Genomic DNA, 121,510 nt, shown 5'->3' with positions numbered 1-121,510 from the left:
CTTTGGGCAAACCAGCCAGGAGAAGCTGGCAAGAAAGAAGGCAGGCTCTCCAAGAGGTTTCCCCAAGTGTTCCAAGCAGGAATGTACAGCCTGCTGTGCTCCCTACTTTGCCTGTCCACCTTATTGCATGGCATTGAGAGGGCTCATTACAGCCTGCGGGACATGGAGGAGGCTGGTTACAAATCCCACCATGGCATGCAGGAGAAGAGAGGACAAACTGGGAAGAGGCTTTAAATTCACAGAGAGAGGTGGTGGGACTGCTAGAGAATGGGCTGAATGAGTGAGTAGTGCTGGGGAAAGAGATCTCTGAGTTGTCAGTACAGAAATGGTCGCTGAAGCATGTGGCAAGATGGAAGCCCTTACTTAGGGACAAAGTGAGACCTGGGGAGAGGGGCTGAGGCAATGAAGGCTTACAGAGGGGAGGAGAAAAGCCATCAAAGGGAACAGTGCAGGGGCACCTTGAGAGGTACGATGAAAACCAAGAGTGTGAAAGGCTTTGGAGCACCTTAGGAAGAAAGCTGTTAGATAAAGGAGGAATGATCCACATCAAAGGCAGGCAACTGGCTGGGATGGAGGCTTCAGCATGGCAGGAATAACAACTGCACCTCAGTGCATGGTGTGTTCTTTCTCCCCCGCAGCACCATCCTCTTTCTTTACACTTCATCTTTGGGGCAGGGAACCTGCCCTCCTCCCTGTTGAGAAGCTCAAGTCATCGTCTGTCATTTGTACCAAGAATATTGGATGAGTGTGCACGTGTGCTTTTAAGTATAGAGGGTATATTACCCTGAAACATCACTGCAAATTATACACCATGATAGAAAAAAATAAACCATCCTGATTCTATGAATTATTTTGGCTTTTGTTTTTCCCCTTTCCCAACAGAGATGCAACAGTCTCAGCGTGAAAATTCAACCTTAAATATCTACTCTGTAATTCTGCAGACCTTGGCTGCCCTCTTTTCATTCATTTCTGCTCTCCTGCTGCCACAGAAAGCCCTTTTTCCATGCTGGCTATCTGCCTCCAGCACCCTCCCTACATCCCAACTTGCAACAGCAGCTTGCAAGATCCCAGTTCTTCCAGCCCTTGCCTGTGCAGTCAGAGCCGTCTTCAGCCCAGAGAGCCTTTAAATATATTCCTAAATATTTATACTGTAGTTAGCACTGATCCTGGAAGGAATGTAAGTGTTTCTTTGTGTGTCTCTAGCTCCAGTGGCACTTTAGGCATGTACATAAGGGCTTTGCTGAATGGGAGTGGGCCTTAATGCACACTTAATTACTTTGCAGTCTGGGCCCAAATGTTTGCCTATATTGCAACGATCAAGCTCTCTCTCTTGATTTCCTGTCTGTGGTACAGGGATAAAGAGAGCAGATGATGATGTGAGATGGAGACTCCATTGGCCTGACCTTGGGATTGCCGAATAGCTCTTGACTGGCAAAGTCCTGAATTAATTTCAGTTGGATTTTATAAGATGTGAAACTGGAAAGACTGTCTTTTTCCCTCCTTGTTATATGGCAGTGACTACCCTTGACATGGCTCCTCATTCTGCATTTGATATTTCTCATGTCTGAGGGGATGCCAAACGCTTTCTTCCTGCCATTCACAGTGCCCTGGTTTTCAACCTTTTTTAATGTGGAGACCCAGCATACTTTCCAAGGCAGATGTGGCCCCTTTAGAAAGCCAGTAGTCATGGGGCAGAATTTGTGATAACACTGAAACTAGTTCTTCTCGCTGCTTTCCATGGACTCTTACGGGCAATCTGCAGAGCGCTGACCGCCCATGCCACAAAGTCTTTCTTCTCAGCAATGATCACCAGTATGTGAAAAGCACTGTTTGGATTTAGACTGGGACAAAGTCCCTGTAAACTAAAACTTGTAATCATTTTGCTTTTCCCATTCAAGTTAATCTACTCTCTGCTCTCAGTAAATCCAAATTTTAATGCTACAGATTTTCTGCAACAGAACACTGCCTTAATAATCATTTAGTATGCAGAATTGGAAGCCATTAATAGTAAGCAACAAAGAGGAAGGAAGATTACTGCTTTTTAATCTTCCATTTAATTACTTAGACATTATGGCCAGTTACCATCACTTGTTAAGTTTCACAGAGCCTTATTTCTAAAGTCTTACTGGAAAACGGTGTGGGAAACCACCTATCTAATATGAATAAACCATCTCTGGATGTGTATGGTCACAGAAAACCCAGCCCAGAGGTGAAGATTTTGACGTACCTGCCATTCACTAAACCCAAAGAAATCAGGCTTTGCTAATGCCCCTACAAATCTGGATCCTGATGACTGCAGCACTTGCTGTCAAGTGTTACGATAGCAGAAATTTGAGATGAAATTATAGTCCTCTCACACAAGGGACACAAGCTGCTTCTCTGAAGCTGTTTTTATTTTCAAACCAGAACTGCAGGACAAGCCCTTCTTTTCCATCACTGTACTGTTAATAGAAACCTTATTTTCAGCTTCGATAACAGCAACAGCAACAACAACAAAAAGGATGGCAAACCAGTCGCGACTTCTTTGCTTAGTATCAAAAGCCATGACATGAAAGATGTAACATCTGTGTGCTCAGCTGCCATTTCAGGGAGCAGAGCTCTTCTTCTGCCAGCAAGAAGCCCACTACCAGGCCAGTGTGAGCTGCCAGAGCTGGAGTGCAGCCACGGCCTGGCTATGGGGCCCCAGCAGCCCAGCTATTTCTGGCATTGCAACCGGTTGGGTGAGCATGAGTGGGTCCTTCACAGCAGCTGGGGGGCTGAAAGCCTTTGCCAGCACAAATCACCCACCATACGTCCTGCCTTCACATGGGATTTGCACAATGGGTGGCTTTACCCATGCCTGATCTTCCTCCAGGCTCTGAGGGCTTTGCTGGAGCAGCCTGTCCAGAAGAGCTCGGGCCTGCTAGTCCTCCAGGTATACCTCACATCTGAGGTTTATTGTATCGAGGGATAATTGGGTATCCATTTTTCTGAGAGTGTCCATTCATATTAACTCTTGCTCAGCCTTCATCACCAAGGTCTCCCATGCCTCATGATCTAGGGATGGGATTCAGGAAGGATAACTACAGGCAAGTGTATAGTCATTGAGTCAAGCATGGCCTGAGACGTGACAGTTGCATCCAAAAGTGCCTAGAGAACTAGCCCATGTCCTTGCAAGGCTTCTCTAGCATCTCTGAAAGTCTGCAGAGGTCTGAGGATTTCCCTGATAGAGAAGAGCAAATGTGAGTTCTGCCAGCACCTGCAGGAAGGCCATCAAGGAGAGCGTGCATGGCAGGAGGATGAGAGCCAAGGGGCACACACTGAAACAAGGCTCATTCAGACTAGATCCAAGGGGAAGAAATTCCCTCTGAGGACAGTCCAGCAGCACAGCAGTCTGCCCAGAGAGGCTGTGTAAGCTCTGCCTGGGGAGCTCAGAGTCCCAGCCAGACACAGCCCTGAGCAGCCCGGTCTGGCCTGCAGCTGACCCTATTCTGAGCCTCCCAAGTCCCATCCAACTAGAGTTATTCTGTATATCCCATGCTGAGTTGAATTGGACAACAGCAGTAGGAAATTAAAAATACAGAAATATAATCCTGCTGTTGACACAAATATCCCCAATTCTCCAGACTGCTTTAGTTCTCAGTCTGCTGTGACTTATGCAAGGAGCCAGATTAGCTCTCGGCCAGGGCAGCAATACAGATGTGTCCTCGCTGCTCCTTTGCCTCTGCCAGCCTGAAGGCTGGAGGCTGCTGTTGCAGTCAGGACTCAGATGCACACAAAGCAACTGCAGAGGATGGCTGTTTCTGTAAGGAGCCAGTCGCCATCACCTCCACTCCTTTTCCCACCTCCTTTTTCCTCCTTTCCCTCTTCCATTGCTTCTTCAATAAAAGCAGGAACCAGAAACCAAGTCTCCAGGACTAATCTTACAGGTTCTGTGCCCACCTCTCCCTGTCCCCCTCCACTCCCTAATCCCAGAGAGACTTCTGCCAGGTCACAGCTCATCTCCTGGGGGTAACAGCCATGCCCTTCAGCAGCCACAAGCTGAGCAGCTTGATGATATTAAAGCTCCCTTCACCCTCCTCCCCAGCCACAGCTGAGTCTAAGCACAGCTCTGTGAGCTGTAAGGAACAGGAACCTCATCACGACCAGGCCTGGCCAGGGAGAAAATTCAGAGGGATGGCTACAGCAACCTCATGCTTAGAAAAGATGCTTGAACTCCCCTCCTAGCTGGTCGTGGAAGCTATTTTCATCTTCAGCCACTGCAGATTTGTTCCTGGGATGGTGGCTGCGCTGAGTGGCTGACACAGACCTGGGAATCAATCAAAAGTAATTGAAACAGAAGAGGCTCAGCAATCAACCTATTAGGTTGCTGGAGCCAGAAAAATGCCGCTATGAGGAGCCAGAGAAAGGGGAACTGACTTTCCTTCTGAAAACTTAATGTGAGGAAGAAGCTATGGCTGCATTGCCTTTTCTTATGAGAAGAATGGAAATCTGTGGAATTCTCTTTCTGTGTATTTTTGTCCCCTTTAATGGGAAGGGGAGAAAGGAAAGAAACCATTAAACCGTTAGCTGTAAAAAATACCATCTCATTCCCTTTTCTTTCCCTCATTCCCCCCTCCACATGCAATAAAATGATTCTTTGCTCTCAATTGTTGTCTGCTGTGGCAGCGGTTGGAATGGGCTTTGTTTTTCTTCACTTCGCTGCTCCTCACCGGAGGACTTCGCTGGCTGCAGCAACCTATTAAGCTGGCTGCTGGCTCTTCTCTGTCAGAACGAGAGTTGCTGGCAGAGTCCAGTTACTTGCAGATGCCTGCAGGAATCGGTTCCCACAAAGTCAAGCTGAGGGGTCGTCACCAAAATCACAAGGCAAAATGTTAGGGGGCTGCCATCCCCCGCTAATTTCAGTACCTCCCAGTAGGTGCCCCAAGAGGAGCTGCAGAGGTGAGCTTCAATATTTCATCTAAATCATTAGAGTGAAAAAGAAATCTTTATTTTATTTTTAAAAGAAAGGAAGACAAAAACAGAACTGCCTGCACTTACAATAAAAGAGATGCAAAGAGAAAATGTAGCATCAGGAATCTGGATTTGGAGAGAACTGTCGTGTATGCCACTAAGCAACATCTTATCAGCCTTCTCAGATTACTGGGGTCTGGTGGCCGTAGAGCCTTCTCCCCTACACAGGTAGCATGCTGAGCCTAATTATTTTGGTTTCAGAGGATGGACTGGCTTGACCCTGATACCAGAGATTCCAGTTGGCTCTGAATTCTGCACAACACATCCCTGGTGGGATGTGGTTATGAAGCATAATGACCCCTCTTTCTGTCTGGATGTCTTGCCCCCAACTCAATTTCTAATTAATTCAAAGGGAATTAAAACAAAATTTCCCCTTTCCTCCTCAGCCAGGAAACACAGCATGGCAGGAAGGGGCTGAGATTTTATATCAGTCAAAATGTGTATTTTGATCTTTGTGGCAGCAGCAAACCAGCTGACCAAGAGGATTTGTCATCAGTTCTGGGGTGACTGATTAGAGCTGTTCTGCCTTGTTGGCACTATGGAGAATGGCACTTCTGAACACCCAGTTTTGCAAGTGTTCTTGGAAGTTCCCTGCACCAGGGGCTTTTCCATGGGCTGGGCAGGTTTAGAGAGAGCACTTGCGTTAGTGAGGTTTATTCAGGGGGATTCCACATGCCAGAGGTCTTGTAGGGTCAAAGGGAAATACTTCCTGGGCTCTGTCGAGCATTGCTCCAATTTTTATCAGTACTTAAGTTTTCTTATGCTATCTCTGAAAATAAGTTCAAGTAAACTGCATATCTGGGATGTTAGCAACTCAAGCCAGCATCCAGCCTGTGTCTGTACAATGGTACAAGCACTGTCCAGACTACCAACAACCACAGTGTATGTGAGAGATGTGATCTCCCTGTGGGTTTAAGCAATATCACTCCAAACACACCTCCAGAAAGCATATTGCTTTCATGAGTTCACATGAAATAGGGGAGGGGAAGGAGAATGAGGAATTGGAGGCAACATTTCTCTTTGCTGAAATTATGTCCTAATACTGCTAAGAGAAGAAAAATCAATTTTTCCCACTAACCCCCTGTAGTAGTGCTAGATTCAGTATTACCCTCCTCCTAGGGAGCAAAGCTGACGGTGCCATGCACTGCTCAGGGGCAATGCTGGAGTAATACAGGAGCTCATAATTACAGGACAGCTGTGTGCTAACATGAACCTCCACAGCAAATGCTGAGTCATCAGAAATGCAGCACCCTTCTCCCGTCATCTGCAAACAGCATCTGAAGGAGATGGGATTAGATCACAAAGTCTGGAGCTGGGACCATCCAGATTCTGATGCTGGTTCTGATATGTCCCTCACATGCACCCAGGGAGTGCTTAATAGGGCTCAGATGTTCAGACATTTTTAACGTCTGTCACTCAAAGACCTTCAAATGCTCCACGGGTACTTAAATACGCCAAATAAGAGTTAACATCTGAAAATAGCAGAACAGGAAATCAGGTTAGCATGTGTAGTGTGCTTTTAAGAAGAAAAGGGACTGAGGGTTACTTTCAGTTTTTCATTATTTTCTGCGGTAGATATAAAAACATACAGGGATGAAAATGGGGATAGGACTGATGGTAGGACTGGGAGTGCTGTTGGGTCACTGTTGTTTTATACAGGTACATTTATAAACGCCTGGATTATATGCGCTGTGAAGGAATCACTCCGGACAGGTGATGTTTATTCCATCAAAGGGACACTCTTAAAGGACACGCAAAGTCCCCTAAACTTGCCGGGATTAGCAGTGAGTGACCCAATATCTCCTCCCACTGCTGGTGCCTAACACTTTGCAGAAATTTATGCACAGAATGTGACAACTTGTCATGAAATGCTCAACTCCATGTATCCCATTTTCCTGTAGAGTTCTCTGCATAATATATAAACAGAAGGAGGGTGGGGAAAATCTCCCTGAAAGCTCCTGCCAACTCACATCTATTTCATTCTTTTTCTTTTGAAAAGAAACCTATTCCAGATGGTTTGTCATTAGAACTTCTAAAATCTCTGACGCTATGAAAAACTAAGGAAAAAATACATAAGATCAGGTCTAGCACGGCCTGAACACACTCCAGAGTGCTTTCTGTACTGGATCTGTGCCTATAGATACATCTGCACCACAGGAATCAATGGACTGCCCAATGCAGCCAGCCATTGGGTACCGCTGCAGGGCAGCGTTTGGGCCAGCCTGCCAGCAGACAATCTATTCTCCTCTCCTTGGAGACCTTCCTCTTCATAGGGCTCGGGCACCCACAGTACTGCATTAGAAATCACACCCAGACCCATGCCAGCAAAGCTGTCCTAGCTGTGCCCCAGGCAGGCTGTACACGTGGCTCCCACAGCAGCAAACAGGAGCTGTGAGATCTCCCTGGAATCGTGTGACCTCTGGGGTGTCAGGACTGCAGCCGGGCTGACAGCCAGCGTGATGACGGATGGTTTAAGCCAGGCCTCAGAGACAAACCCATGCTTTCAATGAAGTGCCACAGGATCTTTAATGCCCATGCAGAGCAGGCAGCTGTTACCCAGAGGACATTCTCCACCCTGAAATTACATGGAAATTATTTGCCTCTGAAGCTATGTTTAGCCTACAGAGATTCAAACATATAATTCTATGATATCTAGTTATTTGATTAAAATGCTAATATAGCCACCTAACTGCTAATGCTGCCAACCAACCACACTCCCTAGGGCAGCGCTGGATATTGGGTTTTTGCATCTCGCTCTAAGCCAGGCTCTCACCCTAAACCAGGGGATTGTGAGCACATCCTTAAGCCCAGGGCTCACCCTCCCCAGCAGCGACTCAGCAGGGCAGCCAGCTGCTGGCAGGCGAGGATGCACTGAGATTTGCCTGCTGCTTCCTTCCAGGCTCTTTCCCTCTCCTGCTATGAGCTCCCGAGCAGCAGCGGCTGTGGTACAACACTGGGTGAATTTATGACAAATAGATCAGAGCTCTTCTTCTAACAGTCCCAGTGGTTTGTCACAGCCGCTATTCATTTTTTATCAGACCTTTATGCTGCAGGGGCATGGACACAGCAGCCATCCCAACAGTGCTCATCCTTGTGCCCCATGCTGGTAGCAGGGACAGTGTGAGGCTGACAGTGGCTGTGCATTGTGTTGTCCCCACCTGCTTGAGCTGCTCACTGCCACCCCGCAAGAATCAGGAGCAGAGAGGGTGCTTTCTTCAGAGGAGTGAGTAGGGAAGGATGAGTGTACATGCCTGATTAGTTACAGGCAATTAAACACGTCTAGCTTCCCCTTGCCTCTCATCCCTAACCTCCAGCCAGTGAAACAGCTCTGCTAGCAGAAATTGAGTTCAGCCATCTCCCCATATAGGAGCCCTACATGCCCTCAACTTCATAGCACAGGGTTGGACTCCTGCAGCCCCCAGGCATGAAGCCATGTACACAGCTGAGCACAGGGCTGTAAGGAAGGAACTACCCTTTTTTTGCCCACCAGTCCTTTTTCCCAACTACAGGTTGAACCCCTCTACTGTGCTCCCTGATGTTGTTCATCTCAAACTAGAGCTTTTGGAGACATAAGATTGCAATAAGATCCTGCAGTCTTTTGGTATGCAAGCCCTGGGGCTTCCCTGTCTGAACACTGATCTGACTGAGGGCCTTTCCTTACTGGCACATTCAGTCCCAATCTAGCACCAACAGATCTGCAGAAGAGTGTCACAGATCAGTCTCTCCCAATCCCTGGGCCATGTAACTAGCAATAAGACTAGAGAGAATGGCTTCAAGTTGTGACAGGGGAGGTTCAGGTTGGATGTTAGGAAGTACTTCTCTAAGAGATCAGTAAGACAATGGAATGGGCTGCCCAGGGAGATGGTGCAGTCACTGTCTCTGGAGGTGTTCAGCAGACATTTAGAGGTTGTACTGAGGGATGTGGGTTAGTGGGAAATACTGGTGATAGGTGGATGGTTGGACTGGATGATCTTAGATGTCTTTCCCAACCATGGTGATCCTATGATCCTATGATAGTTGGCATCAAGAGCCCTTCCTATCCTGGCAGAAAATGCCAGCAGAAAACCCCACATAGTGCTGAGGATCTTTGTCTCCTTCCAGCCAACCCTGTTGCCACTACTGCTGAAGCCACAGTGAGAGCCTAGGAGACCAGCCTGCCTGCTTATTGTAGGCTGGGCTTCTTCTGAACATGCTTGGATGCTTGGAAGGGAAATGCCCAGGAAAAACCCATAGGATTAGTCTTATTAAAACATGCAACTGTTATTGAACATGGTCATCACCAACAGTTCACTTTAGCTTTAAGTGCAGGCAGGAACCAATTGGGATCAATTTTAATCCCCATGTTGTCAAGTTCCATCCTTTTACCAAACCTGCCTGGCGCTTAATATTTTTCCTTAAAGCCTGTGTTCCAGATTCAGGTCTTTTTTCTGCATGTATTTCTTCACATCTGCTTTTTGTGTCCCTCGTGTCGCTTCCTGACTTTGCAGACCCTCAAGTTTCAAAAATCTTCTCATAAAGAGGAGCAAAGGGAGCAGCCGGATTCTGATTTTACACTAACTGGGCTCAGCCATGCTGCATGAACAGCCCCTCAAACACTTACAACAGGTACACTTCCAAACTGCCTTTTCCTCATTGACACTTAGCCAAAAGTCGTAACTAATGTCTCCGGTAACACAGCGAAAGGCAGTTGTGTTCAGATGTGAGAAAATACTGAGTTGAAGGAACATCTTAGCACACAGAAGAGGGCTAAAAAGAAAAGGATAAGAAGCTGAAAGCATCCTTATCCTTTTCTAGTGACTTTCTCTATGCCCAGCATGCCTGTCACGGTCTAGATCTACCTCATGCAGTCCAGACTTACTGTCCTGCTTTCTCTACATGTATTCATAGCCATCTGCTGTGAGTTACTTCTACTCTGAATAAAAATTAGTTTTACTCCAAGTTACTTGATGTCAATCCAAAGCGTCCGCTCGCTCTGTTTAACTGTGGGCGTGGGGAACATTAGAAACTATTTCCCTAAAAGGGTACTGGGGTGTTACTTGATACAGGGGTCAGAGTAGAGGACGTGGTCTAGATTTGACCAAGATGGAGTTTGAAAGTGGCCTGTATAAATGGGGCTTCTCTGTGGAGTAGGCAGGGTTAGAGGTCAGCTTTTGCAGAGGAAGGAGAAGAAAAGAGTACTGATCCAAGTGGGTAATTTCTGCAAAAAGCAGACTTATTTATCAAAAGCTGAATTGATCTAGCTTGCACAACATTAAAGCCAAAGAATAAATAATAAACAGCACCTCCATTTGTCACATGGTAAAAAGAACAAAAGTGCACAACTGGGAAAATGTAATTTGGAGGAAAAGTCCAATATGGAAAAAAAATAAGGCCAAGTTGCACTAGCAAAATAAAACCAACTTGTGATTTATTAGCAACTATTGTGTGTTCTGCGCTCTATTTCTTTATTCAAATAAAGCCCTGTTCAAATTCCTCTGAGATGACTTCTCAGCAGCATTTAAGCACGTTGCAGGGCAGGGCTCAAGGGTCACGAGTTGAAGAAAGGACTGGTGTTCCTCTGTCCTCCAGCCCCAGCTGGAGCTGCAGGCACAACACTCAGCTGTGGCAGCTCTGCTGGAGGGAGGGAGCAGTCTGCCCTGTGCATTAGCATCTCCTGTAAATTATCTCAGGATCAAGGCTGGTATAGCTGCAGACCGAAGCTGCATTTCGGTTGTCCTAGCCTGCAGGAAAACTACGGCCAATGGCGAGAAAGAGAAAATAAAAAAAAATTTAAAAAAAAAAAAGCAAGGAAGAGAGAAAAATGTAATTTTGGAGGGCGCTGTATGAAAATTTGTAACTGCATTATTTGCACAGGCCAAACAGCAATAAAACACAAATGTGCTGGAGTAGCTTATTCTCCTCTGGCTTCGAGCAATGCAGGAAGATCTGCCATTAGGTCTCCTGATGCTGCTTTTTCTTCTTCTTTTTTTCCCCCTTTTTATTATTAGCCTCCTACATTCCCTCTGCCTTTAACAGTAAATTGCTTTCCAATCAGCAGTCTGTGACAGGGCTAACCAGAGGCAGCAGAGCCCGCGCTGTGCAGGGCCCTGGTGGAAGGCGACAGCTCATATTCATGGCAGGGACACCTCCATGCTATTTTTCTTACCTCCCCCGACCCTTTGAGATCAGGGGGCCCTGACCATGATGCTTAGGCGGTGAAAAAAAACACAAATCCTGCTGGACTTGCAGCTGGGGGAGAAACAACCTCAGGAGCTGGGAAAGGAGCTGTCAGCCTTCATTATTAATATCCAGCTGTTAATATTTAATGTCATAAAACCGCGGCTCCCTCCGCAGCCTAGTCATCAGACATGCAGGGGTCACACCAGCTAGAATCCTTTAGACAGATGATTCAACGTCCCTGCGCTTTAGCTTCATGCCAGGACTGCTAAAGGTGTTCCGGATGTATTTGAGATGAAATGATAGAAGCTTTAATAAAGCCTGAAATTATAAAAATTAAAATAATAATAAAAATGTTAAAAAAGGAAAAGAAATGAAAGTCCTTCCTTCCTCCCCCACCAGCTCTGCCTTCCAGCGCTGACCCCTTCTGCAGAGCCGAAGGGCAATGCAGCCAGCAGAGAGCAAACAGTGATGGCCAAAGCACGAGCGAGCACCAACCCAGCCCGGGCATCAGCAGGGCCAAAGCAGTGCCCTGGGTTCAGGCACAGAGGAAAGCTCTGGAGAGCCAACACTTCAATCCTTGAGACTGCAAAGGCCAGCAGATGCTATGGTAGGGCGTCCCCCCGCCGATCGTGGGCTCTCCCCGCAGCGACTCCACCTGCTCTGCCAGCGCTGCCACTAAAGCTGCCTCGCAGTATTAATTTTTAAAGACTCCTTCCTCCTCCCGGGTATAGATTCAGAGGCAGCTCCAGCAGCCCGCACAGGCATGCATACCAGTGCCGTGCAGCAGCCAAACACGTCAAACGAGATTTTAAGGGAGAACGGGGGAATGAAAAGTGCAGCCAGAGCGCCTTGGCACGCAGCGCGGAGATAAGTGCAGCGCCTCGTGCTACAGCTGCTGCTTCTTGGCCTGCCTTGCTCTCCTGCTTCCACCTGTATGCTCAGCATTGATTTCTTCCTTTCTTTCACATGCCGCTGTAGTCAGAGGGGCTGGAGCACCCCAGGCGATGAAGAAACATAAGTAATGAGGAACCTCAGCGTGCGTTAGTCAGCGTGACATGAAGACAGCTGAGAGGGCCCACAAAGCACCGGTCAGATCCAGCAGAGCTCATTAGCTCTGGCTTGGGGCTACTGCTGCCAGACCTGGGGCTGTGCGAGGTCCCAGGTGCCTCTGAACTGCACACTGGGCTCCGGGCTGCCGCACTGCTTCAGTGCAGCCTTTCAGCCAGGAGAAGCACTGCAGAAAGCGGTGCAGGGATGGTTCTGCAGGGAGAAAAAACAGCATGCAGCAGTGCCTGTAGCGAGGTGTGAGCCAGCTTTATGCAGCACCCGCAGGTGCCTCAGTCCTCCAGCCCCAGAGCCTGGGCTTTGGAGCGGTAACCCAATTAAGCTGCCTCTGGATGGCGAGGAGCCGACTGCAGGCTGATGCTGGAGCAGAGTGGGCATGGCTGCAGTGGTGACGTGCAACGAGCAGCACTAAGCAATCCTCCTCTTCCTCAGCACTGGGTCATGGCCAGAGTGACCACGTACAGATAGCGTCTGGCTCTCTGTGCGTAACAGCGACTTCGGACAACTCCCACAAACTAGGACAACAAGCGAACTCCAGCAGTTAATTATAGTAAATATTTACATAACAGCCGGGCCCTTCAAATTTAGAAAGAATAGTTAATGCAAGGACATGCCCTTTAACCATCCCATTTTATTACACAAACCACCAGGGAGCCCAGCACACTAAGATTTGCAAATGAAGTGTTTGATATTGGCTGAGACATTAAACTACTTACCTAGTGCTATAAAATGCATAGGTACAGTACATCATTCTTTTTTGCAGAAATTTCAACTCCATTTGCTTTTCTTAACTCTTCCTATGCACTCAGTGTTCTGTATGCTGCAGAGAAACACGGTGCAGAACCCTAAATAGGCCTGGTGCCGCAGATCGGCAGAGTCTGACTTAAAATAAAACTGTTTTCCTCATTGCTGTTACTAAATTTGGCATCACTTATGTAGATTCTATTGATGTGTCTAATCTACTTAACATCCACGATGTTCCCCTATTAACTGGTTGCTTTGGAATTTGCTTTACATGAAATATTCCACTTCGGTTGTCCCATCCGCTGCTTATTCCACACTCACACTGCGTAATTATTCCAGGTTCTGTAAGTGGGGTGATATTTCATCATCCAAAGCAGTTTGGTTCTGGTGAGCACTGCAGTGAGTCCTGTAACAGCAAACACTGCAGGTGCTGGGACTGAAGGAGAGGCATAGTTTCCAGCCAGGATGTTGTTTCAGAAGGATCATGGCCAGTGTTTGGGAATCCAAGTCAGTGGCAAGCACCCTTGGCTGTCAGGGTGCAGAGGCACCTTTGGGTGCAAGACGTGACATTGGTGACACTCTGAAGCCACCAACTGCAGCCAGTGGCTGGTGGGCTCAGGAAATATCTAAGGACAGAACACAGTGAGCTGGTCCTCTTCAGAGCTCAGCATGGAGGGAAGAGGGAAGTAACGAAGCACAGAAATCCCAGAAGACATTTTCCATTCCCCCAAAACATTGCATTCCCAGCTACACAAATGAAATACGGGAAGGGGTTGCCCACAGTTACATTAGACATAGTTTTTAGGTGGTCCATAAAAGAGCTCTTCTTACTGAAATGTTATCCCAGGTAGTATTTACTGCTCCATGACTTCCTTTCTAGAGGATTTTTGTGTTACCTTGGGGAGGGAAATGCTGAAAGGTATCATAAGTCAAGGTGCCAAAGTGCACGGTGTAAAATTAGCGGAGAAGAGAGGATGAAGTGGCCCAAGAAACGGTCAAGTTTAGCCAAGGGACAACTGCTGCACAATCGGGAGTCTAAAGCAGTTAATGAATGCTTTGCATATGTCAGAAAGCTTCAGCCAGGCAGGCTGATTTATGTGACTGAGGATGAACCCTCCCTCCTGAGCTGGCTCATAACATTATGGGTTAGGCTAAGAGGGTTACTCAACATTATTACTGCTGTTGCTGTTGCTTATTTATTAATGCATCCATATCAGAGCCCATGGCTGATCCTGGGAGTCTCACTGTGCTACGTGTATGGGATGCAGAGCAAGGGGAGTAACCCCTACCAAGGAGCACTCCACGTGCTCTCTTTCCCCAGAGCTCAGGGGGCACTGATCCCCCTTTTGCATTGCCATGTTAGCCACTTATTATTTCCCAGTATAAATGTGTTTTATAGAGAAATAAAGTCTGCAATTCTGAAAAGGGAGTGCTTTCACATACCCGCTTCTCATCTATAAAGGGCCATGATTTGGCATCTCAGGTTAGAGTATGAAATTATGATACCAGAATTGACTTTAGGAGTTTCTGATGCTTCCTTGGATGATTGCTTCTATAACTTATAGAGACAGGGGAGCGTTTGTATTCTAGTGAACACATAAATTAATATCCATGCATGAAAATGATGCAGAGAGAGCGGGACTGGGGCAGGGCTGAGTTTCCTGTAGTGTGTTACAGCAACAGAGGACTCCTCAGCCACGGTTTCTGTTGTGTTTGGAGTGTTGTGGGGAGAGTCTGCAAGTGTAACAAAATAAAATAAAAACATTTTATACTTGACTTTCTAAAGCAGCTGAGAAATTTACGGTCTTTTCCATCTTCATGCCATTTTGTGGGGGAAAGAAAGTACTACTAAAAATAAATATACAATTTGATTCTTGTCAGTAGATACAAACCAGATTTTCATATTTTCACATGTGCTCTGTATACTTTACATCACAAACAGGGCAGATTATTTTTGGGGGGAAAAGGAACAGATGTAAAAGTATCCGAGTCTGGCCTGATCACACAAAAAAAGACAGGATTCTAGAGTATGAGCTCACTAAAATCTTTAATTTAGTCTGTCATGGCAGAGATAAAACTATTTGGTTTTGTTCCTTCCCTACATTTCTAACAGTGGCAATATTATATCAGTTGAAAAGAAATTACAGAATACACAACAGAATGCCCCATCCCCTGCACACCCCGTAGACCTCAAGACTTATTATAAGCATGTCAGCAAGACTTTTAAAGTAGAGGGGCTGAAAACCCAAGCCCTGCTGAAGTCAATAGGAAGCTCTCAGTGAGGGACAGGAAACAGGGGGGCTAGATTTCACCACGTCCCCGACACCATCTCACATTAGAAACAGCAACCAGGATGTTTCTGTTTCTCTCACCCTGACCCAAATCTTTTTAAAATTTAACATAAAACGTTATAGATGTAACATCAAAGAGCTCACAGCACAAGGGAAGGCTCAGCCTGCTCCCAGCCTCATGCACAGGCAGCGGGTAGGATGGAGCAGGAGCGCAGCTGCGTGACCTGCACCAGTGGCTGCTCCAGATGGAGACTTTGGAATCCGCGGCAACATTTGAGCTCCCCCCAGATCCAATGGCAAAATCTCATGCCAGTTTGCTAGACTGCAGAGCTCAAAAAGATCCTGAGAGAAGCCCGTATTCCACATAAATTGTCTGGAGCTGATGGATGGCAGAAGCCTCAACTATAAAAATCTCATCCAGAAACATGATAAATAGTTGCATCCTGTTAAAAATAGGCAGCAGAGCAGCAGTCACACACATTGGCTGAGCAGGAATGCCAGTCAGTGACTGAACTGCCAAGGCATTTTGGCGTTCAGCTTCGGAGGAGGATTTCAGGCTATTCTTGTAAGTGAACAACCTCTGTAGTACCCTGGTTTTCAGTCCACTTTGAATTTCCTCTGGATGCCTTAGGAGTTGGCAGAAGCAAGCCCAGAGGAATGTTTTGGTTGACTCTGGTTTTTATATATAGCAGGTAGAGAAGCCAGCTTCTCCTGGCCAAAACCAAGATTTTCCCTGTGGGTATCATTTAGATTTGTTTGCCTTACCACCAAATCCTTATTTTGTATAAAGTACTCAAGAAAAAAAGCTACCTCCCTGCCTCCTCCACAGTGTTTCTGCCTTTACTGTACCATTTGCATGGTGCCTGCTGCATTGGAGATTCAGACTCTCATAGTGTAAGTAATAAGTAAACACTATTCTGAACTACCTGGAGCAATTCTCTCTATAAAACAAGTCCCTATGTCACAAAGAAAACAGCAAGCCTTTTGAAAGATTCTCTCAACACTTCAAACTAAGTACATCACTCACATATTAATTGTTCCATATGCAGAAGAACTAACTAAGCCTTGAAAGTTTGGAACTTGCACACCAGAACTTCATCAGCTATACTTCATCTCTTTATGATACTTTCACTGCAGCACCCCAAATCCTTCTCAAGATTACGGTCTCCAGCCTCTTATACAGTCTAGTCTCTCCCATGTTCCTTAAATACTCAAACTGGGTCATCTTTCTATTTTCACAGTGCCCTCCTCCTGTCCTGTGTGATTCCTGTTGAGCCCACATAAGACCTTACACCACTTCTGTAGCCTCTTGTTTTGGCAAGAGACAGCACAGGTGATGACTCAACTAGTATTACATAGATTTTGTTGGGGGGAGATGTCAGCTGCCAAACAGCATAGGTAATGTCTTCTCCCCAGCTTGTCTTTGATAGGACTAGGAGCTGGGCTCTTTCTCTTCTAAGTACAGCCATCACCACTGCCATCTGCCAAATCCAATTCCGTGCTGACCAGTGAAGCTCAAAAGCTCATCGTTGAGGACTAACAGATAAACAGTGTGTTTGTGTAACTTTTGTGTTGTTAGGAAACAAGTCTGAAAACAGCAATAAGAGCTGTGTCCTGTTAGCATGTTTACAGATATTTTTCTTGCTAATATTTCAGTTGAACTTGCACTGAGAGTTAGAGTAACTGTGCTAAGCACCATGTAAACATATAGTAAGGAATGGCCTCTACTCTGATTAAAGAAGACAATTAAAATATGAAAAGCTATACCAGTCAGCTATTAAAAATAATGGTTCTTGTAAATATGCAGTGAAGAATAAATTCCACACGTGTGGGTTAGACACACAGTGACAGCTTCAGGCTGGAGCAGTCCATATCTGATCAACTGCAAACACAAATAGATCCAAATTTGTCTTATCTGAACCCAACTTTGAAAACATATATGGCTTGCCCAAAGGAGCCCAATGCTAAATAAAAATGCTAAAAAAGGAGCCCAAATGCTAAATATGCAGCCCATTCCACTAGTCAGGAGAAAATGCTAATGAAAGCGTTAATACCCAGACCAAATCCATCTCATGGAGTCAGCATCCCAAGTTTAGACTAGCAACAGAAGCTTACTCTCTTTGGAGACTCACTGCTCTACTCTACCACTTCATCACTAAAGTTTCCACCATATCCTCCTCAACAGCCACGAGTTCAGATTGCTTGTTGGCAGGGAGGATGCTTGTCTCAGATCTCTACTTGACCCAGACGTGATCCTCTGTGGGTGCAGTTTCTCCTCACGCTGATGTTTTACATAACATTTCCATTGAGCAGAAACTGGCTTTGATACTACTACAGTTCAGAGAGATGCTCAAGCCATAAGATCACAGAGGTAGCAGCCATGTTAGCTCTAGCATCACATCAGCCTGGACAGTCATGATGGCATCTGATCAGAAAAGTCAATTGCTTGATGGTCAGGCTGCTTCCCTAGGAGAAGCACTTAAATCTGCCCAAATTAGGCAGGGTGGGGCACTGAAAACCGGTTTTCCACCTATTAAGAAGTTGCTCTACCCAATGGATGGTGGGTGGAACTTGCCCACAAGCTTCGGAAGTAGCTAAATGAGGAACATGAGCCTCTCAGCACACCTAACTAGATGTTTTAGCTGATTTGTACTTCGGGCCTTACTTTAAAACTTTGCTCCCTAAGTGAATCAAATCAGAGTGAAGTGGTGTTCCATTAAGTCTCTGAAGATAAGAGGACGCTCAACCATCAACCTTGTTTTCCTCTTCTGCATCAAGGAGTTACACAACTTTAAACTCTGCTCATCAGGGAACACAAAAGACTGAGCCTTTCCCAGAGTGTCCCTTGGCCATCTCAGGAAGTTCTAGCATGTGTGCTTGGCTCAGTGTCAAGCCTCTAAAAGAGCTTGTGTTGGTTACCGACGTCAGCAGACCATGACCTGAGAACTGGGATTCCTGGTTTGCAAAATGCTACCATGACACATCCTGCAATGCAAATGGATGTGTGAAGGTCCCCTTCACTGGTAAAATTAGGGTTTGGGGGTTTTTTTTGTGTGTTGGTTTGGTTTGGGTTTTTCTTATTTTTTTATGGGTTTTGTTGGTTGTTTTTTTTTTTTTCTGTGAAAGGGAAGAGATTGGGGATCAGTGCAGAAGACTTATCAGTCAAGTGCAACAAAAGCAACTCAAACACAGAAGCAGGAAGGACTTCAGTTTTTATATTTCTTGTCTTGAATCCCAACTTTCCTGCAACTAAATTTATGGAGAGGGATGTGGGGAGGGAAATCCACGCTCATTTATTTATGGAAGTTAAGACGAAGTCATTATGGCTTGCACAGTATGTTTGCTATTATAAAGCTGTGAACAGAGCTACTGAAAGAGCATTTAGTGGGAAATATTGTCAGCTGGCAGTCTCGGGCACTTGAGTACCCTCCATAACACGCATAACGGAATCAATTTAAACCTAGTAAAAGGGACATTGTCTGATAAAGTAATTCCTCTTTGAACACAAGATGGCAGCCTTAAATAAATGCAACCCCACACAGCTTTTAATCTTACACATCATTAAATTCCTAATTTACACATTATGTTTTCATGGGCCAACCCATAACTCATTAGTGTTGAACTCATGAGTTGTAAAGACCAACACACTAGACAAATGCTGGTCTCTTTATCCGCTCTTCTTTGGGTGGCAATTCTCTTTCAGTTTACCAAACTTCAAACTCAACATTAAGAAAGCTTTCTGATCATGGATGTTTTCTTCATCCTTCACTCTAAAGAAAAATCTCTCTGATTACTGCTCTGCACCCACAGATTTTACTGACTGAGGGCGGAGCTGGGGAAGGGGAATATCCGATTTTTTTTCTCCTTATTCAAGATATTGGAGTTCCTTGGAAGACATTATTTTCTGTGGGAGGATTTCAAAAGTGCCTTGAAATCAAAAGGAAAAAAAAAAAGGACTACAAAAAAGGTAGGTTCTGGAGCTGATCTTGTTACTTTTCTACAACATGTAATGTACCAAAAAATGTTTTTATCTTTTGTCTTTCCATACTTTTGACCAGGTGTTGCCTGGAAGATGACCAGGCACAAATGCCATCTGAAGAGGAGGAGCTCCATAATGCTTGGGTATCATGACACCGGAAATAACTACAACAGAATGGGTAGCAATGGTCAGAAAAAGGCTGCAATTGCTTTCATTGTCTGGAAAGCTACAGGTCCAAAATTGTCAAGCACTGATGTCTTTACAAGAGACCTAATTTTTTTAATTTTAATATCACATAACATAAATGGCTATTGGAGTAGACCAGGACAAGGGCCCCTTCAAGCTTGCTCTCTGTTTCTCTATCCAGGCAGTAGCAGTGGGGAAGTATGAGTTAGGATGCAGAACCTTAGGAAGCAGGGCTGCGAGGCAATACTGGGGGCTGTTTTATTCTTCATGTGCTGGGCTGCAGTTCAGCATGTCCCCAAGATCACCACGCTGCAAGAACAAGTTCTTTGAGCAAGTCAGGGTTCTGTGTGTCCTGCTGGAACTGGGCTGAGGTTCTCCAGATGGCTGAGAATGCCTCTCAAAACAAGAAGTTCAGCCCCATCCCTTTCAACCACAATTGAGCAAGCTGTTGGCAAAATTCAGCTCTCTTCAGTGGAATGTTCTGCTATGCTACTGCCAAAGAAAAGCAAAAGCCACAAACCTAAAAGCAAATAACATCATTGAAGATAGGGGAAGAATACTCCCACATCGAGTGTGAACAGTAGCAGGATCTCCTCCTCATCTTCAACAACACCCTGCTTAAGATGGTCATCCACAACATCAGTGGAAGAAATGTTGAATAAAGGTCCCATCTATTCTCATACAGCTCACAGTGCCTGCATCAATGGGCACCCTACAGGCTCCTCCAGGGAATGACAGTGCTGACACAGGTCACCTGCCCAGCACACCCATCTAGCCGGCTTATAACTCTTAAAGCATGGATGTTCTCACCCTCATCCATGTCTCTCCTACTATTTGTTTTATACCACAGTTACTCATCTTTTCTGTTTCTTTATCTCCTCTTTCTCTTAAAATCACACTCTACACCTTGCTTTACTTCCTGGGAGAAAAGGTCTAGAATCTGGGGCATTTAAATGATGATTCCAGTTCACAATCCTGCAAACACGTTGAGATTTGGAGACCCAAGCTACATTCTGTTCTTCCTTCACATCTTCATCTAGAAGTCTAATGCAACCTCTAGCAACATCTGTGCCACCTTGTAGGAGCACAATTTAAAAACAATGGGATGGCACAAGTGTATCAGGAAGGGATGGATTATTTTCAGGGTTAAAGCACAACAGGAGGCCTTCAAAGATTTAGGCCCCACTCCTAGCTCTGCCCAATAGTTTGAACAAATCACTTAATCTTTCCAGGCTTTCAATTCCCCTTTATAAAAAGAGAACTGCACTTAGTGGGGATGTCTATGAGGATTAATGCACATAGATTAAAGGACAGGAAGGTCGCATTCCTGGATGCATAACAGGGAGTACTCTCTCCAGCTTACCAGCTCTTCTTTATTCCTGCCAGAGATGGGACACAGCCGCCACTGGAGGTGGCAATTACAGCACCACAAAGCATTGCAGCAACGTATGGCACAGTGCGTGGCCACCCCTCCTTGGCAGGATGCCTTTCCAAACAGGGCTGAGCCACACCACCGCTCCAGGTGGGGCAGTGCCCCTGCAGGCAGCCCAGCCCTGCTCATGACTCTCTGGATAGACGGCAGAGCTTCAGCAGGCTGCAGACCCGGACAAACCACAGAGCCCAGGCAGGCAGGCCACAGAGCCAGGCAGGCTGCTGTCTTGCTGTCTGCAGCCTCTGGGCTAGCACTCTGCCTCTGCTGCTTGCACACTGCCTTGTCCATGTCCCCCTGCTTCCCCTCTGCCCTGCTGCTTTCTGTTAACCTCTGCCCCCTCGCATGCAGCTCAGGCAGACCTCTACTCAAGGCCAGCCTCTGCGAGTCTCACAGAACATAAACAAGATTTACCCTTCAGCTACATGCTGCCAAAGACAACACCTTGCACTGTATGCAGCCTTGCTCTCTTTTGGCCTCCTTTACGTACCACCAGTACATCCAACATATCGCATATAGATTTTCACACTATCCAAGTCAATAGTGCTCTGCTTGCTGGGCAAGTTGCATTGTGGTTGCCAAATCAAGAAACAGATCACTTAGATCTTTTCTAGAGGTAGATGCATTCTGCTCAGAATAAAGAATGAAGACTACTTAGGGCTTTACTCAGCCCACTGTCCACTAATATTTAATGAATAGCAAAAAGCCATTTATAATATTTATTTCCATTTTTGCAGCAAAACATACATCAGGATCTCTTTGTGTCTGATGCTGTATGAGAACAGATTAAGAGCTGAACCCCACACCAGAGAGAATACATTCTAGTAAGAGAGAAGGCTTACTTCCAGCAAGTGCTGGAGATGATGACATTACGCACAGCTGTTCTCTCCCCCCACCCCCAACCCTAAATCATGAATTTACTTTCAAAATCTTGTATTACTCCTAACATTACAGTCGACTGCTTTATGCCTTCCTGCACTTTCAGCGTACACACACACACAAAAAAGAAAACCCAAAAGAAACAAACAAAAATAAAACCCAGTTCTTTTTCTCTTCCAAATTGGTAGAATAATCAGCTCTGCCTTGATTTTCCCTGGCTCCTATCTCCATCTGAGGCCATGGGTATTCCTCTGGTAAGGTTTTGCCCATGTCATGTCACTAGGCCAGGTCATTCCTTTGCAAGAGACACTTTGTGGTCAAGGTTGTTTTCCTTGACCTGGTTTACTGCCGTTTAGACGTTCTGGTGTTTTGACTGTTTCTCAGGTTGAGCACAGGATGTTTGCTGGGCTGCTAAGAGGATAGTACTGTGAAGCCTAGGGAGTGATATATGGATGGTTCATGCTTTCTTTTGGATTTAATTTTTCATCCTCTGGTGCTCTGTAGTGAAAGGAGTGTTTGCTGCTTGCCTAGGGAGACACCTGACATTTAGGCTTTATCTTCTGTAAAAGCTTGGGCCAAATTCTCTCCTCTGACTTTGGGAGTGGCAGGAAAGGACACCCAGCTGAAGTGAAGGAAGGGACGAAGATGGACTTGTGCCCTTCTGATCCCAGGCTGCAGCAGGGAACTGAACAGCCCTCTAACAAAAATCAGTCACTCCAAAATAAAGGGGGCTTACATTGCCCAGGCACCTTGCAGCCTGCACTGCAGAAATAAATCAGCCCCATAGTACTCCTGTGCCTTATAGGGGAGGAGGAGAACAGAAGAGAAACTTGGGCTATTGTGTCCTGTTATAATGTCCTAATCGGGAGAGTCCCCAGCATGTGTTTTCACAGCTTTCACAGCCCCTGTGCACCAAAGTATAATACAAAAACCAAGGAAAAGAAAAAGAACCCTTCCTTTGAAAAATTTGTGCTCAATGCACAACATGCAAGTATCTTCTTTTCCTCTCCTCTCCTTTCTCTCATTTCTTTTTTGACTGAGACCTGATTTTGCATTGTCCTAACTCAATTTGGCTGCCCCTGCCTCCGGCTGTAGCTCATATCCTGAGTCCTTAATGTTGATTTAACAGAGACGTATCTGACAGAAGTAGAAAGAACAGGGAAAGGAGGCCTTTTTGGAGACAACCTTCCAGTGTAAAATAGATAGGTATGTCAACCCTCATGTCTCCAGCACTGGGAAACACCTGCATCCAAGAGCGCTAACCTGCCAAGAACAGAGCACAGTGGCTTTCAGTGACTCTCTCCTCAACTGCAAAATAGGTGCTTTATCAAATCAGGCTACCACCAAGAGATGCTGTGGGTGCAGTTGGTCTTCTCATAGTCTTTCTGCTCCTGACTTTTCCTACCCTAACCAGCTGCAACAGCACGGGACAGTTCTGAAGTGAGGGCAGCTCTGTGGGGCATGTGAATGGTTGATGATGGGTTGAAGATGTCAGGAAAGCCTCCTTCTGTGAATGAAAGTTTGCATTCCCCACCCCCAAGATACAATCATCACGTGAGAGTAGTTTCTGCTGTTTTTGCCCACACCTGTGCCTTCCCAATCATTCAGACATCTGGGCTGCAATGACTGATGGTCCATTAATAGCTAAAAAGCCCCCTTGGCGGCAGGTGCTAAAAGAGGTATGAACTTTCTGCAAATGGCACTGCTTTATAGGAATAAATGCTACTTAGCTGGTTTCCTGAGTTTAGATAAGAACTTTGTGCCTTCTGTGATGTGCTGCTCAGTGTGAAAAGAAAGAACCACTCCGCTTGCATTTTGTGGTTGTCACTGCTGGCCTCCTGCTCAGTGGATAAGCAGTAACTTTGCGCAACCATTGATGATCTTCTGCAGATGTGTTTTAGTTTCATCAAGTATGATAGGCTGTAAAAGTGAGAGCTGCAGTTTTTACTTCTATACAAGAAGAAGGACTGAGTTATTCCGTCCAGATCTTTTTTTACCTTTTCACTCGCGTTTGTCAGGTGGGCTCTTCAGAGTTCAGAAGCACTGGCAAGCTTTCCTTGTAATGCTTTGGAAGGAGGCTTGAATGTCCTTAGTCGGATAGAATTTAGAATGTGTTTAATTTTCATGTCACTGAAATAAAATAGTATTTGTTTTAGAGATTTTGCGAAATACTGTTGTTGTTTTCTGGACTGACCTTTAGAGGCTCTGTATTGTCATGGCAGGATGTTGCTATGGGGATCACCTCACATGGGTGAGAGCACTAACCAGTACATGAAGATATACTGGGTGCTTTATGCTGAGCCTATGCAATGGTGCTTTAGAATCAGAAATGACTATCAGCAATCTGGTGGGCTGGCTCAAAAACACATAGGGAGAGCTTGCTTCAATTTACATCCCCTTTTACTATATTTCCCCCTGTTGTTTGCTGAGGATAACTTTTTCATAAGTTGGCTTACATATTTTGTTTTCTTCTAGCAAATATGACTTGGAGCAAAGTGAAGATTAGTTCTGGAAGAGTCAGGTGAAGTTACAGAAGTCAAAGCTTTAAGCTCTACATACCTGTGATGTAACCAAGTACTTTCTTTTTTTTTTTTTCTTTTTTTTTTCCCTTTTAATTTTTACATCACCTATAAGGTAAAAGTATCAGCATTTAACTTCTCCTAGATAAATCTAACACACAAATTCAGAAATACTTTGTGGTTGGACAGATGGCTGTAAAGAAATGATTAATCTACTAACCTTGGATTTAGGAGATACAGATTCAAGTCCCTGCTTGCTGCAGATTTTCCATGTGACACTGATGCATAAATATCCTAGAATATGGTGACTAGCCTCTGTGCTTGAGTTCATCAGCCTGTAAAATAGTATCGCCTTGTCTTTCAGGGCTAGGTGAGAAGAACTGAGGCATGTGGCATCAGTTGGGTAATCCTAGCTTCTATACAAGCAGGGAGATTACCAGCCCACAGCTGCAAGGTGAACAGAAGATGACCAAGATAGTACTTGGAATGTGTGGGGGGAGAAAAGGGGATGACAGAATGTTTTGTTACAGTTCTGAAGTGGTATACACATATATTGCGAATTGAGGCTACTGCGTGCTATGGGGATGGGTACCATAAAAAAGCCTGGCAAAAGCAAAGCTATTTTTGGGAAGCTCAAACATAATTTGCAGCTGCTCATGCTGACACAGATTTTTCTATAGTTTCATGTCTTAAGGACACTTGTGTTCTGTATGGGCATAATTAGTGCCAGTGACCGTCTCCCAAGGGAGTGTCTGAACTGGATCTCCGCCATCCTGAAGACACAGTATTGTGAGAAGGTTATCTAAGGAAAACAGGCAGATCCTCCTCATACTCCAGCCTGTTCTCTTTCTCCATCCCCATATCCCCTATGTACACTTTTTTGTACAGACCCAAATATTCATCAGTTCCTCCTTAACTATTCTGAAGGACAGATGCAATACTAGCCAAAAATCTCTCTCCCTCTTTGGCAACATGAGATACATCATAGTCTGGCTACAGGCACCACATCCACTTCTCCAGTACCTCTGTATAAATCAAATGCACAGGTCCCACAAAGGACTATACGCTTGGAGTACCCTTGTCAGACACATGTGATGACACCTCTAGTGGCTGTCTTCAAGTGAGAGTAGTTCATGTCCATTGCTACACATGCTAGCTTCAGACCATCCTAAAAAGCAGAGGTGATGGGACACAAACCCTTTATTCCACGCAGTCTCTTGTACATCTGTGAAGTCACCCTGCTCCACATTTCTCTCCACATTTCTGATGCAAAATCTGTCACCAAAAGTACTTATTTGGTTTAAGTAGATCCAGAAACCAAGTCCTGGAGATGCTGTCTTTTGCAATTTCCTGAGCCAACCCCACTTCTCTACACAGTTCATCACTTCTTTCTTTGTGCTTTGCCTTCTCTACCCCCACGAAATGTTTGAAGACATTGTGTACAGGCCTGAAAAGTACACATGCCTGCACACGGCTGTCTCTTCACATCCTGAGGCTGTTCAAGCTGAGTTCTCTAGGATTTGGAGCTAGGGGGAGGAATGCGTCGAGCAGACATGTCGCAGGCAGGGAATGGGAGAGGTAGCACTACGGTTGAGAGTAAAGGTCGATGTGTTGGAAAGAAAAATCACAAACATTCCACAGCAACTGGAATCGTGGTCCATCTCCAACAAGGGCTTCACATCCAGGAAGAAACTGCCTGCGGGTAATTGCGTTGCTAGAGTTGCCTCTCTAATTAATTAGTGATTTGACTTGGAGATTGGAAATAATAGTTGAAATGATGGCATAAGCACAGGGGCATTGGGGCTGCTGCTCCTGTACTATTAAGAAAGGACCTTCCTGCACAGTCTAATGACACTATATGGCAGTTTGAGGAATGTGAAGTTGTTTGCCCAGGAGACCAACAATGTGATAATATTGGCATATAACCTTCTAGTATTTGAGTAATTAGTTGCTTAGCTACTTTGGATAGGTCATTATTTTGCAAACTGGAAACATTTGCAAGTGGTGATATTTTCCTCGGTATGGTGAAAGAGCTAAACCTATTCTGGCAGTGTTCAACTCCTAGAAATATATATGCATAAATTGTTTCTAATGAGACCATCTGCCTTTTATAGCCCCTTTGGAACTAAATAGTACCCAAAGACCACTCTGTCTTTTAGATATCTGTGGTCAGAAAGGCTGCTCCTGGCAATAAAAGTGTATGTGTTGTGTGTGGCTTTTTTTTTACAGATAGAACAGTTTTTTGATTCCTACATTTCAAGAAGCGTGTTTGTGTGTGCACGCATGCATGATACCGCTTTTATTTGTTAAAATTATTAGAAATCGTTGGCCCAAATCTCTTAGAGATAGCATCTGGTTACTCATCTGCTAAATTTGTATTTCCAGAGATAACAGAAATACTGATCTTACAGGGCTTGAGGGGAGTTCTGTAAATCTTCTTCACCACATCCATATCGACAGGCGATAGAGCTGTTTTAAAGGACTGCTCTCTATTTAGTGTTGCAACTCAGTCACCCAGACTCAGCACACCATGCTGAAGCGCTTGAATTTTGCCTCTGGAGGAAAAGCCGCCTGATGTGGGTGCTGTACAGGCATGACTTCCATGGGCCTGGCCCGCAGCCACGCAGGCTGGGACACACAAGGGTTCTCCTGGCTTCTGTCATCCTGGAGCCTGGGGAACAAGTTCCTACTTTTACTGCTGTTTATAACCAGACACCAATTACTACAAAAATAATACGGTACCCTGTAATTCAGTCCCTGCCTCCTCCCGCGCTTCTCTCGGCTGGAGCTGGCCAAGCGAGAGCAGAGGAGTCAGGTGTTTTTCCCCACAGCTAACCCTCAGCCCGTCCCCTTTTAAGATCAGCTGCGGTAACACAGCCCTTTAAAAAGCCTCCACCACATGTTTGTTTGTTTATTTGTTGTACAGCTCCGCAACCACGTGGATGTGTCAGCATTCTGAGGCTGCATCAAGCTGCGCTCCATGTGGTTTCTTTCTGAACACTCGCTGCGGTTCCTGATGGAGCAGACCTCCCCTGTGCCAGCTCTGCCTAAGAGCAGGAGGTCCTGCGAGGAGACAGCAGCCACGTATGGCCTGGGTGGGCTGCAGGTAGGCTGGCCTGGCAGGAAGGGCCTGAACTGAAGGGACATGGGCAGGAGCTTGGCTTGGAGGGTCCTGGTGGGCAGGGGCCTGGCTTGGAGTGACCTGGCCTGGAGGATGCAAGCAGTCCTGGCACACCTCCGCGAGAGCTTTGGCAAGTACAGGAAGAAATGCAAAACCTCATGTAGGTACTGGCATGGGTCTGAAAGCAAGCTGGAGGGTTTCTTCAGGGCACACCTGGTAGGTGACCTGCCCCGAGGCGGTTGGATGTTTCCGTGGTGCACTGTCTTGGATTAAATATTATCTGCCAGGTCATGTTAATTAACGTTCCAGCTGTCATAACACAGCAGGATAGAGAGCTGGAGGGGGGGGAGGATAAACACTTCTCTATTCACTACCTGCTGTTAATTAGCGGAGGAATTAAATAAAAAAGAAGACAGAAAAAAAAATGCTGCACTCATTTTAAGCGATGGAGAATCAGTGCTCTGTGGTAACAGAGCTGCTCTGTGCACATCTGGGATCTCAGCTATATCCACGATTAATCCAGAAATGGAGCCGGTGAGCAGCACCTGGCAGTACAGTGCTCGGCCTGGCTTAATTGCCAAGCTGCACACAGCCTGGGATGGACACACAGGAGGGCTGTGTGTCTGCAGCCATCAGCCCTGTACCCCAGGAAAAAAAGCCCTCTCTTTGAAATCTCACTTGTCCTATTTCCTTGCGGAGCAAACTTTTTGTTTTATTTTATTTTGGGGGGGGGAAGTTTGATAGAACTCCTCTGGTGTTTTTGAGAGCCGTGGTGCTTTGAAACGTATCTGAACTTCTTTTCCTTTTTTTTTTTTTTCCTTTCTCAGCTCAAACACCCTCTGCAATTGCTGGGTTGTGTTGTCTGCCTGTCTAAGGGAAGCATAATAAGAACACTGACAAGTTAGTATTTTATCCTATTCTTTTTAAATGCAATGAAATCCCATTTTCTGTTCTCAAGCCATGTCCAGTCATCACCACACAGCTTGTCTTTTTACCTGTTTTACATCTAAGTCTTTGTATGAACTACCACAGGGTACAGCACATGGCAGTCCTTACAAGGTACCAGGCTTTACACTAAGCTTTTCAGCAGCACAGCTGTGCCGGTTGTGAGATCCTGGTGTGAGCCTGCCTGATGCATAACTGTCCACGCTGCCCCTGGGGCAGCCATAGTTATCTTCATGGTTGCCTAAGCTGTTTGTTTCTTAATTTGATGGGGTTGTTTTTATAGTTTTATCCAGCCAGGTTTACTGCTACATCTGCATTCATAGTGGGAGCACTTTGCCAGTGCAGAGCAGCAGCGCTCCTCCACCCACAGAGCACCTGATGTAGATACCTTGTGGCTTAGTGCTCACAGGACACCCTTGACAAAGAGCTTAGTTACTGTTCATCTTTGCTTCAGAGATAATGGGATTTTAAAGATAGGTGGGGTAGGGCGAGAGTTTACTTGGCTTTTAAATAGAATGGCTGGAGTTGGTTGCGATACGGTTCCCAGTGAAATGCACTTTTAAATTGCACCTTTTTTTTCTCGACAAGCTTGTTTGTTTGCAAACACGGAGTCTTTATCAGCTGGCCAGGTCTACTGCAAATATGTGCCTTAGTGTGGCTAAAGGCCATCCATACACAGAAGTTACCATCTGGTTTGTAAACCACAGCCATGGGGTCAGAGTGGGGCTTCCCTTGCAGCTTTTGTTAGAGCTCCGAGATGCCTTCCTCTGGACTCAGTCACAGCTCTGAGCAGAAGAAACATCTTTATGCATCTGCGTGTGTTTCAGTAGAAACAAGCAAAAAATTCACATCTTGGACAAGAAAAGACACTAGCTATTATAGTAAATCAACATGAGCAAATTGCTTCTGTTGCACTGAGAGCAGTGTGGCCAGCGTCACCGTTACGCACACGAATGAAATGCTGTGTGCTTGAAAAGGAGGTTCAACCACAGGCAGGAAAAATAAAAGTTCAAAAGAAAATGTCAGGTGTAGTCAGAACAGGGTCCTCTCTACCTTCCTATACAGAAGTGGACAATCAGAGGTCAATAGCACACGAGGAGTGAGGATGTATCCATGGGAAATCTAGCAATGTGCTGGTTTTAGTCCCTTTCATTCTAATTGTAATTTGCTTGAGTGATAGAGCCCCTGGAGAAGGAGGGAGAAGGAATAAGACAAATGGCTACATCCATTTTCATAGGCTTGGGCACTGAAGGGCGGAATAAAAATTTGTGAAGTAATTGCTGTCTTGCAGTATTCCACAGGGTAGGGGCACAAGCAGGAATTTTTACTCCTTACTATCTGCAATAAGAGGTGGACACACCAGGAAGAACCTCCTGGAGTGTGATTAAAGCAGAGGTGAACAAAATTACATTTTAGAGAATATTTTGTCTTTGGGTTGCCACGTACCTCATCAGCAATCAGTCTGAGAGTCTGATGTGGAGAGTTGTACACAGATGCTCTTGACTAGTGGGCCAGTTCTGGCCATGCTTTTCAGACCGTGACATGGGTTCACCTTCCCACCTGCAAACCAGCACTGCACCGCCTGTTCAGTGTCACACCTGATAGCTGAATGCTGACAGATGAATTCTAGTCACTGGAAAAGCAAGATCCAATGTGTCCAAGCTGTCTTCACCACCTCTCTTACCACAACCCACATTTCAGGCAGCAAACAAAGCACAGTGTTTTTATACAGAATGCAGTTCAGCTTTGCTAGTTGGCCAATTGTGGTTACCTTAAACGATGCAATCACAATCCCACTAGCAGCATTAATGGGACAATGTTCTTGCAGTCAGCTTTCTGAAGGTTACACTGGTAATTTTCTGTCTTCTTTCCAGATGCAGGTAAACTGCAGGAGGATGTGCTTGTGCACATTTACACCTTGGAACCTGGCTTTCTTTAGCATTTCTGCCTCAAGCATCCCCACTCTGACATGAAGAACATAACTGGGAGCTTTTCCAAAGAAAAATTGTATTTATTTCAGGCATCATAATACAGTCAGGAGGGAAAGCATGTTCATCCCCACCTGCCACTGCAGACAGCACTTACAGATTACTAGAAATAGTAATCCCTCCAATAAGCCTTGGTGGTAAAACGTTACCTACAGCACAATGATTGGTGGGATCCTCTCTTTGTATTCCCTTCTACCTTTGCTTCCCTGTCTTCAGTTTTAGCTCTATCTCGCTACTGCTGCCCCAGCTTTTACTGATTTTATTTTATCCTCTTTTCACAGAGTGTTTTCTTTTAGAATGTTGTCCCTATTCCCCAAACTATTTTTAACAGTTCCCCTTCTGACTCACTGCTGGGAATCCTCCCTTGGATCCATGCTCCTTTCCTCATCCCCTCAGCATCATCACTCCTTCTCTGCCAGAGGTCAGAGCATGCTTCTTCATTCCTGCCTTTCAAAAAAGGGATGTCTTAGAAATCCAATGCCTAGGGCAGATCCAAGGTCGTTCCTTCCGAAAGCAAGGCAAAAGCTTTCCTTTGGCTTTCAAAGGTCTAAGCCAAAGTTCTCCTAACTTGTGACTGCCAAATGGCTTCTGTGCTGACACAGTTAGTATCCTGAGCATTTCAGCTCAGGGTCTGTCCCCCGTTGTCCTTCAGATGCTGAAAAGGACGGGGCACAGAGTGGGAGCTGGCACGCTCTTACTGTGTAGTAGTTGGAGGCAATCTACCTCCTGAGAGTAGACCTCCTTCAGTGGCAAAACCTTGCCCCTGCCACCCGACATTATGCATGCAGAAAGTTGTTCTCCTAGCCCTGTTAATAAATTTTTTAGGAGACAATAAATCTCCACTTCGTTTAATAATTCATTTTCATCTGACCAGAGTCCAGGTGGGTATTTAGGCTCTCGCTTTCTCCTGGGACTCAGTGGATGGCGAAGAGTCTGTAAACCGCACCATTTAAAAATACCCATGCGCACACACCTGCTCTCAGCCTCCGCATCTGCCCGGTAATTGCTAGCTTGGCTGCCTGGCTGGGCTGCCTGTCAGCAGCAACGCTGGGCAAACCTCTGCATCTGTGAGAGCTGCAGCCTTCCTGGTGCCAAGCCTTTGGGGCTGTGCCGCCCTCCCCCGGGCCTCAGAGCCTCTCTCTGCAGGATGTCAGCTGTCCTCCTCGTCTCCTCCCTTCAGTGGGATGGCTTCCTCTGCTCTGACTGTGATAAGAGTTTGTTTTCTTCTCCAACATACCCTGGGTTACTGCCGCTCTCTGCATTTTTCTGCTTTGATACCTGCATTTATGTTCTGATTTCTGTCTCTCTCCTGGGGCCGTACTGCTTTTCTTTTCTCACCCAAAGCAGCTCTGCCGCAAAGACAGATAAAACTGATAGCGCTGGGCTCCGCCAATGAAGCGGAGTTCAATTTACCTTTTGCAGAGATCGCGGGGAATCGGGCACAGGCAACAACGTCAGGCTAAGATTGATGTGGGGCCGTTTGCCTAAACGGGTTCCCTACTTCCTTATTCCCGTGAAGCAAGGAAGCTGCCGACATCTGTTCTGTGCCTGATATTGCCTTCAGTTTCACCCGTGGCAGCTTTCCCCATGAGGCAGTAGCAGGTACATTCCCAGCTTGAGGTCAGACCTCCCGCAGTGGGCACGAGTGCAAAGGGGCTCCTGCTTTGCTCAGGCACCGAGCGTTTTGGCACTGCCGTCCTCCGCAGAGAGAAACCTCACTGTGTGTTTTTTTTCACTGCTGCTGTTGTGTGGGATTCGAGATCTGCCAGGGAAAAACGGCGCTGCTCTCGCTTGCGCTGCAGCAGCCCTTTCTCCTCCAAGACAGCATGCAGCTACTGGCAAGCAGGCTCAGGGCAGGCTCCTTGCCACAGCATGCCTCGTGGCTTTGTGGCTGAAGCCAGACTCCAGCGAGCCACAGACCCACGGAGATTCCTCTACACCCAAGTTCCAATTAGCAAGAAATCCCGTTTTATGCCTGAAAGTGATATATTTTATGGTTGTTCAAATGTGTGCAAAAGCTCCTGTGTGTCACACGTGGCCTCTTGCACAGCTGAGCAATAGATGTGGGATTTCGCCACACGGATACTTGTGCCTTCAGACAGAAGGGGACACTGGCAACAGTGAAAAATGGGCTGACTTTGCGCTCGCCCCGTAACAAAATAAATCGAAGGGAATGCGTTAGCATTTGTTTTATTTAACATTGCCAACTTTCAAGTCAGCTCTCAAGCACCCAGAAGGTTTTAGAAAATGTTTAATCTAGCTCAGACAATTTCCTGAGCTCCCTAACTGGACCACCCCGTTTTCTGAAATGCTGCCAAAAAGCCGTAGCCGCTCGCCGGCTCTGCCGCGCTGCTCTTTCACAACTCTTTGCTGTCCTCTAACCCCCACCCTCAAGCCGTTGCACGCGCCTTAATATAGTCCAGAAAGAGGAACCTCCTCGACCTCGCTGTAAATGCCTGATTAAGCAAGCCTCTCTGGCAGCCGGCAGTGTGCCTGTCAGGCGATGCCCTGCCGTGCTGCTCCAGCTGTGCTGTGCCCAGAGGTGGCAGCGAGCATCACCCCTCTCCTCCCACCAGTGCCAGACAGGGAGCAAGGAGGGTCACATGCTGCACACGAGGATGCTCTGCTGATTCCAGAGCCCTCCAAGATGCAGCTTTCAAACCTCAACTCTATTCTTTTTTTGTTTTATTTTTTCCTCCAGAGCATAGCATGCAGCTTGCTGGGTTGGTTGTGGGGTGGTTTTTTTTTCACTTTCCCACTAAGCGTTGTGTGCTGTTTGGGGGCTTGCTCTTGTGTCTGGTTATCATGTGATAAAAGTTTCCTCCCCAGTTTCCTGCTCTTCTCCCGTGTTTCCCTCTGCTGTCCACCCACGCAGCTGGCTCCAAATAAGGGCAGCAATCTCCCCAGAGCTCCCCACCACCTACTCATTACCCGCTGCCCTTCCTTCCCTGCCCCCTGGCCTGTCCCTTCCTCATCACAGAGGAGGTGGGAGGATGAGAAGAATTGGCTGGGCTTTTCCAGGGACTTCTGGAGGGATTCACTCTTTCTCTCCCTGCACATGACTAGCCCACCTTTAGGCTTTTTACTGGGGAGATGTCATTCAGAGGAGGTGGACCAACTTTTTACATGGACTAATAGTGATAGGATAAGGGGGAATGGCTTTAAACTAAAAGAGAGGAGATTTAGGTTAGATGTTAGGCAAAAATCCTTTACCCAGAGGGTGGTGAGGTGCTGGCCCAGCCGCCCAGAGAAGCTGTGGTGCCCAATCCCTGGAGGCGCTCAAGGCCAGGTTGGATGGGGCCCTGGGCAGCCTGAGCTGGTGGGGGGCAGCCCTGCCCACAGCTGGGTAGGCTTTAAAGTACCTTCTAACCTAAGCTATTCTGTGATTCTGTGATTCAAAATGAAATAAAAACAAATGGGGGAAGAACATAAAGACAACAGTAGCTACTGAGAACTGAACTGCTAGGTTCACGTGTTTTTCTGCAGTTTCTTGCTGGCTAAGAGGCAGAGCGTTATCAGGAGATCCTCGAATCCTGTAGGTCAGAGTTGGCCCCATGTTACATTTCTGCTACAGGGTGCTTGGTCTCAGTGTGTGGAGGAAGGGGATGGCATTCCGGGCTGTCCCAGAAGTGCTGCAAGGAGAACTGAAACCCTCCAGGGTTCAGGCTTGCCTTCCCTCTCTCACAGGAAGCAGCTTTGCTGCGGGGGAAATGCTGCCAGTAGGGAACTGCAGCATCAGCAGCTTTCTAGAGGCAAATCTCTGCCAGGGGCAAGGGGGCTTTGGGTACAGCACTGTTGGGGCTGGCAGGGCTCTGTTTCCCAGACTCAATACAGGCTTTCCTCAGTGCCCTGATGTGGGAGGTCAGGTCTCCTGCTTCCACTTGCTTGAGGTCTCTGCTCCAAGCATGCAAGGTCTTCCGCAGCTTTCGAATCAAAGAATTATTGCTCAGAAATAATTTCCCTATCTGTCACAGAATTATTGCGGGAGGGAAAGGATTAACAGGTATGCAAATCACAGCAAGTTGGGGAGGGAGCAGGAATGGTGCTAAAAAATTAATAAATGCCCTGGTGGTATTGCTGCTCAAGCTCTTGGGTGCCGTTTTATAAAAATGAATGTGTTTGCAGGCTGGCTGCAGGCCTGACAGGAGCTGGCTCCAGGCATAGAATCTCCTGCACAGCTGAGGATGGGTAGCCAGCTCCTTGAATACCCACTCATATGCACACATTGTGCAGAGCTGCAGCATCTCCTTTTCATTTGCTGGGGCCTGAGGAAGAGCTGTGGCACAGCTGCAGGAGGCTGTGTGAGGGCAGCCAGGCCTGATGGCAAGCTAGAGTGATTCGAATGAGCCCCTCAGTGCCCGATCTCAATTGCTAAATAAATCTGCTTCAAATTACATTGATTTATGATTCACGTGTTTTTATTTGATCAGTCCACGGTGCTGCAAAACCTTCAGTGTATCTCCTCTCCCCGTGGTTTTGGATGGAGGCACCCCTTGCAGAAGCCATGCTTTTAACCCCTGTTTCCACCAGCTGCTCATCCAGCCTGCCAGCACCCACTCCAAAAACAGGTGGCAGCCAAGTCCTAACAGCAGGCTGTGTATTGCCCTGCTAGTTGGGCATCTCCCTTCCCAGCTCTTGCATGCCGTGGTGCTGCAGTGAAGTTACTATGCGACTTCCCCAGCAGCTCTGGGGTTCCCAGCTTCCGTGCCGAGTCCCTGGGATTCTTCAGTCAACTTGGAGTGAGGATATTTTGGCCATCATCTCTGGGAATCTGTGTTTTAATGTTTGTACCAAGAAATCAGTTCTCCTGGTGTCACGGGGTTAGACAAATACCTGATAAAGAAATAAGCGTGTCAAATAAATTTACTTTGCAAAAAGACTGAGCCCTGCAGAAGTCTCTGCTGTGTACTTAAAAAAATACCTTACGCCTTCACAAACATACAGCCCGGGATGCTGCATTCCTGTGTGCTCCCAAGCCAGTAGCAGCAGTGGCAGCAGCAGAACGGTGTGCATGAAGCTGCTGTGTCACGGTGTAGCCCTGCAGCTGAGCCCCTCTCCCTCCTCCTCCAGCCAGCAGCTGAGTGAGTGACAGCTCTCACACGGTGCTTTGCCCGACAGTTAGCACAGGTGAGGCTAAGGCAGACACTGGGTTGGAAAGACATTGTCAGAAGCTCAAACACTGGCTGAGCACAGGGATGTATTTCTGAGCTGATGTCTAGCTGTGGAAATAGCCTGGAAGGGGCTTTCTGGAAGCGTTCAGCCTGCTCTGCCCCTGGCACGGCCCCTGCTGTGCTCACAAAATAGCCCAAAGAGCATCATTGCACCAGGGCTGCTGCAGGGGTGAATGGTTTCCTTCTGCCGGCAGTTGTTGCCTGCCACTACCCAGGGCATTGCCTTGAAAACTAACAATGCACCTTTTTGATGCAGCGTTATTTGCATCTCTTTGTTGACTTTGCTAATCAAGCTCACTTCTAAGCCTTTGAAAACAGGGCTAATCAAAGACACAGGGCTCCCTGGACACGGCAACCACTTCAGGCGAGGTAACCCCTTGGGGACCAGGCACTTTTGGTCTCTGGGCTGTTAAGGGCTCCATCAGGAGCTGGCGGCTGTGCTGAGCAAGGTTAAGGAGGCAGGTGATGCTACTCCACAACAGCCACAAATAGGGCAAGGCTTTGCTGTCTGGCCCTTTCCCCTATTGCCGTGTACCCATGACTGGGCACCTGGCTCTACTAGGTCTGTGTCAGAGATCACAACCCTCAGCAGCGAGAGGGCTACTGCAGCCATCACTACATTGCCTTGCTGGGCCGGCCCTCCAAATTCTCCATGCTAGTGTAAAGCCATCCCTTGACTCAGAGCTGAATCCAAGGCTGAGTTGTCACTCTGCACAGTTCCCCACTCCATGCTTTGCTCTGCATTTCCCACGAAGGAGCATGATTTTTCTGCCATCAGGCTGTGCATATCTAGTCCATGTGCATATCTAAACACTCTTCAGCTCCATGCTACAGTCATAGTTTTCACTCCTTTTCAGCTCTTTCAACAATCTGTAGGGTAGAGCTAAGCTAAACCCAGTTCAGAAAGGGGATTTATTTATTTTATTTTATATTATATATTTTTACTGTTTTTTTTCTGTAGACTGATTCCTCACAAAGACACCTAAAATCAATATTTCCCCTAAGTTGCCATAGTAAGGTATCCCATTTCCAACTGCTGGATTTATACCAATGGTGCCCTGGTTGCCCAGCACAGTGGCATCCCCTCTCTGTCATTCATGGCGGTACCTTGAGAGCAGCCAGGCCAGGCTGTCCATGCAGAGCCCCTCCAGCACGTGCTCTCAATTTGCATACTGTATTTGCCAAGAGTTATTAGTGTTGATCAGTGGTTAAATAATCTGCCCTTTCCATTTCAGGAGGCCTGTCAGGACTCACCTTTGCATAGGCTTTACTTAAATGGGAGCTTTGTGACACACTGGGAGAGGATTTTCATTAGGGAGCCTTTTCCTCGATATTGCAGCAGCTACAAATACAAAGCACTGTCTCTGACATCACAAGTGTCTGCCATGCATGTTGACGTGTCTACATCCTCAGCACACTGAAATGGCTGCAGCCACAGAGCAGCAGAGATCAGGCTGCAGCCCTGAGAGGACCTGATACAGGACATGGTACTAAGGACAGATCCCACATCCTGTACAGGGAGTGATGGAATCACCTTTCCTTGAGATGCTGAAGGACTGGGTGGATGTGGCACTGACGGACGTGGTATGTGGGCATGGTGGAGATGGGTTGGTGGTTGATGATCTTAGTGTTTTTTTTCCAACCTTAATGATTCTATGCAAATAAAGTTATCTCCTGATAGAGAAGGGGTCATCCTTGCAGGAGGGACAGCTGTGACTCACACGGAAACAGCAGGAACAGCAGGAAGGGGTCAGAACCACATTTGGTCTCATGGTTAGGCAACACCTCTGGAAAGTGGAGCCAGGAAAAAATAACTTGAGGGCTGAGAGGAGCATTGCAGTGACCAGCTGCTTCCTGCACAAGCAATTATGCCCAGTGCCTTGAACATTGCTAAAAGAGCCAGAAAGGAATGAAAAGTACAGATGCAGCAGGGAGCTGAAGAAGGGCTTGATATGCAAGCCGGCTAGTCTTGAACAGCCCAATGGAGAAAGAATCATGCTGCTTCGTGGGAAATGGCTTTCACTGTTAGAAGTAAGGGAGCCAAGGTGCACTCTGGAGGGACACCCTGCATCCCCTCTTCCTCCTGCCTATGGGTTTTGAGTAGTTGCTGAACTATGAGGGCTTCTCCCTCACCTTCTTGAGCATGGGATGAAGCATGCTGTTAGCACTGTCCCCAGAATCCCCACAGATTCAGGAAGTTAGAATGGATTAATTGATTTGTGCAATAGGTTTTCCTGCTCAGTTATTGGCAGGTTGGTTAATGGATTGCTATTTAAACGATTCTGATATTTTAAATTACATCTTATTTCATAGATGCACATTTATTTTTAAAAAAGAGCACCCTTTGCATCTATTAACATATTAAGGAGAAAATAAAACATCCAGGTTGATATAATGTACAGTGTGGCATTACTCTGGGTGCTTCCTAAGCTAGGGAAATCTTATTTGTTTAATAATAAGTTAGTCATGAATATGCAAATCTGCTTCAGTGCAGTACCTCACTGCTGTCACTATTAATGAGCTGCAAATTAATGTGACAACAAAAGGAAAATCTATTTAGTGGCAGAATTGTACTTCATACCTGGCTCAAGAGAGCAACCAGCCACCGGCACTTCGGTCTGCTGGAGCAAAATGTGCACGCGGTGTGGATGGTTGCTTCTGGGCTGGCAAACCAGAAATAACCATACACTGCCTTCACCCCAGCCCTAAGGCAGAAGGCAGCATTGCTGGCAGTGCTTCAGCACACACCTAGCCTGCAGGAGGGTGCAATCTGTAAGCAAGGTGAAGCCATACAAAACACGCTAAGAGGTGAAATGCCTAATTAGCAAGACCTGGGTGGGACACTTAGGTTGCTTGAAAGAGCCTCATCTTCACATATGTTTGGGGATTTTCTCATCTAGGAGCTCACAAAGTTAGATTTGTTGGATTCCAGTCACTTTCTTCTCCTGAACCTTCTCCTAGCAGAAATGCAGTGGTGACTGAGAAAGGAACTAATACACCTCTTCATGACCGTGGAATTCAGCTCACGTCTTGTGTAGTAGTGCCAAGCCTGCTCCTACCAACACAAGACCCACAAAGAACTGCAAATACTATGCACTGCAAGCAATGCTAAAAGGACGTGCTATTTTTCAGTTAGTTTGCATCTGTACAAGTTTAAAGCAGCAATGTGGGCTTTTTTCCCTGCATGAACAAAGTAACAAAGCTGAATGTTTAACAGCAGTCCTGCGCCCAGAGCCTGGGAATGGCAGCTGCCTGTATTCGCTACTCCCTGACACCTTGTTCCCATTAATGGGTCCTATCTATAGGGTCAGGATTTAGCACAGAAATGAAGGGAGAAGCCAGCTTCAAGCTGCTTCTGGGGGTGTCTGGCTGCTGGCAGCAGATCTGATACTATTTCCATTCTGCTCCCGTGATCCTGAAAACCAAAAGCCACACTGAGCTTCCAGTGGGTTCCTGGGCTCAGCCTTTGGGGGACTGCTCCACAGAGAGAATAATGCAGGTTATTTAGCCCAAAGGAGATGCTTCCCAGCAGAGCCCAGCCCTCTGGGTGAGGTAAGGAGGAGGAGTTCACACCCTGAGGCCCGTGTACCCCGTGAAGCCTCCCTGCAATGCCCGCAGGCCTGACCTAGTCTCCTCTGCTCTCCCAAGCACGCCACCATTACAAAAAAGCACACCCCGAGGATAAAATGGTCACGTTACATCAAGGGACCGCACCGCGGTCAGGTGTCCCTGCCACCACCCTATTTTTAGCGTGCAGGCGTGCCTGCATGACAGCAGCGTGCGGCTGTTACTGTATTTGAGCACGGGGCCGAGTGCCAGCATGGAGGAGGCCCAACTGTACTGGGCATGGGGAGCACACAGGGCTGACTGAGGGGAGATGCTTGGGAGCACATCTCAGGATCCCTAGGAGGCAGCCAAAAGACTCAACATTCCCGTATCCTGCTAGCCTGCAGGGCAGGGAGGAAGAGAGGTGCCTACTGTGCCCACCCGAAGCACTGCAAGGCCTGTCTGAGCCCTGCAAGCCCAGCTTCTTCATTGCCAATTCCTGAGCTATATGACGGCGAGCTTCTGTTCCCTGAAAAATTCTCCCTTTGGTTACCCCAAAGTGTGCTCACAGCCTTAATGCTTTGTATTAAAACTAAATGATTTACCCTTGTACTATTTTCCTCCCCTCTGCAGACACCACTGAAAAGAAAATTCAGTCAATTCAACTTAAAAAGATGACAAAGAAGGAAAAATAATTGAACCTATTCACAATTCTTTAACTAAAAGGCAATGCAGAAAGTATTGTGAACACTGCTTTTAAGCCTCTGTCCCATAAAGGGCTCCCAATGTTTTCTCGTAACCTTGAATTTAGAAAGTCAATGTAGATTCTACCTCAGATTTCACGAACCGCTCTCGAGCACCTGTGCCAGCTCAGCTCTGCTCTGCAGGAAATGCACGCAGAGCCTCCTTTCATAAACATTAGTAAGTCAGAGCTCGTTTCACAATCACGCACAGAATTAATGGGGAGTCGCTTTAGCATCTTCATTTCTCAACAGTTTTATTGCCTTTAAGAAAATTTTTGTAAAATATAAATACAAAGGCAGGAGATTTACTTACAAAGTTAAAACACAGATCTCAAACATAAACACACAATTCAGAAAATTTAGTTTATGTACAGTTTCAAGCAACTTCAACATATGTTAGTTTTTCAATATTTTACAAGGTACAGAAAAAATAGTTCAAAGTCTTCTTTAAATAAAGAGCATAAAATGTTTAAACATATAAACAATCCGGTTTGATGTGTGAAAACTAAATTTCACAGCTTTTAAATTAGGATATAAAAGTTCTTACAATTAGTTGATGCGTATGGATATGGTTTAATTTATATTACAAACTATTGAATTATATTCAATAGTGCTTACCTGGCCAAAGCAGGTAATTCTGTAAACAAAAAAAAAAACAAAACAAAACAAAACAAAATCAATATCACCAAGTGCCTTACCGAATCCTATCTCCCAAACAAGCCACACGACTTTGATCACATCACCTATAAAAAGTATGTTCTGTGTAATCAGTGCTTCGTATGAAACAAAGTCAATGTGTGGGTGTGTTCTCTAAAAAAAGAAAACCAATAAACCAAAAAATGTTCCAAGTAATAACAAACTTATCCCAAAGCCTGTGTGCATTTAAAGAAACATTATATAACAATTCTGTAAAAACTGACTGAAGTTAAAAAAAAATTCTTCCAAAATCCATCCAACTGGAATTCAGATCTCTTATATAAAGGAAAGATATTTTCATATTTAATAGTGTCCTTTCTTTACAGAAACAATTGCATTTGAACACATATACATAAAGAAGTAACTGTATATAGCACTGTACATTAAACGGCCTGTTGGTTCACCAAAGGATGTCGAAGGGAGGGTCCTCGTGTGGATGCAACCAATGAAGCGAGGAGCCCAGCAAAGTCTTGAGTTCGCTTGTAAACTCTACCAAGTCCAACAGCTCTTTGCTTTCTGGGTTAAACGCTTCAAGGTCCGTAGCACAAGCGAACAACTGGCTGAGAGAAGTCTGTTTGTAAAACTCTGCCTCTGTGATGGTGACGACTTCCAGATTGGGGAAGTTGCAGCGGAAAATGCGAGATGACATTTTTAGCCTCTTTACCACGTCCGAGAGCAAGAGCCAGTTTCGTGGCCTGTGGAGGCAAAGGAGAAAAAGGTTCAAACAACTGACGTGAAGCTACTCAACCCTCCACCGCCCCACTGCTGTGTGATGGAGCCCTGCCCTCCCCACACAAACAAACCAACCCCTCCAAGCCAAGAGCTTTGCCCTGGGGCTCACACACCGTGGATGCAGGTGCCGGAGCCTGCAAACCCAAGGCTTGCATGCACGTGCACCGGCAGTCATACCAACGTCTCAAACTTTCACCAGCCTGATCCTGGCAGCAGGGATGGCCAACAGTTAGAACATAAGTTTCAGCATCTCTGACTTCCAGAGATGTTGATACCGAATACAAGCCATTGGAGGGTTATTTTTCAGATTAACAAGACAATTCTTTCATTTAGTCTTCCTACTTTTCTGCTCAGAAAACTTGAGTTACATAAATCACCCAAGTAATGAGAACATGCTAAAACCTGCCCTCCTGCATGATTAGTATTTAGAACTACTTTTCCCACAGCTGTCATCAAAATGGTGCAAATGACAAATGGTAGCTGTTTACTAAGCTCATTTATATCTTGAATATAAGAGAAAATAAAAATTTCCAGGTCTTTGCTTCTTATTATTATCACAGTATCTTCTGTAAGGTGTTTGTCTGACCTCATTCAGAGTTTAAACAAGTTCTGCTGCAGCACCTGAAACAGCAGTAAACGCTGTCATGTTGACAATCCCAAAAGCATGTCTGCTCAGCAAAGCAGGAAAGCCCACTAAATAAGAACTCTTTACAGACATCAACGCCAATTTAAAGCACTAGGTGCTTCCATTTGGAGATATTATACCAAGGTGTCTAGATGAAACAAGGGGGGGGACTTTTGTGTTCAAATGTCATTCATTCTGCTATGCAGCAGAGATGAGCTGCCACCATCCCAAGCCCAAAACTTGCATGTGTTCTTACCCCTGTGAGAGACACACTTGTATGTTGTAACACGGCAAGGGAGGCTCATCTGAAAATTCAAACTCAAACACATCGCTAAAGCCATCTTCATCTTCCTCGCCTGGGCCAGGAGGGTTTGCCAAGACATCAAATCCAGATTCGTCTTTTGGATCTAAATAAAATTGAATAAAGAGACCAAGTTAACACTTAAGAAACCACTTTGGGTCTTGCTTCCAATCCAAGAATGTGATCTGTGAAAAAAATTGGTTTGCTTCCTTCCTAACTTCCTCTGCCACAAAACAAGCCAGCCTCCACCCCCACCTGCTGCATGCTTTGGAAGTCTCCACATATAAAGAGATAAAGGGTAACATTTGCTTACCACACACAGAGCTTCCATAGAAATCCCAGTACAAACCAGGGTCGTCAACACTTCGACCTTGCAGGTCAGTTAAATACTCTGGAGAGGAAAAAACAACAACAAAAACATACTGATGAGAACAAAAAGCTGGCAAGTTCAGCAGACTGCGTGTCATACGGCGTCCCACCATGCATACTTCAAGCCTTCCACCAGAACAAACACAACGTATTCATGATGCACACACTATGGAAGACATCATGCATATGCCATCCTCAAAATATGCCTGGAATTCACTTCTCCCTGCACCCTTTCTCCCATCACATAAAACTATTGCCACATATTAACACATGACAACATATAACCACCCTGGGTCTGATGAAGATGGACCTGACCTCAAGTTGCAGTAACTGACAGTGAGCTTTTATTTCTGTGAGATGTGGGATTTGCCACGCTTTTTGGCCTGCAGTTACTCTGGGCATTGACATGGGGGCAAAGCAGTGGCCATAAAGAAACTGATGGAAAAGGCTTTTCCCTACAGCTGTGTTTAGGAGATGGAAGTATGCTACACAGACATAACTTGTGAGATTTTAACCTTGAGTTGGTGAAAAAACACTGGGATTTAAGACAGCGAGAAGTCTACAGTACTGGTGTACTGATACATTTATGTGTTCTCTGTGCTGATAAATGGGTGAGTGCTTAAACTCATTGACTGTGAATACTGGTAACACTTCTAGAGGTGAGGTTAGGGAAAACAAGTGTCTTTAGCCAAAATCTGCACCCAGGAGCCACCTACCTGTGAGGAAGGTCTCCATCAGCTCGCTGTGGGTCATCTTCACAATGGTCCTCCCCGAGTACGTTGCAAGCGTTGGGTCAGCACCATAAGACAGTAACAGGCGGACAATTTCTAAGTGATCATTTTCTACTGCATCGTGGATAGGTCTAAGGGAGAAGGAAAAAAAAAAACAAGATTGCAGCGTTACACTTTGACTCGAGAATTATGCAAATGCATTTGAAATGAAACTTCTGACTTCAGACCAAAGTTATTTATAGCGAATAACACTATTAATACAGCTGTCAATCGTCTCATTGTCAGTTTCACTCGCACAGCGCTCCTTCCCCTCTCGGTTTTTCACAGTCACACTGCTTGGGGCAGGCATTTCTGTTGCAGCTATTCATGGCCTTATGCATTTTGAGGGCCGGTACAATAATTACAGCCCTGTAACAGAAAGCGGGAGTTTGCACGATGCCTCACAAACATCGTTTTGCTGCAAGTCACTCTGCCGCTCCAAATTTCTGCCCATTTAGCAGCGTGCTGCGCAGCAAAGGCCCATTCAGCCTGCCTTTAAAATTTATTATACGTAACAGGGAGCAGTCTGGAAGCAGAACCTATCGCCCCCTGACTAATGAAGACGTGCTAAACCCCATCGTTTCCCAGGACAGCGAGGAGCAGGGAACGCTCCAGGGGTGAGCAGCCACAGCAACTGCACTCCTCTCCTTCCCTTCAGGCTGCTGAGCAGAAACGCGGCTGCCCCTGGCAGATCACAAAGTCTAGAGAGAGAAGGACGGCTGCAGCCAGCGCTGCGTGCTGCCTGCCTGCAAAACTTGCCAAGCCACATCGCAAGGAAACCTCATCTGGAAGTGGAGCGAGCGAAGCCCTCGGCTTTATGTGCCAAGTGGTGTTGGCTGCTCACCAGGGCCAAGCCCCCCACCACACGCAGCAGCATCCCTGCTACGTGAGCACTGCGTTGGTGTGGGCTGGTGGCCAGTAGTGAGCGGGGAGCGGCAGCTGTAGGAAACGGTGAGGGGCCGGGACACAGAAGGGGCAGAAGGGGACAGCCGCTGCCTTCACATCTATTGTGGAGTGGGGCTGGTGGGAGGGAGCTTTGAGATGCATCTCGCAAAGGAATGTGTTCCAGGTGTGCTTATTCCAAGTGCTTTCCAGCAGGCTGTGATGTAGGATGATTAACACTGGGGACACAAAGCACTCACGCTTGCTCGCATCTCACTGGAAAGCTGTGCACAGTTCTGCTGTTAACATGCACACGCTACATTGACATTAAGAAGTGATCACAGAGAGTGCGGAGCTCGTTCCTTGTGGAGAGAGGGCTCACCCCATGCCAAGGGTCAGAGCACCCCTCATCAATCTCTAATTGAAACAACATGATGCCCTGAGAAAGATGGAGCTGCATCGCTTTGCACCCCAGGCAGCCTCCCCTCAACACTCAGTGCATGTGCAGCAGCAATGCTCCCCCACACCAAAACACTACCATCCCCATCGGGCACGGAGCATCCCATGCCAAAAGCCTGGCATGGCACTGGGAAGGGTCCATGCAATGTTCCAACACCAAGTACATTTCTATCCCCTACTTGCTCACGTTACTGCAGTTTTTAATGGCAAACTGTTTTCCATTTTATTTCAGAATTAGGATTTTCTGGTTTCATTGGGAGTGGGGGAAGGACTGTGGGTTTATTGGTTTGTGGGTTTTCTTGTTTGTTGTTTCTTCTTTTTTTGTGTGTGTGCGTGTTGTTGTTTTAAACTGACTTACCTAAGCGGCTTTAGAAGCAGTAATGAATTCAAGATGATTGCTTTAACTTATTAAAAACAGCATCTCAATCGCTGCCCGGTGTTTCCATAGATTTAACAACACCCGGCCAAGTTTATTAAAGAAGAAAATCCCAGGTCGGAGCCTCTCTCCCCTCTGTAACAGCTCAGCAGGGTGCTGCAGCAGGGCATCAGTGGGGCAGGCAGCGGGATGGGGCAGCCCTATCTCCGCCGCCCACAAAGCACGTGGGCGTAAGAGGAAATTTTCTGAAGGCTATGAGAAGGAAAGGCACATCAAGGTTGTGTGGAAGGAGGAAGAATGATAAACAGAAGGAAGCAAAGGAAGGAAATCAAATGTTGGCAGGGAGGAAAAAAGGAGAGGCTCCTGCAGATGAGGCAGTGAAGGGGCACTGACAGGATCCTTTATGGCTAGAACAGCTTTTTGGCAGGCTCACCAGTGGGACCATGTGAAGGATACCCACACTTGCCTCTCACTTCAGGACAGCAGAAGGAAGGAACGTTTTTCCATCTTGACAGAGCACACCACCCTATTTGTAGGATGCAGGAGTGAGTGCTGGAGCTATCAGCTTTCTGACATGAGAAAAACATCCCTGTGAGTTCTCTCCCACACTCCTTTGCCCATATAATCTTTTCTGCCCTGAGCACTGAGGAAATAAACACTCTCTACCCCTCATGGTACTGTTAACAGCACTACAGCTTGTTTTTAAAACATCCCCTTCAAAGGGGCCTCAGAAGGGTTTGGGGACATTCAAGAGCAGCGACATCCTACAGCAGACACGCATCTCAGCCGCTCTAGTGTACCATCTAACCCTTACTACTATTTTTACTGCTCCTCGAGTCAAGAAAACATTTCATTGGGGGTTTATCATTCCACCACCAAAATTATAAACTATTTAGACCAGCCGGGGTTTGCTCTCAGCCTTACAGGCACCATCTAGATTTCCTCGTTGCAGCAAGAGGCCTCGTTACTCCTACCAGCACCAACCAGAGGGCATGGGGAGAGCCACCTCAGCACACTGTCTGCTGACAGCAGCTCAGCATCCCCCAGCATGCAGTTAGGGAAATGGAGGGAAAACACAGCAGCCTGTTTCCCTGCATAAGGAAGTACAGCAGCACAGACCCAAGTGTCAGGAACTGGGACCAAACCGATCTTCCCCCCTCCCCCTCCCGACACACTGACCAATGGTGACACTATGGGCTCACACTGGCTGCCAGAGCAGCATGTTGAATGAGCTCACTATTGCTGCCCAGGGACTCAAGAGCTCCCAGAGCAACCAAAAATACCTCTGGCTGATGAGCGGACTGGGTAGGTGGTGGAGGGGACAACGAAGTGCATTCAGTGCAGTTACAGAAGCAGGGGTGGGGTGTTAAGTCTTTGATGATGGGGTTTCTTTTGCTTGTTTGTTTGTTTTTCAGACATAAATATCTTTCCAAAGGGGCATCATATTCAGGAATCTAGCCATAGCTGTCCCTGTTCACTGCAAGGGAGTTGGCTTAGACGGCCTTTTAAGGTCCCTTCCAGCTCAAATGATTCTATAAATCTACAAACAGGAATTTGAAAAGCAATGAGGTTGAGAAAGATTGACACTGCCTTCCTCCCAGAAAGTTCCAAGGATGAGAAGTGGTTAAGGCTTCAAGATCAAAATGCAATTTGTCTTATGAACACTGGGAGCTGCCCTGCGGAGATGGACAAGGCTGGCCATAGCGAAAGCGGTGGCAGCACTGCTCAGGCACTCCCCACCAAGTGCCACCGCTCTGTCTTGCTGGTTGCGGTCACTGCAGCATCAGGCTTGCACACACCTTGGATTCATACTGTCCATTGGAGCATAATCTCAAAAAGCACTAAGCCTGCCACCAGAAAGCCAAGGGAGCCACGGGTTGAGCTGTGACAGCACCGTCCAGGATCGAACCATTATTACATAATGGTAATATATAGCATACTCCTAAAGTGCGTTTGCCCCAAAACAGCTTTCACTCAAGCCAAGTTTGTTCCTGGAAAACCAACTCCGCCTTTGAACTGAAACCCAATCCACACTTCCAGGTGGCAGTGACGGTCCAGCTCCAGGCTGATTTGCTATCTGAGCTATTCGGTCAGTGGGACAAACTGCTTTGGGGTCCCTTTAAAGGGGCGCTGGGTGCCCCTGGGGGGCTCCTCCAGCCGCTGCCTTGGGGCAGCCATCGGAGCCCTGATGGACCAACCCCACAGCCGAACTTTTGTTCTGCGGACTCCTCCCTTCCCCAGCTAATGCATAAAGAACTTAAAAACAAAAGCGGCAGCCCTTAGTCATGCTGATTTTCCCTCCCCAGCTATTGGGATGGTGATGGCAAATGTGATAAACCATTTAAGATAACAAGCAGCGGGAGGCCGGTGGAATACAAAGCGACCTGTCCCCGACACAAATAGCTGAGATCAAGTACTGCATATTCGGGGGAAAAGTTATCCCAAGGTCAGCCCCGCAGAGGTGGCCAAAGGAGGGCTTAGCGATCGGGAAGGACTTTCCATTAGGAGACGCACCAGGAGCTTAGAAAAGATGCCGAGCCACATCCCCTACATCCACAGAGCAAAATGGAAAACACAAGACAAAACCGAGCTCAATATCTATTCTGTGAACCCCCCTACTATTCATTTAAGGGAAACAAAAGCCAGCGCTGGCTCTAAAAAAAATCAATCCAAAATATGCAACGTGCTGATAATACTGTTTAACAGCTAAGCAAACCAACATTTTTATATAGCACGTATAGGGCTTGCACACCCAATCGCTGCAAAAGCCTGAAGTGCTCTTAAAAGTAACACCACTAACAAGGCAAAGACCACTCTTTTGGCACAACTCAAAGGACGTGGAGCACAGACAAATGGAGCTGCAGCTCAAGTATCATTCCTTCCTGCCCTGCAGCTGGGGATTTCACAAACTCTTTGAAAAAAAAAACAAAACTTGTTAAAATTCCCAGGAGAAAATAAAAACCAAACCCACATTGCACCAAATCAGAGGCACAACAATTCCACACGCTGGGTACACCATCAATCCAAGAGCCTGTGGCCTGGCCCCAGGGACAGAGGGCAGGGCAGCATCGCACCCCTGGGGGCTTCATGCAAGCTTGAGGGCAGAAGGCAGAAGGACAAGGCACATCCCCATGCATTCATCACGGTGTTGGGTGCTGCTCACCTCGTTCCATCCTGTGCACTGCAGTTGACGTCAGCCCCGTACTCGAGGAGGTGCCGTACGATGCTCAGCCAGCCCCTGGCACAGGCCTCGTGCAGGGCACAGTAACCCGCGTTGTCACGGTGGTTGACATCGCAGACCTTGTTTTCCAGACAGTACAGCACCACTTCCTGGAAAGAGCAGAGGAGGAAAAACAGACACGCTAAGTTATTTGTCACTGCACGGGATTCTCTAAAGAAAAAGATTATGGAGGAGACAGCACACGCCAATTGCTACAATAATTCCACGCGTGGGGCTGGCACCAATGGCTTGACCCTTACACCCACATTTCTGAATGCAGGATTCTGCACATGCAACATCATCGTGGCTGACATCAGTCGAGATTGTAAAAGGAAAAAGCATGTGAGCTGACACAAAACACATTTAACACATGAAAGACAGTTTGCTATCAGGAAACAAAAAAGCCTGGCTCTATCATCACCAGGGAAATCCCTTCTTCACCCACACTGATTCCTGGGTGGAACCCAAGCTGGGCACCAGCTCCAAACAACCAACCCAGTGCTGTAAATTCAGCACCATCTGTCCTGCAGTTAATACACCATGGTGGAATCCAACCAAAGATTTGGGGTGATGCAAGAATTCCTCTATTTGTGCTAAAAAAAAAAAAAAAAAAAAAAAAAACCAATACAATTTGGACAGACCTGAGAGCAGCTTTTCAGTACCTGAATGGGAGCTATAAGAAGGAAGGAGACAGACTCCTGGTTTCCAATTAAATGGGGATTAATTCCAATTAAATAGTTTAGACTAGATATTAGGAAGTTGTTTTTTATAATAGGAATGATGAGGCACTGACACAGGTTGTCCACAGAGACAGTGGATGCCCCAACCCTGAAGATACTCAATGTCAGGCTGGACGGGGCTCTGAGCAACCTGGTGTAGCTGCAGGTGTTCCTGTCCATTGCAGGGGATTTGGGCTAGATGGCCTTTAAAGGGTCCCCTCCGACTCAAACAATTCTATGATTCAGTGATTCTATGATTTCTAAATGATGCTGTAGATACACACGCAGCAAAATGAAAGCACTGACTGTGCATTTGCTGCTTCCAAGGATTACAAGGTACAGCAAGGATCAGGGGGGCCCTTTGCTTGTCAAAAGACAAGAATTCAGCAAACACCATGCACAACGCAGATACTCCTCCTGGCTTCAAATCCAGTGGAAAGCCCGCAATCAGCCACGCTCCCAGCATCCCTGACCTGGGGACTGGTATCCAGGATACAGCATGGAGCCATGCTTCTCACAGGCCCACACCAACCTGCCTGGGAACGGAGCAGCCAGAAGCCATCCCACCCCCCCAGTCTTGGCCACCATCATCCCACTCATCTACCCTAGGGCCAAGAACCAGCCCAGAGAGGAGGATGCTCTCACCTCAAGCTTACCCATGAAAGGGTGGTGTGAAATTATACCCTAAAGGCATGACTTTCCCTGCACACCAGGCCTCCCTGCCAGGCACACAGCGGATAGATGGCTGCAGGCAGCAGAAGCCTGGCCGTGTTCAGCACCGCTTTTAGCACGCAGTTACCGTTTAAAATAGCTTTTGCAGCTCGGAATAAGAAAAGGGCCTTTCAACTATTTCTGCAGAAGGAAAGGCTCGTTCCAGGGCAGAGGACCCACTGCTGGCCAAAAACACTAATTCTATCGGGCAATTCTACATTAAGAGGCTATAAGAAGAGTGCCATTACCCACAAAATGTAACCATAAAGCCCATAAAACTCTACATTGTTAATTAATTAAATGCCTCATTAACTTTTTTTTTTTCCTTAAATGATTTATTTGATTCACGAAAAAATTAGCCATCGCTGCCGAACGTGGGGACATGTGGTGTTATAAACATGCTTTGGGTTCCACGAGCATCACTCACTAACACTGGAGGAAGGCCATGAAAATGCAACAAGGCAGCTCAGCCCCTGTGTGGATGCTTTGCTCCCAGCCGAAGTACAGATAGACCTTCAGAGTGGAGAGGACATGACAAGTAGGCCCCAAGGCAATTCCTAGTGTCAGTGGAGGGAGCCCACCAGAGCCTCTCCCCCCCCAATACACCACACATTTAACTGTCTTCCCAGATGGGACTTATTCCCAAACCTACCAAAGAACTTCCCAAGTCCAGGCACGGACTAAAAAGCATTGAGCAAGCACATGGACGAGCAGCCTTTCTCTCCCATCGCATTCATTACACAAGCCGCTTGTAATTTTTATCCGAAAAGCCTTTATGCTCCCTATAATTCCCCCTCCTCTTTCCCCCCCCTCCGCAAACAGTAAATTACAGTTTTAAGACTACTATTATCTCAAGTCATTTGTTTCAAATGGTGAAAACGTAATGGATTCAAGCACGACCGCAGGCTGACGCGCAGGGCCTGGCGCAGACTCCAGCCAAGGAAGCGCACGGTTCACCCGCAGTCCCGGGTTAGCTCCCAGCACATCGACTTGCCTTTGAATGAGCCACGGCCACCCCTCGGCACCGCTGGCTCTGCTGCTCATGGGGATGGCAGAGAGCAAGCGCCTCCAGCCGCCACAGGTCACACACTAGCACATAACGAGCTTGACCCACCCAGCTTTTTTTTTTTTTTTTCTTGTTTTTTTGGAACTTCTTGACCACTGCAATTTTTTTCCAGGGGATTCAGCTTCCTACTGAGCACAGCAGCGCAACTGCTGGCCAGCAAACAGGCCAGAGCTCCCACAGCTGCTCCAACTACCGCAGCCACCCCCACTAACAGCCACAGGGTTCTCCCCCTCCCTGCTGTGCTCATGGGGGAGATCCAGGGCAGTCACCCAATGACAGAAAATAAAAGCCCTGCCCGAACACAGGTCCACTCAAAGGCTTTGGGACCATCACCCTGGCTTTCTGCAGCCACCCTGATAAGGGCTGCAGCCAGCAGAAGCAGCGAAGCAGACAGAAAGCTCTCAGCCCCTGCTTGAGCAAGACCTCGGCCCATCGCAGCTCTTTGGAAAAGCTCCCATCGACCTGAGTGGAGAACAGAAAGCAAAGTGCCCGGTGTCCCATGGCAGACCACTATGCAATTGAGTGCTTGTCTTTGTAGATGACAAGCAGGAAGAAAATAACCACTCAAAACTAACAGCACACACTGCAATATATTTTGGCTTTGGATCCATGGGAAATTTTAGATCTTAAATAATTTAAATGACAAAGATTACCATAGTAACGTTGTAGCAACTAGCGCTCCTCCTCCCAGCTACAAGTGCCCCGAGATGGAAACAGCTGTGTCCAGAGCACAAACCACAGAACCACAGAATCACTGAGACTGGAAAAGACCTCTAAGATCCCCTAGCCCAACCAGCAGCCCATCACACCATGCCCACTGCCCACGTCCCTCAGTGCCACATCCACACTGTGCTGGAACACCCCCAGGGATGGTGACTGCACCAGCTCCCTGGGCAGCCTGTGCCACTGCAGCACTGCTCTGACTGAGAGGAAATTGTTCCTAATATCCAACTTGAACCTCTCCTGGCGCAACTTGAGACCATTCCCTCTCATCCTACCTGGAGGAAGAGGCTGATCCCCACCGCATCAGAATCTCCTTTCAGGTGATTATAGAGAGTGTAAAGGTCTCCCCCGAGCATCATCTTCTTCAGACTGATCAATCCCAGCTCCCTCAGCTGCTACCCATAAAACTTGTGCTCCAGACCCCTCACAGCTTCACTGCCCTTCTTGGAACACATTCCAAGGCCCCACTGTCTTTCTTGCAGTCACAGAATCATAGAATCATACAATTACTCAGGCTGGAAAAGACCTCAAAGATCATCAAGTCCAACCGCAGCCTAACCATAGTACCTTAACTCTAACAACCCTCTGCTAAATCGTATCTCTGAGCACCACATCCAAACGGCTCTTAAACACATCCAGTCAGAGAGGCCCATCCTCCTGCATGCCCTCTCCCAAAGCTGCAGGCCTCCCTCCACAGCCCCAGCCACATAGAGGCCATGTCCAGGCTCCAACAAGCCCTTAAGTGCTGCTGATGCTCAGACTGATACCACCAGTGCTGATGTGGAGGCTGCCCCTTCACCCAGCCACACTGAGGCCAGGAATCGCATGCTGCAGCACAAGGCCCAGCATTGCACAACACCTCTCAGACCTATATACCCAAATACAAGTGTCCTTTTGAACAGCTGAGCCACCGAGTGCACCACAGGGCTGATTGTGACCCAGGCTGCTGGCACAACGTGCATGGAGCACTCCCGTGGTACATCTGAGCATGCAGAACACCAAGTGCTGCATCACACACCCATCGCTCCTTGGAGAAAAGGGGGAAAAACAAAAGCCTGCTTCTAAACAACCCGCTCCTCCACCAGGGACAAAGGCAAAAATGACACTGCTCATTAGAGATCACCTTAAAAAAAAAAAAAAAAAAAAAAAAAGCCCTGGGTTCTATTTGCAGATGGTTCACATTTAGGCGGAAGCCAGGGCTGCAACAGACATTCACCCCATGCTCACTGCCCTCCCTGAGGGAGATAGGGGGGGTTAAAAAGGTTCCCACAGGGCCCCAGTCTCCCACCCATCCCACTGGAACACCCCCAGGCGCAGGCTCACCTCGTAGCCCAGGCGGGCCGCTCGCTGCAGCAGGGTTTCGCCTGCATTCTTGTTGACAATGAGGCGGCGAGCCTCAGGAGGCATGGGTCGGCTGGGAGGGGGTTCAGGAGGGGGGCTGGCCACCTGCAGCGTGGCAGGCTGGGGGGGCGGCGGGGCGGGCTGCAGCCGCTCATACAGCTTCTGCTCGTAGGGCTTGGCCGGTGAGGAGTCACAGTCTGAAGCAGGCTCCGTGCGTTTCCTCGCCTTCTTCGGTACCGCCACCTGTCAAAACCATCACCGTGTTGGGGTTTTTGTCTTTTACTTTTCCCTCCCCACTCTTACAATGCAGCATTTTGCCGGCAGAGAATTACGACTTTCTGCCGGCACTGAATTTCTTAAGAAGGCCCCGCAATGGCTTTTAAACACCAGCCTTCTCCATCCCCACAACAGCAGCTCAAACGCAGGCAGGGTAAGGAAAGCAAACGTAGAACGTGTAAAGCACACAAGGAAACGCTGGCGCGGAGCACCGCTGCCTGCATGCACGCAGCGCAGTTGCTCTGTGCGTTAGCTCTGCGCTCAGAGTGCTAGTGGGCAATTAAGGCTAAATAAAGATACCTTATCTTCGGCATTTTCGATATCTGTGGTGTCATCCCCTGTCAGGGATGACCTCCTCCTCCTCTCCTGCAGTGCCAAGTGTTTTGTTTTACACTGACGTTTCCCTGATGGCTTCTCGCACTCGGCGTATTTCTGCAGCAGAGACTCAGGTTGGAAATCCTCCTCTTCGTCTGTGTACAGCCCATCTGTCTTCCGGCTTTCTTTAATTTTCTGCTGTTTGGCAGCCAACCTCGAGGCTGGAGTGCAGCTTGGCTGAGCCTGCCTTTTGCTGTTTGCATTGCTGGATGAAAGGCTCTTCATGTGCGGAGACACTGGGAATACAGGCAAGCCTAAACGGGAAGGAAAGGCATTACACGTTGCATGGCGCGTTAAAAGCAAAACATATTGCTAGCACTTAACACGAGCTCCTTGACTGCTTAAGAGATCTACCAATTACATTTTCAAATCATTAATATTTCAAGCGTGCCGCATTCCAATTGTAAACAGCATCCTGCAATCTAACATCCACTAACAGTCGCGACACCCCGATGCAATGAGCTGCACTCAGCTCCCTGCCGCCAGTACCAAGCTGGGGAGCAGCTGCTCCTTACCTGGGCCGCCTGCTCCGGGCACCGGGAACCCAGCGCTCTGCATCTGTGCCCTGCCGGGCTCTGTCTGCAGGGATGGAGCTGGAAGGGGGAGAGGGAGAATGGAGAGTGTAGGGGAGTTTGGGGGGACAGCAGTGAGGGCAGCGAGAGAGGGAACATCCCTGCAGCAGTTATAAGTCAGCACAAGAGAGGCCTGTGGCAGGATGCTCACAAGGACATGTCTTCACAGAGGGTTGGTTCTTATGGGCCAAAAGCTACGGTGAGAAAAAGAGTGCAAGCAAGTCTGCAACAAAACAAGGACAGGAAAGTTGACTTTTCGTAGCCCAAATTCCCCTCAGGAAGAGAACTGAGATGACCTCAGAACCGAGTCCTCTGCAGAAAGATGCTCTAAGGGCGGCTGGAAAGGAAGGGACACTTCAGGCTGACAATGCCGCACCACTGAGAGAAGGTGCGGAAAAAACCCGCAGCACTTGAAAGAGGCTCTTCTCACCGAGGAGTCTCTGAAGTGATGCTGCTTTCAGAAGAGAAGAGGTGGCGGGAGCAAACAAGACACCAGGCTGCTCCCAGAACTGAAACCTTTATTTAAAGAGGCGTGATCCAGAGCCAGCTGGTAACAAAAAAATCTAAAATGCGCTCGGAAATAGAGCTGCGAAGGCAACTTGCACAAGACTTTCTGGATTAAAGGCAAAACCAGAAATCCCTTGGTTCTCTCGAGCCACTTTCTAGAAAAAGATGCACGCAGTGGTGTGCCAGCCAGATGTCGGGGAGTTTATGGAACACATGATGTGCAGATTGTGCACCAAAACTCAGTGAGCCTCCAGGCTCTGCAGCTGGGCAGGATGCCTTCCAGCTGAGGGCTGAGCCCACCACTGTGGGGCTGTCCTTCCAACACCACAGACCTTTCTGACCACGATGAGGGAGCAGCAAGAGCAGGCAGGAATATCCCTTTAATATCCATGCAAGTTAAAAAACCCAGCCCCATGAGTGATGTGGCTTGTGGTGAGCTGACTCAGAGCAGGGCCGGCTCCCTGCCCGCAGGCTGCAGGATGCCTTGGCCGCTGCCGGCACCGCGGGCCATGGCTGGAGTAATGCAGGAGCGTGGCTCCCAGCACGGCCAGCATGTGGGAGCAGCCACAGAGAGAAACAGTCAGAGAGACAAGGGTCTGCTCCTGCATTAGAAACACCTGCTTGAAGCCAGAAATTTGAGGACAGGTCCCAGGTGAGAAGGAACAAGCAGAAGTCTCCATCCTGGCGTGACCACCACACAGTGAATGCTCTGTTGCAGAACAGGGAAAACTTCCCCATCTTGGTGAACTAGGAAGAGCAGATTCAAAAGGCTTACACTTCAGTGGGGCCAGCAATGTGACCTGAACGGTTTCCAGAACCTCCACACAGTGGCCACCGAGGAACAACTTAGATGGGTTTATGGTTTTATGAGAGGCTTCCAAAACCAGAAGGCTTTTCATAGCCACGGGGTGACTGAATCTCAATACCTCAGAGAGCAGGGCATGAATGGGGCGGCATCTTTTTCCCGAGGTTATGTTTTAAGAGAAGACTGCCACTGCCTCGGGAGGCATTGCGGGGGAAAGCCAAGCATCCTCACACAATGCACCTCCTTGTTAGTGACCCTCGTTTAATCTCTACAAGATATCTCTTTCTGGAAGTACAAAGGAGAGCAGAAGATGGGCAGGGATGTCTGAGCGGATACCACACTCACCAAGGCAGCGCATAAAGCAAGGGAGGAAGAGTCAAAGCTCCTTTTAAACTATGTCTTGATCTTCTGCTCCATAAATCTTTTTAGAGAATCTTCCCCAACGATAAGCATCAAAGTTTGGGGTTTTCTGCAGTTAGATCATCATAACAAGTAGAAAGATGGTCTAGAAGCTTTAGGACGGAACTGAGGCTGGCAGCTTTGCCTGTGACTGCTTTGGAGATGCCACCCAGGAACACTGTCCCCAGTGCAAGGTGACCTGTCTTCAGTCCTGACCTTGGTGTGAGACAGCAGGACCCCTTCCTTCTGCTTCTCCCTCCCAAGGGGGTCTCAGCAATGCCACCAGCTTGATGGAGCTGCCAGCCCTGGGGGAGCCCAAGCATCTACCTGAGAGCTGCCCCACCACAGCCTCTCCCCAGGACAGGGACTGAGCAGAAAGGAGGAGAGAGGGCAGGGAAAGGGGACACTGGGGAAACAGTCAGAAAAAAAGCCAAGGAAATGGGATGCCCCTTCAGGTGACCCCACACGAGAGAGCCTGAGCACCTGGGGCCACAGGGCAGGGAGAATGCCTGGAGCAAACCAGCCAGACACCTCTTGGGGAGGACAACTAAGCCTGGCTCCAGCCCTGAGAGGAAGAGGCAGGGAAGCCCAGCAGCGTACAGAGTGATGGAGACATTGGGTTCCCGGACACACCGCTGGTAGCTGTCCCTGTGCTGCCCACCCCACCACTCCGATCCCACACCCAGACTGACAGCCTGCTCCCTCCCCGCCTCCCTTGCCCACCACCACCATACACCCCCTCCTCCCTACCCCCATCTCCTTGAGAGACACAAGCTCCATCCCCACGTTATCTACAAGAGGGTTATTTAAAGCCAGAAGGCACACGCACGCACAAACACGTAGTTACACACACATACACAAACACATTTGCTTGTCTGCCAAGTATCAGCTACGGTGCAGCTCGTACAGAGGAGGTGTCAGTGCTTACACAAAGATAGAGAGATAGATACTTTTAAAATAAAGCTCTCGACAGTTCCTTAACATCGGTGGCAGCATGCGTCACTGTAAATGCTAAAGCCAGCGGGTTTCCCTAGTAGTCTCTGCATACCTTGTTCATTGTCACTTGTTTTGAGGGACTCTTCAGACCAACTTCTATTGCTTTTGGCCTCTGACCTTTTCTTGGTGTGCCTTTCTTCTGTGAAGTCTTTGACCTTTGCAGTGGCCTCTGGCTGAACAGCCTCAGCTAAATCTTTCCTGCTTTGCCGGCCCAACTTGCCGGACGGGGATCTCTCTGGTGACACCTGCTGCTCCCATAGTTCCCTAAGATGCTGCAGGTGACGCTGCTTTTTGGGATGGAGCCCTGTTAATTCAATGCACACCTTCAGGTTGGTCACCTCATTACAATTGGGCTCTTCTAAGTGGTTAGAGGAATTGTTTGTCATTTCCCTCTCAGGCCAGTCATCTAATGGAAAAATAACTAAAAATTAATCAAAAGGCCCCCTCAACTTAAAACAAAAGCTACATTTCACTTTCGGGGCATATAGTCTCACCGCACTATGCATTTTAAAGGGTTACATGCACTACATGGTAACTCGCACTGCTGTGGCTACAGTGTCCAAGGACTAGTGCTTTACCCGTGTATACCAGGGTTTTTATATATACGTATATATATATATACACACGCACATATATATACATACATATATATATACATGTATATAATTTTAAGTGAAATGACAGTGCTCACATTAGTAACTATCAAGTTCAAAAATGGAAACACATTAAAGCCAAAGGGATGTTCCCTTCACAAGACATTCCATGAGAGAGACCACAGCAAAATGCCACCTTACCTTTGGAGCTCTTCTTCTTTTTTGCCTTTGATATAAATTCGTCCTGCAGCTCATCCACAAAGCCCTCACTTTGGCTGCCATCGTTTTGCACTCTCTCACCAGAGTGTTTACGCTTCCTGTCCAGACGCGGACATGGATGTTGGCCAGTCTCTTCTGTTGGCTGGTCTTCCGCTTTGTCGTATATAGAGTGTCTCTCTAAATAACATTTCTCATTTGAGAGATCTTTTTCCTCCAGAGCTTCGAGAAAGTGACCTTGGTTGTTTTCTGCACCAGCAAAGTTACCTGAAAATAAAATAGAACAAAGATGTAGTAAGCACAAAACAATTAACTGCAAGAAAGCTGTGCTCTCTGATCTCTTCAATGTCATCTCTATCATGAGTTAGGGTTTATGAGGCATGCAAGTAAACATGCAAACATACTTCAGAACAGCTCTCTGGCCAGCCTAGCCCAGCAGCTTTCTCAACCACTATGTACAGCTATCCCCCAAAAGATTTTCGCTGTTGTTTACACACCAGTTGGAGAAGTACAAAACTCACAATACTCGTAGCCATAGAAACATCACAATATATTTTTTAAGGTAAAGAAACATCTTTAGATATCGAAAGCCCAGACCCTTTTCAGCAAGCAACCTCGCCCCCGAGCCTTGCTAAGTAATAACCCAAGCTACACTTCGTAATGACTTTCTTTTCAAAAATACTCTCCGATTATAATAATGCATCATTTTCCCACTAATTCATAACTGTTCACTAACTTTGCTCATCAAAATGCAGATTCTGGCTTAAAAGCATTTGTCCCTTCTTCTGGAGATGTAAGTGGGAAACGGCGCACGCACATTCAGACACGGGAATACCACTAAGAATAGCGATGGTATTTTGCAAAAAGCACTACTTGAATCCAAGGTTATAAAAAGGCTTCCTCACATAAAGCAATCAGACAGACACGATCCTTATCATTTCCTTTAAAAAAAAAAAAACAACAAAATGCACTCGGAAGATTTCCAGACCAGGTGAAGATAGAAAAGTGTGCAAGGATGTGGCCTGGCAAAGCAACACAGAGACACTGTGCTGCTGTACTTGCTGTGCATGATTCTCTCCCCCAAAATTTAAGGACAGGCAGAGTGATTTTAAATAGATGTTTGCGTCCCAGGCCTTTTCCCAGGCACCTGCAGCCCCCAGTGCAGCCTGAGCGCACCCTTCTTTAATCCCAGAGCTGTAACTTCCTGCAGCTCTGTCAACACCCGCCGCTTTCACCGCATGTTTCGAATACATAAAGGGCAGGTGGGGGAAAAAAAGCTACGACCCCTCCCTAATGAGATTTTTCTTCATTGAAACTTGGAAAAGGTTCCAAGCACCACCCAGCAGTTTGCAGGCACCAGGAGACACCTCAGTGTTGCTTGACGCCTGCAGGGCCATTGTATAAAACAGCAGTAGATATTTGTCCAAGAAAAATCACAGTGCAAGTTGGCTTTTTCCAGGCACATGCTGGGATGTTCAAGCTGCTCTGCTATCTGGCCACCCCGCATCCCCCAAAACAAGGACGCATTTGGGAAGAAGCTGGAAAGCACCTCCCAAAGCAGCCCTCACAGGGTCACAGGCAGCAGCAGCCTGCGGAGGCTTTGGTCGCTCTTAATCTTCGGCCTCGCAGGAAGCAGCAATCTAATTCCAGCCCGCTGCCACCGCAGGCGACTGCCTCCGTATTAATTCCTTCCCTGCTGGAGGAGGGGAGGGGGGGCCTGGCACGGGGAGGCAGTGCCGAGACGCAAGGCAGAGGGCAGGGACGCACCATCCGTGCTGGCTGACGGCTCTCCCCCACCGGCACTGCTGGCGGGCTGTGGAGCAGTGACACAGCCAGGCCCCTGTGCTCACTAATCCATGTTGCATAACTGCCCCACAGAGCTGAGCGGGGCTGCGATGCTGCACAGGGCTCATCCAAGCTCCCTGTCAAGTGGGTTCCTGCAGCCTGTGAGAAACACAGTGAGCACAGAGCCAACAGGAGGTCTGGCAGCACAGCACTTACTTGCCCAACAATGACAAGGAGAAGTTGTTCGCCTTTGTTCCTTTAATCTGCCTCCCTGCATTCAGGTTGGGACTAGGGAAAATTTTTTCTCAGTAAGAGCAGTGCTGCAGTGGCACAGGGTGTGATGGGCTGACTGCTAGACAAGATGGTCTTAGAGGTCTTTTCCAGCCTTAATGATTCTACGAGTACAACATCCCTTTCTCTGCCCTAGGTGGAAAACAACAACAACATGCTTTGAGCCTTCCTATCCTCGTTATTCAACCAGCAAAGAGGTAGCCAGAAACAGGATAAATGCTGAGTTCTCATAGCAACACACCTCTATGAGCAAGGAGATTAAACTCTCAAACGTGTTCCTGCCTCAGCCCTCAAGCATCGCGACTCACCGCACGACGAGAATCAACACCAACACCTCAAACCATGGCTGCTCCTATGACGCTACTGACGAGGGGGTTCCTTCACACCTGGCTTCTGCCCAGAGCCACATCTCAGCACACAGGCTCACGAGAAGCAGTTCCACATGCACAGCAAAAAAAAAAAAAACCAAAAAAAAAACCACGCACAAACTTTCCTTTGTTTTTTTTCCACCTTCCTGTTGCCGTCAGCTGTTCGAGACTAGGGCCTCCCATGCAATGCAAACAAGGAAACGCATCTTTGTGTTTGAGCTGCAGTTCTTTTGTTCAAATAACATGGCAGCTAAAAACAGTGTTTCCTCTTCCCCGCAGCTACCTCGCACTGCATTCACTTAGGCAAGGCAGCCTTTATGCGTACCGGTGCTGTAATGACAGCCCAAGTGCTACAACCCAGCACCCAGCACCCAGATCATGACACAGTCAGAAAGTCACCTTCAGCACCAAATCCAGAGCATCGCACGGGTCAGAGGAAACCCAGCTGGTTCTGTGTCTTTTTTCGCCAAGCATCTCTGCCTGGGAACTTCCCCGATCTATTTCCTCTTGCCCCAGCAAACAAGCTACCGCTGTCTCCTGGCACAGATGTTTTTCCTTGTTGTTTGTATCATGTGAAGGCAATAACTGCACAGGGCATGGGACACGCTTACTTCTGCAGCCTCCCATTTGCCCATGTGTACTCCCAGCCCAGCAGAACAGATGAGCAGAAGGTTGCTGGATCACATGCACAGTGGCACCTCACTCGGATGCTGCCCATCAGCCAATTGCAGCTTTCACTTTCACGCACAGAAACTGCTTTAACTTTTTCCTCAAGCCTTAAAAACAGGTTTTTAACCTATCAGGTCCTATTCTCCCCTGTTAAGGACTAAATGGGCAGCATCTTCCTGCTATAAAATGAGATGAGCGGGTAATTATGCTCCCCGATGAGGAAATTCATGGCTTGCGGAATGCATTCAATCTTCCACACTCCGGTATGATTTTCAGCATCGCTCCGAGAGCTGTGCTACGCGCCAACATGCGATCATCACATGCCCGTATTGATGCGCGTGTCCATGCCAATAGCTTAAATCACTTGATCTCCAAACAATTCTCTGACTCATGACATATGCATCCTATAATTTATCGTGTTTGTGCTATGGAAATGCACCGAAGAAGCATTGCCTCAGCAACATTTACAAGTCACCTTGGCAACAAAGCAGCTTCGCTGCTGTTCTCGTAATGCCCAGGAAAACCTGAACAAGATGGGAGAGAATCAAAGCACCTCGACTTAGAGGTGTTTAGATTTCCTCAGCTTAGATTTCCTCTTACTGGGGCAGTACATCGCCTGCCTAAAATCAGGCACGAACCTCTGGCACAGCACGGTGAGGCAGTGCTGCAAAGCTCAGTGCTGCCAAGTCAGAGTAAAAGTTGAAGGAATCAGGTATTGCCTTCATTTGCCTCAAAAATAAGTCAGTGTGCGTGCTGCACACCTACGCAAAACAACCATCCCTGAGGGTGCCTTAACAGAAGAGCCTGCATCCCACCGGGTGCCTCTCTGAGCATCGCCTGCTGCGTTACCCAGCCTGCTGTTGTTGCACCGGCAGCAGCGAGCTGGCCCCGCGCTGCAGGCACATTAGCAAGCTTTCACGCCAAACACAACGGCGTGATTAGGAACTGGAGTAAGCTGGAAGAAAATGGCATTTCTCCCCTGATCTCAGGGTACAAGCAAAAGAGTGCAGTGTGCGTGGCCCTGCTCGTGCACTGGTGTGCTGGGAGATGCAGCTTGAGGCGTGCTGAGCCGCAGGCAGCCGGGGGCCTCCTGATTTATCTGCTGCTGTCCCCAGGGGCAGGAGGTGAAACACCACGATAAAAAACGTACTGAGGGCTGAATGTGCGCCTGTAAACACTGTCAGTAGCACAGACAAGGCATGCTGGAGAGGAGCTCTGATGTTAGGGGCTTATAGCTTCAGCCAGACTCCGATATTCCCCCCTAACCAGAGCACATCAGCAGCAGGCAGGAACAAACTAACACAAGACTGAGCACACTTCTGCCTCAGACGCGCTGCAGCCAGCAGACTCGGGAATGGGAGACCTCCGCGAGTGATAGATTTAAGGACGTACTGTAACACTGGCCTTTGGTGAGGGCAGCATGGGGGGGCAGGCAGTGTACTGTGCGTCCTTTCCTCCTGGATCCAATCGGGCGAGCGCCAGCTGGGTGCTGCCCTTCCTTCCCGCAGCCACCGCAGCGCACTGTGATGAGGGAAATCCCTCCCAGCCCCGCAGCTCAGCCTCCTCCCCAACCTGACGCTAATCCACTCTTAACACTCAGACCACCCCCCACTTGCCACCTGGCCAGGCCGACCCTCATTCACACTGCTATTTCACAGCAGCAATGCCACAATAACTTGATTTAGATGAGTAACGGAGCAAGCACGATTGACCGGCGTGCTGTCTGCCAGAAGCATTAAACAAAGACCAGAACAATAATTCAAAGTTATTAAATTGCCCAAATACATTTCCTACTGGCTTTACTCGTGCATCCCTACCCATGGCAGCACACACAGCCCCCAGGCTGCCCAACACACACCCACCAATGCACACACCAACATGGGCACCACAAAGCCCGGCGCTGCACTTCCCCTTGTTTAGTGATGCCTTCAGTGCAGGTTTTTGTTGTTGTTCTTTTTTTTGGTTTTTTGGTGGTTTTTTGTTGTTGGTTTTTTTTTTTTTTTTTTTGAGCAGTTAAAAACAAAGTAGCAGCAGGGGGAACGAATCCTTTCCTTAATTACTTCGTAAAAGAAAACCAATTTGGAAACTGATGGAAGCCAGATGCTTACCAACAGTTCCCAAAATAAGAAGCGATTTTGCTCGCATCACACAAAAAAAGCCAACACCGGCTATTTACTGATGCTCCTCCGCCTCCAGCACTCGATCCCCAGCACCACACACCCCCAGGGCCAGACAGAGCCATAGGACCTGTACAAGACACAGAGATCACCCCTCGCCAGTTCTGCCCGAGCTGCTGCGGCCAGACACACAGATGCACTTCCAAAAGCCATCAAAACGTGCTTACATCTGTCACTGTCATTTTGGTCAGCAATGGCATCTTCCAGAGCGACAGGCTTTGGCTTCTTTTCACCACTTCCTTTCAAGTTTTCCCAGTCTGCCTGGCTGAATCTGCAGACCTCTGAGTCTTTGGTAGCTGTTTGGCCTTCTCTCTCTTTCATCTCCAACTCTGAGAAGCGCATCATTGCACGCTAGAAAGAGAATTGATAAGAAAAAAAAAGTATTGCGATAAAAGCGCCTTCATTTACCTTACCTTCTATGAAAGCATTTCTAAAGAAAAAGCTGAGCCAGACAGTTAGCGTTAGAGTTTTAAGCACCTGACTTGTCAAACAGTGTTCTAGCATCGATACGCAAACAGCCACACAATTCTTTCTTACGTAAGCGTATATGTATGCATATACATATATATATACATATATAAATGTATACTGTATATAAAACAAAAACATTCGAACTCAGAGGTAAAAGGAGACAAAAACAAAAAGAAACAAAAAAAAATATAAAATAAAAACAACACGAAACTGTACAATGAATAAAGACGACCATGGCCCACAAACTTCCCTTTGTGTATTTGGAAATGAAATTTAACTCAAAGGTTTATGTAAGAGTCTAGTAATAAAAATTTGAAGAACTGACCTCACAGTAAGCAGCAGGTAGACATAAAATACTGTCCTCTTGTAATCCTTCCATCTATGTAATTAAAATGGGCACTCAATGGATCATTTAGATAATTTCATCCATTTTTATAAGCATCAACCACTTCTTTTCTTAACAATGCAAAACAATTTGGCTTAACTCATCCGTTCATTAAAAGTAAAATACCTTAAGGCTATTCCTACACAGTATCTCTCTGCCATCCCTCAGCATCAGCCTCAGTGCTGCCCCTACTCCTGACTACTTGCTCGCGTGGTGGAACCGTAGCGCAAGCCCCACTCCTCCATGGCCACTCTCCTCCGCACCGCACGGCACGCCTGGCATACTAATCACAGCTTGGGACACACTTTGCTAGCTGGCACTGCCGGCCGAGGCAGAGATTACAGCCATCGCTAGCGCTGCCATAGCATGCACTGCATTCCTGCTCGACTCCCCTCCACAACTGCAAACACATTTCATACATACATTAACATTTCTAGCAGATCTTATTAAGAGCCCTTTAAAACTTACTCGTGCATACATACATGAAAGTCATACATGCTATTCTTTACGCAACCTTGCTTTAATTAACAGGCTTCTCGTGCTACATAAAACCATTCCTGACAAGCACACCCTAGTGAAAGAATCCCTGTATTTCCCCACCTGCGCTGCTGATAGCAACTGTAATACTTGACTGTGACTTACTGCAAAGAAATAATGGCAAGCGCCGCACGTTGCACCGCGAGACTCACCTGTAGTGCCCGCTGCTCCCGGCTGAGCTGACTCGAGTCCGCGTACAGCTCGGTTGTCACACATTTGAACCGGTCACCTACATAACCCGCAGAGTTCGCGATGCGTTTTGCCAGTTTAGACGGCTTGGGTTTCAATATTTTGCCATCCGCAGAGTCTGCGTCATCAGGTCCATCTTTGGCATAGGTCTGGTTGGTTTCAAGGCTGGGCTGCGTGGTGCCCAAGCAGAACTGCTTGGTGTCGTCCTGCACTTTGCCAAAAGTCAATGCGGGGCCGTCGGTCTCGTGGGCAGCCTCCAGGAATGCAGGCGCAGGCTGGAGGGCCATTCTCTCTTTGCCTTGGACAGCAGATAGGTCTTCTTTCCTCAAACCAAACAACGCCGAGCTTGGGGCTTGCTTAAAATTATAGCTATCGTGCAGATCGTTGTTCCTTCCAAACTCAATAAAATCTCTGTGCTGAGATGCCTGCTCTGCCTTGTGCTTAGTTGGGTCGTTAGCCTGACCACCACTCTCAGCAGCAAAGCCAGCTTTTGCTAAGCTTGCCTCGCTTTTAGAGTCCTGCTCATCCCTCAGGAGCTCTGGGAAGAGATTCTTGTCGCTTTTGGAGGAGCTCTTGCCATGGCCAGAGGCCTGGTGTAACTTCACCATCTTATCACTGGACACAGCCTCATAGTGCACCTTGCCACCCGCCTCCAGCAGCTCAGGAAGCCTGCCACGCAGTGAAGGGTCCTCATAGCGTGGCCGCTCGTGGGACCGTGACCTCCGCTCTGCCTTCTCCTCCTTGCCCGTCTCCAGCGCCGAGTGCTGCAACAACATGGGGTGCACCATCCCCATGCCCAACGCGTCCTGGTATGTCATGAACTCACTGCGGCCAGCCGGGAGGCTGTATGGGAGGCCAGGCTTGGGAGCCAGGTGGCCAGGGTAGAGGCTGCCATTGGGCAGCAGGACCGGGTGTGGGTAGACATGCCCCTTGCCGTGCAGGGACAGAGGGCTGATGGCCAGGCCCTCCGGGACAGGGTACGGGAGGTAACTCCTGGGGTAGGGCAGATGTGGTGAGCGGAACGCCTCGTTGGGTGGCAGGAAGATGGGGCTGGAGGCCAGGGCGCTCTCGGTGGCTTTGAAGCCAGCTTCCTGGCCGCAGGGCTTGGTCACCTTATTGCTGTGCTTGGCCGAGGCGGCCAGGGGCTGCCCGACGTGCTGGATGACTGAGGCTGTGCTCTCGGCACCACCCCTGGCCACCTTGGTGCAATCTGTGTTGGCGTTGGGAGCTGGTGAGGCCGAAGCCGGCCGTCCCCCTGCAGGCACCGTCCCTGACACACTGCCTACCGCTGCCTCCGTGCCACCCATCCTGGGGCAGGAGGAGCTCCGTTGCTGCGGGATCACCCAGTCCAGCGCCTTGTTCTTCAGTGTGACACTCTTGCTGCTTTCCTCACCAGGACCAGGCCCAGGGACAATCCAAGAGGAAGGTGCCGTGCTGATGATCTCAGGCCGGTAGATGGGACAGGTCCCAGGGGAAAGGGTCTCCTTCTGGGCATCACCGCCTGGCAGCAGCGGCCCGCCTCCTGCCCGGCCATGCACCAGTACTGTTGGCGGCATTTTTTTCACGTGCTCCACTTTTCCGGCACCTTCAGCATCAACAACCTTTGCTGATAAGTCCAGTGGTTTGTCAGCAGCATCCTTGGCTGGGGCCTGCTTCTCGAGCAGCGGGGGCGAGCGGCTGTCCTTCCGCTCATGGCTGGCCTTTCTGGCATGGGGCACTGCCTGTGCTGGCCCTTCAGCAGCCTCACCCGCCTTGGGCACCTTGCCATTGGGCAGCCGGGCAGGTGGGAAGTCGCCACCCACGTTCAGGTAGGGCTTGGGGAGTGGGACAGAGGAGGAGGGCGATGTGGCGATGCTGGGGAAGTGTTTGTGGAACTCAGCGTAGGCATCCCCCACCTGAGCAGGCAGCGGGAGGCGAGGAGATGGCCGGGGCGAGTGTGGCAGCAGGAGCGCAGGGTCAGGTGCCAGGCCACTGGGTGCTGGCTTGGCAGCGGGGACACGGGGCTGTTTGCTGTTCGGCAGGTGCGGGTAGGCATGTGTCTCCACTGGCGCACCAGGGCTGACTCCCATCTTCCATGAGAGACCCTTGTCCGGACAGTGCACCAAGGGTGGGATGGCTGGGGATGCTGAGGCAGCCGAGATCCTCATGGGTGAGGCGAGAGAGGAGGGGATGTGGGGGGTAACGTAGTGGGAGGGGGGCAGATAAAGGAAGCGCTCGCCATTGGTGCAGACGGGCGAGTAGGCCAGGTGCTGCGGCAAGCTGTAGGTTGACTGCTGAGGTAGCAACGCCTTGTACATGTTCAACGAATACTTATTTGGTGAGTCAAGAAAAGGGTAGATGGTGGGCGTCGCACCCTCCATGTAGGGGTTCACCCAGGGGAGCCGTAGGTAGCTAGCACCATTGACGCCCAGAGGGCTCTGCTTGTCATTCGCGGCTCGGTCCAAGCCCAGCGTTTCTCCTGTCGGGACTGAGTTTTTTTGTATTCCAGGGGGCGTTTTGTAGATAGCGCTGAAGCCATTTGGGCCTTTTCCAGAGACAGCTGCATTTTCTACTGCCTCGGGAGCATTAGACTTAAACTGTATCTCCGGATTTCTTTCAGGAGTAAATCCGAGACCAGCTATAGAACCTGTAGCATCCCGCGTCTTTTCAGAGCCAAGTCCACACAAGCTGGAATAGACAATGCTACTAGGAACCCTGAGTCCTTCTCGCATAAGTCCAGACCTGTCCATGCTCAAAGCTGCCAGACTGTCAATGCGATGGGCCGTAGTTGCATCCACCTTCACAGAAGAAGAAACAGGTTACTCGTGCGCTCTGATAAAAAACGCTACCGCACAAACTGCAGATACACGATCATTTTGAAGAGAACCACCACCACGGCAAGCACATACTGAAAACACACAGAGGATAGTCACGCTGAATTCTACAAGAAGCTATGGAACAAAACAGACCGCTACAAACATCAGTAAAGATCTCTCTACATCTCCAATGCACTGATCAGAAACTAAAGCTTGAGGATCTAAAGCTCAAAAAGCCCAAATGTGCCCAGAGCCAGTGCATGGTGGACAGCAGCTCCCAGCCTTCAGCCCTGCCAACTGAGGTTGAGGCTGGGAGCATGGAGAGCAGAGCTCAGGGAGAGCAGGAGGGAAAGCCTCCTCCTTCCTCCTCCCCTCTTCCTCCTCCAGGAGCTCCCCCTCCTCCACAGCTTGATTGTAAGGCATCTGAGCATGCAGAGCAGAGCCAGGTCAGCCATCGCTCGACAACAAGGCGCTGAACTTCTCTGCTCGCTGCTCCCCACATGCTCTCAGAGGAGGAGACCGTCAGCTCTGGTGCTCAGGGACTACATGAACCGTTTGTGGTAGACATAGCGGTGTGCTGTGTGGCATTAGTCATAACGGAGCAAGAGGAGGATGAAGTCATACAGCAGCACACACCACAAAGTCAGAGCCAGGAGGCTAATGAGATAAACAAGCAAAGTCCCATCGCACCATTCCATAGAAACAATCCCTACGTGCCCCTGCAACAGAATGGTGTTTGAGTCGCTTCTCCACATGCAACATGCGGGAACACCGGCAGGTGGGGAGGACAGATGCGATAGCAATAATTTCTTACCACACTGTGATTCAGGTGGTTTTCTTCCCTCAACTCCAGTCTGTTTTTCGGTGCATCGCCATCGTTAACTGGGATTTTCCTATTAAAAAACAGAAGCTTGTTACTGGAAAGCACCCCACGTGCTTTGTTATCAGCCCAAGCTTGTATACTACAGCAGCCCCATCCCATACTGCATTTAGCTGTCTATGCACAGTGACTGCTTTAGCAATAAAGGACCTTTTGAGAACAAAACACACTGAGCCCACCTCGGGGCAGCCTCTTGCATTGCCCACAATTGTTATCACAATTTACTATTCGTCCCCCCCTTACTTTTTTCTTTTCTGCAAAGAAAATACACCGTTTTAAACACGCCCTTTCCACGTACCACCCATAAATGCTGCAACGGAGAAAATTACAACACACACAATAATGTCATACAACTGTCAGCTGTTCCATGCTAAAGAGGGGGCTGCACATCTGTGCCATAGCAGTGCTGCAGCACTGGGACTTGTTATCACGGCAAGCGCCGATAAAGAATATACCTTAGTGCCAAATTTCAAATCCTGGGGATAAAAACCGCTGACATGCAGCAGAAGGAAAGTTTCATCATTACCCCAAAGAACTCCCTTCAATCAAAGCACTTAAAGGCACACATCACTTCCATCAGACATCAGTGCCTGCATCGCCGCCACCCCCGGCACCCAGCTGATCCCTGTGCAGGAGGCAGCAAGCACACGGTGAGGCCTCGGCTGCACAACTTGCAGCAGCTTAAATATTTACCTGTCCTCATTAATTCCACACATGCGGACCCTTTCATTGCTCATCCAGCTATGAACGTTGCCATACAGGGGGGTTGCAGAAAGCATGACGTCTTCTTAAAAAAATCACTGCTTTTCTTCACGGTTTTATATTCTATTAAAAAAGGAGGGGGAGGAGGGGATGGGGGGGGAAGGAAGAAGAAAGTTGAGCAGATTTGTCTAGGAGGAAATGCAAACATCAGAGCTGAGCGGGCGGCCTCCCTCCAGGTCATTAATAATGAATGCCGCGTTGGTGCGGGGAGCGCGCTGCCTCCGCCAACCGCTAAGGGAGATACCCTGCAATAAAGGAGCAAATTGAGGGCATTTATAGGTCAGAGGAGAGGGATCTTTTCCCCAGCGCGCGTCCAGAAAATTAAGTACCATTCTGGGCTATCAACAAAGAAAACTTTCCGTGGCACGTTCAATCGGATCATGCCGCGATTCACACCGGCACCCAAACACCCACCTCGGTGGGGTCTGAGCAACGGGCTCCCCACAGCAGGCTGGGGCTGGCCACAGCGGATGAGAGGACGAGAGGCAGCCACGTCCCCACACCCAGCAGTGAAGGGAATGCCTCTCCCTCCCACCGCCACCTCAGCTCGCATTAAATCCTGCTTTGCTGCATGAGTGAAGTGTCAGGACAAGCTGCGTTTTATTAACAGGATTAGCGCGGCGCATGATTTATTCCGGTGCAAGATTTTAATTGCTCTTCGGAGGTCGAGTCGTTGCTTTCGACTGCACTTCAGCCCGCATCCCACTGCCGAATGCCAGGTTAAGAAGTAGGGGGAGCCTTAATGCACAGGATATCCCTCGGCTCTTCCTCTCTCGCAAAAATAGAAGCCCACGAGCGGGCGGCACGGCGCACACAGGGCTGACCGCGGGGAGCTCAGCGCATAGCGTCTCCCACCGCACGCAGCTTCCCCAGCAAACTCATTTCCTTTGTTAGGCTCTGGGATATGCAAATGACGGCTTTGGCATTTAATGGGGAAAGAATCCCAGATTGCGCCTCAGCACAATACTTTGCACACGTGGGGAGGGATGTAAGGGCCCGAGCGGCGTTCGCTCCCCAACACTTTCCTCTCCCCTCGGAGCGGCCTTTTGTGCTGAACTCCGCGTCTGGAACAAATGTATATTAATGGCACGGCGCCGTGACCCTCCTCTCCCCGGCACCGTTCGCTCTCCATAATGAAGCCCACAAAAATCGCTGCGAGGAAACAAAAATCTGCGGAGATTACAGATCGCGCTATCATTCAGAAGGAGTTATTTCACTGCAAAGACGGTTTCTGGACAGATTTACTGGTTTCCAGATGCGCCGCTCGTAATGTTTTCAATAGAGGCAGCAGCAGCATGGCTGGAGTGATTTAAGGCTTTCCGTTCGGCTGGTGGCCGCACCGCTGGGAGCCTCGCACCCCACTCCTTTTGGGGCCAGCTCTGGGCTTCTCCCTGGATGTGGATGGCTGAGATAAGGCACAGTGCTTGCACTGGAGCAACTAACAAAGCACAGAACTGCACCGGAGGACAAGACTCTCCTGCATCAGAGCCCTTTGGGGCGTGGGGTCACCAGCTGCAACCCCACCCCCTAAAGCCACCCCAGGCACACACGTGCGCTCAGCACCCCATGAACTGCAACAGCAAACTGCAATGGGGTACAAGTCTGCTAGTGCCAGCCCTCACATCACTGCAGCTGCACCTCTGGTCGCACCCTCATCGTCTCCCCTCCGGGAGTGCACGCAGTACTACGAGAAGGGCAGCGCTCCTCTATTTATATCCGCCTTCCGCGAGGGCGGCCCCGTTGCGAAACCCCGACGGCAGGCAGCGCGCTGCGCAGCGGGGAGAGCAAGGCCGCGTCCCTGCATCCGCCCCTCCCTCCCTCCCCCTCCGTCCCCTTCCTCCTCCTCTCCCCGCTGTGCACCGCCCGTCCCGGAGCGCCACAGCCCCCGGAGCGCGACCGGCATTTCCTCCGGGAGGTGCAATGCCCGATAGGGCCCTCCAAGGCTAAATATAGGCGGTGATGCGCGACGGGGGGAGGCACGGGGGAGGTGGGGGGGAGAGCGAGACGCGCACACGCGGTTCCGCAGCGCTGCCGCCGTGTGAAACCAGCTGTGAGCGGCGCCTGCAAGCACTGACCTGCACACAACGCCGTGCCGAGCCCAGCCGGCAGCGCCCGGCCCCTCACCGCAGGGGCAGGCGGGGGCACACCGCGCTGCTCGGGAGGCGGATTAGAGCGGGGAGCGTTCGGGTCTCCCTCGCAACGTCAAACAGACTTTTGGCAGCCGTCGACGCCAGCGGCAGCACCAAGTTTTGTTCACGCGCTCTTGGCGTGGAAACGAGAAAAACACGGTGAAGAAGGAAGAGAGGAGGAAGGAAGACGATTCCTCGCGGCCCCGGGAGCCGAGCCGGGGGGTGGCCGTCGAGGGGGGGGCGGGGGGGGGCAGGACGGCCGTCGGGGCCGCGGCGCGGGGAGCCAGGAAGCGGGGCGGGGGGAACGGCGCAGCGGCGCACGAGTTCCCTTCTGGCGCCTTTCCTCTTTCCACCTCCAGCCCCGCCTGGCTGCCCGCCAGTTTCCACTGCACAACCGCGGGGCCGGCGGCAGCGCTGCGGCTGGGGGGGGGGTGGGTAGGGGGGAGAGCGAGGGCTGCGCCGGGGGCACGGGGGGGGGGGGGGAGCGGGCGGCAATCGAGGGCGGCCCCAGCGCTCGGTTCCAGGCCGCTGGAAGGATCATTGGTAGATTTGCGTAAATCCCGGCGTGGGGAGAGAGAAGCAATCGGGGACTCGTAGCGATCTCCTTCGATTAGCCCTCATCTGGAGTTTGATTTAAAGGGCAGCGCTCGGGCGGTATTTATAAGCTTAAATGCGGGCGGCCGCTCAGAGCCGCTGCGTTCCTTGCCTCCTCGAGTCCCAGTTCCCTATCGCTGAGCCCCGGCGGCGGGCAGCGAGCTGGCATCGGCTGCGTGGCTCGAGGGAGGGGAGAGAGGCTGTGCTTTTTGCAAAATAAACGATAAAAATAGGCAAAATATCGCCGGTTATTTGTTGCAGCCTCCCCGCGGCATCCCCATCAGCCACACCAGCACCAGAGCCGGAGGAGGAAGCCGCAGGGCTCGAGAGCCGCCGCTCGGCTCCGCGGATTAGAGCACGAGTGTGACCTTTACCCGGGACGTGTGGCATTTCATTTAAGCGCAGCGCCCGGCACAATGCGCCAGCGAGATCGCTAACCCGATTGGAAATCCACCTCGAGCCGTGCGCGGCTCCTCTGCGGGTCCCGATGTGAGGGCTCCGCCGCAACCCCCTCCCCCCGCAACATCACGTGGCGGACGGCGGACGGGACTCGCCACCGGGTAAACACGGGGCGGTCCGGGGGGGCACCGCGCCGAGCCCGGCTTCGGCCCAGCGGAGCTACTGCCCCCCCACACCAACACATACACACACATACACACACTCTCTCGATCTCTCGCGGTGGCCCCGGGGAGGGAGGGAGAGGGAGGGGCGGTCCGCCCCCCCCCCCCCGCTCCGTCTGTCACGCCTTGGCCCCGCACAAGCAGCGCCGGAGCGGCAGCAGCGCTTTCCCCTTTCCCATATGCCGCGAGGCGAATCGTCGCGCTGCTCTCGGCGCCGGTTACAGCCAAAAAGGGAGGAAAGGAAAAAAAAAAAAAAGAAAGAAAAAAAAAGTTTTCAATTAATGATAAGCTCGGGGACTGGGGAAGGGGGCGGGGAGGCGGCCAATAAGAAGGGAGAGGCAAAATGGCTGCGAGCCCTCGGGCGGACCTGCCCGCCCCCGGCCCGCGGGAAGGGAGCTCCGGGGAAGCCCCGCTCCGCTCCGAGGGGCGGCCCAGGGCTGAGGGTCCCCGGCTCCGCGGGGAGGATCTCCCGACGACAGTGGGGACGCAGCGCCGGCAGCACCGTACGGTGCCGGTAGCCACGACGCCCCGCGGTTCCCCGCACGTCCCGCCGCAGCGCTCCGGAGGCGGCGGGGAGGGGGAGCGCGGCTCGGCGAACCCCGGCTTCCCCATCCTCCCCATCCTCCCCTCCCCCGGCGGCAGCACGGCCCCCTCCGGCCGCCCACCCGCCGCGGCATCTCCCCGCCCGGCCGCCCGCGCCATTTTAGAGGCACACACACACACACACACACACACACACACACACACACATACACACGCGCTCGCCCACGCTCGCTCGCACACACGCACGGAGCGAGGTTTCCGCCGGAGCCAACGGCACGGCCGGGCCCGCAGCAGGGGGGGCGGGGGAGGGGAAGCGGCGCTCGCACGGCACCGCAGGTAACACAGGGCCGAGGGGAGGGAGGGAGGGAGGGAGAGCTGCCCCGAGCGCCCCCGCCCCATTAACCCGCCGCGCCCTCGGCGCCCCGGGAGCGCTCATTGTCGCCTTTATCCCGGGCGGCTTTGGCTTTTCAGGAGGGCGAGAGAGAGAAAAGAGAGGGAGAAAAAAAAAAGAGAGAAAGAAAGCAAAAAAAAAAAAAGAGAGAGAGAGAAAAACCCCCGAGCCAGCCCCTTCCCCCCGCCCGCCCCCATTGTTCGGCCGCGGGAGGCCGAGCGGTGGGCGAGCGCAGCGCTGGGTTGCCATTCCCGGCTGCGCCCCGCTGGTCGTCCCCCCCACACACACCCCCTGTCTGTCACAGCAACTTCAGGGCTGGGGGGATCCCCCTCCCGTAGCCCCCAGCAATACAGAACGACGAGAGAGTTGGACCGAAGGCCGCACTCCCCTGCGCAGCGCTACGCTCGGTACGCGGCCCCGTTGCCCCCCCGTGGCACCCCCCGGGCTGTTCTCAGCCGTCCGCCCTCTGTTCCCATCGGGGCCGCCCCGGCTCAGCGCTCCCGGCCCCGACCGCCGCCGCACGGCGGGGAGGTGAGGCCCCCCCGCATCCGTCGGGGACGTTGGGAGATATTGATCACGGACGCCTTCATTTTGCATAATTGCGGCTGACAGGGCCTGTGGTTCCCTCATTTACGGAGCAACAGCTTCGAGGGGCTGATGGATGGGGAGCTGAGGGAGCCGCCCCCCTCCCCCGGCTCCACAACCCCACCGGGCCTCCGCGACTCGGGCTGCAAATGGCTGGCACGGCTCGGCACAGCACAGCACAGCAAGGCTTGGCTCAGCACGGCACGGCAGCGTAACACAGCTCAGCAGGACACGGCTCGGCTCAACAGGACACAACACGGCACGGCTCAGCACAGCACGGCTTGGCTCAGCACGGCACAGTGCTTTCCCCACTCCCGGCTCAGCACGAAAAGTGCTTGGGAAGTTGGGGCTTATCCTCCCTTTTCTTTCCGTCTCCCCTCCCAACAACTCGCAAACAAACAGCTCAGTTTCTCCTAAACAACATGTAAGAATGATGTTATGCCTCATAAGTTCAGGTCGGGCTCATGGCGCTGCTGTTTCTCCCCGCTGGGAAACCCTTCCCGAGCACTTCTGGAAGTGCTGGCGATTCCCCAGCCAGGGAAGCCAACATCTCTGCAGCCACATATCCCAACCCAGCATCACCGTTCTGAAGACGCAGAAGGGGAAAAATAAAGCAGTGGTGGTGGGGGGGAGGGGAGTAGGGGGAAGAAACCCCAACCAGAACGCTCAGCTCTTAGGAAAGCGAATAAAAAAAGAAAGATAAAGGATTGGGGGAAGAAATAAGGAGCAAAAGTTGCCGTGCACGCCGATGCCCCGCGGCGCAGAGCCCCCAAAGCCGAGACAAAGCCGCGACCGGAGCGCGCTGCAGATGGGCGGCGATGGGTTTGTGCCGCCGCTCAGAGCTTTAATTACTCGTTCTTGATCCGTGGGACTACGACACGACACCGCCAAGGTTAAAATGCCCTGAACGGCTCTGAGCAGATGTGAACGAGTTGGCAGACGCGCAAATGAGGTCTGCCTCTAAGCATGATAACAAGTGACTAATACATTGCATATCGCTGAAAGAAAATTATTTTTCTCTAATTTGCATTAGCTTTTTCTCTTTTTTTTTCCCCCGTTCTTTTTTTCTTTGCCTTTTCCTTTACACCGGCGACATTCCCCGCTCCGAGGCTGCAGCGTAATCCTGCAAACACCGCGGCTGGCTTTCAGAGGTGGTGGCAGGAGGCAGAGATGGCGGTGTTGGGGCCGTGCGGCCCTGTTTATCTTTCTGCCTTCCCTCCCAGCGTGTTTCGCAAGCCCTATTCCTGCACGTGTCACACCGACACCCTGGCAGAGGAATGGGGGCTAAAACGCTGCACGAAAACCAGAGTGCTTTCACCGCTAACAGTGCAACATCACCCAGAGAGAGCCGTGGGGACAGCCAAGGCCAGAAGGGAAAATAACATCCAAGTAAAGAGGATTGGAGAAAGGCAGATAGAAAAAGTGGGGGAGTGAGTATTCCCCGCCCTCCTCGCTTCCCACCCCAACGCTGCCTCGTCCAAAACAAAACTAATCATAATAAAGAGAAGGAAAAGGCCCTAGTACATGGAGGTCACCCGCTATATAGAACAGAGTGCTTTGGTAGGGAGCAAAACGGTGTCGTGCACAAATCTAGGCCAGGACCCAGTTCTGTGAGCTCCCTTGGGTTTCCCGAGGCTCTTCCACAAGGGCCGGGAAAGCACTTTGGGTGCAGAAGCAAACTTGGAGAACAGGCAGCGTTTTGTTCCTTATGCCTCAAATATACGCGTGGCTGTAAATGCACACGGATGCATCCAACAGCGGGCTGAGCAGAGGCTCACATGAGCACCCCCTCGCTCAGACACCAGCACCGCCAGCTCCGGGGGTGCGGCCCGTCCGGGTTATCTCGGCTGCAGAGCGATCCCAGGAGGCCGACACAGCTCCTCCTCCCGCAGCACGTGCTCCGAAGGCAAACACGCACCGCACGGTCCGCTCCTCACGGCTCTGCTCCCGCACATCCCCCGCAAGGCCCCAAGGCTCCGAGGCTCAGCGAGGGCTGCTCCGGGGCAGCCGAGGATTTCCCGGCCCGGGGGGTGCCCCGCCGCTGCCGTCCGTCCTTCCCCGTGGCCGGGAGCTGCCTCTCTCCCCCCCGGGAACCGCTGCGGCCGCGGCAGCGCTTTGTGTGCGGGTGCCGGAGAGGCGCGGGCCGTTCGCGCTCCAACAGCTGTCACATTATTTGCGCTGGCCGTAAACAGCCTTCGCTTTCCCCCCCCTCTCCCCCCCCTCTCCTTCGCCACATAGTTAAACCCAGACTAACAATCCGCAGCTCGACATCAAACCAACAACAGCAGCATTGTGTCCGCCCTCGCCTCTCTACCACCGACTCCCGCAGCTGGTTCGCTCGGAACGATGGACCCCCCCCCCCGCACCGAGCACCGAGCCGGGGGGTCGGGTGGAGCCTCGCCGCCCCCACTCCGTCCGCCCGCCCCGGGGGGCACCCAACACTGCACCCTGCCCCGCGGAAGGGGCACAGACGGTAAAAGGAAAAACAGCGCCGACCCAAAGCTCGTGGCATGGCACGTTTTGGTGGCACCGCGCACCCACACCCAGCGCTGCGGTGGTGCTGCGGATGGGGCCGGGGTCTTACGGCCTGTGCCTCCCACCCCGTGCTCAATCATGGCTCTATCAGCGACCAAAGTTGGTGAGGTGGAACTCGCCGAGCAGCAGCGAGGGGAAAATAAATCAGTTCCAGGAAGTGCTTCCTTGCCCACTGTGACACCCAGCGCTGCCCAAACTACGTGTCTCTTACAAGGAAACTGCAGCGGGGTGAATTTCTCTGAAATGTGCCCGTTGCACCAACTCCTCAGTGCACTTTATCGGCGTTTACGTGCAGGTTTGGAAATGGCAGCGGCACAAGGGAAAAGCCGGCTTGATCAGAAGCACGCCTCCACCTCATCCCCATCGCCATCCCGCACCAGCACAATGGGGCACCCACCAACAGGGTGCATCTCCCACCAGCATCCCTGCTGGATCCACTGCCCGCACACAGCCCCGGCCCTGTGCCATTGGCCAGCCGCTGCAATCTGCTGGCCTGGTGGAAACCACCGCTCACAAAACAATGTCAGCAAAGGCTGAGCCACGCTCGTAAGAGAGCGGCGATTCATGCTACCGAGGCTCTCTCAGCACAAAGGCTTTTAGAGGAAGAGGAGAGTGAGAGAGGGAGAAGGGGGAAAAGAAAGAGGGAGGGCTCTCGTGTTTCAGGGCCGCTGTCCCCTGGGAACCCAGAACCAAGTGTAGCTTCAATCAAATGCTGACTTCTCCTCCGGGAGCTCGGTCAGAAACCTGATCTCACCAGCTCCTGCCTGCCTCCGCGCATATAGGCTGCCTTTTCTTTCATACCAGCAATTTGTATAAAGAGGAGAGCCAGTACGGTTTATTGCAAGTGAGACCTCGCAGTAGCGGATCTAGAGAGAGATTGCTGGAGCTAAAATAAGACAACCTTCAAGCTGCCTGCTCGGGGCAGGCCACAGCGCTGCCTCCCCAGCTCCCGCGCGTGGCTCTGCAAACACTGCACGGCGCAGCGTGGCACTGCACGGCACGGTGCAGCTTCCCATGTACCTCCCAAGCCCCATGTCCTGCAGAGCTGGCAGCAGCGCCCCGGGTTGGGTTTATGCACAATGCCAGGTTGCGCTTCCATTCAAACGTTCAGCCCTGGAGGTCGCTTCCTGCTCACAAGAACTGCTCCGGCTTCCCCCGCTGCTGCAACTTCAGGCGGAGCAGATCCTCCCCATGGGAGCACCGCCGTGCCCTTGGGCACAGGGCTCCCCCTGGCACTGCATAGCATGGCATAGCACAGCGTGGAGGTGTGCCCGGAGAAGGAGGACGAGCCCTCCTGGCACAGCACTGTGTAACTTCTCGCCAGGCTGCTTCATTCTGCATGGGGCTCTGCTCATCCCCTTTGAGCCTGACTGCTGACACGGGGGGAAAGGAGTGCAGGGATGGGAGCCAGGGGGACACAGCCCTGGGCAGAGCTTCTCCTGGCACGGCTCAGCCTCCCGCAGAGACTTAGAAGTAGCACAGCACATGGGGGCATGGGAGCAAAGGGGACTGCCTGGAGCTCAGGAATCCCTATGGGATCTCTCCGTAGCCAGGGGCTTTCACGTGGAGAAAGTTTGGTTCACAGAGGGGATGTGCAGAAAGAAGGGGAGCCCTGCACACCCCTCTCCATGTCATTAGCAAGTTTTCTGGAATTCCAGTCATCTGTTCCTTCCTGCCTCAATGCACAAATGCCACCTGGAGCTGCAGCACCCCCAGCCCTCCCACAGACGGGCAGCCCCGTGCCAAGCACCAACCTCAGCACTCCAGCACAGAGGAGGAGATCTGACTTTTAACACCCGATGATGCAGGCCCGGCTGTTTTGCAATATGCAAATCCCGGCAGGCGCACCGGGCCCCAAGGTGAGGCATTCCCCAGCGCTGAACGAACACTCGGGGAAGCGCCGGGGCAGCTCCGCTCAGCCGGCAGCGCACAGAGCAGAACGGCAGAAGCTCCCGAGGCACCGGAGCTCGCTGCCCCCCGGCACCCGGAGCAGCGCAGCAGCAGCACACGGAGCGCTGGGGCACAGCCGAGCGCAGAGCGCAGCCCGCGGCCGCCGCTCGCCCCTCCCGGCGGGCGGGCGCAGCACAATGCCGGGCCCCCGGCCCCCCCCTTCCCCAGCGGCCTATTGAGCACACTCGGCTCTTTATCCTCCCGATTCCCAGCGCGGCTGGTGGATTCTGTGCTTTCCACTTTAATTGTCTTATCCAAATAAAGCTTTGTTTTCCTTAGCGCCACAATCCCAACATTCAGCCCCAGATTTCCATTGGACAGAGGAGATATTTTATTCGGCGATTGTTCCGCCGGTCGGGGCTTACACGGCGCAGCGCTGGTTGTGTGCCGCGCTCACAATGGGGCTTTGCAGCCCCGCTCCGGCCCCGTACGGCCGTTTTCCAACGCGATCGAGACCGGAATCGCTTCTCTCCTCATTTCCAACTCTACCCCAGACTAGAACAAGTCTTTCGGTTTGCACCTAGACAATAAATTTCGTTTAATTTAGCTTCCGGTCTTTAATTTTAGCAGGTCTTCTTTTTGCATGCAAATCAATATGGCAATTACCATCTAAAAGCTCGCCCAGCCCCAGGTCAATGTAAATTGATCATTGTCCGCCTTCTACAAAATAACACCGGGAGTCTGCGGTGCATAATGAGATTATACTGGAAACTGTCTTTCAGATCACCAATTATATTTCGAGCAGGCAGGATCCTCGCGAGCGGACCTCTGAGCACGAGGCACCGAACCTACAGGCACATCGGGTGGGTTTGGGGGTACAAGAGCCTCGTATCGTCCCAGCACCATTGCACAAGCAGGTGTGTTCAGTGCTCGCTCTTCCAGCAGTGGAAGCGCAGACAGAGAAACCCTCCCCTCCACCAACAACTGCTGTCCAGCAAACAAGGGAAAATGAATTCCCCGCTGGAAAGCGGGAGAACTTTCCTCAATCTGTGCTCGCTGAGAGCTCTTGGCCTCCTCCTCCCGTCCCCACCTCAGCTGCTCACCCACCCGAAGCAGCGCTGCCAGGGGAGACGGCCCTGTCCTCGGGCCAAGGGACAGAGGGAGGAGGGAGGGAAGGTCGCCTTGAGCAGCAATCGCTGGAGCGAAAGGCCGTGGGGACGAGCCCAAGGCAGGCAGCTGGCGGCCACAGGAACTCCCCCTGCCTGCAGCCACAGCCTGGTGCTGCCTGCTGCACGCACGGCAAGGCACGGCACCGCACGGCTCTTGCAAAACCCAGTGCCAGCAGCAGGCCAGCTCCGGCCATCCGTTATTTCCAAAGCGATGCCGCTCGAAGGAGGAAGCACTCCACTCGGCTTCGTGTCACTCTTCCCAAGCCCACACTACAACACGATCTGCTGCAGCGCATGAGGGAATGATAGCGCACCAAACACCGCTGAGCCCCAGGCATGAGCCCTACATCTCCGCCCACACCTGCACAACCCAGAGCCACATCCTGCTCCATGCTGAGTGCCCACACGTGGCCTGAGCTGGGACCACAGCATGGTGAGAGCCCTTAAAGGGCAGCCCCACACCGCAAGGAGTGCTTTGGCATGTGCAGCGCTCTTAGTTTGAGTTGCAGTGGCTTCGATCCATTTTTCCCACAACGAAGACCTGAAAGCACGCTCCCAGTGTAAGGTAAAGTGAGCTGCTATGGGGAGGGCAAGAGGGGGGGCAGGACAGAGCCTGGGGCAGCTCTAGTAGGGACCAATGCAGCATGCGACACAGTGCGGCTGTCCACCCGTGCCGGAGCACAGCCAAGGAGCCAGTATTGTTCCGAGACCCAGTCCATATTTGGTCATACAGTTCACACATTCTAAATATTGCTTTAAATATTAGAATGGAGACATTTGCCAATGTGGCTCAGAATGCATTCAAACGGGAGAAGTGATTTCTGGGCGCTCTCGGATCGGCAGCTTGGCATTCCTAAGCCTTTCTTTTGGAGGTGGAGAGGGTGGGGGGAGGAAGAGAGGGAAGCCCCACTGGGTGTGTTTGTGCCGGTCCCTATTAGATATGCAACAAATCTGCCATTTCCGGCGTGGCTCCTATCTCATTAGCCATGTATTTAGATGTGACGTGCGAATGGCGCTGAGCCGCCGCCACCGGGCCCCGCGGATACTCGGGAGTGCTTCCAATAGGGCCGTAGAGCCCGGAACCGGGGCTCAGACAAAGAGCAACGGGAATGGTCTGCGCTGCAGGCGAATCCCACACAGCCGGCTTTTATCTAGCGCTCCAAAGCCTCCGCTGCTTTTAATCTGTACCGCCCAGGCTTGCACGGCACCACCGCGTCTCATCCACCGCGAACATCTCGCTACAAAGGGAAACACGCACACACAGCGCAAACGGCCCCAAAGCCACAGCGGGGTCACCTCACCTGGACACGAGCCCAGCGCTTGGACAGGGCACAAACCCACGCTGCATACATATGCATGGCTCTGGGTTGATGGGACCTACAGGAAAGTCACTGCGATCCACCACCATTGGGTTCCCACTGCAGCCTCAGCAGGGGAACAGGACAAGACACGAGGGTCACCCCACAGACCCCAAACGCTCCCTGGAGCTTGCACAGGAGCCTCCTGGGAAAGCAGCAGTGTGGCACTCACCCACTGAACTCTTGTCGTGGTGCAGAGAGCAAACGGACAGACAGACAGGGGTAAGCGTCCCTGCCAGCGCTACTCCAGGACAGAACCAGCTGCTACAGTCCCCCCTCGGCTCTAAGGGTTAACAGTCACCGCCACCACCAGTGAAAAAAAGAAAAAGCTATCGCGGTGACCTTTTCCTCAGCGACTCCCCCACTCTCCCTTTCAGGCTCCGGTTCTGCAGCTTGCGGGGAGCCGAAGCGCTGTCTAGACCGATCTATCACAGCGGCCAAACAATACCGGGGCGGCCCCTGCCCACTCCCCACACCTTTGCCGTGGCTGAAGTGATGGCCACCCCATCTCATCCCATCCCACCCCATCCTCCCATGTATTTATAGCCTGCACACAGCCCACCTTCATGCCTGACAAATGAGATTTTGTCTGCACTCCCCGCGTCCGCTCCAATAAACACACACACACACTTTCTTCTCCCCCCACCCCACCCCCCACCCCGTGCCTGTTTGTTTTTGGGATCGTTCCACGCTCATCCTTCCGACCTCGGAGCACTCAATGCCCCGGTGGGGGTGTTCCCACCTGGGAACCTCCGCGCCCCCCCCCCCCCCCCCCTTTGCTTCCCCGCCCCCCTCCCCGGGGCGCTGCCCGCCCGCCCCCGACGGGAGGGACGGAGCGCGGAGCGGAGGTCCTCCGCTGCAAAAGGCCGGGGAATAGCTAATGAGCTGTGCAGCCCATTGATCCGGCGCATACTTCCTAATTAACTCTGAGTCACCTATTTGTGACAGCGATTCAAAGCGCTGCGCCGGGGATCAACCGCGGCCCCGGCGTGCGAAGGCAGCGGGAGGGGGGAGGCCGGGCGGGGAGGGGGGGGGGGGGGTTGGAATTTGCTCCTAATCCTCCTAAAAGCAATTAGGGGGAGCGCCGCGCTGCATGCCCCTCGGGGAAAAACGTATACATCTATGTATGCATTAAATAAAAACACATAAAATACGGAAAGAAAAAGCACGCAGCAGCTCCGGGAGAGGGAGAAGCGAAAGGAAATGGATCGCAGCGTCGCGATCGGAGGCACCGAGCTGCAGACAGCACCGCGGGGCCGGAGGCGGCGGCACCGGGCACGGCGCGGGCACAGCGCGGGCGGAGGGAGGGGCGGAGGGACGGCGGGGGGCGGGGGGGCCGCCCCGGGTGCTGCGGGGCCACCGCCGGGGGGGGGTGAGCACGGTCCGCCCGCCCGAGCCCCAAGCTTACACCCACACACACACACACACCCGCGGGAGGGGAGAATGAAAATAAAAGTTAATGGAAACCTTTGGGAAATGCGGGCTACGGGGCGACGCGGTGCTGGTGGACCGCCCCCCTTCTCTCTCTTTTAATACAAACACGAATACAAAAGCTGCAGGCTCCAGAGAGCAGATGAAAGCAATGAGCGGAGTTTCTGGAAAAGATTCATTAGTGGGAATTAATGCTGCGAGGCGGTGCCATTAGGGCCGGTCCCGCACTTTGTCACGCGTGCACCGCTCGCTGCGTTCGGGGCTTTCTGCTGGCGGGGCGGGGGGCGATTTCACCGATCCCCCCCATCACCAAACCCGAGATCCGACACACATCGCGGAAACGAGAGGGAGGAAAACAAAACAACACACACACACACACAAAAAAAAAACAACCCAACCGCACACACACACACACACACACACACCAAGAAAGAAAGAGGAACGCGAACGCTCCGCAGCCCTCGCCCCCGGACTCGTTCCGCGAACATCAAATGCTCATCTGCTGCGCAGAGATCGGCCCGGCCCCACACAGCAGCCGCCGGGCCCCGTCCCTTCCGAGCGCCGACCCGCTTCCCCCCCAACCCCGGGCCGCTCTCCAACTCCGCACGGCACCACCGGAGCCGCCCGAACTTCCGCGTCCCGCCGGACCTCGAGCCGCGACGGCTCCGCGCACGGGAAAGCCCCGCAACACCCTCCCCACGTGCGCGGGCGGAGACGGGGGGGGGAGGTTTGGGGGGGTAGGGAAGAACAAGCCCCGTCGCCGTCGTTGTCGTCGTCCCCCCCCGTAGGGCAAGCAGCGCCGCGGGCTCTCTCCGCCTCTCACCTGCCCGCGGCCGCCCCGGGTGGGGAGAGGACTGAAGGGCCCGGCCCGAGCGCGGCGGGGCTCCCCGGCGCTTTCCGAGCGAGAGCACCGGCGGCCCCGAGGGCGGCCCCCCGCCCCGCGCGGACATCTCGGCCGGTAACCGCCCCCCGAGTCGCCCCCCGACGCGGCGCACCGAGGAGCCCGCGGCACCGCGCCGTAACTTCCCTCCTGCGGCGACGGGGCGAGGGCAGCCCGGAGCCCCCGCGGGCAGCGAGCGGGGAGCGCGGCACTGACCTTCCTGCCGCGCCGGGCTGCGGCGTGCGCCGTCCGCGCCGTGGGTCCCGACGCCGTCGCCCCGCTCCGCCGTTCTCCCGGGTGCGGGAGGAGGAGAAAAGTTTCCCGACCCCCTCCCGCTGTCCGCGCCGCGCTGAGCCCCGCGCGGGGCCGCGGGGGCGTGCGGAGCGCGGCCGGCGCCGGCGGGGCAGGTGCCCGCGGGGAGGGCTCCGCCGCTCGGCTCGGCTCAGCGGCGGCAGCGGGAGCGGCAGCCCGCGATGCTCATTCCGGCTGCCGGCTCGGCTTTGGCAGCGCCATGTTGCTGGCTTGCTCCGGGCGAAGTTCCTGTGCTGGCGAGAGCCGCGCTCCCCACATCGCGCCCGCACCGCCGTCTCCCGTGCCCCGGCCGCCGCGGCTTTGTGTGTGTGTGGCTGGGGATTTAATTCTCCTCCTCCTCTTCTCCTCCTCTCTCTCTCTCTCTCTTTTTCTTCCTTCCCCCCCCCCACCCCCCCGCTTCAGTCCGCCGGGAAAGCCGCTCTTCCTCACCTTGCCGCTGGGAGACCGGGCTCCGTCTGCTGCACGCTGCGCTCCCCTCGCATCCCCCTCCCTCCCTCTCTCTCTCCCTCCTCCTCCTCCTCCTCCTCCTCCTCCTCCAGCCGCCGCCTCCCCTCCCTTCCCCTCCCCCCGGGCAGGCTGCACCGAGGGAGCCGCCGCCAGCAGCACAGCGCAGCGCAGCGCAGCACAGCAGCAGCGCCGCCACCGCTCGATCCCTCTGCAAGTTTCCCCCTCCCCTGGCCGCGCTCCCTGACCAGGCGGGGCGAGCCCCGGCCCATCGAGCCGCCTCCCCCCGCAGCGCCGGGCTGTGCCGCCCCGGCGGCCCGAACCCCCTGCCCGGCCGCGACCTGCGGATACCGGGGACACCCCGTGCCTGGAGGGAAGCCGCCCCCGGTCCCCCCCTCCGCCCAGCTCTCTCTACCCAGCAGGCCAGCAGGGAACCGCAATTCCGAGCCAGCGCCGCTCGCTCCGCTCCTCACCCCGAGCTGTCAAAAGCCCGGCGGCACGGCACGGCACGGCACGGCGCTGCCAGACGGAGCTGCGGGGCTCCGCGATGCCGTCCCCGGGTCCTCCGTTCCGCAGGGGCATCCCCCGGTACGGCAACCCCCCCGGCCCCTTCTTCTGTCCCCAAAACTTCCTCCCCGGTTCCCCTCCCCCCGGTCCCCTTCTCGTGGCTCTAAAACCGGGATGGAAAAAAAAAAAGCCGCGTTTGTCAACGTCTGCATTGCGCGGGGCGGGGGGGGGGGGAGGGAGGGGGGCTTATTAAAGCGCGCTGCCGCCTGATCCGGCTTTGGAAGCCCTTAACGCGCTTTTTACAGCGTGCGAACGGGGTGGCAACCGCGGGCGGGGGGGTTGCGGGGGGGCAACCGGAGCTCGGGTCCCCCAGCGGCGTTTCTCCGGCCGCTGTAAGCTTTGTGCCCGGGTTCAGGAGCCCTTTAATCTCCGGGTTGGTACTTATCGGCTGCGTCTATTTACTTTGGCACGGTAACTTTTGGCTCGCCGAACCCGCCTCGTAAATTTCACGTTCGCGACGCCCATCCCCGCCGCTCCTCCCGGCTTCGGGCTCGCAGAGACCGCGGCTCTGGGGCTCCCGAGGCGGCTCCGTACAGCGCCCGAGCTCCGTGCGATGCCGAGCGGAGGAGCTGATCGCGGGCAGCCCGCACTGCGGGGGGAGATGGACGGGGTGGGGGGGGACGGGAAGAGGTGGAGTGTGGAGAGTAGACACTGCGGGGGTGTCCCGGGGATGTTTGGATCCAAGTGATCCCCCCTTTCAAATAGAAAGGGATGGGAGCCGCGTCGGGAAACTCGCCAGCTGCCCGTGGAGGGGAGGGGGCACGGAGCACGCACACATGGCGCGGAGCTGCCCCCCACCCTCACTCCGGAGCTCGGGGTTCCGCCGCGTACCGCACAGTGCAACCCCTGCCCCCTTCCCCCCCCCCCCCACCTCTCTGCGGGTATCGGGCAGAGCCATGGAGGGCGGCGGGGGGCCGCGCACCGCCGGGGCAGCGCGCCTTGTTTTCATCTCCGCTAACAAGCGGAGGGACACCTGGCCAGGGCCGCTGTAAAGCTATTTTTTATAAAGACGTTTTAGGGCTAGACATTAAAAGTTATTAGAGTGAACGCACGTGAGTTACAGACGCACAGCTGGAGGAAAGGCCTCCGCTGCCTTTCCCCCCCACCCCTCCCTTTCCCCTGCCCCCCCCTTTTCCAAGGGAAAACCTCATTAACATCGCTGCTTTCGGGAGGAGAGCGGAGCCGCCGCGGCTCTCTGCTCTGCCCGCACAACTCCGTCCGGGGTTCCGCGGTGCCGTCGGGCCGCGCTCACAGTACAAAGTCCTCTCATGTCGGGGCTGCCCGCAGCGCAGTGGGGTGGGACTGATACTGATACGTTTCTTTCTTTCCTTCTTTTTTGCTACTACTGATTACAAGTGATCCCGGGGAGAGCTCGCAGCATTCCTGTTCCCCCCCCCCCACCTCGGCCAAACTTACTTTCTTTGCGAACGCCATTTCCTCCGAGGCGGCGTGGAACAGACCGACGCTTGTTCGCTTCTGTGCCGTTTTGTTCCCCGCTCCGTAGCGGCGGACCCCGAGGGCACAGCACGGAGGCCTCCCCCCACACACACACACACCTCCCCGAGGGGAGCAGAGCAGAGCCGGGAGCGGGCGGGGGCACCGCGCACGGACGCTCGATGCTCCGCGCTGCTGCGAGGATGCGCTCGCCCAAGCGGCTGCCCCGTTAATGGTGGGCGCTTAACCTCCTCGTAAAGACAAATCCGGCGTTAATGGCACTGCGGGCTTCTCGCGGGGGCTTCCCAATGGGACGGCCTTCCCCTGGCTCTCATTTACCCTCCTCGCGGGAGCTCCCTCCTCCCCGAATGTTGGGGATGAAACCCTGCGGGGCCTTCCTGGGCTCGGGGAAGGGAGGGGGGAGGGGAGCCGGCGCCGCGGAGGTGAAATGAATGAATGCGAGCGCGGGGCTCAGCGCGCACGGTGATGAGTGCTGGGAAAAGCCTATAAATAACAGATCACCGTCCTGAGCTCTGAATTGCCCGGCTTGAGTGCGTCTTAAATCAGACCTTTATCATTGCTTATTGTGAGGCTGCTTTTAATGGAAGTGCGGAAATCTGAATAACAAAACACGGGCCCCGGCCGGCGTGACGGGTCCGCAGAGCTCCCGGCGCTGACGCGGTGCCAGCAAACCGTGACCCCCACCCCGTAGCCGGGGGGGCTCCGCGCAGCTCTAGTCCAGCGATCTCAGTTCGCAGCTCGGGGCAGTTCCGCTGACAGCAGAACCGTGATGTCCCCCCCTGCCAGCAGTGCCCGAGACGCGATCGGTTCCCGGAGCGAGCACCGCTCTCTCGTTCATACAAAGGAGAAGGACAAACCCCGTGGACGCGCCGACGGGACGGACAAGCCGACGGGGTGGACGCACGGACGGGCGGCCCAGGCCGAGCAGCCTCCGTGCTCCGAGTTTCGCGGCCGAGGAAACCTCCACGGCTCGAAGGTGTGTTCGCGCAGCCTGCAGCTTGTATGTTAATAATTGGATACAGTCGATGAATCACCTCCGTCCTCCTTCTGGTTTTGTTTTCGTGTTGTGTTTTGTTTCAGAGGGGGTGGGGAAGAGAAAAGCAGGAGACGCTGCGCGGCTCGGCCCTGAATACCAATGCCGCGGCCGGGTTCGCAAACACTGGGGTTATTCACTCCGCCCCAGAGGTGACAGCGAGCTCCGGGCCTCCGGGAGCGGCCCTGCGAGCGGGGGGCGGCGGCACCGGGCGGGGGCGGGGAGGGGCGCACACGTGTGCGTTCTCCTGGGAAGAACCCCTCGTTTCTCCGCTCGGATCGCTCGTTTTTTTTTTCCCCACCCGCGCGGCGCACAAGCGGAGAGATTCTTTAGTCCCGTACTTAACACTTCACAGTGTTTTTAGCAATTAAGGCGAGAGGGGGGTGGGTATAAAGATAAGCCACTTTTTCGCCCTGCAAGTGTGAAAGATAAGATAACGGTGAGCCGGGGCACAACGTCTGCCTACAACCTCCCCCCGGCGATTCCGATCGGTCACCTCTTATCGCGGAAAATGTTCATTTTGAAAACAGCCTCGGAAAGAAAAAAACAACAAAACGAAGGAAAAAGAAAAGCCATTTTCGGTCCGTAACGCCATTCAGAGCCCCACGGGGAGCACCGCTGACCTCCGGGAGAGGTGACGGGGACACGGCCGCTCCCGGGCACGGAGCAGAGCTCCCGAGGGCCACGGGCTCCGCTGTTCCCCGCTTGCCGGGCAGAGCCCACGCCGGCCGCGGCCGAGGCCACCCGCTGCTCCGCCAGCCCGGGGCCTGCCCGCCGGGCCCGGAGTTTCCCCCGCCCGCCGTGCGATAAGCCGAGATCCCGGGTACAAAGCGCTTCCCGACACCGCCCCGAGGGCGAGGCGCGGCGGCGCCGGGTGCCCGCTGCCGTCGGGGAGCTCCGCGCGGCCCCACGCGGGGCAGAGCCGCGGGGCCCCGTGAGCCGCAGCGCCTCGACGTGCCCAGCGGGGCGGCCCCGGTCCCTCTGCAGCTGCCGCTTCCCCCCCCCCCCCCCTCCCACCGCCCTTCTCAGAACCGCGTTCTCGGAGTGACTGGGTCCGCAGATGATGACACGGGGAAAAAGGAGAAGAGAGCGAGAGAGCGAGGAGAAAAAGCACCCTCGCGGCCCCTCGCCTGGGCGAGATTACTCATCCCCAGAGTTCCCCTAAGTCGCAGAAACTTGGCCAGGGCTCAGGACGAGCCGTTAGCACGGGCCGGGGCTCCCCGGGCACCTCTCGCCGCTGGATCACAGGGCCGTGCCGTGCCGCGTGGATCGCGCGGCCCCGTCCCTCTCTCTCTCTCTCCCTGCCTCCCTCCCTCTCTCCCTCCTTCCATCCCCCGCCGCCGGCGCTCGCGTTCTCGGCAGCGTTTTATCTTCACAGTCACATCGGCAGCTAACGAGGCTCGGCGGCTGCAGCCCACACGACTTCGGTTCCCCGCATTTATCCTTCAATAAAAGCCGGTTCCTTTATTAGAAACAGGAGACGTGTCTCCCGCCGCCCCTGGCAGATCCCGAGAGCCGAGGCGCAGCCGACACCTCCCCCTCCATCCCCCCCCCACCCAATACCCGGAGGGGCCGCCGCCACCACCCCGCGCCCCCCGGACCCCCCACCGCGAGCAGCCCCGGCCCCCCCCCGCCCCACTCCCCGCCGAACCCATCGCCTCCGCTGGGCGCACCCACCCCCACCACTTCGGTTCCCCCGCGTTTATCGCTCAATAAAAGTCGTTTCCTTTATTAGAAACAGCGGAGCCTTTTCTCCCACCGCCCTCACCTCGGGGGGCTGAAGCCCCCCGCCCGGCACGGCCCCCTAAAAATAATAACAATAACGCGAATAATCATCACGATAATAACAGCCGCCGTCCCCGGCAGCAGCACAGCCTCTCCCCCCACCCCCCCGCCCCTCCCCCGAGCCCAGCCCCCCCGCCCCGCTCCAATCCCTCACCGCCCGGCGCAGCAGCCCCCCCTCCTTTCCCCAGGCGCAGCCAACGACCCAGCAAATCCCCGCGCCGGGCACGGACTCGGCCCCCGCCCGCCTCGCGGTCCCCCCCCCCCGGGCACACGGCAGGTCCCTGCGCGGGGCCGCGTGTGCCGCCGCTGCCGCCCGGGGATGGCTTTCTCGGAGCCGCCGGGAGAGTCGCTGCGAGGGGGGGATGCCGATGCGATGTGCCGAGCCGAGCCGTGCTGAGCCGCCCCCTCCTCCGCGTTCCGACCGGAGCTCACCGCCGAGCTCTCCCGACGAGGAGAGGCCGGGCCGGAGCGCGCTGTGCACGGCATTAAAAGCAACGGCCTGGCCCCGGCGGAGGAGGTGGAGGAGGAGGAGGCAGGTGATGCTGCCCGACACAATGAGGGGTTTGAGCGCTGCGGAATAAAGCGCCCTTCATGGGGCTGCGGCCGGTCGGGCCCCGCTACGCCGCGGCGGAGCGGGCGGTGCGCGGGGTCCCCCCCCGGCCGTGTGCCCGTCGTGGCACGGTGCCGCTGCTCGGGAGGCTGCGGCCGAGCCCGGCGCTGTGTCGGTGGCTGTGACATGAAAAGATGGCGCTCTCCCCTCCCCCGCCTCCCTCTCGCCTTACACTTCCTCCCGACAGCGTTTCCCTCCCGGTTTTAAAGCCTTCTTATATCTCTGCCCCCCTACCCCCACCCCACTCCACCCCAAGCCGCTCTCCCCGCCGGATGCCACGAGCTCAGTGCCCGGCGGTGCCCCCCGTGCAGTCGGTGCTGCCCTCATTGCACGCCGCGTCCCGACCCCGCGATGTTCGCCGCTCCTTTTTCCCGGAAGCTCCGCGCTCCGCCTCGCTCCGCCGTGAACTTCTGCTGCTAATGGGAGGCGGGGGGGGGGGGGGGTGAGGGGCACGTACCGAAACGTTCTCCTCTCCACCACCACCACCACCACTACCCCCCCGCCCCGTTTCCTCCCGCTCCCCGAGGCAGGAAGGCAGAGCCGTGTGCGTGCCGGGGGGGCGGGAAGCAGCTGCTGGGAGCCGCCCCCACCCCCCTTCCCCCGGACCCACAGAGAGAGCCCGGCTGGGCCCGGGGGATGGGGGGGGGAGGCAGCGGGGTACCCCTCGTCCGTGTGCCTGCCTGCCCGGAGGGCTCCGCCGCCCGAAGCCTCCTCCCACCTCCACCAGCAGGCTGCTCCGAGCGAGTGTTGGTTTGGTTTTTTTTTTCCTGATTTTTTTTTTCCCCTTTTTTTTCTTTCTTTCTTTCTTTTTTTAAGGCTGCAAATTAAATTCAGCGCCGCTCTCTCCTATTTTAGTGCGTGTTATATTAATGGCACTTAGCGCCGGGGAGCAGCTCGCCAGGGATGTGCGGAGGCCTGGCACTGCCCGCACAGCACCGAGAGCACACGGGGCCGCTCCGGGGCGTCCCTTTCTGCGCTACCCAGGGAGTGACTGAGCGGGCTGACCGAGCCCCGTAAGCCGCCCCACTTGTTCGTCTCAAGAACATCAATTCCTGGCTGCGAGGCTCTCCATCCCAGCACCGCGCGATGCCCCGCAGCCACTCTTTGGCCCAGACAAATAGCGGCGAGATGCGAGCGTTATTAACCACATAAATAAATCATTACGCTGCGCACCGATGTTATTTCAGCACGACTGCCGAGCGGAAAATAGCCCGGCGGGGCCGCGACGAGCCTCGCACCGGGCTCACCCCGACGGCCGCAACCCCGCAGCGGGGAGCCGTTCCGCAGTGTGACAGTGTGCCAAGGCCAGGGCTCACCCCGCCCCGCTGCGGTCCGGGGGGGCCCGGGGACGGCGGGGAACGGCACCCCCTGTCCGGAGCGCGGCCCGGGAGCCGCGCCAGTCGGGCCGCCTTTGATACTCCGCACCGCGGCCGCTCCTCCGCTCTCCGCTAACCACTCCAACGCCGGCGAGCTCCGGCGCCCTCCGACATAAACCCCGCGAGCGTTTGTCCCCTCTCCCAAACTAAACATCGGGGTCCGGGATGCGGCGGTCTCCCACTTTTTTGCACTTAGCGACGGCCCGAGGCGGGCTGCGACCATCGACTCTCGGTCTCGCCGCAGACGTTCGCTCGGCAGTTCAAGGGCAGGACGGGAACCGAGCGAGCGAAGCCCCGCCAGCGGAAATCTCCCATTCGCAGCGCTCCGATCCGCCGCTACAGCCACCCCCGAGCACCTTTGTTCTGCGCGCAGCTGCTTTTATCCCCACCACCGCCACCCCCGCCCGGCCGCTCCCCCCCTCCACCAACCCCGGACGGATCGCGGGTGACCCCGGGGGGCGGCGGGGCTGGGGGAGGGGCCGGGAGCGGCTGATGCAGAGCGGCACCGCCGGAGATAAGGGCCGGGCGGCGGCGGGGAGCTGCCGGGGGGACGGGGGCGGTGCTCGTCTTCCCGAGGCCCCCGGGTGGGGGGGGGGCACGAGGCGGCCAAAGGAGCCGTGCTCAGCTCCGCTCCTCCGGCCGAGCAGCGAAACGCGGCGATCCCGCAGACGTCCGGGACGTTTTCCTTGATCTGAACTTCCCCGGGGTGATCCTCTGTAGCTACGGAGCACGAAAAGCCTCCCGGACACGGAAAGCGGAGCGCGGAGCTCCTCCCGTTCCCTTCTGTTCTGTTGCCCTCTCGCCTCTAAAGCACGGCATTCCCGGGGGCTCGCAGCGGAGGAGGGAGGGAGAGAGAAGGCTGAGCCCCCCCCCCCCCCCCTCCTGCCCGGGGGCTTCAAACTCCACCTTTCGCAGCGCTCGTAGCCCTTGCTGGTGAAGGCGATGAACGAGGCACTGAATGCATCACAGGTCCGGCGCGCCCCTGAGCCCGCGGCCGTGATTTGCGAGGCTCCGAGAGCTGCTGCTGGGGTTTGTTGTCAGCGCCTTGGTTTGAGGAGAAGTGGCGGGGGGGGGGAAGGGGGAAGAGAGGCCGTCGGCGTGGTTATCGCTTCCCTTCTAGAAGACATGCAGAAAGTTTGTGCTGTCTTGACAACTAACCCCATCTACCCACCCCCTCCAGGGTGAGAAAAACACTCTGCCCGTTTGCTGGAGGCCATTTTATGAGACCTCAGGGAAACGACTTTCACGAACACCGGGTGCCTCCTGACGACCCTCTCCCCATTTCCCACCACTGGCTCAGCCAAGCTACGGGCTCTGCGGGCCGAACGCTCCTGCAGATGGACAGTGGCTGCCCACCTGCAAGGGGATGTACCTCTCCCCTGCTCTGAGTACGCACACTGCGTTAATAACAGCGGTGACACACCCGATGGGAGCGCATGGGGACTCCTCATCCCATCCCACGAATTTAGCTGGCATGTAATGCAAGATTCTGCTCCGAGAAGCACCGGTATGCACAGCGTTAATGAGACTGTGCCGCTGCAAAACAAAGCCAAGCGAATGGGAGAGGGAGAATTTGTTAAAGTGTTTAAAAACGTTGTCATGTTTGTTAACAGCTGCTTAACTCCTGCGCCTAACAAACACTGGAAGGGGGGTGGGGGTTGGGGGGAGGGAAGTTATTTTAATTTAAATAAAATGAAAGGCAATACCACACTTGCATACAACTAAATGATGACAGCCTATAAGGTGTTCCTTCAAGACCTCCAGTAATACCAGGGCTCGAGAGACCTGAAATACCCAATTCATGGATTTTTAAACCAAAGTAGGGCTGTTACGATCAGTGCTCTGACCTGCCACATATCACGGGCCAGCGAGTTTCAGGCAGCCATTCCTGTCTCAGGCTCATAAATCCCGGCCGAGCTTTTAGCCTGGCATCCAGTCTCGCTCCGAAGATCTGTAAGTAACAGCAAACCCTCGGCCTGCCTCCATCGTACTGATGGCTGTGTCCCCTTGCTGCTTTCAGAGGAACGCACCTATTTCTGCTCAGAATTCACAGCGCTTCATTTTCCAACATAGGATCTCATTATGCCTTTGTCTGCCACATTAAAGAGATCTCTGCTATCAGAAATCTCCCCATAGAGACACTTAGGGCACTTAAAGACTATGATCAAACCAAGCCATAGCCTCCTCTTGGATAAATTAGTAGATGAGATTTCTTTCGTCTTAGGCAATAAGATGCGATCCCCAGACCCTTGAATCACTTTTGTAGCTCTTTTCTGATCCCATATTAATTTGCCAACGTTCTTCTGACACGTGAATGCCACCGCAGGATCGGATGCCGCATTCCGCCACAGGTCTCGCTCGAGTCATAAGTCCTAATGGCATCATTACGTTTACCTGTTTAAAATCCTATGCAGATTACCCTTATAGATGGCCTTAGCAATAGTGACTTTATTAAAAACCCATTTTTAAAGTCGCCTGTCTCCACGCAGACCGGTGTTGTTCATCAAACTCACAGTACCAAGCGTCGCCTGGCCAAGCTGCAGAGCAGGCTGAGCTGCTGTGGCCGGGGCTAGAAAGCCCTTAGAGAGGCCGTGTTGGCAAAAAGCACCATCGAGGTGAGGGCAGTGCAGTGCTCAGATACACTGCCTTTATGCACGTCCCCTGACTCACGCTCTGTGCCGTGCTGTCACACCACGCCTGCCCCTTTAAGCTGAAATTATCTGCTATAAAATTCTTTTTCCCATGACACACGGCACAGCCTGCATGTCCGACCAGCACAGCTCTCCCTGCGCTTGCTCTTCCCACGTGCCCTCCTTTTGCTATGAGTCACATGCGTTTGCCCTCTCTTCCTCTGACTTACACTTTCCTACCTCAAAGGACACATGTGTCAGGAGACAGACCCACTGGCCCCGTTTTGGATATCTGCTCACACAATCATTGAGGTTGGAAAAGACCTCTAAGACTGTCAGCCCATCACACCATGCCCATGCCCTGCTGCGCCACTTCCATACAGTTCTTGAACACCTCCAGGGATGGTGACTCCACCGCCTCCCTGGGCAGCCTGTGCCACTGCAGCACTGGTCTTGCTGAGAAGAAATTACCCCTAATATCCAACCTGAACCTCCCCTGAATAAATGCAGTTTATACTTTCAGTCGCTCTGACTGCCATCCCACTATGCTGCAGGACAGGGCTGCTGCTTCTCACCCCGATGTGCCCATGACTGTGCAACCCTGCTGCCTCTTACAACCTGCTCTCCTTCCTGAGCTGCTGCAGCACTGGGGTCTGCTCTCCTCCACCTCTCTGGGGGTTTTGTCATTAGCTTCCACAGAGAGCAGAATGGGGCTGGATGTGGAAAACCAATATTGACATTCCCTTGTTTAAATATCATACATCAGAGGGGGTCACGGGCACCAAGGCCACAAGGAAGGGCTCTCCCGTGAGCTATTATTGCCTTTTAAGAAGCATCGAGTGCCTTACTCCACACACCTGCCCCTCTCCACGAGCAATGTCGCTGCCAGTGGGCAAATATCAATGTTCAGGTCTTTTCCTTCACTGCAGGTCTCACCCACTGCCACGCGAAGGCCTCGCATGACATGAATGCCTCATTTAAGCCCTCTTCTCAAGGCTGTGGGAAATACGCTTCCCACACACACTCACCTCTGTCTTCCTTTACAAAAATACACAGCGCTTTCCTATCCAATGTGAAACAAACAGCATTCCAACTTCTTTAAGAAATTAAGTGAACCAATATATCGACAACTTCCACGTTTTCAGAGCCCGCCTGGCCCTTGCTTAGGAAATGAGAACTGCAGGAGTGTCATTTTGCATTGAAATCCACAGAGATCTCTTCTCATGCCAGGCTGCCCTCCTCATGGCAAAGCCCAGCAGTGCTACAGGACTGGAGAAGAGCACAGCCTGTTGGGTGTCCTGAACATGTATTACACTGCTCTCCCTGCCAGGGTTGCGGGGGGGGAGGGGGGCCATGGTGCTACCCCACACACACATTAGTACCAGTCAGTGCAGTGATGCAGGGCATCATCTCTATGTTAGCGCATGGCATTGCCCTCATCCCCATCTACACTGTGCATCACTGCTGCATGATCCTCTGTACACCTCCTCGCTGTGCACTGACTGGGTGAACAGGAGGTTCTCAGGTAAGAGAAAAGGGGCTTCATGGGGTGCATAGGCCAAGAATCAGGGGGAGTGATAGGAGGAGACATGCCCCTGCTCTGCAAGGGAACGGCTGCAGGATTCCTCTTTTTATCTAAACCCCCAAATGGATTTGCCACTGAAAGAGATAATCCACATTATGTAGACACAAAATTACATTCACATGAACACACGCACACAAACACACACTGTTCTCCCCTGACAGTGGGATGCTGGCGATGGGATTGAGGCCTCGAGGAGCCCAAAGGTAACACAGGGACCTCACTGGCCTCGATGCTCTCCTTGTGTTGCCAGAAGAGCACTGTCACAGCACACCTACCCTTACTGGGGCTCTGTAACACTGCTGCCGGGTAAGGCAGTACTGGTGAAACCAGACAGAGCATGGCTGAAATATGCCCGCTGCCCCATAGCTGTGCATCCTGAGCCCTGCACCGCTCTAGAACTTATCCCCTCTGTTTTGTTGTTTATGTGACAGCCGCTGCTGCTGTGGTAGCACTCTTGGTGCTGTTCCTAAGACTTAGCTATTGCACCTGAGAGCACCGCCAAGGAGATTTTACAACACCTTCAGGGCACTAAGGGGCAGCAGCAGGAGGACTATCTGCACCACTCTGGTCTGAGGCGTTCGGACTGAGATCCATCCAGGCATTAATTCAGTGAAAGCCAGATGGGATCAGGCTGAAACTGGCCTTATGAGCCACTGGAAGCAAATCCAATCCACACAGTTTTAAGTGCATGCAAACCGTTTTCTGTGGGGACCTGGAGTGCCTCACAAGGGCACTCAAGGGACCAGGTGACTGCTCGTGCCATGCATTGCAGCAGCGTAACCGGGGCTCACAGCCCTCCCTGAGGTAGGGATGACTGCAAAGGCCGAGTCATGAACCTGAAAATGTCGTGTTCTTCTCCTTATGCACCTTGCTGTAAGAGAAACGTGCTGTATCTCATTGCTGTGACACATGCCCATGTCTTGCTCTCTGCTAATGGCACCCAGAGAGAGAAGGGCTCCGTTCAGCACCCACAGGGAGTGCAGACACACGGGGCCAATCGTTGTCAGCTGCTCTTCACACCTCCCCGAGGCCTCGCTCCTACCCAAAGTCAGTGTGCAGAGCACACACCTTGTGGGGCACTGCAGCTGGGCACCACCCAGCAGCATCCTGGTAAACTGTGCTCCTGTGCCTGTCTGCCACAAACATCGTCACAAATAAGAAAGCAGGACACTGTCTTAAGCCAAAGTGAGACATTTGTACGTGTGCCGGCTGCTGCCTCACCCTCACTCTTTCTTCAGATGACTCCTTTCCACGGGGAGGTGTCCCCAAGCCCTCACCCACATGAACCTACTGGACCGTTTCCCAGTCTCAGCCGCCAATCAGCGCTGCCCAGGCATCCTCTGTGACATCCATTCACTCTGACATCTTCACACACACGTACAAGCAGAGATCTCTGCAAGTGCCACACGCACCACTTTCCCTCTCGGGGCTCAGCAACACATGTGGATGCCACACTGGAGGATCTGGGTTCTGACCCCATCTGTGCTCAAACACCAGCCCCAAACCCATTGCCTGAGGTGCATGGAGGGCACAAGAGTCCCCACTCTCCACACCAGCCCTGTCTGCTCTGTTCAGCTCCTCTGCACAGCGCTCTCCGTGCCCATTCCAAAGCGATGCTTAGAGATGCTCCCGGATTTTCACCCTCCTCTGCCTTCCGAGCTCAGGAGCGGCACTCTGTGCTGCCGGCCCGCCGCTCTCCCCCATCACCCCCCCTCCCCGTCTCTCCGGGGCAGCTGACGAGCGTGACAGCCGCCGGCCCGCTCTGCACGCAGGGGGCGGGGGGCGAGGTGACACTCGCGCGACCCGGGGCCGCCTCCCGGCCCGCAGAGCCCTCCCGGAAGCACCGGGGCGGCCCCGACGGCGCGGCCCGAGGCACGGGGCCCGCGTGGGGACTCAGCCCGCGGTGTGCCGGGGTAGGGGGGGTTGGAGGGAGTGCGTGCTTGAGCTACGTCAAAGGTATTTGTTCTGATTGTCCCTTGGCTCCGAGTTCCGTCGTTGCTCTTTGTTTTAGAGCTGCTCAAGTTTACTCGCAGAATTAAGACAGATTTTGGGGGGAGGGGGAGGAAGGGGGTAGGAAGCCTTTGTTCTCCGGAGTGTGCTTGTCTTACTTTTGTATCATGTGGCCTGAGCAGCACCCCCTCCCCGCCCCCGCCTACCCCCCCCCCCCTCTCTCCGGTCGTATTTACTCTATCTCGAGCCGAGTCCTTTGAAGGAGAGGGCAGAGGCGTCGTTAACCCTCTGCGCGCCTCGCGGGGCCCTCCACCGGCTGAGCCACCCCCGGGGCTCGGTATGGAGGGCTGCGGGTGCCAACTCCCACGGAGGGATACTCACACCGCGCAGGGGGGGGAACGGGAACCGGGGGCCTCTCTGGGGGAGCCCGGGGATCCCCCCGCGATCACTCACAAGCTTAACACGGGGCCGGAGATGCCGACAAACTCGAAACAGCTGCCGGGCTCCGCTCCGGCCTGCCTGCTAAAATACGCCGATCTCCTTTTAATCTGTTTCATATTCACAAATTAAGCACTTAGCCTAGGTAATAAATCATGAGGCAGTTTACGAGGCTAGCAGGAGACAAACAAGTGGAAAGGGAAAACAATCGCTTCCAAGTGCACGCGATGCGACTGCGGAGACGCAGCCCGACCCGCGCTGCCCTGCGATCCCCGGGAGAAGCGGGGATCCCCGCACCGCTCCGCCCGCGGCCTTTGTCTGCTCGGCCCCACCTGGGAGAGCCTCTCCCGGCCGGGAATCCACGCGTCAGGCCGCAAGCAGCCTCGCCCCGAACAGCCACATCGCCTCGGCCGGGCTGCGGAGATGTAGCGATGACACCGAGCGCCGGTGTCCGGGAGCGAAGAGCGGTGCCGCTGGGCGAAGCGACCGCACGCGTGTCCGCGGAGCCCCGCGGCAGCCAGGTGCCGTCAGACGGAAAACAGCGCTCTGGCTGCCGGAGGAATGTCCCCCCGCCCCCCGGGCCCGTTTCTGGGGCTGCTGGTGGAGGATACGCTCGGTCCAGCGTGAGGCGGCCCCACCGGCTCGTCGGGCCGCCGTCACGGTCACGGCGCGACGGGGCGGCCCCGAGGGCACGGCTCAGCCCGACCCCGTCGGAACCAAGCGGCGGGGGCTCGAGCGGCGCTACCCGCGAGGCAGCACGGGCTGCCCGGCACTTTTCGCCAAGGCTCCGCGCCGGAGAGCCGCACGAGAAGGCCCCGGACAAAAGCCCAGGCGCTAAGACCCCCCCTTGGCTGAGGCGCTGCCCGCCCAGAGCGCTCGGGGCATTTCTCGCTCAGTGCCGAGCCGTGCGGGGGCAGCGGGGCCGCGGGCGGCTCCGGGGCGGAGGGGGGGGGGGGGGAGCGCGGGGAGGGGGGTGGGCAGCGACCCCGGGAGAGGCGAGAGGGAACGGGGATTTAAAGGGACTCCCGCGCGTGGGAGCGGCACCGACCTGAGTCCGTCCGCCCGCTGCGATCGGAGGAGCTCCCGGAGCGAAGAGGCGCCGTCAGAGGCGATTTATCTCCCTCCGGAGCGCGGGCTCCGCTTCCCGCATCGCCCGTGAGTAACAATGGCAGCTCTCGGCGGCTTTTCACGCGCTCCGGCGGACGGGCGGATCGCGGAAGGTGCCCGCTCCCCGCTCGCACGGCCGCTCCGCCGCATCCCTCTCGGCCGCCGCCGCGCCTTGTGCCGCTCCTCCGGGAGCCGCTCCCCGCGCCCCCCGCCCTCCCCCGCCCTCCCTTCCCTTCGCTTTTCCATTCTCAGGACTTTGGCGCTCGGCCAGCAGTGTCAGGAGGGGATGAAACTCGACACAGAGATCTCAACCCGGAGCGATTTCCTCCTCCCCCCTCCCCCGCCCCCGTCCCCCCGTCCCCCCCCCCCCCAGATCCGAAGTTAACTTTCAGCTACTTTGGCAGCAATTCAGTTTCGGAGAGAGGGGGAAATCGCAGGTCACCGCCGCCTGCTCGGCCCGGGAGCGTCTTTATTTCTTTCTTCCTTTCTTCTTTTCATTTATATATATATATATCAATGTAAAACTGTGCCCCGACCCGCATCGCTCCGGGATCCCGCACCCTCCAGCCCCGCAGCGCCGGCAGCGGAGCCTCGCTCACCCCGTGAGGATGCCTCAGCACTTTCTGTGTTCCGCGCTTCCAGCAGAAGGGAAGCTAATTCCTCCGCTGAGGGCCTCAATCAGGCATTTATTTGACACTCATGATGCATGAACGGCTAAACGCTCGTCTGAGCGGGGGATCAGCCGCTGCTTTATAGCCCGCGAGTTTTTTTGATGCAGGTGAATTATGCTGATCCCTCAATGCCTCTTATTCCTGGGGGGAGGAGAGAGGGCGGGAGGGAGGCAGAGTGGCGGGGGGGGCTGAAAACACGGAGGGGGACTCGCGGGGGGGCTGCGCTCCTTCATCTCAGCTCCGCACACACGGGAAACTCCGGGGCTGGGAGCTGTGGCCCGCAGCCCTCCCGCCCCGCTGCTCCCGGTACCGGGCCCGGGATCTCACATCTCACATCTCGCACCCCTCCGGGCCGCCCCGTCCGCGCTTCCCCGGAGGCACAACATGGAGCGAGGAGAGGCACGGCGACAACATGGAGGGGGGGAGCCGAGGAGGAGGAGGAGGAGGAGGGGAGAAACCATATGGAGCGGCAGGGAGGGAGGCGAACGAGCCGGGGAAGCCGGAGGAAGCAGCGCGGGGCAGAGCGGCCGCGGCCCGGGGGTACGGAGCGCAGGGGAGGCCCAGGGGTGGGGGTTGGGGGGGTCGGTGCGGCCGGGGTTGGGGGCGAGGCGGGGGGGCTGCCCCGAGTCTCTGCCCGAGCTCTGAGCCCATCTCCCTCCATCCCCTCCCGGGAGGCTTCTCCTCCTGGCCTCTTTCCAACTGTTGTTCCAGGACCGTAAAAAAAAAAAAAGAAAAAAAATAACAATTAAGTAGGAGGCATGTCTTGTGACTCGCACAATCTCTCCTAACGCCCGAGTTCAATTTTACACAACATTTAATACAAATATTAAAAATCAATATATCAAGGGGGCTGTTAATGAAATGTTACAGGGAGTGTGTGCCGCTAGATAGGATTCAGTGGGAACGCGTGTGATGCGGCGAGAGCGGGATGCGGCCGCCTGCTTAATCCCCCCCCCCCCCCCCCCCGCTAAAAACAAAAGATAAAGGTGTTCATTAAATCATATCGGATCGAATTAAACTCCATCGGCCGGGCCTTCCAGCAGAACCAGGAGCCTGAAAAGCGGGGGGATGGAGAATGAATCTCAATGCGGCTCCTGACAACGGAACGGGAATCCGAACGCATTACAAATAAATCAGAGCGCTGCTGTAGGTCACAACACAAGGATAAGACGGGCAGAGAGCCGGTGGCTGCCCGCAGGTACATCCCGGCACCCTGAGCCGTGGGTGACGCGGGGGATGCGGCAGTTCTTGCCTCGTTGGCAAGGATCGATGATCCTCCGGCCCTTCCTCGGCTCCCGGGGCTGCAATGTGCCCCTCGGCGCGGTTCCAAGCGTTGTCCTGCTGGCTGCCGCCTGTGCCTGCCTTCCCCCGCTCTTTGCCCCTCTCCTCCTCCGCCCGGGCCGTTCCCCGCTCTCCGGACTTGGCCACTCCGCCCCCTCGCACTGCCCTGCGATCCCCCCGACCCCCCTCAGCAGCCCTTCGAAGCCGCAGGGCTCGAGGGTGAGAGGACGGTGCCGGCCCCGACGGCACACCCGCCCCCACCACGGTCTCGGCACACAACTGCGAGACCCAGACAAGAGGCTGCGGACGGGAGACGAAGGCCCCTAAGGGAAACTGGGCCGCGGCCCGACCCCGCGCTCCCTCCCGGCGTCCCGCAGCCCGAGCCCAGGCCACGCTCCGCTCCGTTCGGAGCCGGGGGCAGCGCCCGCAGTGCCCGGGAAAGGGCTCTGACCGCCCGGCCTGCCCTCGCCGTGGGGCCGCTGTGCCCGGGCTCTCCTCCAGCTCCGGCTCAGCTCCCCGGGCTGCTCGGGGCCGCCGCCTGGACTTCGCTCTCGTCCCTCCCTCTCCGGTCCCCGGGCCCCACTCGCTCGGCCCCCTCCCCCGGGGCCGTGCCGTGCCGTGCCCGTCCTCCTGCCCCGCAGCCCCCGCACGGCGCAGCGCGGGCCGAGCCGGGAGCGCGGCTGCAGCGTGAGGCTGAGCCGAGGCAGAGAACCACGGCAGCTTCCCCCGGCTCCCAGCGGCCCCCCCGCCCGCTCTCTGCTGTCAGACGGTTTCCCGGCGCTTCGCGATCGCGCTGCTCCGTTTCCCCCCTCTCCCCCCCCCAAACAATCCACCCCGCCTTCTCCCTCCGCCCCCCGGGGTCGGGCCGTGCCGCACGGCAGCGGTTACGCGTGCAGCGGCTCCGGAGCGCGATAAACACCCCCGGCCCCTCTCTGGCCCCGCGCCCGCTGCGGGGAACAGCCGTGCTACCCTCGGAGCTGCGCACTGCGGTGCGGGGCCGGGGCCGGGACCGGGGGGGGCGGTGGCGGCGGCTCGGTGGGTCCGTGCCTCGGGGCTGCAGTGCCGGGAGCGCGGCTCCTGCTCCGACCTGAACCCACCGCTCCTCTGTTTGTTTATTTCCCGGCCGAGGTGGCCGGCTGCCAAGCACGCGGACCTTTCCTATTAAAAACCCATTTCTCTCGCCCTGCGCGGAGCAGTTCTTCGCTCACCGCGCTCCGTTGTGCCGTTAACGCAGCGCAACCGGGACCGAGGCGGGGTGGGGGGGTGGCACCGTAGCCCGGGGAGGCGATGCCCGGCCCCGGGGCCCCTCGCCCTTATCGGACGCCGCTCTCGCAGCGTGGGGCCGGCGCTGTTCCCTCCGGCCGGGGCTCCCCGGGGGTGTCTATCGGTCGGCCGAGGCGAGAGGATCCAACAATAAAGTAGATTGAAATAAGTCTGCGGTTGGTGAGTTTCCAGCGATACTTAATGGCACTCGCAGTAAACAGTCCCTCTCTCTGCTAGCGGGGAAAATCATCCAGACACAAGCGCATTCCACCCCCTTTAGGGCTCCCTGGCTGTTATTATAGTTATTGCATTACTCTGGTGTAAGCCTTTTGTAACTAAGCTTCTATAAAGCCCCGCTTACAAGCGCCCTGATTAGAATTTTCCTTGCCAGCAACCAAAGGCCACCCGCTTTCCAGTGCTATACAGAGGGAGCCGTCAGCAGCCACCCCTCTGAATGTGCGCTTTGTTCCTGCCAACAAGGAAACGAGTGGGCTTCCACTGGGGAGAATGCGGCCCTTCTGTCGCACGGAGCTGGGGGGCACCGGGCCCGGCGGCGGCGGAGGGGTCACGGGGCCGAGGGGTGCGGGCCGCCCCGGGGCCGGGAGGGGAAAAGGGGAACGCGGGGCGACGCTCTCCCAGCGCCCGGCCCCAGGGGGAGGGCACAGGGCGACGGGGCGAGCAAGCACGGAGCGGTCACCTCTCCGCATCCAACGCCGGCGCCGGTACCGGGGAGCGGGGCCGGAACGCCGGGCTTTCGCTTTCACGCAGGATGTGTGTAACACGGAGCGTTTCTCAGCTCGCCTGATTTTTAACTTCCTCCAAACCTCCGTGTTGTTGTTTTTTTTTCCCCCTCTCTGTTCGGAGAGCGGCAACGTGAGGCCGGGAGGAAGCACGCTGCTGCCGTGCGAAATGCGGACCATGTGTGGGAGCGATGTGCCCGGCGGCACCCGGCGGCGAGGGGGTAACAGGGCAGGACCCCTCTGCTGTGAGCTGCCGTCCCGGGGCCGTCCAGCACAGCCGGCGAGATACCGACTTACGGCCGTACGCCATTCCCGTATCGGTCGGGATTCTTTCGGTCTGAGGCTTTCGCCGTGTGCTTTGTGTTCGCCCACCTCGAGGCTCTGCGGGCAAAGGGTTAAATCTTCGGAGGGCTGGAAGGAAGCAGCCGAGTTTCAGCAAAGAAAAAATAATAATAAGAGGAAAATAAAGAAAGGTGGGAGAGAAGAAAGGAGTGGGAGCGGGGAGAGGCGAGGGCCGCACGATGCCCCTGAACATCCCTCTGGCTGCTGGAGAATAATTAATCCCAATCGTAACCCGCGGCCTTTCTCTCCTATTGGGCTCTGCCAGGAAGCGCCTCCGGCCTGGGGCTCTCCGTTCCCTCTCCCCCTTTCCCCCTCTCCCATCCCTTCCCTGGGCAGTGAGAGGAGAAAGGGCCGCGCTGCCCACCACCACCGCCCGTGCTGCTCCGATCGCCGCGCACAGCTGTGGCAGCGCGGTGCCTCCTCCAGCGCTCGCTCCTCTCTCCCAGCTCCGGCTCGGCACCCTCCTCCTCCTCCTCCTCCCCCTTTGTTCTCCCCCCTCCGCCTTTCCCTCTCTTTAAATAGATTTCAAGGCGCTGCCTGGCGGAGAGCGGCTCTCCGGAGAGCGCAGCTATCGCTTCCCCGCCGCTAACCTCCCCCTTTCCTCTGCTCTCCGAGCACAACGCGATCCCGGGGCCGAGTAACCTGCGCTGGGAAAGATAGAGAAAAGCGTAACTGGGGCCCCCCGAGTCGTGCACGACCGCGTGTAGATTGAGGGCTCGGCTTGACCCTCCCGAATGAAGACGGCCAGGGGTAGCGGGGAACCCTGCCCGGGCCGTGCCCCCCCGCACTGCCCCGCACCCGGAGCGCTCCCGGGAGGAGGGAGGCCGAAGACAGAATGGGGCGGGAGGAGGCGAAGTGCCGCCCGGAGAGCTGTTGTGACAGATGCTCGGCTTCGCTGGTGAGAGAAGGAGTTAAAAGCGAGCGAGCTGCTTGTCGATCGAGCCGCTTCCCCGAGCGGCGGCGGAGCGGCTGGCTGGAAAGCCGTCCATCAGCAACCAGTCCGACCTGCCCGTGATAATATGCGATCAACACCAAATCACCCCCGCCAGGCACGATCCATCATCTCCGCGATGCGATGGGCCCTTTTATGGCTGTGTCTACGCGGGGGGCGGGCGGGAGGGAAGGGGGAGGGAGCGGAGAAAAGGGAGCGAGAGCGTGTGAGTGGGGAGGGGGCATCCGCCGCAATGGGAACCGCAGCCCCCCCCGGCTCCTGGAGCGGCGGATCCGAAAGTTGCCGGTCCGGGGCCGCGCCTGGCAGCGGGCCCCGCCGCCTCCGCCTGCCATCAGCCTCCCCTCCCCCCTCCGGGGCGAGCTTGACTGGCGTTAAATTAATAATTAATCGGGTGAAATTGATTAAAGGGCTCTGCGCGCGATGGGGCGCAGGGAGAGCCCTTCCCCTCCTCTCCTGCAGCGGGGAGCCGCCGGCACTGGGAGCTCCGGCCCGAGCAGGAAGGAAAAGGGCGGCGGGGAGCGGAGCGGGGCGGGGGAGGAAGGCGGCGGCGGCTGCAACAGCAGCAGAAGCAGCAGCAGCAGCCCCGCTGGTGGCTGCCTGCAAGCGAGAGCGGCGGCAGCAGCAGGAGAGGGCTGGCCTCAGGCTGGCTCGGCTCCGCGCAGCTGGGAGTGCGTGTGCGTGTACAAAGCCGGAGCCCGGGAGCTGCCCGAGGGCGGTGCTCGGCACCACAACGCCAACCTCCCCCTCCCTTCCCTGCCCCCCCCCTCCTTCTCTCCCCTCCCGCCGAGATCAGTCTGTGCCACGGAAGGAGTGGGGAACCGCAGGGGACGCGGCCGGGCCGCCGCACGCCTCAGCTGCAGCCCCGCCGAGGTGGGAAAGGGTTAAACGTTGGCGGGGGCCGGGGGATGGGAAGCGAGGGGAGGGGGATGCCGAGCGCAGGGAAACCACAGCGCACCTGGGCTCGGCTCGGGAGCCGGAACGAGCCGCCGTCTCCTCCTCCTCCTCCTCCTCCCTCCTCCCTCCCAACCGCGCGGTGCCCGCCCGGCCCGGATCGCGGCTCTATCTCGGCAGCAGCGGAGCGCAGCTCCCCCGGTCCTATCGGCCGCTCCTTCTAACCCCAGTGACCCAGATAACGCGGCGGCCTCGCCCCCACTCCCGCCCCGCAGCGCGCCGAGGCCCCGAGCCGCCTCCTTCCCCCCCCTTCCCGCTTCCTCCCCGGGGGCTGCGGGGCCGCCCCGGCGCTGCCCTCCGTCCGCAGCCCCTCCCGGCCCCTGCGGTGGGGCACCCTCGCCGGGCCCCGTTCCCTCGGGTCGGGGAGGTGCTGCCATCCCCCCGGGCCGGCCTGGGGTCATTGTATGGCTGCGCGGAGCCAGCCCGCCGTCAAAATACCAATTAAAACCCAAACAAACACCCCGAGCCGGTCTTTCCTGGACACGCGGGTCGGAGCCACCGCAGCTCCAGCGTTGTTATTCCTGGTCTGGAAATAGCCCTGGCTCCGCCCTGACAATCGCCTGTCAGAGGCCTCTCCTCTCCCCTCCCGGAGGCCCTGCCCTGCCCCGCTCTATTTACTTTGGAAGTGCGTGCACGGACGGGAGCGGCGCGGTGCCTCCTGCCCGGGTTCCCCGGCACGCGGTCTACGGCGAATCCCGACCCCGCTCCGCGTGACCCGAGATAACCCGCCCGGGTCGGGGGGGCATCGGGCCGGGGTCGAAGGGGGAGGGGGTTGGGCACGGGGAGCCCCTCGCTGCAGAGCGCGGAGGGGCGGGGGGGACCGGAGCCCCTCGGCTTGGGGGCGGCCCGTGCCCCGCATCGCACTGCGGGGGTGGGGGGGAACGGCGGGGAGATGGCAGCGGGGCCGGTACCGCCACGAGGGCCGAGCAGCGAAGTTATCACCAGCCGTGACCAAAATAAATGCCTGTGATAAAAAAGCCCTGACAGCATGATCCATTATGCGGGTGTCACCGCGTACAACGAGGTTCAATCAGATACGTCGGTTGCCGGGGACAACGGGGGAAGCGGCGGTACCGGGCTGACTGCTTTGCAGGAGAGGCGGCCGCGCTGCCCTAATGGGGGTCACACGGTGCCATCTGCGCAGGGGTGGCCCGGCGCCGTGGGGAACGCACCCGAGCGCGGCCCCGAGGGCGGCCCCGGCCCCTACGACGGCACGGGGCGGGACCCCGAGGGCGACCGCGAAGCCTCCCTCCCGTCTGGGCGGCTCGGCTCGGCTCCCCGTGTCCCTCCGCGGTGATCACGGAGCGCTCGTTCCGTGCGGCACAACCGACCGCTGCCCTGTTATTAGCGGGGAGAGGCGAAGGGGGAGGGCCTCGCTCTCGCTGCGGGCTCCGCGCTGCTGCACGTCCTCGCCTCCGGCGGAGCCGAGCGCAGGTGCCGAGCGGGGGCCGCGAGGGCTGCGGGGTTAACGAGGGTTTAGGGGCAGCGGGGCCGGGCTCTCGTGCCACATTCCTACAGAACGCCTCCCCCGGAGCGGGGACGCGCAGCCAGACGGTTCCTTTCGGCCCCGGCCCCTCTCCACCGCCCCCGGGGGTGAGGACGCGACCTCAAGGCGTGAGGCACGGCCCGCAGCGGGGTGTCCCCCTCTCTGCGGGGTGTCTCCCCCCCTCCGGCGGCCTTGGCTCACGGTGCCCAACGTCCCGGTGCGGGCGCTGCGTGGCTGCGCTACGGTCCCGAGCAGCAGCGCGATGCCGCGCCGCCTCCCCCCAACCCCCCTCCGTCACGATTTAATGCTTTCCATGTTCGTCGGCAACTGCGCTTCCGCAGAGGAACCCCGGCGCGCTCCCGGCCCGGCGCTGCGCTGTATTGTGGCGAGCGAGGCGCAGCCGGAGTGAATCCATTACGCCGCGATCCGACAGCACAGGTTTCTGCGGATACCCTCTGATTTACATTTAAAACAGCGCTCAGCCATTGTCTGCCAGCCGGGAAAGAAAACACAGCCCCGTAACTTCCAATGACCTTCAAAGAAACGCAATTAACTGCTGCAATTATCGGTGCACGCCTTGTAGGAAAAAAAAAGACACAGGTGCTCGCCTCGCTGCTGTTTCACCTGGATAAGCTGCCCGTCTCCTTCCCCTCCCCCCCCCCCCCCCAAACGCACACCTCTGCAGCTCCCAGACACAGGACCCCCACCCCGGCTGAAGACAGCGCGGCTTCATCACACGGCCGCACGCAGAGCTCCGCTGTTCGTGGGTTCTCTTCGCGGCTCCACAAAGCGCTGCCCGCCCCCCACCCAGATACGGAATTCAGGTTAATGGGGTGGGCTCAGAGCCGCGCTTCCCTTCACCCCGAACGCCGCCGATCTGCGCCCATCGACCCTCAGAGACAACACACCGATACCCCGAGCACACCCCCCCCCCCTCCCGGCACCGGGGGCGGAGGTGGTGGGGGTGGTGGTGGTGGGGTGCTGCCCGCTCTCAGTTCTCCCCTCTTTTGCACACGCACACACCAAATAAATAAATAAGGAGGCGGCTGGAGCCATCTGGGGTTGGATGGCTTCTCATCTCATTACAGAGCATTAGGAGAAACAGGCAAATATACAGCTATTAAAATTAATCGCCTCGCGCTGTCAGCTGAACATAATGGAAATTATTTATAGGCTGCCTGCGATGCCGGGCTCGTCACGGAGGCGCGGTGCGGAGCGAAGCGAAGCGCTCACGGCTCTCGGCAGACAGAGACGTGCGGGACCCGGCCCGGCCGAGTGCGGGCGGTGGGGCAGGGGCTGCCGAGGAGCCGCTGTCCGCGGGTGCGGCTGTTTGGGCTGAGAGGGGAGGAAGCGGCGTGGGCTCTGTAAGGCCGCGGGGCCGACCCAGCACGGCGTCCCCGAGGCCGGGCGGGGCCCTCCGGAGTGAGGTCCCCCCCGTGAGGGCTCTGAGGGCTGCGGGAGGGGGCGCGGACGATCCGCCCGCAGCTCGTCGCTCGCAGATGCGATGCTAATTGGCGGCCTTTCCTCCGCTGCCCCTGGAAGCGGCCTTTCCGAGCTGTTGGCTTCTGCTCGGGGGGGAGACGGGGGTCTCTTCCGCTCGGGGAGAAAAAAAAGCAAAGCAAACCAATGGGCTTGCCGATGCCGAGCGGAGCCGGCCTGCTTCTGCAGACCGAGAAACAGCGTTACGGAAGCAGGAAAGCGCTGCCCCTGCATTTCCCGCTCCGTACGTCCTCCCTCTCTCCCCCACAGTCCCCCCCGCAGTCCCGGAGCGCCCCACGGGGGCTGAGAGCTGCCGGGCGGGGGCAGAGCGCAGGCGGTGCGGGAGCCGAGAGCGCTGCTTCGGCGGTGCGGGAGGGCAATGGCTGAGCACAGCCGTCTCTGTGCTGCCCGCCCGGGGCTCGTGAGCCTCAGCGGATAATTGACAGTCTCGATCCCAAATTGAAACACGTGTTAACAACAACGCCGCGCATCCCAGGAGCTGCCCGGGAGACCGCCACCTCACGCTCTTTATATATGATTTGAATCCACCGGAGGGAAGTGGCACGGGGTTCGTGGAGCACGTTTCCCCTACCTGTAAATCAGCGCTTTGCACCGCGCTCGGGCAGCGGCGGCTCCGACTCGCACAGCGGGAGGATCGGAGCCATTCCTCCTCCCGCTGCCCTCGCAGCGCTGTTTCCACGCCGCCCCGAGCCCTCCCGTGGCCCCCGGTGGGGCGGCGTCGGCCCACGCGTGTCCGCTGGAAACTTCTTCCCCCGATGCCCCTTTAACCGCCCCCCCTCCGCCCCCCTCCCCTTAAGGGCATTCTCCGTCTCCGCAGCGCAGATCGGGTCTGGGCAGGGAGAAAGCCAACTCGTGCCGGAGCGGTCGGACGTGCCGAGGCAGCACAGCGCTGGCAGCGCTCCCCGGGAAGGGCTCCAAGGCCTCCCACCGCCAGCCGCAGCCCTTCCACCCGCAGCTGCCGCCGTCCCCTTCCCGCACCCCGAGGAGCAGCTGGGGCCCCGCAGCGTGACCCTGCCCCGGAGGAAGCGGTGTCACCGAACTCGCGCCGAGGTCACAGCGGGGCGGCCGGCAGATGGAAAATCCCCGCTCCTCCCGCACGGGAACGCGGCGGGGTCGGGCAGAGCGGTGCCTGGGAGCCGCGCAGGACGGGGAACACCGTGGGATCCCTCCCTCGTGGCCCGTCCGTAGCGCCCCGGGAGCTCCCACCCCGCGTGGGGACGGAGCCGTCGGCGGAAAGCGGCTTCCGAAAGGCCGGGCTCGGGAAAGGGCTGCGGGGTACGGCTCCTACCCGGCCCCGCGGCTCTCGCCCACGCGTGAACTCGCTGGAAGTCACGCGGGCTCGCCGCGTGTCCCGTGTCACACGCTGCCTCCTGTCGCCGTCGCCACGCACACGGTGGATGTCACTCACGCCGAAACCCACGCACACGCACCGCCTCTCGGCAGCTCACGCACCGCAGCCCGCACCGACATCGATCCGCACCCGCACACGGGGCCGCGTCGGGGCCGCACCTGCCGTCGGGCCCCCCGCCCTGGGACACCCCGTCCCGTTCCCCACCCGCATCCCGTTCGGGTGGTGCCGGCGGTGTCGCGCCGTGCGCCCGGCAGCTGCGACGTGCCGGAGGCAGCCGGGGAAAGGCCAGCGGCGCCCGGGGCGCGGGCAGAGGCCGCGGCTGATCTCTTGGCAGAGCCGCGAGCGGTTTGGCCGCCGCAGCCGGGAGGCCGGCCCGGATTATTCATCACGGGCGGGCGAACACAATCCTTCCCCCTCCCCCTCCGCAGGCCCTGGGTATTTTGTCCCGGCCGCGCAAACAATATTCAACTCGTGTCCTCTTCCGTGCCGGCACCGAGGAGCCTCCGACTGCCAGAACGGCTCAAGGCGGCGGCGTCCCGGTTTCCCGGCGGCCGGATGGGACCCGGAGGGGAGCGACCGCTCCGCAAACCGCACGGTCGCGGCCCCCGTAGCCCGCTCGCACCCACGGCAAAACGCGCTGCGCCGCGGGGCTCGGTGTCCCCGGCAGCGAGCTGAAGCCGAAATAAAACCACGCTCCGCACATCCCGCGGCTGCCCGGGTGCAGGGTCGCGATCGTCCTCGCTCGCAACCCCCCCCCCCTTTGCCGACCCCGCTCCCACGGGGGCTTTCCGCTCCCGACGCGGCCGCCGGCCGGCCTTCTCTCGCCCCCTGTTGGAAAGCAGCGCGCAGTGCTGCGCTGCCATCTCCCGCGAGCGCAGGAAACGTGTCCGGTCCGATTCTTCAGCGGCTGCGGGGCGACGCGGCTTCGGGTCCCTTCCCCAACCCCGCCCCTATTTCTTCCCTTCCCCATCTCCATCCCTGCCGACTCAGCGATGCGGCAGAGCGCATCTCGCTCTTAAATCAAGACGGGATATTTAAAGCTTAACTCCCGGTTTATTTTCGTCCCGGAGCAAAGGAGCTAGGCTGCCTATTAGGGCAGCTATTCAGATGCCTGCCCCGACCGAGCCCCGAGGTTATTAATTTCCCGGGGCTACTCGGTGCCTCCGCCCCGGCGCAGCGGGACTCGCGCTCCGGCGTCGTTCGGGGCCAGGGGATGCGATTGGGAATCGCGGTGCTTCGCAGCCACTTCGCGTTTCGTTACTACGGGAGGAATCAGCCCGCAGCCACACAGTGTCGTTACGTAGAGCCGCATCGATTTTCCAGCAGTGCTCCCCACCGGTTTAATTGTTTTTAGGAATGTCAATTGCAGCTCTCGCGTTCCCTGAATTCATCGGCACTCACATGACGAACCCCATCGGCGCCCTAATTCGTAGGGCTGCCCGGCCCCCGGGGTGCGTTGAGCAGAGCCCTGCAGCTCTCCCCTCCCCAGCACACACCTCCGGCCCATCCTGCCTTACGGTCTCAGAATGAATGCACCGAATAAATACACCCCGAAATTAGTCACCGTTCCCGGTTTCGGGTTTTACAGCTCAAAATCCCCATCGCGACGCCGTGAAGACAAAATAGAAAGAAAGAAAAAGAAAAAAAAAGCAAACCATAGCGAGGACTCATCGAGTCTTTAAATAATAACTAGGAAGAAAAACAAGCTGAAGCCGGGAAACCCGCGTCGCTGCCGCTGCTCGGGGTCGCGCTGAGATCCAACAGCCGCCCTGCATCCCGCCCCCTCCATGCTTGGGGTGCCCACCCGCCCTCGGCCGACCGACGTCGCGAACACGCGTGGGACTCCGGCCGCAATCCCCGGCCTTCCGAGGCTCGGAGCGGCACCGCGGGCGACGAAAGTTTCCGCGCCCGCGGAGTTTCAGCTCCGACTGGGAGAAGCCCGGGACCGACCCTCCGCTCCGCTCAGCGCCCAGGGGCACGGCTCCGTCCCGCTTTAGCATCCTGCCCTCCCCTCCCCACGCTGCCCTAGGGACGGGGGTCGGGACCGCGCGGCGGAGGGTCGCGGCCGAGGGAGATGGCTGTACGGTGGTTCCCTCTCGCTGCTCTGCTGTCCCCTCTCGGCCGCAGCCGGCATTGCACGCCCGGCCTCCCCCATATCTTCCCCTCGGCTCCCCCCAGCCCCCAGGGAACGCGCCGGGCCGCTCCTTCCTGCCACGCAAAGGCGCGTGTGTGTTAATCCCCGGCCGCTGCCCGCCCGGCGCAGCTGTCGCCCACACGCCGCGAGTGTCCTCCCCCCCTCCCCACCATCCCCTCCCCGCTGCGCTCCATTCCGCTCCCGGCAGCCCCGCTGCAGGCTCTCCCGTCTCTCCGGTGCCGCACTCCGCGCTGAGAGCCGGGGGAAGGAAGGGGGGCCGCCCCCCCCAGCAGCGCTTCCCCAGGCGGAGCTGCACCCCCCAGCGCAGCCGCCTCCCCCCGGGACCCGACACTGCACCGCGGTGCCACCCGACGCGTCATCGGCCATGGGGAGAGCCGAGCCGAGCTCTGCCGTGCCATGCCGTGCCGCGGGCAGCCCTCGGCTGCTGTTTGTTTTGTTATCAAATCAATTAAGCTGCCGCTTTCCTCTGAAACGGGAGGGGGAGGAGGGGGCACGCAGCGAAATCGCGGCCACTCCTTTGGCATCGCCTGAGCAAAGCGAAGAGCTCCTCCTGTTGGAGGAAAGCTTTCCTGGCGGATGGGAACCCCGCAGCACGCGAGCAATTTGGTTTTATTATTGCATTTCGTGCTGCGTTGCTTCGCTTTGCGTTACACTGCGCTGTTTTATTGTCGCCCGCCCATTGGGAGGATCCGTGCTGGCTCTCAGGGGATTCACATCAACCCTTAACCCTTAACATGGCTTTGCTGGGTGCGGTTGGCTCAGGGTTCCATGCAGGGCCCCAGCCAAGGCATGGCGTGGTGGCATAAAACCACTCCTTTGCATCCACACCAAAAGGGTGGAACACAGAAAAGCCAATAGTTGTGATAATAAAGTGCCGACGAAACAGCGGTTTGGATATTGCAAGGAAACACGATTTGTTACGTGTTTATGGTCAGTCCTTACTGCTACTCTATGGAATAGTGCAGGTTTGTGGTGTGAGCCAGAATAGGAACCAGCCCTCCCCGTGAGCAGCAGCCTGTGTGCTCTCCGTGCCGTACAGGGCCGGCCTGTTTATACAGCTCCCGGTGGAGGTGATGGATTGGGCAATCTTTTTGCACTACACTTAGGCTAAAATGTTTCTGGCCTCACCTGAAGGAGGAAACCGTGTGTTTGCCTCCATCGTCGGTGTTTTGAACCACACGACCGGAGCCAGATAAAACACGGGTCTGAGCCAAATCACAATGAATGTAAGCAGTTATGACAAATCATTGGAGTAACCTTTTCCCCTCTCTTTCAACAGCTTAATGCCGCTGCAGCCCTCAGCCTTAAGGAACAGGTAGGCACGGCTTCGCTCAGCGTCATTTGAAATGCCAGGTTCAAAGAATGTTAAAACCCAGCGGGTCGTGGGCGATAGGACTCTCCTTTGTCAGAGATTCGTACTGGAGACAAACATTGGTGGCAATTATGTCTAAAAATACTTCAGAACCTGCTTCTTGGGGGAGAGCACAGACGCCAGGCGCCTGACCACGGCTGTAAATTGCTGTCAGTGACACAGCTCGGGTGTATTTAGGGGACCCGGCTTTGCCCTTTCCTTGACAGGACAGCGGCTCGCCCTGGGGTTCGTCTGCTCATGTCACTGTCATCTGTCATGACACACTCGTGCGGGACCCAGCTGCTTGCACTGGGAAAGAAGAAATGTGAAAATAATTGGTTGACGCTTATGTGGTTCCTTAGGCTACACCTGCACAGCCCTTTTCGGGGCTCTCTATTTGAAGAATCATTAACCTTACATATACATACTGCCCCGTATCTTAGATAATGTGCCCTTCTGCCGTTAACCTTTACATAATGCGAGCGCAAAGAAAGCCTCATCACTACTGAATGCATCCTAGTGCAATCTGGCTGCGGTTTCACAATGATACTGAAAGCATCGTCGTGTTTTGGTATCCTCCTTTCTACGGTGAGATTGATCCTCCCAGAATCTTTTCAACTCCAGATTTTAGCAATGCAAAAAAGCAAAAACCAAAAACCTCCGATGCAGCAAAATGCCCGAGGGCCAGGCTGTGAACACAGAGCTGCTCTGTGTTGCTGAGAAGCAGCCGCCAAGCAGAGCGAGCACGGCGAGCACCAGCTCCGACACACGCAGGGCTCTGGCTGCTGGCTGCACTCAGCATGGAGCTGCCTCCGGCTTCTCCCAGCAGTGCTGGCAGGGTCTCAGCCTGGGCACACACTGCTTGGCCATGTGCTGTGTTGTGCGTGCAGGGGGTAGGCTTGGGCAGTGTGCTACCTGCATTAAGAATGAGGGATTTAAAGGCGGGGGAGGAGAGAAAAGCCTGGCTCCTCAGCGTAAGATTCACACAGCAAAGGCCCTATAAGGGAAAGCTCCGTATCCCTGGAACACAAGTGCAGACATATTGTTAGAGGGTAAAAAGGCAGTAATTAGGGCTGGGGACCGATCATACTTCGTTGCCAGAGGAGATGATTCTCACTGCGGATACAGAGCCAGCTCTGTTTTACTGTGTCAGTTCTGCTTTTGAGCCTGCTGGAAACCTCAGACAAGTAACAAACAGCACTCAGAAGTGTGCAAGAAAAGTTACTTCTGGGCAAAACATCATCTGTTGGGACATCACTTACAGTGTATTTTGGTAGAAGTCCCCAAATTACAGTTCTTCAAAATTAATATCAGGCATAATACAGGCAGTTTGTTTCTGGATCTCAGAGCTCCCACCTTCTGCTGCAAGCAGCTTCTAATGCTGCAATGAAATCCATATTCTGCTGCTCCTACTTCTGTTTTGCACCAGGTTTCTTGTTTTTAAACATATTGTGTTCGATGGGGAGTGTGAGTTGACTGTCAAATGGCAATGCTGTATATACAGCCTTTACAACCACCAGCCTGAACGATTCCATGGGTGAAATCACATTGGTCAGATGGTGTTGGCATGGTTTATGCAGTGAGTGCATATTGCACTGGGGCAGGCTGCATTGCAGGACCTACTGACACACAGTGCCAGGCTGCAGTGCTGGGAGCATTGGGGCCTACTGAAACCCAGTGCCAGGTCACAGTGCTGGCTCAATGCTGCTTGCAGAGCAGGGTGCTTCAGGCCAGCATGGGGCACAGGCACCTGAGGTGAGCTTAGGGTTTGCTGGGCTTGTAAGCCTGGCCCAGATGCTAGCGGGTTCCTCTGCCTTCCCACAGCCCACCCAGCTGTGCTGCCTGGAAGCACAGTGCAGAACCAGGTCACCCTGAACACGCTTGAGTATTATTTCTGAGTGGAAATGCTCAGCATACAAGAAAGAAACATTGCAGTGCAGAAGAAATTAATAAAGAAGCTGAGCTAGAAATACACTCATCACCTGAGCTGAGCCTTCTGTCTGTATCATCTGAGCCTTTGCTTGGTTTGGAACACAGAAGCCTTTTGTCCCAGCCCAGAAATAAAGAACAGCAGCCCTTTGGGATGTGAGCTGTCTCTAGTGATCCAGTCAGTGCTGAAGGAGCACCTGCACAAGCCTCAGGCCCCTGAACACTGCCTGCTTCCCTGGGGTGCAGCTCCTGCTCAGGATGGGCCCCACCTCACTCCTACAAACTGGATCCCCTTCTCCAGCGGGTTGTTCACAAACACTGATCTGTTCATTGAAGCCATTGTGCTCATGTGTAACATGTGTGAAGACCCTGCTAAAGAGCCTGTCCCTTACGGAAATTTTCCCTCCCCAGGGAAGAAATAAAGATAAAATAAAAGAGATGGCAAACAGCAGCAAAACTCAGTGACAAGGCTGACTCATGGGACTGAGGTGAAGGCAATTCCTCAGCATTCATCTTGCCGGCATAGACTGGATGGTGGAGCAGCACTGGGAACATCACGCACCCACTCGACAGCACAGACCATTTACCAACACACTGCGGGCGCTTCCCGAAATCACTGCCCCGCTCTCCCTGTGCCGCTCTCGGAGGCGGTGGGAAGGAGCACGCCCGGATGGTAAATACCACAGCAGGTTCCCCTGCGCAGGCACCCCCGACGCTGCCAATTCTTGATCCGGCAGCACAGGGCGGATTAGCAGCGGAAGATTAATTCCTTCCTGTCATCTCCCCGGGGAGGTTAAATGATCTCAGGAGCAATTTCTCCTGCTGGGCACGCCGCAGTGCCGAGGCACACGTTCGCTGCCGCAGTGTGTGTGGGGCTCTGACAGTGGCAGTGTGCTGGGGGAACGGTCATCTGCCCAAGATGCATTTATTTAATTAAACGGTGATTTCTTATGACCCTTTTTTTTTTTTCACGTGAAAAGGGTCTACAGCGTGTCAGGAGCTGCGAGGAGCCAACAAACAGCTGTAGCTATGTGCATCTTGTATGTGGATATGGAACTAGGTCTGCACTGCAAAGGAAGGCTATGGGGAAAAGCCAGCAGTAAAGATGACAGCTCAGAATGCTTCACTGCTGACCTGGTCTTCAGTTCCACGTACTATGCAGTAAGGCAGCAAAGCAAATACATACTGGCATGTGAGAAGTTTCACTGGTTGCAAAGGGATCTCAGCTTCCTTAAAGGTAAGTCTGAGTGCTTTGCTCCAGCAGACTTTGCAAGAGCTGGTTGCACAGCCCTTGCATCAGCACTGAAATGATGCCCAGATACTGAGACAGAGGAGTAACAGTCACAATTTCTGTGCACACAGGCATGAGCCTGCAAGGCAAAATGCTTAGGTATCTATACAGCACAGGGCAGGCTGCACACCCGCCACATGTTGGCACGGCTGGAGGACAGAGAATGCTTATTTACTCCGTAAGGGCACTAAACCTGCACAAATGAAAATCAGGCCTGTTGTCTGAGTTCCAGGACTTCCCTCCAGAGAACACTTCCCAAAATCTGCTGACTTTCAGAGCTTATGGAATTTCCAGAGCCAAGTGATCCACAGGAAAGTTAAAACCCAGCTAGTAAATGAAATGAGCAATTAACCAACCTGATGAGAGGGGACGTGAAAACCTCACAGCCACTCATCCTGGATCTTTAGCTTCTACTTGATTATATAGAAGGAAAAATGCGTCTTGTGACAGGCAAGTTAAAATGACCTGGTTCGTTACTGAATGATACATTCCATGGGTTCAAAACACGTTTGATACTGCAGGCTGAGACAGGGACTTTGGGACCTGCCACTGCTCCATCCCCTGTCTGTCTAAAGGAAAGAGGATGCTGAGTCCATCACTGCTCCCTCCCAGAGATAGGAATCCTGCGTGTGGTGGGAGGAGAGACAGCAGCTGCATTCTGGGCTCACTGTGCTCCCAGCAGCACTGCATCCCACAGCCCCAGCATCAATGTGCCCTGCTGCTCCCAGCTGCCAGAGGCAGCCTTTTGGGGCTGAGCGATGGTGGCATGCATGTGACAGAGGACAGAGGACAGCTGGTTTCTGCTGGGCCTCCCAGGCTGCTGACAGCTGGTTTTGCCTGCAGCGTAATGTTGTGCGGGCTGCTACAGCTCTGGGGAAGCGTGGGTTTAAGAACACCTGAAAGCTTTGCTTAGAGCATTCAGACCTCACTGGACCAGGAGTAATAGGGCAGTGGCAGCCTTCATTTCTGTTTCATCCACTTTTTCACACTCCTTGCACAAGGATGCAGATCACCAGCCGTGCCCTTTCCAGCTTCTGTGTATGGCACATGACCCCTGTGGCTGCTGGGTATCTGCCACAGCTTGCTATGGATGGCAGCGCAAGCATTGGTAAATCTGGTGCATACCTTGCATCTCCTTCTTATGTCTTAATTATTGGTCTTACCAATGCTAAAAATAACTAAATAAATGGAAGTATAAACGTGGGCCTTTGGGCAGATCCCTGCAATCCCAGGTGTCACAGAATCACAGAATCATAGGGGTTGGAAGGGACCTCTGGAGATCATCTGGTCCAACCTTAACTTCCCACTGTAAGCTGCTTTCTCCTCAGTAGTAGATTTCGGTAGCGGGAGGTCTGTGCTGTGAGATTTCACTGTTTGCCAAGCATCCTCCATTAGGATGCACCAGAGAAGTGCAGCATTGCCTTCGTGCACCCCAGCCCTTCCCCACCTTCTCCGAAGGCAGTACAAGGCACGTGCAGCAGGGTGCTTCAGTGGCTTATTGCTTTCTACTGTTGCCGAGGCAGGTACACACTTTGGAGTGTTTGCATTGAGAAGTCACACTTATGTGTGGCATCTCATGTTTGGAGGTGACTAAAAACACCTGTCGGGCACTGGCTGTTTTCTTCACACAGTTATCAAATGCAGAAGTGATAAACTATTCATTTTACAGCGATTCTTTTTATTATTATTTTTTTAAACCCCAGGAGTACAAAAATCCAAAGAGGACTTAATACAACTGTTCCTGGGGGATGGTGTTCACAGCGTTGCGGCCATATGGGCACACAGCTGGCTAACCGCTTCCTATGCAGCCTTCTCCTCAAGAAGGGATCCTCAGGAGGGGCAGGAAAGGGCTAAACGGATAGGAAAGCCAATCTCACTGGCCCTGGGGGAAGCATAACTCCAGCTATAAACAAGTTAGTGAGGAACAAAAGGATGTGCAGAGGGACCGTCTCTGGTCTAAATCATCAGCTGAGACTAATTTATACCACAGAGAGACTGACATATATATATTCAAGCCAGGAAAGCCCAATAATTTAAAAGAAGCAAAAAATCCAATCTGTTCCTGCTCGCAGGAACACCTTTCTTATCAGAGCAATCCTTCAAAATCCAGTAATCACCAGCAAAGCCTGAATTCACTATCGATCCAGCTTCAGCTCTCACGTACCTTCTATCATCAGTATCAGGCTGTCTTCAAAGGCCGCCAGGCCCCTCTTCCGAGCAGCAGCCCCCATCTTCCAAGCAGCAGCCCCCATCTTGCTTTTGGTATTTGCAGCCCAGCGTGTCTCTCTGCTCCTGGTCACACTGTTATCCACTGGTATGACCATGGAGAGTGCTCTTGGGTGTAGGGGGACAATCCCACAACCACAGAACCACAGCACGCTTGGGTGGAAAGGGAGCTCTGGTCCATCTGATCCAACCCCTGGCTCAAGCAAGGCTACCCAGAGCAGGGTGCCTTCTGTGGCTGTGTGTAAGTAGGAGCCCAGGATGTTCCACGGCTTTCCAATGCAACTATATAGAACAGGGCAGGCCCCTCGTGCACCATCATAAACAGAGGGACAAGGCATTATAGAAGGGACATCAGTGAAGGGTCAGGTCAGAAGCTCATTTAACTCATCATCTCATCTCCACCTGCAGCTGGCCACAGCTGCACAGGGAGTCCAGACAGTAGGGACAGGTGAGCTGCACCAGGAGTGAAGGGAACATTCTGTGTTTGGGGCCATTTCATTCAAGATTGGTTTCAGAAGCACTCAGCTCCTTGGCTCCGAGTGCCGAAGACGGCTTTCATAACATATAGTTATAAAGCCTGCTTTCTCTCATCATTCATCACAGCCCTCTGGGATTTAGCCGGTAATTGATAAGCAATGAACTTGCCCTTCCCTTGCCTTGTCTTGCCTAGCCTTGCATTCCCCTCCCCTTCCCTCCCGCAGAACGCCGCCTTAACAGGGCCATTAGCCCTACACAATGCACTTGCAATCCTCAAGCCGGTAAATGCAGAGGGAAGGCTTTCAGGACAATGTTATCTCGACCCCGGGTACATATGCGACACTTTCCCATTCGCACCTTTCAGGCCGACCATCCCCGGCGCAGACAGCCGTCTGTCCGTCTGTCTGAGCACCCGGCGTAAGGCGAGGGGGGGCAGAGAGCAACACCCCGCGGTCTCAGTAGTCCTTTAGGAATAGCTCTCTGGAAGGAAGCAGCCCGCTTTGATTTTTGTCCCCCCTTGGGGCAAGGAGGACCGGGGAGAGCTGCGGGAGTTCGCTGCTTTGTTTTGCTGAGAGCTGCAATGCCTCTCAGGTAAATTATCTCCTCATCAGGGGTCGGTTATTATTAACACACACCAAAAGTAATGTTTCATTTTGACTGAACCTAGAGGTGGGGAAACAAGAGCTCTTCCTATTTTCCTTTCCAACCTTGTGCTGAGCTGAAGGAGGGGAGGTTAGGAGTGCTGGAAGGGAATAGCTGTAATGGAAGTGGCAGTATGAGCAGTCCTGGTGAGCAGGGTAAATCCTCCGGTCTCTGGGCGATTTGTTAAGTGTTTCGCAAATATATGGAGATATTGCAAATATACGTTTTGAATGCGAATAACGAGTAACACGTGTATGGCAGATGGACAGATGGGACAGATAACTACGTAGTTGTGGCTCTTCTGGGATATTTATGTTCACCTATTAAAGCCACTGGGGAGTTACCGCTCTCACCTCACTCCCCAGCATTACTTTAACCCCTCTATCACTGCAGTGTTACCATTTAAGTAATCCCTGGGTCTGGCTTAGCCCCAGGGAAGGGGAAGCAGAAATGAGGAGCAACATTTCCCAGCTTCCTGAGCTCCAGAGTGGACCTCAGCCTCCATAAAAACAATCAAACAAAAATGGGCCATCTTGTTTCCTGCTTTGCCAATAGAGAGCACGAGGAGAATAACTGCAGAATCACTGCAAAATCATGGAACGATTCATGTTGAAAAAGAGCTCTGAGATCACCCAGTACAACTAGCAGCCCATATATATATATATGTGGGCCCTATGTAAACAGTACTCTAGTCAACAAACTGCTGTCATTAAAAATTGCTAATTAAACGAGGGCAGTGGCTTATTTTATTTCCCCAAGCATTTATAGGCTTCCTGCTTTCTTGTGTTTTTCAAGCCTTTGTGTATTTTGTATTTGTTTTTACTACCCGCCCCTGCTTGTCCTACTAACTGTTGCTTCATAGTGCTGTTCTGTTGTTGTTTTAACCACCCTGAGTCAGACAGAAGGATCTGCCTTATATTAAGACTGTTCTGTTCTCAAAAGAACTTCTCCTACAGAACACTTCACGCCACACCATGCAACACAATGCAACACATACAAATGCGACACAGGGCAAATGCAGCACAACAAACACAGCATTGTGATGTTAGTGAAAAACACACATCTGCTAAACCTATATTTTACAGTGTGTTGGCAGCCGGGATGGCATGTACTTTGGGATAAGTCTTGGCTTTTTTAGTGCGTATTTGTCTATCTCCTCAAGAAACAGGGCCTTAAACCTTGACTGAAAGGAATTTGCATTCGGTGGAGCTTATCTCCATTAATTCAGGATGTGCAGTTGACTTTCAGATAAAGAAAGGCACCCAAACTGCAGCTCAGGAAGGGACTCTGGTACATTCAGACATCGTTCTTCACAACATGCAGACTGCCATCCTTTAATTATTAATTCTGTGTCAAACCGCACGGGACTGAAATGACAAAAGCAGAAGGCAGATGATGTCAACTGGAGCGCTACACTACACCATCCTCCAGAAGACTCCCATGCGGTAACCAAGTCTGAGCATCACGTCAACAGAAGAATTTTCCTTGGCAGAGCATACCCCAAAGACCTGATGTTGCTGCTGGTTGCCGTGGAAGCTGCAAGCGTGCACTAAATCAGCTTTTCTGAGTCTCCCACGTGTTATGTGCCACCCAACCTGACTTCCTACTGAGTTATGCTGAGAGGCTGGTGTGTGCCCTGGCCTCTGCATGTGCAAGGTTTTATTCTAGAAGGCACCAAAAGCAGTTATCACCTTTGCATCATGCCTCTTTGGAGGCTACAGAAAGGAAACCCGTGCTGTCATCAGAACATGTGCTTATTGATCCTGAGCAAGCACTGGATGAGAACACAGGGCTATCGTTATTGGAGTATGTAAACAAATGGAACAGGAGTGACTGTGATGCAGAGCTTGTGTCCTTGAAAGCTAATTTAAGCTCTCTTGGCTCTGGTTAAGTTTTAAACGTTTCTGGTGGGATGAGGGAGATGTGCAGAGCAGCTGCAATACAAAAGATAAAGGTTGGAGCCTGATTGATATCTGTGTTTTGAAGGAAGAGTTTTTGCAGCCCATCTGAGCCTGATTTATCTGTTACCACCATAGACCCATTCCAGAATGAGCAGCCCTCAAACCAGCAGTCCTTAATCTGGAGTGAAGAACGGGGATAGCACTAAGAATAGTCTGAAATAATCACTCCAGTCAGAATGAGAAGAACACAAAATGCCAATTTATAATAGAGGGGGAGGAACTGCAATGCTTACTGCATTCTTAAAAAGAAATAACAATACAAAGGTGTTATAAGCAGCATCTAAGTACTAGGCTGAGTGGTGCCTGGCACCATGGTGGGGTTTCTCGAAGTGATAGGCAAATGTGCACTAAAAAGTCAAGTCTTATACCAAATGAAATCCTTTCCTGAGTTTGAACACATGAAGAACTTACTGCTGGCTAATAACTTAACAGGTGTCTACTGCTGGCTAATAACATAACAGGTGTCTACTGATCCACTGCAACTGTTCCTGCAGACTCTTGCCATGGCAGACATGGTGTAATTCAAGCTCTCTGTAGCCTCAGTGGGAGAGGGAAGATCTGAGGGATCCCATGTCAACTGCAGCCTAGGACATGGAGACATGCAGGCAGTGCTGTGCTAGCAGCTGACTGGCACTGTTGCTTCTTGTTTATGTGGCTGAGCCTGGATGAGCGTACCACTGACTGTATTTTGGCCACTTGTGCTTTTCTTATTGCAATGCAGTTCTTTTT

The 121,510-nt window shown here is 53.6% G+C and overlaps 2 protein-coding genes across 16 annotated transcripts; both read right to left on the bottom strand.

The window, feature by feature from the left end:
* Positions 1–39,994: 39,994 nt before the first annotated feature.
* BCOR (BCL6 corepressor) lies at positions 39,995–98,402 on the bottom strand. Of its 15 annotated transcripts, none has more exons than XM_085549054.1 (15): positions 98,154–98,402; positions 68,727–68,858; positions 67,968–68,046; positions 64,322–67,135; positions 63,573–63,626; positions 62,944–63,127; positions 57,472–57,753; positions 56,730–56,981; positions 53,324–53,652; positions 52,730–52,990; positions 48,131–48,297; positions 43,197–43,342; positions 42,425–42,502; positions 42,067–42,217; positions 39,995–41,148 (listed from the first exon to the last, which is right to left on the bottom strand). In XM_085549054.1, the coding sequence occupies exons 2-15, from the start codon at positions 68,810–68,812 to the stop codon at positions 40,854–40,856; spliced, it is 5,178 nt and encodes a 1,725-aa protein (XP_085405180.1). In that variant the 5' UTR covers positions 68,813–68,858; positions 98,154–98,402; the 3' UTR covers positions 39,995–40,853. The 15 variants fall into 15 exon arrangements, with proteins under 15 accessions (XP_085405180.1, XP_085405150.1, XP_085405143.1 ...); XM_085549024.1 differs by having other exon boundaries at positions 56,730–57,083; positions 98,154–98,396; XM_085549017.1 differs by lacking the exon at positions 98,154–98,402 and adding an exon at positions 83,662–83,737 and having other exon boundaries at positions 56,730–57,083.
* A 3,296-nt stretch (positions 98,403–101,698) lies between these two features.
* Positions 101,699–105,402, bottom strand: LOC146762624 (uncharacterized). The gene is made up of 4 exons (XM_085536182.1): positions 105,031–105,402; positions 104,615–104,803; positions 104,417–104,572; positions 101,699–102,578 (listed from the first exon to the last, which is right to left on the bottom strand). The coding sequence occupies exons 1-4, from the start codon at positions 105,400–105,402 to the stop codon at positions 101,763–101,765; spliced, it is 1,533 nt and encodes a 510-aa protein (XP_085392308.1). The 3' UTR covers positions 101,699–101,762.
* Positions 105,403–121,510: the final 16,108 nt, after the last annotated feature.

The sequence above is a fragment of the Coturnix japonica genome, chromosome 1 (genome assembly GCF_054131305.1).
Source record: "Coturnix japonica strain WE chromosome 1, WE-NBRP24, whole genome shotgun sequence".
In the NCBI taxonomy this organism is placed as follows: Eukaryota; Metazoa; Chordata; class Aves; order Galliformes; family Phasianidae; genus Coturnix; species Coturnix japonica.
Note: the sequence above shows the minus strand (reverse complement) of the source record. Positions and strands in the feature narration are given on the sequence as shown.

What these genes read in the sequence shown, in the direction of transcription:
- BCOR (XM_085549024.1), bottom strand. Translation starts at nt 68,812, where the DNA reads ATGCTTTCTGCAACCCCCCTGTATGGCAACGTTCATAGCTGGATGAGC. An exon ending in AACAAGTGACAATGAACAAG is followed by an intron (nt 53,653 to 56,729) that starts GTATGCAGAGAC and finishes CTTCCCGTTTAG; the next exon opens with GCTTGCCTGTATTCCCAGTG. An exon ending in CAAGTGTGTCTCTCACAGGG is followed by an intron (nt 41,149 to 42,066) that starts GTAAGAACACAT and finishes TTGCCTCCACAG; the next exon opens with GCCACGAAACTGGCTCTTGC.
- LOC146762624 (XM_085536182.1), bottom strand. Translation starts at nt 105,402, where the DNA reads ATGCTGTCAGGGCTTTTTTATCACAGGCATTTATTTTGGTCACGGCTG. An exon ending in TCCGTGCACGCACTTCCAAA is followed by an intron (nt 104,804 to 105,030) that starts GTAAATAGAGCG and finishes CAATGACCCCAG; the next exon opens with GCCGGCCCGGGGGGATGGCA. An exon ending in GGCTCCCGAGCCGAGCCCAG is followed by an intron (nt 102,579 to 104,416) that starts GTGCGCTGTGGT and finishes GCTTCCTTCCAG; the next exon opens with CCCTCCGAAGATTTAACCCT.